The sequence below is a fragment of the Equus przewalskii genome, chromosome 8 (assembly GCF_037783145.1).
Source record: "Equus przewalskii isolate Varuska chromosome 8, EquPr2, whole genome shotgun sequence".
Lineage (NCBI taxonomy): Eukaryota > Metazoa > Chordata > Mammalia > Perissodactyla > Equidae > Equus > Equus przewalskii.
This window is the reverse complement of record NC_091838.1, coordinates 23,771,991-23,916,169: the sequence shown is the minus strand read 5'-3', so window position 1 is coordinate 23,916,169 and position 144,179 is coordinate 23,771,991. Positions and strand designations below refer to the sequence as shown.

The window sequence follows — 144,179 nt, the reverse complement described above, 5'->3', positions numbered from 1 at the left end:
AAAACTTCAACTAATGGGCCCAAGGGCATATCTTGGTGAAGAGAAGCGTACATTTAAGGAGGGGTGGTGACTGCTCCAGTCTCGATTTTCAAGGAGGATAACGCATGATGTTTCACCATCATGTTACACAGTCTCCATGGCTGCTTTGAATGGTACTAAAAGCTTTACCATTTCTATATTTTGTGTTCTCTGCCCATAAAGCCTTTACAGCCTGAGAATCAGAACCAAACACTTGGGCACTTTTTAAGGCTTTTTTCAGCTCATTCTTTAGGTGCTTGACCTCAAACTCGGATGGCCTGGGTTTCAATTCCATCACTACTATCCACTAATCCTGCGACCTTAGGAAAGGTATGTGGTCTCATCACGCTTAAATTTCCTTCTCTGTAAAATGTGGATAATCATGGCACCTGTCTCATAAGACTAAATGAGTTACTCCATCCAAAATGCTAAGAACAGTGCATAGCACACAGAAAGCACACAATAAATGTTAACTTTGAAAAGTATTAGTAAACTCAACTCTGGCTTAAGGAAAACATAGCGGATTTTCACACAATTGAGAAGTCTTTGGCACAGCTGGATTCAGGAGGTGTAATGACATCATCAGGACCCGCTGTCTCCCCACCTCTTGGTTCTACTTTCTTCCATCTTCAGTGTCTGGCAGGCTTTGCTCCAGCCAGCCCCATACAGCTCCAGGCTCACCTCCTACCCGCACAGTGTAAACACACCAGCTGTCTTCCATGCAGCTCAAAAGAAGGGCCCGGAATTGAATCACATTAGGCCACTTTGGGTTACATGCCCATCGCTGTAGCCAGAGAGGATGGATGTGATGCTCTGATTAACCAGCCCTAGGTGATCCCTGAACCTGGGGTGGAATCAACTTACCTGGAACACATGTGCAGGAAGGGCAAGTGGGTGTATCCCCAAAGAATATATGGATTCTGTTACCAGAAGAAGGGAATGGATACTGGGCAGGTACAACTACACATGCCAATTCATCATTCGTGTACATTTTTCTTGATTGATGTCTAATCACTGGAGTGGGAGGCTGCTTGGCTCCAATCAGCAGTGCTACCCTCATGCGTGAGGCAGTGTTTGATACTGGGGCCTGTCGTGGGTTGGGTTACCAGGATGGTGATTAGGGAATGCCTAAGGGATCGACACTGTGGAAGGGAGAAGATGAAAGCAGGTTAGGGCAAAGGGAGACGTCAGGAGTCTGAGTGGCAGCCTGAGCTGACACCCACCACCACAACCACGGGGAGCTCTGGAGCCACGGTGGCCCTTCACAGTAGTCCCAAGTTGGGGCGAGAGAGCCTGCCGTTATATCTGCCATCTATTAGTCACTAGATGCGTACCACACTGGAACGGGGTGAGATCTTGAGCTGAGCTGAGGCAACTCCTAAAGGGGCTGATGCGGAGGGCTGGCTGAAGACAGCACTCCCAGAAGCAGGGGCACAAACCCATTCTTCCTGAACGGGACTGGGGCAGTACATCAGAGACCAACACAGAGACACACAAGCAATGGTGGAGTGACAAAACTTTGTCCAGTTCCCCCAGATGTAGAGGGTACACTACTTTAATAATGACTTTGTAAATGTTATCACCTAACGGTAAGAATGAGCAGTTAAAATTACAAAGTTGACCAGAGGAAAATTTTGTTCTTTTGGCTCCTAGTGCCAAAACTTCTAGCCAGGGCTCTGCTTGGGGGCAATTTTTGTGGTGGGATCCTGTGGAATTCTGAGTCAGTCATAGATGGCAGCTATCTGGAACCTGGCTACCAATTTCAAGGGAATAAAGATGAGCCAAGAGCGTCTGCAACCTGGAGGTATTTGATTCCCAAGGCTGGGGAGTGATGATCGGCCCTCAGGGCTTATGAGTAGAGCCAGCTCTCTGACTGAATTGTCTCTATCTCGACTGACACAGTATTTAGACAGAAAAGAAGCTTAATCTTTCCCTGTAACTCACAGATCTCTTGATTTCAACAGAAAACAATCAGGAACCCTCACAGCACACACACGGGTGTAGAGGGAAGCGATGAGACCTTAAGGCCGCGTTGGAACAACCACACCAAGGTGAAAATGAGACTGTCTTCCTTCAGCGTCCAGGTTTGTCATTACCTATGAATCACAGCAGGTGGCAGTGAAATTAATCACAAGAACAATTTTTTAAAGAAGCGCTTGGTAAGAGACAGGGCTCGGAAGAAATGAACTTGTATGAGTAAGGAATGAACACCATTATCACTGGCAATGTAACACATTTGAAGCAGTGACTGGTCAGAAGGATAAGTGGGAAAAACATTCAGCGGATGAGCAAGTAAGACATAGAGTGACTAATCCTTAAGACTTTCAGGGTTCATGCATCAAGGTCTGTAATACGGCGTTTGGGAATGGACTGCACATTAGAGGTGAAAAATGATTCAACAGATGAGTCACACATCAATGAACCTGTGGCTTTACTAATATTTAGAATGCATTTTTGTTTAGGACAACGTTTCTCACTCAAGAGGTTTGTGTTGGTTGGTGAGTCTTTTTGTAATCAGAACAATTTAAGGACCTATATTTTCAAGTTGTCATAAATGTTCTTATAATTGCACATGACTGTGCACATAACTCTGCTCAATCAATTCAAAGCCTTGAATTTAAGGAATATAAACTCATCAGCACCAGTTTTGAGTGTATGCTGTTGAATCAGGATAGTTCAGGAGACATAGAGAAGACTGTAGTTAAAAGGAATTTGGAGTCAGACAGACTTGGGTTCATTTCTCGGCTCTGCCACTTGCTATCTATGTGGTTTGGGCACATTCCTTAATCTGTCTGAGCTTGTTGACCCATCTGTAAATGGAGATGACAGGAGTACCTATTATACAGATTATCACGTGTATTTAACGAGATAATGTGAGCCAAATGGTAGCACAGAGCCTGGAACATGGTAGCTGTCTGCTAGACAGTAGCTCCTACAACTGACACTGCTGTTTTGCTGTCCTTGTTGTTGTTATGTTGTTGTGTTCTTTAACTTTTAACCTTTCACTTTTCAGGAAAATTGTCCCATCAGGGAAAGGAATTAAAACAAATATCAGTTGTGAATCCTACTTTTTCTCTTTCTTTGCTTTCCCCCAGTGGTTGAGTGAAAGGAAGCTTGAGCACAGGGTCCTTCTCACCCAACAGATCTATCCTAAAGCCTAGGATAGATTCAGGAAACCCAACTGCCACCCAGGGTTTCTGATTAAATACCAGTGATGGGGTAGCCTCATCGTCATGTACCATGTGTGGGAGGCAAAGGGAAGTCCCTTCTCAGTCCTGTACCAGTTGCCAGATTGTGTGGTATAGAGGCTCACGGGCGCTCCACCACCAGCTGGACACCACTCCCTGACCGCTGTTTACCCAGGATTTTCCCTTTCATACACTCCAGATCAGCAGGAAGGAGAGCTGTGTGACTTTTGCAGTGTGAGTTACTCTTCACCTCATTTCTTTTAGGACTCCAAACCTTCTGACATCAGCACAACATGGATTATGGGTACCATAAAACGAGTATTGATAACAAATAAATTTTAGAGTGGCTCATGGCAGTCACAGCATGATCTGCATGCCAATTCTGTCATCATTTACTATTTTCGCTGCTTCCTTTCCAGCAAATCCCAAAGCTACCTGTACTGCACGAGTGCTAAAGACTTGTCCAAGGTAAATTAACAAGTAAGTGGCTGAGCCAGGACTAGGCTCATGTAACTGAACAGCTAAAACAATGTTCATTTTTTTAAATCTAGCTTTATTGAGTTATAATTGACAAATGAAATTGTAAGATAGTTAAATTGATCTGATATACGTATACATTGTGAAAGGATTCCTCCCATCTCATTAATACATCTGTCACCTCACATATTTGTATATATATATTTGCATGTAAGACAAAGAACATTTAAGTTCTACTCTCCTAGCAAATTTCAATTATACAAGACAGTGTTATCAACTGTAGTCACCATGATACTTTAGAGCCTCAGACCTTATATAGAACAATGTTCTTTCCACCATAGTTAGTTCATTTATTTATTTGACAGGCACAAACATACATCTGTACTATAGGTCAGACTCTGTGCTAGGAACTCAGGATATAAAAGTGAAAAATTAGTTCGCAATCTAGTAGGGAATTATTTGCCCTTTGTTTACTGCCACATATGTAAATAAATAAGTGCAATAAAGTATTTCAGATGCTATGATCAGAGTAAGACTGGGAAATTTGATTTTACCTGGAACATCAGAAAAGGCTTGGTAACAGAGGTGATTCTTGAGTCTTGAAGGATGAGTAAATGATCACTGGATGGATATTTTGTGTGAGGATGACAGAGAACACGTTCTAAGCAGACAGATCAGTTTCACAGTATCATGAGTATGCCCCAAACAGCCTTATGTGTCTAAGCAGCTGCAAACAGCTGGGTATAGCTACAGCCTATATGCGAAGGGAGACATTACATCAAAGCAGAGCAGGGCTAGAGATGGAGGACTTTTAGTCATCCTGGGAATTTAGACTTTATCCTGTGGGCAGTCAGAGCAATTAAAGGATTTAAGCATGAGCAGATTTGCATTTTAGAAGATGGATCTGGCAAAGCAGTAGAGATTGGACTGGGAGGGTAGGGGACAAGAGACAGAGGGTGGAGTTAATTACAACTGCCCAGACTCCAAATGGTGGGGTAGTTCAGACCATGGCAATGGCAATGGCAATGTGGTGGAAAGGTAGAGGAGATGCGAAAGATACTAGGAAGTGGAGACGTGGGAGGGAGGGGTTCAGTATGGCTTCCAGCATTCTCCTTCCAGGGAATGGATAGAAGTTGGTATCATTCACTGAAATGCAACTAAAAAAGATGACAGGGGGGAAGATCCAAGATGGCGCCGTGAGTAGTCCTCTTTGTCTCTCGCCCTTCGAGTCTACAATTATTTGGACACTTATCGCTTGACAAAGGATATCCAGACAGCATCTCAGGACGTCTGAGACACCCACACGACTATACATCGGAAGGCGGACGGACTTTCCTCAGGGAGGATGTGGAAATAGGTGAAAACTCTCCGACCCCGACGGGCAGCCTAGTACCCGCAAGCGGCTTTCTTCCAACGGACGCCCCCAGAGGATCCACACACATCTCGGGCAGGAGCGAGAACACAACAGAGGAGCGATGGTGGAAACAGGTGACCAGAACCCTACCTAAACCCCCCGCAATTACTCCTAAACGCAGAGGGAAACTTTGGAGTTGCACACCTGAGCCCGCGGGAAGAGTCTCTCCCTGCCATTGGCGGGGAGACCCAGCCTGGTGCTCGGGGTTCCCAGAGGGTCCCAGAGAGAGTCACGGAGGGTACGGAGGTCTCCCAGCTGCCGTTGCCCGCCCCGTGGGACTAGGGATTGCCAGAGATCTCGGAGAGGACTGGGGCTGGGGGAACTTTCAAAGGCCGGTTCTGCGACCCGGAGGGGAAGCGCCAGAGTTCCGCCAGGCAGCAGACAAAACTCTCTGTCTGCCGTTAGCAGAGGGGCCACGCTGAGCATGCACGGCTCCGGGAGAGGCCCGGAGAGAATCCCGGAGGGCGGGGCGACCCCCAGCTGCCGTTGCCCGCCCCGTGGGGCTAGAGATTGCCAGAGATCTCGGAGAGGACCGGGGTGGGGGGAACTTTCAAAGGCCGGTCCTGCGACCCGGAGGGGAAGCGCCAGAGTTCCGCCAGGCAGCAGACAAAACTCTCTGTCTGCCATTAGCAGAGGGGCCACGCCCAGCATTCAGGGCTCCCGGGAGAGGCCCGGAGAGAAGCCCAGAGGGCGGGGCGACCCCCAGCTGCCGTTGCCCGCCCCGTGAGACTAGGGATTGCCGGAGATCTCGGAGAGGACTGGGGCTGGAGAGAGTTCCAGAGACCCAGCTTAGTAGCCTAGGGGGAAACCCTACAGGCTCACAGCAGCCTTAGGGAAAGCCTCTGCACAGCATCAGTAGAAGGCACCCAGCTGCCAGCCACAAGGCTGGAAGACCCCAGGGCAAAAGCAGCATAGCTAGGTGTACTAACCACAGACTGTAGAAGATGCCAATAGCTCTCCTGCGACCCATAGAGGACAAGTGAGATTTGGTGGGTGCCAACAGCAACGGAGTGACAAATATAAGTGATCCCACCCCTGGCCGCTGGAAAAGCCCATAACATCGTTGCAGACCCCAAGGAGAGAGCACATCTAGGTGGGCTGCAACAGTAGGCACCTGCAGCCTGAAGGCCCCCTGTGACGGCCCCCACGGCAGAGGAGGGAATCCAAAGGGCCACTGTGGCTACGAAGAGGGGCCCAGGCCCAGTTAGCAACTGCGGACAGGGTTCCTGGTTGGTGAAGTATAAACAGCTGCTCCCCCCACCGCAGCAGCTGAAACAAGTGAAAGGAGCAACTAAACTCTATCTCCATGCGGAGGCACAAATCAACAACATCAAGCAATATGAAAAAATACATTAAATCTCCAGAACAGAAAGAAAGTAACAAATACACAGAAAACAATCCCAAAGAAAATGAGATATATAACCTAAATGATGATGACTTCAAAACAGCCATCATTAAGATTCTCAATGAGTTAAAAGAGAATTCTGACCGTCAACTCAACGAGTTCAGGAGCTATGTCACAAAAGAGTTTGATACGATAAAGAAGAACCAAACAGAAATATTGGAAATGAAGAACACAATAGAGGAGATTAAGAAAAATCTAGATGCTCTGAACAGTAGGGCTGATAATATGGAGGAAAGAATTAGCAATTTGGAAGATGGCAATATAGAATTGTTGCAGGCAGAGGAGGAGAGAGAAGCAAGACTTAAAAGAAATGAAGAAACTCTCCGAGAATTATCAGACACAATTAGGAGATGCAACGTAAGGATTATAGGTATACCAGAGGGAGAAGAGAAGGAGAAAGGGGCAGAAAACCTATTCAAAGAAATAATGGCTGAGAACTTCCCAAATCTGGTGAGGGAGATGGATCTTCAGGTGACAGAAGCCAATAGATCTCCAAACTTTATCAATGCAAGAAGACCAACTCCACGGCATATAGTAGTGAAGCTAGCAAAAGTCAACGACAAGGAGAAAATATTAAGGACAGCCAGGCAAAAGAAACTAACCTACAAAGGAACCCCCATCAGGCTATCAGCAGATTTCTCAGCAGAAACTTTACAGGCTAGAAGAGAGTGGAATGATATATTCAAAAATCTGAAGGACAAAAACCTACAGCCGAGAATTCTCTACCCAGCGAAAATATCCTTCAAATACGATGGAGAAATAAAAACTTTCCCAGATAAACAAAAATTAAGGGAGTTCATTGCCACAAAACCTCCTCTTCAGGAAATCCTCAGGAAAACCCTCATTCCTGAAAAATCCAAAAAAGGAAAGGGGCTACAAAACCAAGAGCAGAGGAGATAAGTAGAAGGACAACAACAGAGAGTAGCAGCTCTACATCAGAACAGATTAAACCATGGGACGAGAAACAAAGGAAACTGAAGAAAACCGGAAAACAAGACACAAAATGGTAGTGGTAGGCCCCCACATCTCAATAATCACTCTAAATGTAAATGGATTGAACTCCCCAATCAAAAGACACAGAGTGGCAGGATGGATCAAAGAACAAGATCCAACAATATGCTGCCTCCAGGAAACACACCTCAGCCCCAAAGACAAACACAGACTCAGAGTGAAGGGATGGAGAACAATACTCCAAGCTAATAATGAACAAAAGAAAGCAGGTGTCGCTATACTAATATCAGACAAGGTAGATTTCAAAGCAAAACAGATAAAGAAAGATAAAGAGGGACAGTATATAATGATAAAAGGGACTCTCCACCAAGAAGACATAACACTTATAAATATATACGCACCCAACACAGGAGCACCAAAATTTGTAAAGCAACTCTTAATAGAACTAAAAGAAGACATCAACAACAATACAATAATAGTAGGGGACCTCAACACACCATTAACACCAATGGACAGATCATCCAGACAGAAAATCAACAAGGAAATAATAGAATTAAATGAAAAATTAGACCAGATGGACTTAATAGATATATATAGAACTCTTCATCCAAAAACAGCAGGTTACACATTCTTCTCAAGTGCACATGGAACATTCTCAAGGATTGACCATATTTTGGGAACCAAAGCAAACATCAATAAATACAAGAGAGTTGAAATAATATCAAGCATCTTTTCTGATCATAACGCTATTAAACTAGAAATCAACTACAAGAAAAAAGCAGAGAAAGGTGCAAAAATGTGGAGACTAAACAACACGCTTCTCAACAAACAATGGATCATTGAAGAAATTAAAGAAGAAATCAAATATTATCTGGAGACAAATGAAAATGAGAACACGACATACCAAATCATTTGGGATGCAGCAAAAGCAGTCCTAAGAGGGAAATTCATCGCAATACAGGCTCACCTCACTAAACAAGAAAAAGCTCACGTAAGCAACCTCAAACGACACCTAACAGAACTAGAAAAAGAAGAACAAACAAAGCCCAGAGTCAGTAGAAGGAGGGAAATAATAAAAATAAGAGCAGAAATAAACGATATTGAAACAAAAAAGACAATAGAAAGGATCAATGAAACAAAGAGTTGGTTCTTCGAAAGAATTAACAAAATTGACAAACCCCTAGCCAGACTCACCAAGAAAAGAAGAGAGAAATCGCAAATTAATAAAATCAGGAATGACAGAGGAGAAATCACAACAGATACCAATGAAATACTAGAGATCATAAGAGAATACTATGAAAAACTATATGCCAACAAATTGAACAACCTGGAAGAAATGGACAAATTCCTAGACTCCTACAATCTCCCCAAACTGAATCAGGAAGAAATGGAGAATCTGAATAGACCAATCACAAGTAAGGAAATAGAAACGGTAATCAAAAACCTCCCCAAAAACAAGAGTCCAGGACCAGACGGCTTCTCTGGAGAATTCTACCAAACATTCAAAGAAGACTTAATACCTATTCTCCTCAAACTGTTCCAGAAAATTGAGAAAGATGGAGAACTCCCTAACACATTCTATGAAGCCAACATCACTCTGATCCCCAAACCTGACAAGGACAACACAAAGAAGGAGAACTACAGGCCGATATCACTGATGAACATAGATGCAAAAATCCTCAACAAAATTTTGGCAAACCGATTACAGCAATATATCAAAAAGATTATACACCATGATCAAGTGGGATTTATACCAGGGACACAGGGATGGTTCAACATCCGCAAGTCAATCAACGTGATACACTACATCAACAAAATGAAAAACAAAAACCACATGATCATCTCAATAGATGCAGAGAAAGCATTCGACAAGATCCAACACCCATTTATGATAAAAACCCTCAGTAAAATGGGTATAGAAGGAAAGTACCTCAACATAATAAAGGCCATATATGATAGACCCACAGCCAACATCATACTCAATGGACAAAAGCTGAAAGCCATCCCTCTGAGGACAGGAACAAGACAAGGGTGCCCACTTTCACCACTCCTATTCAACATAGTACTGGAGGTGCTGGCCAGAGCAATTTGGCAGGAAAAAGAAATAAAAGGAATCCAAATAGGTAACGAAGAAGTAAAACTCTCGTTGTTTGCAGACGACATGATCTTATACATAGAAAACCCCAAAGAATCCACAGAAAAACTATTAGAAATAATCAACAACTACAGCAAAGTAGCAGGGTATAAAATTAACGTGCATAAATCAGTAGCATTTCTATACACTAACAATAAACTAACAGAAAAAGAACTCAAGAACTCTATCCCATTCACAATCGCAACGAAAAGAATAAAATACCTTGGGATAAACTTAACCAAGGAAGTGAAGGATCTATACAATGAAAACTACAAGACTTTCTTGAAAGAAATAGGCAATGACATAAAGAGATGGAAAAACATTCCTTGCACATGGATTGGAAGAATAAACATAGTTAAAATGTCCATACTACCTAAAGCAATATACAGATTCAATGCTATCCCAATCAGAATCCCAAGAATATTCTTCACAGAAATTGAACAAACAATCCTAAAATTCATATGGGGGAACAAAAGACCACAAATTGCTAAAGCAATCCTGAACAAGAAAAACAAAGCCGGCGGAATCACAATCCCCGATTTCAAAACATACTACAAAGCTACAGTGATCAAAACAGCATGGTACTGGTACAAAAACAGGTCCACAGATCAATGGAACAGAATTGAAAGCCCAGAGATAAAACCACACATCTATGGACAGCTAATCTTCGACAAAGGAGCAGAGGGCCTACAATGGAGAAAAGAAAGTCTCTTCAACAAATGGTGCTGGGAAAACTGGACAGCCACATGCAAAAGATTGAAAATTGACCATTCTTTTTCACCACACACCAAAATAAACTCAAAATGGATCAAAGACCTAAAGATTAGGTCTGAGACAATAAGTCTTTTGGAAGAGAATATAGGCAGTACACTCTTTGACATCAGTTTCAAAAGAATCTTTTCGGACACTGTAACTCCTCAGTTGAGGGAAACAATAGTAAGAATAAACAAATGGGACTTCATCAGACTAAAGAGCTTCTTCAAGGCAAGGGAAAACAGGATTGAAACAAAAAAACAGCTCACTAATTGGGAAAAAATATTTACAAGCCACTTATCCGACAAAGGGTTAATCTCCATAATATACAAAGAACTCACACTGCTTAACAACAAAAAAACAAACAACCCGATCAAAAAATGGGCAGAGGACATGAACAGACATTTCTCAAAAGAAGATATGAATATGGCCAATAGACACATGAAAAGATGTTCATCATCGCTAATCATCAGGGAAATGCAAATCAAAACTACACTAAGATATCACCTTACCCCCGTTAGATTGGCAAAAACATCCAAAACCAAAAACGACAAATGTTGGAGAGGTTGTGGAGAAAGAGGAACCCTCATACACTGTTGGTGGGAATGCAAACTGGTACAGCCACTATGGAAAACAGTATGGAGACTTCTCAAAAAGTTAAAAATAGAAATACCCTATGACCCAGCCATCCCATTACTGGGTATCTATCCTAAGAACCTGATATCAGATATCTCAAGAGTTCGTTGCACCCCTATGTTCATCGCAGCATTATTTACAATAGCCAAGACGTGGAACCAGCCTACATGCCCAGAAACTGATGATTGGATAAAGAAGATGTGGTATATATACACAATGGAATACTACTCAGCCATAAAAAAAGACGAAATTGGCCCATTCACAACAACGTGGATGGACCTCGAGGGCATTATGTTAAGCGAAATAAGTCAGTCAGAGAAAGACGAACTCTATATGACTCCACTCATAGGTGGAATTTAGTATATTGAGAAGGAGATCTGATCGGTGGTTACCAGGGAAAAGGGGGGGTGGGGGGAGGGTACGGAGGGGGAAGTGGTGTACCCACAACATGACTAAGAAAAATGTACAACTGAAATCTCACAAGGTTGTAATCTATCATAACATTAATAAAAAAAAAAAAAAAAAGATGACAGGGGAAATAATGAGATCAATTGCTTAAGGAATAAGTCAATGTTTAGCAGATAGTTATAAGGATCTGGAACTCAGGGGAGTTCTAGCCTGGAGCTACAGAATTGGGAATAATCATCTTGTAGATAATAGTTAGAGACAGGAGAATTGATGAGATCATCCAGAAAGGGCCTGCAGACCAATGTTTCTCAAAGCGTGATTCTCTTACCACATGCACGAGAATCATCTGAGGAGCCTGTGGAAATGAATTCCCAAGTTCAGTTCCAGACTCACTGAAGTCAAATTGTGAGGAAGAGACTCACTTGGTCTTCTGCATTATGAAAAAAACGCCTCCAGAGATTCTAATGCATCTGGAGCTTACAGTTAAACACTGACATACAATGGTGTATTAATTAGTCAAAGTTGTCCAGAGAAAATGGAACCAGTGGGATATGTGTGCGTGTGTGTACACACATACAGACAGATAGATAGACAGGTTACCTATCTATCTATAGAGATAGAGATAGAGATAGTAATATATAGATAGAGAGAGATGTATTTTAAGGAATTGGCATACGTGATAGTGAAGGCTGGCAAGTCCAAAATCTGCAGGCTAGGCTGGTAGGCTAGAGATCCAGGGAAGAATTGGTGATGCAGCTTGAGTTCAAAGGCATTCTGCTGGCATAATTCTCTCTTCCTTGGGTAAGATCGATCTTTTTCTATTATGGCCTTCAACTGATTGGATAAGGCCCACCTACATTATGAAGGTAATCAATCTGCTTTAGTCAAAGTCTACTGATTTAAAAGTCAATCTCATCTAAAAAAAATACCTCCACAGAAACATCTAGAATTACATTTGACCAAATCTCTGGGTACTGTGGCCTAGTTAAATTGACACATGAAATTAACCATAGCAGGTGAGAAGGGAAAGAAGGGAAAAGGAAGAGAGTCAAAGAAAGAATGCTAATGGGCAACAACACTGAAGGCCAAGCAAAGCAAGAGAGAGCCAAGGCAGAGAAGGGCAAGGAGAGTGACCACAGAGATGCCAGGAGAACTAAAGAAACGGTGCTGCCAAAGCCACACACACACACAGACTAAGAGGTTAAACTGGCCAACAACGTTAAATGACTCAGAAAAATCAAGAAGATGAAAAGTGAAAAAACTCACTGGATTTGGGAAACAGGCATTTGGTGACGTGCCAAGCAATTTCAGTGACGCAGTGAAGGTAAAAATTTGACTAAAGTTAAATGAAGAAGAAATCATTAAAAAGCAAACGCAAAGGTTACAACCAGAACTGGTGAGTGGAGAGGATTCTCATCGACTATTAGAAGAAGTATAAACAGCGTGAAATTTTACATCAAAAGTTTTTAATATGATCATACCATTTGACAGACCCATTGTACTTCTAGAAAATTATCCCAAGGAATTTTTTTTTTTTTTGAGGAAGATTAGCCCTGAGCTAACTATTGCTAATCCTCCTCTTTTTGCTGGGGAAGACTGGCCCTGAGCTAACATCCGTGCCCATCTTCCCCTACTTTATATGTGGGACACCTACCACAGCATGGCGTGCCAAGCGGTTCCATGTCCACACCCAGGATCCGAACCGGTGAACCCTGGGCTGCCGAAGCAGAACGTATGCACTTAACCACTGTGCCACCCAGCCGGCCCCTCAAGGAATTTTTTTAAAGTGGATTTTTGTTGATGGTGGTGGAGTTGAGGGGTTCTTTTTTCTTTTTTCATATTATTTATTTACTTATTTATTCATTATTTATTTTGAGGAAGATTAGTCCTGAGTTAACATCTGCTGCCAATTCTCCTCTCTTTTGCTGAGGAAGACTGGCCCTGAGCTAACAACCGTGCCCATATTCCTCTACTTATATGTGGGATGCCTGCCACAGCATGGCTTGACAAGCAGTGTGTAGGTCTGCACCCGGGATCTGAACTGGAAAAGAGTAACATGCGAACTTAACCACTGTGCCCCAGGCTGGCCCCAAGTTGAGGGTTTTTAAGAATGTATCAGAAGTAGGGCATCCAGACACAGAGATTGTGTTCTGGCAGGCTTGGCTGTTTAGGGAGAAAGTTATTAGAAAGCGACTCAGTTCAAGGACAGGGTTTTTTGTTTTGTTTGCTTTGCTTTTTATTTTAAAATGAGTCTTTCTGTCTGAGAAGAGTGAAAACAAGACGCCCATGTAATCAAGCACTGACATGATACTCCCTGAGAGACACCGTCAGGGAGCAGTGCGGGGAGCAAGTCCCAATTATGCTCAAAAGCCTTGATGACTCACCTCTCTCTGAATGACGCTTTCCATGATGCCACCCCAATCTTTTGTTCAGTCGTTTTCCTTGGTACCCACCCACACATGCTCTGTGCTCTAGACAACAGTTACTCATCATTCCCAACCGCAGCCTGAACTCCTGCGCCACGCCTCTGCTCTGTTCCTTCCCTCTGGAACGCTTTCCCCATCCGGCTCTCTCCTCAAGTGAGAAGCATCGGTTAATCCCCTGCACTTTACAACAAGCCTGCACCTCTGTGACACTGTCACTAGCTATACTGCCTTACAGTTGTCTCTGACTCCTCTCTCTCTCATTAATCTTGACTTCTTAGGCTCTTTATAGCCTCATAGCATGGAGCACAGTGCCTTACACATGTTTGTTGAATTTCACGGAAGATTGCATTGGATTGAGGGTGCCAAATTGTGGTACATGCATACGCTGGAATACGTGTACAGTGCACTGATTACTAAGATCATCTCTGTGGCCAAGTCTTTTCTGATGTTCCCAGATAAAGTCAAATTTTCCCAGTCTTACTCTGATCATAGCATCTGAAATACTTTATTGCACTTATTTATTTACATGTGTGGCAGTAAACAAACAGCAAATAATTCCCTACTAGATTGGGAACTAATTTTTCACTTTTATATCCTGAGTTCCTAGCACAGGGTCTGACATATAGTACAGATGTATGTTTGTGCCTGTTGAATAAACAAATGGATTAATTATGGTGGAAAGAACATTGTTCTATATAAGGTCTGAGGATCTAAAGTATAACATGGTGACTCTAGTTAATAACACTGTCTCATATAATTGAAATTTGCTAGGAGAGTCTAACTTAAATGTTCTCTCTCTCACACACAAATATATATATACATATGTGAAGTGATGGATGTGTTAGTTAACTAGATCAAAGGAATCCTTTCACAACATATACATATATCAAATCATCACAATGTACACTTCAAATATCTTACAATTTTATTTGTCAGTTATATCTCAATAAAGCTAGAGAAAAAAAAGAAAATTGTTCTAGGAATTGTTACATTAGTCTACATAATGGAAAAGCACAGAGACACAGCAAAAAATTGCCAAGAGAGTTGAATAATATTTACGTTTTATCTTGAACAATCAGCAGGACTTCATCGGGTGGAGAAGTCAGGGAAGCATAATGCCAACCATCTAGGAAGTGCGAAAACACTGAGTAAGTAAAGAAGATGGAATATTCTGGGACTAGTGAAAAGTTGGGTATTGCTGAAGCATTATCCAGAAGGCAGGGGGTCAGCGATGGGAGGCTGAGAATGAGGGAGGACTGATTAGCAGCAGAAACTTGTAAATACAGTTTAAGATCTGATCCTGATAGGTTTCATGGACCATGATAAGAAATTTAGACTTATAGCTAATGTGTAGCAATCACAGATTTTTTTATTGTGATAAAAGACATGTCACATAAAATTTACTATTTTAACTAGCAGTCAGATTTTAAATATAGGAGTCACACGGTCAAATCTGATAAGCTACTAAAAGAATCTCAAGATAATATTATTAAAATATGAATTATAATATAGCATAATTTCTAAGTCAAAAAATAAAAATATCAAAAGTAAAATGAATAGCTCAGAGGTGTACCAGAAATGGGGGCGTGCTGCCAAGAGCCCTTCAAGGAAGGATGCACTGCCCAGCTGTGGGGTGCGCAGTCAGCAGACAGCCCACAGCTGTCAGCCACTTTGGAGTTGGCCTCAGCTACAGAGAGCCAACCTGCCTGAGGACATGCACTTCCCGGGTATGTTAGCTAGAGTTAGTCATATATATATATATATCATATATGTATATGATATATGATATATAGAGACAGAGAGAGAGATTTATTATGAGGAATTGGCTCACATGATTATTGAGGCTGAGAAGTCCCATGATATGCCATCTGCAAGCTGGAGGCCCAGGAAAACCAGTGGTGTAAATTCCAGTCCAAATCAGAAGTCCTGAGAACCAGAGAAGCTGATAACATAAGTCCCAGTCCAAGTGCAAAAGACCAACGTCTGGGGCTGGCCTGGTGGTGCAGCAGTTAAGTTCGCACATTCCACTTCAGTGGCCCAGGGTTCGCCGGTTCGGATCTCGGGTGCAGACATGGCACCGCTTGTCAAGCCATGCTGTGGTAGGCGTCCCACATAGAAAGTAGAGGAAGATGGGCACGGATGTTAGCTCAGGGCCAGTCTTCCTCAGCAAAAAGAGGAGGATTGGCAGCAGATGTTAGCTCAAGGCTGATCTTCCTCAAAAAAAAAGACCAATGCCCCAACTCATCCAATCAGGCAAAAAGAGCGAATTCTCCCTTCCTCCAAATTTTTGTTCTGTTCAGGCTCTCAACCGATGGGGTGATGCCCACCCGCATTGGGGAGGGTCATCTGCTTCACTCACTCCACCAATTCAAATGCTAATCTCATTCAGAAACACCCCCACAGACACACTAGAAATAATGTTTAGCCAAATATCTGGGCACCCCATGTCCCAGTCAAGTTGGTATAAAAAATTAACCATCACACTGGGGCAATGTCTCAGTCACTGGGGCTTCTTCAAAATCTTTAAATTGCATTTAAGATTCTGTTCCATAATGATTAGCAACAAACAAAAAGTCCTTGCTTTCATGAATCTTAGAGTCTATTGAGACAGAGAAAATAACACATACAAATATATAATTGCAAACAATGATGAGTACTGTGAAGGGACAGCTCACTGGACGTGGTAGACTTTGGTGGCCCCAATGAACCACACCTCCTTGTATTTTGCCCTTGTGTAATCCCCTTCCACGTTGACACTGATTTGGCCATATGATTAATTTTGGCTATTGGGACATCACATACATGGTGCAAGCAGAGGTTTGATGAGTTCTTACTCAGTGGGACTAGACCTTTTGGAATGTACTTTCTTAGAATCCACTTGCCATTCTGTGAAGAAGCTCGTCAACCACATGGTCCACGTGGAGGATAACCAAGGGCCCCAGCCAACCACCCCAGCTGAGCTCCCAGTAGGTAGCCAGTATGACAAACCAGCCTTGTGACTTTCCAGCTATCCCAGCACCTCAGTCAAGACCACATGAAGCAGGAGAACTACCAGATCAACCGAAAGAATCATGGGACATAATGCCCTGTTAGTGTTTAAACCACCAAATATTGGAGTGGTTTCTAACACAGCAATAGATAACAAAAACGCAAGGCTATGAGAACAAAAATGGAAGGTCTTTTCCAGTCTGGAAAATCAGTAGGCCTTTCCAGAGGAATTGATGATTTACATGGACTCTGAAAGAAAAGTAAGAGTTATCTTCCAGACAGAGAGAGCAGTATGCAAAAAGGCCTGGAAGAAGATACATTCAAAACCAGAATGAAGGTCATTTTCTTACACATCTTCACCTCATTATGGAACATATAGAAAAGCAAACATATGTGTACACACATATTCTATTTATTTTATACAGCAATAGTACATTTAAGGAGATGAAAACCCAAAACTAAAACTGATATGTCTATTCTTATTACTACAGCCTTGCTATTATGAGCCATCTGTGACATGGACACATGGTGCTGGGACCATCTGTAATGTTCCTAATCTAATGGTTTAGACGATGACTCACACTCTCATTAGGAGATATTAACACCTCAAAAAACATTTGTTGGAAATAGCAAAGTACTGATCCCTTCAGATACTATCAAGTGGCTATACTTTACGGCACATAAGAATAGGAAGAAAGGAAGCTAACACTCATTGAGTCTGTTCTATGGACCAGGACATTTATACATTCTTTGGATACATTCTCTCATTAATCATCTCAGTAATCTCATGAGGTAGGTATTATTCCATTTTACTTATTAAAGAAAACATGGCTTTTAAAGTTTCATTAACTTACTCAAGATCACACAGCTCCAAAGCAGCAGAGCCAGCATTTAACCCCAGGCTCTGTTTCTAACCTCTATGATACCTACAGTAGCTGTTGTTGGTTGCCTCCCCTGCACCTACTTTCCCCTTCCTTCCAGATTTTTGTTCAGACGTCCATATCCTCCTGGCGTGTTTCCCCACACTGCCAAGCAATTTTCCAGTGCTCAGTGGACATTAACTGAGACACCTGGAGATAGCATCAGATCCCACGGGTTAAGGACTCAGTCCCACCAGACTGCCCCCACTTCAGATGCCAATCACAAGTTCCAGGGGCCACCTGTACTGCTGACTGACATGCCATAAATTGAAGTTCCCAGGACCCTCTTCTTGGATCTGATAATTTGCTAGAAGGGCTCACAAAGCTCAGGGAAACACTTAGAATTACCCTTTTATTTTAAAAGGATACTGCTCAAGAACAGCCAAAGGGAACAGATGCACCCTCGGGGTGCATCACCTTCCCAGCACCTCCATGTGTTCACCAACCCAGAAGCTCATCAAATCTGTCGTTGTTGAGGGTAAAACTGATACATCTATTCTTGTAACAGAGCTTAATCTGCAGCACCTCCTCCCATTCCTAGAGGCTGGTGGCTGGGCCTGAAGTTCCAACTTTTTAAGCAATAGACTTTCTGGTGACCAGCCCCATTCTGAGGCTATGTATGGCCTCCACCTTAGGTCTCCTCATTAGCATAAACTACAATGTGGTCAAAAAGAGGCTCCTTATAAATAACAAAAGACACTCCTATCACTCAGGAAATTCCCAGCGTTTTTGGAGTTCTGTGCCAGGAACAGGGACAAAGACCAAATGTGTTTCTTATTGTACCACACCTCCTCATGAAGCCAGTGAGATTCAAGGGCGGGCCTCTTTGTCTACAGCAGTATTTCTTAGCGGGAGGAGTAACTGCCGATTGGGGCTGGCCAGTTCTTTGCTCGGCAGGACTGTCCCATGCATCTTAGGATGTTTCGCATCCCTGATTTCTTCTGCAATCATTCTAAGAACCCAAAATGCGCAGCACGCACCTGCATGCCAACGCTCTGCTTAAGAATGACTGGTCCTTAGGAAGTGAAGTGCCTCCTGCCAGTGACGGGTCGGGAACTTACCCAGTAGTTAGTGAGCCAACCATTGATGGAATTTCTCTGCCATACGGAACAGTCCAGGAATGGGAATGCAGCTTGGGTCAATGAGATGAAAGGGGAAGTGTGCTAGGCAGTTCTCTGAAGCGAGTATACCTGGAAGAAACAGCTTGTTTGCCCTGGAACTTTTCTTGTATACTAGTGAGAACTGTCACTGCCAGCCTGAAGATAAAGCCCAACCCTGGAGCTAGGCAGAGCTGAAAAGCTCTTAGAAAGGCAGCTATGAACAACTGATCGCTCACTCATCTCTAGTTTTTCAGTTGAATAAGCCAATAAATCACCTTTATTCCTTAAGTCAATGAAGTTAAATAGTAAATCCCAAATGTTGGGCTTTCTGTTGTTTACTGAGACAAATATCCTATCCGATGATGCGGGGTCGGTGAGCTGAGGAGTCAAAAGAAAGATTTCTTGGACCCTCAAGCTCTGGCAGTAGTGCTCTTTTACTTAGACCATAGTGTGGAATAGCATGGGGACAGGACCCATGGGCAGTAAAGAGCTGCTGCCGCTGCTGCCATGAGGACAGGACCCATGGGCAGGAGAAGCTGCTGCTGCTGCAAACATGGGTGGAGAGTAAGGCTAAATTTAAGGCATAGGTATGTGAGTTATCTCTATACAAGACAAAGGAAAGAATATGTAAAAAGAGTTGGTAAAATGGTATCAGTGCCGGTAAGATCTGGTTATTGGGTGGTCCTATAACTTTTAGCTAAGAATCAAACCGGATTAAGTAAATGGCAGAAGCCACTTCTTAAATATTATCTTCAGCTAAGGACAAGGGAGAATCTTGGGGGAGGGGGTCAGTTACATGAGGTTGCCAGACAGTAAACAACTTAAGTCCTTGCCTTCCCCGTTAAGAGTTTCCAGAGATAAGGCCATCCCCCTTCCTCCTGGTGCAGAGAGGGAGACACCCCCAACAGATGGAGACTTCCTTCACAAATGCAAATGTCTCTCATCAAAGGGCAAGCAAATTCCACTCCTCTGAGCCTCCTTCTCATCTGCAGTTTTCAAAAGTAACCAGCCCAAAATAATCCTCATCATCCGATATGGTATCTATTTTTAGGCTTTTACGTCCTACTATCTCTACTTAGAGTAAAGAACATGCCCATTTGGCTAGTGGCAGCAAAGGGCAGCACAAAGGCACAGATTTCAATTTCAAAACTTTCCCAATTTTTTGTTCTCTACTTCAGCTTTTTTTCTGCATCTGCCTTCCTGTTCCTCCCTCTTTTCAATAGAAGAGACATTCGTTTTTCAGTCCAGGGTGAATTCTGTCACTTGCTCTCTTGGTACCTCCTCAGAGGTCTCTCTCCATCGTGCATCCTCCCTCTGTCTTGACTCTCCAGCCTCTCTCTGTCTACAGCTCTACACCCAAAGCACATACTATGCCCAGACCTCTTCCCTCAGTAACTCAGCCCTCACCTAGACGAACACACTTCTTTTCTTAATTAATTTTTATTCTTTTTAGTTGAAGTATAAGTAACTTACAATATCCTATTAGTTTCAGGTGTATATCATGGCAATTCAGTATTTATATACATCACAAAATGCTCACCATGATAAGTCTAGTTACCATCTGTCACCATACAAAGTTATTACAATATTATTAACTATATTCCCTTTGCTGTGCATTACGTCCCCGTGACTTATTTATTTTATAAATGAAAGTTTGCATCTTTTAATCTCCTTCACCAGTTTCACCCACCCCTCCCAAACCCTCCCCACTCTGGTAACCACCAGTTTGTTTCCTGTATGTATGAGTCCATTTCTGTTTTGTTTTTTAGATTCCACGTATACGTGAAATCATACAGTATTTTTCTTTCTCTGTCTGACTTATCTCACTTATCATAATACCCTCTAGGTCCATCCATGTTGTCGCGACCTAGGCAGTCAGCTCTTTGACATCAGTCCCAGGAATATTTTTTTGGCCCAATCTCCTCAGGCAAAGGTAATAAAAGCAAAAACAAATAAATGGGATTATAGCAAACTAAAAAGCTTTTGTAGGAAACCATCAAGAAAACAAAAAAGTAATCTATTGAATAGGAGAAGATATTTGCAAATTATACATCCTGTAAGAGGTTAATATCCAAAATATATAAAGAACTTACACAACTTAATATCGAAAAAACAAACAACCCAATTAGAAAATGGGCAGAGGACTTGAATAGACAATTTTTCAAAGAAGACATACAGATGGCCAACAGGAACATGAAAAATGCTCAGCATCACTAATGCGCTTCCTATCGTCTGTGGCACTTCCTTCACAGCGCTTCACTCCTTAAAAGTGCTGTCTTCCTCTCCTCCTCCACTTCCTCATGTTTGCACTTCCCTCCACCAATTAATCCTTAAATGATTAATATCTGATTTGTGCCCCCAAATTCTCTAAAGAAACTGCACTGGTCATGTTCACTGATTAACTCCTAAATGATAAACCCAATAAGCATTTTCATCTTTCTGGTTTCTAACATTTCTCCTAAATAGATTAATTAATTCCTCCTTCAAATATTGCCCCTTCTTTGTGTCTGTTCTAGCACCCTCTGACACATAGGTTCTCAATCTGGGGTCCATGGATCACACAGATATGGATGGGGGGAACAATTGCATCTTTATTTTCATTAACTCTAACTGAAATTTAACATTTTCCTCAGTTATGATTGTTATCAACAAACCACAGTGGTATGAGCAGTGCTTATGGCTTTGTCACTAATAGAAATACGGATGCTTTCATCATACATACAATTGGTACAAATATCTTGTCATATCATTGATACTCATCCCAACTGCTAACTTATGGTCATTAGTAGACCTCTTGTTAGATCCTGATATTTAATGTGTTAATAAAGGAGCACATACATTACTGTAACACAAATTTATTTTTGGAATATTTTAACAACAATTCTAATATAATTTAATTTTTCTGAAATCCCCTGTATTTCATTTTGTACTTTAAAATCATTATTCTGAGAAGGCATCATGAGGTTTACCAGACTGCTAAAGGGGTCTATTGCTAAAAGAAAACACCACTTAATATTTCCTGCCTAATTTTTTTTTAATCTCTCTGATTACTTCTTCTCAGTTCAATTTTGAAGCTCGTGTTACAGGACCCATGGTCTCATTTTTTTGGTAGCCTCAAAGCCACATGTGACTGACATTGTAGTCATGGGTTTTCCAGCAAGGGTTCACGTAACAACTTGGGCATGAGTTTGTACCCTAAGAGGTAATGCTGAAATTCAGCATATAATGATGACAGGCATGTGGTGACAATAGATGACATATGAGAGATTTGCATATCCTAGGCACTGCACCATAGCCCTATGACTTTGATATTATTTTCCCTATTTTACAGACTAAGAAACTGAAGTGCAGATGGAATCAATGGCTTGGCTAGGTCATATGGTCAGTAATTAATGAGACAGTGGGCTTAATATACTGCAAAATGAAGTTATAGGAGAAACTTAAAGATCCAGATGGGATCTCGGGGCCAGAACTTGATGGTAATTTGATTAAATTTGTTAAGGTATCCGAAGTGACTGTCCATCTGAAGGAGGTTTGGTCAGCCTCAGAGGTTTGAAAAGGAAGATCTCAGAGATAAAATTGGTGTTCTCTGTTGCAGTACTACTCAGGTGAGTTTTTCACTCGTCAAAGTCATCAGTACTTGGTTAAGGCCATTGCCCTCAGAGGCCAAACAGATATGCTATGCAGCTCAAAGTGAGACAAGAGGATGTGGTCAGACTGATGAAATGAGAGAGCAATGGAGCTGACGAAAGGCATTAATTAGGAGTCACAGGTTTTCTTCCCTGGAAAGATGGTCCCGAAAGTGAGATGGATGCCTAGTGTTCTCTTAGCTTAAAGTCATTAAATATTTCCGTACACTTTACTTTTTGTCCAGGATAAGAAAAAGCTAGTTGCATGGACTTTACATATTCCCGTCTCTGGGCCAGTGATTTCTCATTGCAATTAGACATTCTGCTTTTAAAAATCAGACTCATAAACTAGGTTAATGTGAGTCCATTCCTGAAAGATGGATTCACTCTTGCTGTGCAGAGAAACCAGGTTTCTAAGCCTGATTTTCTATATACACCATCCTGTGTGTTCTCTTGGGAGACTCAATATATCCCTTCTTCACAAACATAAAGCGTCCATCACTTCCTTGTGGAGGACAAATACGTTTTTCCTATATATTATATGCTGATGACTCTTAAATTTGTATGTGGAGGTCAGAACTCTCACCAGACCCATATAACCAGCCTCCAGCACTGCCACTTATCTGCTGTCACGACATGAGAAATTATTTAATCTCTTTAAGCCTCAGTCTCTTTCTCTATAAAACAAAGATTTTAAAATTTTTTAAAAAACTATCAGATTTGTTGTGAAGATTAGATGATTTAGGGTGGTTCGTTACACATTTCCAGTTGTATTAAACTTATAGGGAATTTAAACAATAACTGTCAGAGATTCAACAGATAAGCAGGTAGAGGGCATAAATATGTAACCTACAATAGAGGAACCACAAATGACTATCAGACACTTGAAACAGCCTTTGGCCCCAACAACAATACCAGCTATATTGTATTTCCATCTCTAGCTCACATCACCCCCCAAGCTTCAGACTCAAATGTCCAATTGCTCATTTGACGTCTCGACTTGGATGTCTCTGGCATCTCAGTGCAACATGTCCAAAACAGAATCTCTGATTCTCTCCCCTCTTTCCCACACACCTGCTCTTCTCCTACCTCAAGTGCAGTACCTTGTTCTTTAGGCAAAATACCTAGGAATTGTGCTTGATTGTTCTCCTTCCTGTCCTTCCATATACGCTACATCAGTGAGCTGGGCCTGGCTAGACCCTGGGGTCTTGGGTGGTGCCTGAACCCTCCTGGAAGCCAGAAGGGGAGTGACCTGGTGAAGTTCCTCAGGGAGTCAGGGTGGACGCATACTCTCCCTCTTGCCTCACAAAAAAATCCCACCCCTTCTGGCAATTCACCTCTCAAAACTACACCAGCAGAGCAGAAGAGAGAAAAGAAGAAGTGTCTTGGGACCCTGATCTGCCCAGATACCCACCTGGATGATTTGGGGTGTCATTCTCTGGTTTCCACGGGCTGGGTGGCATTTTCCTCCTAACCCCACACACGCTCTTAGGCTCTCAGTCGTCCTCCTCTGGCTTCTGGGCCAGCCCTCCTTACACGCCTCCTCTCATAATTTCTGGTCCTCCACTTGTTACCAAATTTCAGGAGCCTCTCCTACGAGGTCAAAAAAGAAACCTAACCATCTCTGTACTTCAGCATTTGTGATATGCAAAGTGCTTTAAAGCACAGGAATCAGGGCAGGGCTCTCCTCTGAGTCCAAGACAGGCTCTGGGCCTGCTTCCTACTTCTTTTCAAAATGCATTCCTTCCCTGTAAGGAGCAGCTGCTTTTGGTGTGTTCTGTAAAGATTTTTTTACAGTTTAGTCCTCTATGACAGGATAATTTTTATTAATTTTATCAATCATCTTTATTGCTTTTCTTGCATATTCTGCTAATTTTTTATGAACTCTTTTTTTTTTTTTGTCTTTTTGGGTTTGTTTTTTTTTTTTTGAGGAAGATTAGCCCTGAGCTAACTGCTGCCAATTTTCCTCTTTTTTCTGAGGAAGACTGGCCCTGAGCTAACATCCATGCCCATCTTCCTTTACTCTACATGTGGGATGCCTGTCACAGCATGGCATGACAAGCAGTGCTACGTCCGCACCTGGGATCCGAACCGGCGAACCCTGGGCTGCCAAAGCAGAACATACACGCTTAACCGCTGTGCCACCAGGGCAGCCCCAAGCTCTTTGATTTAATAAATAAGAATCTCTAGGTTTTTAATAAATAAATTAGGAGTCTGTAATTTCTTCTTAGCTTTAATTGAAACATGACAGTTAAAATGGTGTATTAGAGCTGTGTCAAGTTTTTGAATAAACTTTCATTTTATTTATGTTTGAATTTTTCTTCCAAATCTTTTAAGATATATATTCTGAGTTGAAAAGCTCTATAGTAGGTACACCTTCCACTAACCTACATCATGTTCAGTGCTATCAGGCAGAAATCTAACGTGGTAGGTGGAAACCTAAAATTGTCCCCAAGATCTCCACTCCCTGGTGCACACACACCTTCTCCTAGTTGTTCATTCAAACACTAACTTAGGTGCTGCTGTGAAGGGATTTTGCAGATGCAGTGAATGTCTCAAATTAACTGACTTCAAGATAGAGATTGTCTTGGGTGGGCCAGACCTAATCAGTTGAGTCTTTAAAAGGGATGGGGCCATTCCTGACAAAGAGATTCAAAGCCCGAGAGATTAAAAATGAAGAGGATTCTCTACTGTTAGCTTTGAACAGGTAGTCAGCCATGTGGCAAAGAATGTAGGCAGCTTCTAGTTGCTGAGAGCATCTCCTGGCTAATAGCCAGCAAGGAAACAGGGACCTCAGTTCTATATCTGCAAGAAACTGAATCCTGCTCCATCATGTGAGCTTGGAACAGGCCCCTAGCTCCAGATGAGAAGGCAGCTAAGCTGACGCCTTGATTTTAGCTGTGTGAGACCCTGAGTAGAGGACTCATACACACCACTCCCAGACTTCTGCCCTGCAGAATTGTAAGATGATAAATGGGCATTTTTTTGGCCACTAAATTTGTGGCATTTTGTTACTTAGCAACAGAAAACTAATCCAGTAGGAAACGCTTATGTTGAGACAGGACCTCTGCGCCACAGGACGTGGTGTAAGTCAGCACAGTAGGAATTGTAGTATTCCTGGAAGCCTTTTCTACACTGGACAACTTGCAATAACTCAGCTACACACACGAATGACTGAATAAATACATCCTGTGAAGCTAAATGTGCCCCCAACTCAACCAAAAAAAAATACCGCAAGGGGAGGTCTGACAGATAGGAGGTCTGAGTAAAGAGAAAAAACAGAATTCACTAATTAAGGTTTAGATATCTTACTTTTGCAAATTTTACCAAAAAAAAAAAAGGAAGTTGACCATGTGAGCACATTTGCCTTGGAAGGGGTTCATGCACATGAGGGACCCTGAGTTTAAGCTTCATTAGCTTCATGGGAAATCTCTTCATATATATATATACATATATATACGTATCCCTAGCACCTGGCCTAGTACCAGGCATAGGAATGGCAGGTCTCAATTCTTTCTTATATGGCTACATTAAATTAATCATTGAACAGTTGTTTACTTCAGTGACTTAGTGACTTCAAAATTTTCTTAAGTTTGGGCCAGCCTGTGGCCGAGTGGTTAAAGTTCCACGCACTCTGCTTTGGCAGCCCAGGACTCGCTGGTTCAGATCCTGGGTGCAGACCTATTCCACTCATCAGCCATGCTGTGCAGGCGTCCCACATACAAAATAGAGGAAGACTGGCACAGATGTTAGCTCAAGGCTAATCTTCTTCAAGCAAAAAGAGGAAGATTGCCAAAGGATGTTAGCTCAGGGCAAATCTTCCTCTCACAAAAAAAAAAAAAATTCTTAAATGAATTAATGTTAAGTGAGGGATGCTGGCACACTGAGTTCACTTTCAATTTCTCATATCCAGGGTCACTTAGAATAAAACATATTATATCGTTACTTCCTCATCTCTGCTTGTTTCCAAGAAAGAAAAGGTAAATAATTCAGCTTTTGTGTTTCAATTAGTAATTCAAGAACCTCAGTCTGTTCTTTTATAAATAAGCCAAATAGCTCATGGCAACGGCTCAGGTGAGTGAGACAAGCTCACATTTGGTGTTTGGATTTAGTGTCTTTTGGGGTAAAGTGAAAGGAGAACCTTCCAGAAATGCATTCAGTCAAGTCAAAGAGAGGAAGCAGGATCTTGTTGAAAGAGGTTTTGTCTATAATTGATTTTTCTAACGGAAAAATTAACAAAAAGTACAGTATATTAATGCTAACTAATCTTCTCTTTCTAACAGATGATTTTGTGTTAGTTTGTATCAAACGCAGTACAAGAAAATTAAAATATCCATTTACTAAGAGTGAAAAATGTCCTCCATTAAGTCTAGTAATGAAAACTTCAAGATAAGATTCCAAAATGACATAAGCCTACAGTTTTTCTAATAAAGACTACTAAATTACAGTACCAGAAAATACTGCTTTGAGGGAATAAGACGATCGGCAAACTTCTCCATGTTTACACCTTAAACTTGCTTAACCAAAAGCAGCGCTCCCCCATCTCTATTTAACATAGATTTTTTTAACCAGAAACTTAAAATGCATAATCAACTGCTATAATATCTGTATATAAGAGTTTTCACAGGAAGGAAAATGTTGAGTTCCCATAAAATTATTCAGTGGAGAAAGCGGAAATAAATTGTCTACTCCATGGAACCAAATGAATCCTTACCGTCTTAGGATGGAAGCAAACAGCAACTCTTTCAAAATGCTTCTGGGAGGTGTGTTGTCATTGTATCCTATCCTCAAAACAATTGCTTTGAAATATATTTTTGAAAACTGAAAAATAGGTTTTCTCTTCCTTTACCAACAGTAAAATAATTATTTTTCAGGTTCTTTATCTGAAAAACTGTTAAAAGTGTATACAACCAAAACCACAATAAACTTCTTTACAGACTAATCTATTTATAGTGAAATTTTCTTATAGATAGTCAGGCTTTATGAACCTGATTTGACCCTAAATACATCTGATTTTAGACAATTATAAGATCCCTATTTTCACTTCTTGATCTCTTCCATTTGTTGTAGCCAGCTTCTAAGACAACTCCCAGACATCCCTCCCTCTTGTATTAATGCCCGTGTGTAGTCCCTTCCTACATTTCATCATAGTGGATACGTGGGACCAGCTGAATACAGCAGAAGTGATGGCAGGTGGCTTCCAAGGCTAGGTCATAAAAGATGGTGAGGTTTTGGCCTGTGCTCTCTCTCTCATATCGCTCACCCTGGGAGAAATCAGCTCCTGTGTCATAAGGATACTCAAGCCGTCCAACGGGAGGTTTGTGTGGTAAAGAACTAAGGCCTCCTGCCAACAGCCATGGGAATGAGCCATCTTGAAAGTAAATCCTCCGGCCCCAGTCACGCCTTCAGATGACAGCAACCCTGGCTGAAGGATTAACTGCAATCCCATGAGACACCTCAAGCCAGAACCACCCAGCTGAGCTGCTCCCAGATTTCTGATGCACAAAAATCATGTGAGAATATTTATTGCTGTTTTAAAGTTGTGCTGTACTTCCTCAGAACCTGTTTATTTGAAGAGCTTCTTGAGAATTGATCCTCAGATTCCTTAAATTGAGAAATTTAAAAGTGCAGTGACAATTCTTGGCACAAATCTAAATTAGACTTGTATATTTTTAAGTGTGAGCCCTTAGATGTAATCTCAATTTTTGAAAAAGATTTAGTCTTTTAATAACAGCTTTTATTTTTTTTATTTATTTTTTTTTTAAAGATTTTATTTTTTCCTTTTTCTCCCCAAAGCCCCCCAGTACATAGTTGTGTATTCTTCGTTGTGGGTTCTTCTAGTTGTGGCATGTGGGACGCTGCCTCAGCGTGGTCTGATGAGCAGTGCCATGTCCGCGCCCAGGATTCGAACTAACGAAACACTGGGCCGCCTGCAGCGGAGCGCGCGAACTTAACCACTCGGCCACAGGGCCAGCCCCTAACAGCTTTTATTTTTGAAAATAAGAAAGTTTGGAAAAATTGACTCCTATTTTCTCCAGATTAGAAGCGAAATGTGATTCTGTGGTGGTAATTTTCCTCTCTCTCACTCCATATGTTGAAAATTCTGATAAGGAGGTTGTTAGAAGCAGAGATAGAGATTATGTGGGAGGGAGGGGAGGCAGAAGAAGTTGAAATGTGATCTCACAATTTGCTGCACCACTTATTTTCTAAGATCCCATCTCACACAAAAGACACCAGTGACAGAAGGTTTTCTCTGTCCATACCTCCCATTGGGACAGAGCTAACTTATCATTTTCTCAAAAACGGAGAGAAAAAAGATTTCTCTTTATCAAAATTTAAAGACCTTTAGGGGTAAAAATTAAAATAAATTGAAGCACTTATGGGAGTAGTAAATGGTTCTGTCTTCAGCTCAATGTGAGGTATACTCCTCATGCATCCCCATTCTCATTCCAATTCCGACTTTCCCAAAACAGGAACACCTACCAATCAACATAAGGTGTAGAATATATTAAAGATAAATGGAGAGCACAGTTTAAAGCAATGGCATAGTCTAGTCTCTGTTGACAGAAAACCAACAATGCAGATAATAAAATATTATTAATATTTTAAACATTACTAGTATTACTAATATTATACGGTTCTGTAGGAGTTAGCCTTTTAATATACTTAGATTCTTTTGCAGAAAATCATTCACCCGCAATTTGGTACATGTGCGCCTTCCTAGTAACAATTTACTTTTCAGAGTGCTCTCACATCCACCTCCCAGCAATTCTATTATGTAAGCAACCAGAATTATTATCTCTATTGAACATATGACAAAAAATTTGAAGAGGACTTTCTCAAGGTCAGCTAGTTAGTGCGAGGGAAGAAACCACAACTCGGGTCTCCTGGAATCCAATAGTGGGCCTCTCTCCAGACCACTTTCTCTGCTGAAAACACTAGGCAAATTTTAAGGACTTAGAAAATTAGTTAATTTAAGAACTCTGTTCTGGCTTTTAACTCACTTTAAGTTTTTTATTAATTATTAATTCAAAACATTTTATGCAGCTATCTTTTTTAATCCACTATTTTATAAAATGAGCTTATTATTATTCCAATATTCACTGTTTCTCTGGTCCCTACACTTATATAGGTCCCTTCTATTACTTATGATCAGTCCATTGGTAAAAAGAATAGCCTCCATATAAGAGAAAGCGTCTTCACCCACCTACGCAGACACCGACTAAGGATGTGAGTGTGTGATCATTTGATTTTCTCTTCAAGTAAGCTTTTGAAAAATGAAGAGAAAGGAGTGGAAGAAAGAAAACAGTCATTCTGCCTTTGACAAATGGTCAGAAATAGGTCATGAGTAGAAAAGTAAAACAGGGAATACTAAGTGCGTTACCCAACTAGAGGATAAACGGCAGATCAGGTGGATAAGGCGAACAAAGTACAATGGAGAGGACTGTTGAAGCATCTGAAATGACTAGGTTAAAGCAACAACTATGAAAGATAAGGCCCTTTAAGGCTCAGCTTAAATGGCTCTCCTTCCGTAAAATCTACCTAAAATCTACAAAATTTTGTCCTCTAAAATAACAGTCCCTCTCCTGTAGCCTTCAGCAGGCCAAAGCTCCTCATGACTTAGCACAAGGAGACTCTAATCTCCTTCAAGGCAGGGTCTTTGTTGGGCTCATTTAACTCCTACAGTTCTTAGTGGCAGGTTTGAGGTGGAGGACAGGGAGAGGACAAAGAGAAGGGGAAAGTGACTTTAATATTTATTTAACGTCCACTGTGAGCTTGACATTGTGCTAGACGCTTATGTCATCTCCTGAGGAAACTACGGCTTAGAGAGTTGAGTAATTTATCCAAGATCACTCAATTCAGGATTTGAACCTAGTTCTTTCTTCCTCCAAAACTAGTCCTGAGCTTATCAGTAGTTGCTGGAAAATTAGTTCTGTCATAGTATTTAGAAATGGCTGAAAGAAGGCATTTCACAGTGGTTCTTAATTATTTGTGGGTCATGGACTCACGCAAGAATGTCTCCTATAAAATTACATATATGCAAATGCGTACAACATTTTGTATACCATTTCTGGAGGAGCACAGCGCCCCCAGAGTGCATTCAAGGAGTGGCTATGGAAACCAAAATAAGGACCTATTTTACAGTATCCCAAGCTTCCCTTCTCCCATCCCATCCCACCCTACCTCTCTTCCCACAGGCTGAGAGCAACCAAAACCAGAGAAAATTTAAACACTTGAAAAGTTTGGTTGGGCGCAGTAAATGCAAATTTCCAACATAATACTGTAGTTAAAAAAATCATGGAGAACTTAAATAAGGAGACTTTGGAGAATGTAGTCTTCCCATCTTTAAATTTCACAGTTATGACCTTCAGACCATATATGATGTAAGACTGAGAGATGAGGTTATTGGAATTCATTCCCAAGGGAGTGAAATAGCTGAAAACCAAACTGAATGGAAAAACCCCAGGATGTATCCTACCACTTAAGGTAAAAGAGGTTTCTTTCTGTCATTTTGTCTGAGGGATTTTTCTTGAAAAATGTTTTTGGATTTTGGGGGCTAAAAAAAATATTTAAAATGAAGTTTGTTTGGTTTTTATTTACACCCTGCATTGTTTCAAAGAGGATTTAAGACAGTATATAGGCTTAGAGAAAATATATCAAAATATTATGAACTACATGTAGAAAAAAATAGGAGTCGGCTCCGGGACCGAGTGGTTAAGTTCCCGCGCTCTGCTTTGGCGGCCCAGGGTTTCACCAGTTTGGATCTTGGGTGTGGACATGGCACCACTCATCAAGCCACGCTGAGGCAGGGTCCCACATGCCACAACTAGAAGGACCCATAACTAAAAATATACAACTATATACTGGGGGGCTTTGGGGAGAAAAAGGAAAAATAAAATCTTTAAAAAAATAAACAATGAAAGTAGAGACACAAAATGGAGACAGGAATGGAGCTGATTTTTTTTTTTTTGTTAAGGATTGGCACCTGGGCTAACAACTGTTGCGAACCTTTGTTTTTTTTTTTCTGCTTTATTTCCCAAACTGTCCCCCGGTACATAGTTGTATATCTTAGTTGCAGGTCCTTCTAGTTGTGGGATGTGGGACGCCACCTCAACGTGGCCTGACAAGCGGTGCCATGTCCGCGCCCAGGATCCAAACCCTGGGCCGCTGCAGTGGAGCGTGCGAACTTAACCACTCGCCGGCCCCCTGGAGCTGATTTTAAAGCATAAATTTACATAATGATTAGGCCTGTACTCCCTCAAGGTAATTTAAACCAAATTATGCAGCACTAAGAGTTTTATATATTAAGCATATATTTTTCATAACTTACAAAATATCTTCACATCCATTGGCTCATTTGATCCTAAACTGACTTTGTGAGTCAGTTATTATCTATATTTTCCAGATAAGGAAACGCAGGCTTGGAGAAGGACTTGAAAGTTGAATGCCTGCTCTTTTCATTAGATTATACTGCTATGCAGCAGCTGATCACTCCAATTCCTCTGCACGAATAAGTAAGACATCTCAGTTCTGTGCAAGGACAAATACATCTGACTCCTGCCATGGGAGAAGGATTAACACCTACATTACAGGTGCCTTTAGATCTGGAGGTTGGATAGACACAAAATCAAAGAACTTCAGACTTGGAACAGCCCCTTTAGGTAACGCTTAGCTCCTTCACTATATAGACGAGCGACCTGAAGCTCTAAGAGGCCAAATGATTTGTCAAAATCATCCAATCAGTTAGAGGTAGGGCCAAGATCCAAAGCCAGGTTCCCTAAGTTCTTTTTTTACACACGTTGCCTCTGTAGCTTTACATCCATTTCTGTGATTTTTCACATACCCAATTCTGACCTTTCTCTTCAGTTTCCCTTGTGTCCACTGGGAAAAGTTCTATATGCATGTTGACATGGCTACAAGACCTTGTATGACCTGGCACCAGCGACTTTTTTCAGCTACTCACATCCTCTAACAGGATGGGGATGCTCCTAACTTGTAAGGACGCTAGGCTTTTGTGTAACATCTTGAAAGAATTGTCTTGTTGAGGCTATGGGTAAAGGCCATACCTCTGAGAGTAGTAAGGAATTGAGTTTTTCCTCGAAGGAAGGGGCATCCTAGACGTCTATCATTAGGAAAGACCTGAGTGAAGGTATTCAGATGGGAGGGACAAAATGGCCTCTAGAACCTGGAGACCTGGAGCAAGGACCTCCCCTCCTCCAAATGCAGAGTGGACCAGAATATGCAATTCCAGGTAAGTTTTCACCTCAAATTCTTGTGTACTATCCCTGAACCTTTAGTAAAATCCCTTCCAAATAGTCCAGAAAGAACCTGTGAATTAACACTTGGCAAGGCCATTCAAACCATGTAGCAACCAACCACAGCCAGCCAGGCATGAGGGTGTCAGCAGAACTACAGGGGAGATTACATGACAGAGAAGATTAGGCAACATGAACCAGGATCAGTAAATCACAGTCACTTTTCCCTTAGCAATGACTCTCCTTCCACTGACTCTCCTTCCACGGCCAAGATTAGAAGATATGAGTTAGTAAATGAGCTTCCTTATGTAACTGTAAATTCCCTGAACAGATCCACGAACTTTGCACATTGTTGCTCGTGCCTAAACTTCAGTTCCCTCCCCCAAACTTTGTCCTTTTGACAAACTCTTACTCATCATTCATATTCCTGGTTCAGATATCATCTTCTCTAGGTCACCCATCCTGACACTTAAACTAGCTCTGTCCTCTATCCCCTCTTCCAAAATCTGTGCTTCTTTACAGGGTTGGCCTTTAGCTGCAATGCCTAGGAACCCAGGAAACAGTACAAACTCAGTAAGCTTAGCTGAATGAACAAAAAAGTTACTTTGTTTTATTCTTTAAATATATTTTTCAATAGGTAATTCATGAACACTGCAAAAAATTTCAAACTGCACACGAAAAATTCGGTGAAAAGTAGGTCTTTCCTCCAACCCCATCCCCCTCCCTTGGTGCCAGTTGTGTCTCCTTTCAGATTGACTATGTACATACAGGTATCTAAGTGTATTCCTGTTGTTTTTATACACAACGGTAAAAAATATATTTTATATTTATATAATAAAATATAATTTATATATGTTATACATTACAGATACATTTCAGATCTTATATATAAAAATGCAAAATATAATAAATATAAACATATTTAAATATAAAAACATAAATGTATATATAAATACATATTTATACACTGAGTCCTGTGCCTTGTTTTCGCTTAACATAAGTCAGGCTTTTCTCTATTTCTAATTAAGAGCCCCGTAGTATTCCACTGTAGGGGGCACACCATGATGTACTTCACATCCCCTGCTTTATGGTTGCGAATTTACTAACAGTTCCACGTTCACTGCCAGGCCCGCGTGCCCAAACATAGAAACACATCGCCCTCCAACCCATCCCGTGTGGCTCCTGCTTTTGCAAACATCTTTCCAGGGGCCCAGGGCCGGGACCTGCGCCGGACGCGACCTCCGCCTTCCCCCTAGGGGCCCGCACCCCCACCGCAGGGCGGGACGATGCGACCCCTCGAGCGTCCCGGCGACGGAAGCGAACCCTCCCGGCCCTCCGCCAGCATCTCGCGGCCGCCGGGGGCGCCCAGTCAAACGCGTCGGAACCACCGGCGCGCGGCCTCCCCAGGATTGGGGCAGACCGGCGGACGGGGCGCGGCCGGCTCGGCGCGGGGCGGGGCTCCGGCCGGCGGGGCTCCGGCCGGCGGGGCGCGGCCGGCGTGCGGGGCCCCTCCCCTTTCCGCCGGCGGTGCCGGCGGCCGCAGCACTTCCGGGTCGGTGCGGAGGCGGGGCGGCGGCGCCGCGGCGGCTGTTATTGTTCGACTGAACTGGGCCGGGCGCTGTCTCCGTCGGCTCTGCTGGTGTCAGTTTGTCCGGCTTCCTCTCTGTCCCTCATTCCCAGCGGCTGACGGCGACGGCGGCGGCGGGCGGGGCCTGGCGTTTCGAGGTCGAGCGGCGCCGGGGTGAGGGGCGCGGAGGAGGAGGAGCAGTAGCAGGAGGAGGAGCCGTGTGCCCTGGCACCGAGCGGCCGCGGCCATGGCGTACGCCTATCTCTTCAAGTACATCATCATCGGCGACACAGGTGAGGGCCCCGCGCGCGGCCCGGCGGCTGTCGGCGGCCTCCGCGCCCGGGCTGAGGGGCAAACGGCGTCCGGCCGCGCCGCGGGCGCCGCCGCAGCCCGGCGCCTCCCTCCCGGCCGCGCCGCTCCATTTCCGCAGTGCTGGAGCTGGTGACGTGGGCACTGCGAGCGGCCGCGGCCTGGCCAGGCCGTCCGCCGCCCCCGCCCGGGCCGGCCCTGCAGCTGGGGGCCGCGCAGCCGTTTGCGACGCCCGATCTGGGACGCGTGTGACCCGAGGGGCGGCCCAGCCCAGGGCCAGCGGGGCTCGACGCAGATGATTGCGCTCCCTCGCCAGGGCCCCTCTCCCCTCTCGGCCGCCCCCGAGAGAGAGAAAAGGAGGCAGAGGAGCGCAGGAGGTTGGGGGGCGGAGGATCCTAGGTGTCCTCAGCAGTCCCACCTTCTCCGATCTGCGCGCATCTGCCAAGGCCTGGGCAAAGCGCTGCCTGGTATGGGACAGCCAGCTCAGAAGGACAGAAGGAAACCTTAAAAAAAAAACTATTATTTTTAACACCCGCGACTGCCAAGTCGGAAGAAGTCACATGCCATTAGTTGACGGCTGGGGAATCCTTTTCGAGGTCATTAAAGCATGAAAGAGTTCTGTCGGCTTTGCCACGTGTAAACTGCGGCTCTTTGATAGTAATGCAAGGCCGTTCAGTGCTCTGGGTGTGTGCTTGCGCGTGTGTTGGGCACACGATGTTTCGATGTGTCAAATCCGGGGTCACAACTGCCCATTTTCAGGTGACCTGATGTTCATTTGAAGTAGAAAGAACTTCGGTTATTCTTATTTAAAATAACACCCGAGTATTTTTCATAGATGAGTAAAACAAACTCATTGTAAAATATTTTTTAATACTTGTGATTTGGGCATGACTTTGAATCTAATAATAAAACTAAGGCTTGTTCAGGTGTTGCAACTATTAATATGCCGGAGTCTGATTTCAGTGAGGGCTCTTACACAACTTCGGACCCTTTGCACAACTTTGGAAATGTAAGCAGCAGCTTGTGGTCGCACTAGTATTGCAGCAGATTCAATAAGTAACATGAGAAGCATGTTGATTGCTGCCTAAAAGAAAAACTTCCTGCTATAAATTCGGTTTTTCAGCAAGGTGTGTTTTTTCGTGTATGTCTAGGTGGAAACTGGATGGTTTTCTATGTAAAATTCTGGGTAAAGCAGTGCTTTGCAAGTGTTCAGTAGCAAATTTATATACTTTTTTAAATGCTGTGGCATATTTTGAAAGAAAGGAAGTAGGGTTCTAAAAGCTACTGGCAAATTTAGTTTTAAGCTGTAAAATCGAGATTGGAAAGGGAATTCACGTTAACTGTAGTATGAATGGGTTTGGGAAGTAGAGAGGAGTGATTATGAGCATTTCGTTGTAGTGAAGATTCAAGTTGTCCTTTGCAGGTTGCCTGCTTTCGGCTTCCTTATTGAGCATCTACTATAGGTAAAGTATTGTGCTGGGAGTGGTGGGTATTAACAAGTTGGTGCTCTGTTCTTTTGGAATTTGGCTCTTCCCGAAACATGGCTGTTAGGACGCTGTTTCTCTGCTCATGGTCTTTAGTTTAACCTTCAAGGAACTCCATTAGTTCAGCCCCTCTTTACTTTTCTAGCCTTCTTTCCCGGTATTAACTGTTCCCTACCTTGCTTCTCCCAGTGAGGCCCAGTGGCTGCTGTCTGTGCTTTTTCCTGGTCCCTGCTGCTCGCTCTGCTTGGAGTGCCTTCTCTGTGGAAATGCTGTCAGTCCTTCGGAGTCTGACCCAGTCGGCGGAAATGCTTTCAGAGTCAGCATACATTAAGCTCTTTTGATGTGTCAGGCTTTTCCTGTTGTCCTGGCTGGAACTGACTCCTCCTCCTCATCTGGATGTGTCTCACTTTGTATCATTCTTCTGGTATTGGTCCCGGCTGTTTTATAGATACTTGTGTAGGCCTCTCTGTCTGATTCTATACGTCTTGAGGGCAGAAAAAGTGTTTTGTATGTCTTTGTATTTTAGGAAGAGTCTAGTAGAAGGTAGGCCCTATACAGTTAATTAAATTAATGAAAGAAAAGCCAAACAGGCCACTATGTTCCTATTAATATACATTAATAACTTGACAGCACGATTTTTTTTTAGCCCAGTTCTGCCACTTGCTTACTGTTGACTTTGGCCAAAATTCTGTACCACGTTTCCTTGATTCAAAGTATACCCCTGCTTGTAAGATACACTTAATGTGGCCCTCCCCACAAAAGATGATATTAAATCATTAATGTATTTTATATTCTGATCTTTGAAAAAGTCCTAGTGTGAAAAATATGCATCTTAGAATGAAGGAAATCACTACTTTTTCTGGTTCTCGCTTTCCCAGCCTATAAAAAAATCATTTGTAGCCTTTCATTTTCTCAGTAGAGAGATATAATGAGGACAAATGTGAAAATATCATGCACATTTTCCTTTTTGGAGTTTCATAGAAGAGATTTTTTAAAACTTTTTACATGATCATGATGATACTATTGAAATATTTATTTTCTTACTGTATGACCAAATACAGTTAAAATATAGCTTTTAAATTTTTCATTGGAGTGTCTTGTTCCTGAAAAATAATTTAGGAAAATGTGTCATTTAAATCTTGATATAAAGTGGAAATTGGTTTTTAGCAAACCTGGCCTAATATCACAAGCAGATAATTATCAAGTGTAGAGGGAGACAAAAAATTGTAATAAACCTATAATTGTTGTTCCTAAAATTCTAGCATCGGCTTACCATTTTAATCTTATCACTGCCCCCGCCCCCGCCCCCCCCCCCCGTCACGCAACTAGGTACATAAAAGCACAAACCCTGTTGTATTCTATCTGAAATGCCCCTTCTTGTCATGCCCCCCACCCCCTCAGAAAAATGAAAAGAAAGATTAGGTCAAAACTTTTTCACCTGACCAACTCTTATCTATCCATTCTTTTAAGATGGTAACAAACACTGCCACTCCTTATTGCGTTATACCCATCCCCTCTTCCTTCATTCTCTGATCCCCCTCTTCTCCCCACTTCCACACACATTTTTTTTTTTGCTTAAAATGTTTTGAGGATAAGCGCTGTGTAAGAAAGTAAACAAGATCACCCTGGTTACGTTAGTTACATACTACTGTATCACCCAAATGTATTTTTTTACATTTTGTGTTTTGTTTTTTACTGAGGAAGATTTGCTCTGAACTAACATCTGTTGCCAATGCTCTGCTTTCTTTTTTGGTTGAGGAAGATTCGCCATGAGCTAACCTGTGCCCATCTTCCTCTGATTTATATGTGGGTTGCTGCCACAGCATGTCTGCCCAGTGATGTTGGTCTGCACCCTGGGATCTGAACTTGCGAACCTGTGCTCCCAAAGAGGAGCACGCTGAACTTAACCGCTCCGCCATGGGGCCAGCCCCTGAATGTATTTTTTTTTATTGAGATATAATTGACATATAACATTGTGTTAGTTTTAGGTGTGCAGTATCAGGGTTTGATATATGTATATACTGTGAAATGATTACCACAATAAGTTTAGTTAACATCCATCACCACAAATAGTTACACATTATTTTTCTTGTGATGAGAACTTTTTAGATTTACTCTCTTAGCAACTGTCAGCTATATAATATGGTATAGTTAACTATACTTGTTGTGCTGTACATTATATCCCCAGGACTTATTTTTCTTGTAACTGGAAGTTTGTACCTTTGACCACCTTCACCACATGCATTTTAAATGATCTTTTTGTTTGTTTATTTGGAAAGCTTTTGACTTTGTCCTAAATATAAAGGTAGGCCACTCAGTGTCAGAAAATTTTTTTTTTTGGTGAGGAAGATTCACTCTGAGTTAATGTGTGTTGCCAGTCTTCCTCATTTTTTTGCTTGAGAAAGATTAGCGCTGAGCTAACATCTTTGTCAGTCTTCCTCTAGTTTGTATGTGGATCACCACCACAGCATGGCTTAAGGAGCAGTGTAGGTCTGCACCCAGGATCTGAACCCGCAACCCCAGGCTGTGGAGTGGAGCATGCCAAATTTAATCACTACACCATGGGGCCAGCCCCCAGGAATTTCTAATGGATGAGTGTGTGGGCCCTTGGGGGAGGTACTGCAAGGCTTTACCTGGAAGGTGATATTTGTTCTGAAATCAGAATGAACAGGAATTTGCCAGGTGGGCAAGGGGGAATGTCTGGTAGGTAGTTGGAAGTACATGTTTGCAACTCAATCCATCAATCTCACATATACTACTAGAGGTTTTAAAAAGAGAGAGAGAGATTGGGAAGTTAAAAATAGAGCCATAGTGTGGGCCATTTTATTGAAGACTTTGAGTGTAAAAGAGGAGGAAAGAGTGAGACCTTTAGAGTTGGTTGCAAGATCGGGTTGGCTGGTGTATGGGTGGGTGTTTATTAAGATGGGGAGACTTGAGGCAGGAAGGTTGAAAATACAAGAGAGAGGGCAGGAGCAGCATCCTAGAAACCTGGGCAAGGAATGGCATTAGATTCTCTAGAGCTTTAGAGCTGTGACAGAAGGAAGACCTCTTCCTGTGGGACTCAAACAAGTTTCTTTAGGTTCTTGTGAATCACTTAGGGTATTTGTTTAAAAAAAAAAATTCCATGGGCCAACCTCCAGATATTTTGATTCACTAGATCTGAGGTGGAGCTCCTTGTTGTAAAACCTGAGGCCAGAAATACTAATCATTTTATTTAATTCTATAAGCAAGGTTGTTAGACTAGCTTCAGAAAACAAACAGTGGGAAAACAAACTGGGAAATTTGGGGGTAGACAAATTCCACTGAAGTTTTTGTATGGTTGGTTTTGGTGAGAAAGAGTGGCCCTGAGCTAACGTCTGTTGCCAATCTTCCTCTTTTTGCTTGAGCAAGATTGTCCCTGAGCTAACACCTGTGCCAATCTTCCTCTGTTTTGTGTGTGGGATGTCACCACAGCATGGCTTTATGAGCGGTGTGTAGGTCCACACCTGGGATCCAAACCTGTGAACCCCAGGCTGCCAAAGCTGAGTGCCTGAACCTAACCACTACGCCACTGGGCCGGCCCCTGAAGTTTTTTAAATTATGAAATATATCGTGCGTATAAAAAACATATATATACAGTTGTGCGCCACGTAACGTTTTCGTTAATGACAGACCATGTGTACGGTGGTGGTCCCATAAGATTAGTACCACATAGGCTAGGTGTTAGTAAGTTTGTGTAAGTACGCTCTGTGATGTTTGCACAACGACAAAATTACCTTACAATGCATTTCCCAGAACCTGTCCCTGTCGTTAAGTGACACATGACTGTATATGATATGTATGCATACGTTAATAGTATTATGGAACAGTAATCAATCAGACACCCTTGCTAAATGAATACAGATCGTCATCACATATGTCTCCCTCTTACCCAGGCTTCCACTAGCCTGAATTCTATATTAATCCTTTCTTTGCTTTTTTTCACAGTTCTGTCACTTATGCATCCCTAAATTGTATTGTTTAGTTTGCCTGTTTTTAGATGTATTTAGTTGTTTTATTAAAAGAGCTAAAAAATGTCTGAAACATACCTTTTAACATCATGTAGAATTTAGACAATATACTTCTGTTACATTTAAATTTTTGCTTTATCATGTTATTTGTAGTCTTTCAACATTTTTGACTAGCCCTTCCTTTTCTCTTTCTCTCGTAACTGGTTTATTTGCTACTTGCTTCCCCTAATATTTCTATTGCCCCTGAGACTTTATGTTGAACCAGAGAGGCCATGGCCCTGTTCTCATTCCTTTTTCCCTTTCTTAATCTCTCCTGGTGAACCTGCCTCCTCCTTGTCTCAAATAATGCCCCTCTCTTCTTTCTTAGTGCTCTTGTCCTTTTGTCCCCACTCCATTCCTGCTCCTGCTCCAACATGAAATTAATTTTCTTCACCTCCCTTACTTCTCCCCTCCCCCATTTTATCTCACTAGCTCTCCTTCTCTTGCAGTAGCCAGTAATTTTGCTGTTTTATTTGAGCAGATCCTAATTTTACCAGCTCGGGTATTTCTCCCTCTCTCTGGCCCAGCTGTGCTTGCTCCATTTTGTTATTCTCTGCTCATCCTCTGTCTGTGAGGCTGTGTCCTTTGCTGCAAATGATGGAGCCACATGCTGACCTCCCTTGTCCCCTTTTCTAACTTTTCGTTTTCTACATGAAACTTTCCCGTTTGATTTCATCAGCCTTGTTTATTTGCAAGTTTTAAAATATTCTGCATTTTGGCTGTTATTCACTTGTAAGTAAAGGATGTGTGGCAAAAAGATGCTAGATTCCCTCTGCTATCCTACTCACATAGTAACATCCTTTTAATTCAACTCAGATGACTTGGGTCTCCTCCTCGGAGATGCTGTCTCAGTAGATCTGCAGTGAGTCCTGGACATCTATATGTTTTAAAAGCATTATTTGTAGTGACAGTACTAATACCAGTAGAGGCATTCCTCTGCTGGTCAGTCATGGGCCTTTTTTGCCTGATTATTTTTCTAAAATTGATTTTTTACTATTATCAGACTTTCTGCTGTCTGGGATTTTATTTAGGTAATCCCTAAGGTATATCCAGGCTGGATTTATATGAATTCTCTATCGCATTAACTTTTGGCACTATGTCTGTGTAGTAGATTCTCATGAAGAATTCTCCATACTTTTTCTAGTTCGCACACAGTATCAAAAGCTTTTTATCTTTTAATCCTTTAACAGATATGTGAGGTTACCATTTTATAAATGAAGAAACTGAGCTGTGTCATTTGGGGCAAATTATTTATTTCTTCCCTCACCCCCACCACTTAATAAATTTTCTTTTTTTGTGTGTGTGCAAGGAGGATTGGCCCTGTACTGACATCTGTTGCCCAGGCCACCGAAGAAGAGTTCACGAACTTAACCACTGTGCTACCAGGCCAGCCCCGATAAGTGGTTTTTAGATGTATTTAGTTGTTTTGTTAAAAGAGCTAAAAAATGTTTTTCATAGCTGTGATGTAGCTCTTTAAGTTTCTCCCAGTTCTCTCTTCAAAATGTTCCCATTTTCAGGTGTAGCTGACAGTTACTGTGTTTCTGGTCAAATCTGAGGGAGAAAGGAAGAAAATAAGTATTGATGGATGTGTGCTGCATTGAAGTTCTTCAAGGCGAGACTGTGCCTGGCACAGTTAGCGCTTCAGAAAATGAAGAATCTGTGCTAAGTAGCCTCTGCTGGGTAGGCTACATGTGTTGGCCAGTTTATTTCTCCTTATTTCAAAAAGGACTTAAGGGCACTTACATTAAATTTTTTATAGTTTTTTAAATGCAAATAAGAGTATATTAATTTTGTATTGCTACCATAATAAACTGCCACACACTCAGCAGCTCAAATAGCACAAATTTATCATCTTATAGCTCTTAAGTTCTATGTAAGTTTCTGTACGTGTCAGAAGTCTGGCATGTGTCTTGCTGGGCTAACATCAAGGTTTTAGCAGGGCTGGGTTCCCTTCTAGAGGATCCTTGCTCTTTCAGGTTGTTCGTAGAATATGGTTCCTTGCAGCTGTAGGGCTGAGATCTCCATTTTCTTGCTGGCTCTCATCTGAGGGCTGTCCCCACCTTCTAGAGTCCACCTGCATACATTCCTTGGCCCATGGCCCCTTTTCTGCATCTTCAAAACCAGCACCCGTGGATCAAGTCCTTCTGGTGTCGCATATTTCTGACTCTACTTGGGTCATCCCTTCTCTCTGCCTGACGCTGGGAAAGGTTTTCTGCTTTTAAGGACTCCTGTGATTAGATTGGGTTTACCTGGATAATCCAGGATAATCTCTTCATCTCTAGGTCTGTAGTTTTAATCACATCTGCAAAGTCCCCTTTGGCACAAAGAGTAACATAGTCACAGGTTGCGGTGATCACGGTCTGTATGTCTTTGTGTGTGGGGAGGGTGTTATTCTGCCTACCATAGAGGGCTAAGGAGAAACAGTAAGATAGAAACAGTGAGTTGAAACAGTGCATTGAAACAGTAAGTTGAAGTCAGAAGCAACATTAATACTCCACCTTGTATACACCTTTTTGAAGTGGGCACTGTATTTAGCACTAAGCAGTGCAAAGAGAAAACCCCGCTCGTTTTCCTTAATTATAGTATCCATTACTTCTTTAAAAAGGGTATGCATACCGTATACTTAATTCTTCCTGATACTGCATCTTGAAAGGCATTTTTCTTCTGATTCTTTTTTAAAAAGAATACAGTGTAATGTAGTGAAGGATGTGAATATACAAGTGGTGTATTTATACATGTAGGCCCTTTTCTAATAGTATATCTCCTTGAATCTGAACAGTAATATCCACGAGGAAGGCTCCATTTTACAGGTGAGGAAAGGGAGACTAATTGTCACATCACACAGCTAGTAACTGACCAAGCTGAAATTTGAACCCAGGTCTTTCTGACTCCAAAGTCCATGCTCTCTCTTCCATATCATACATATTTCTTTCTTTCTTTCTTTCTTTTTTTTTTTGAGGAAGACTGGCCCTGAGCTAACATCCGTGCCTATCTTCCTCTACTTTATATGTGGGACGCTTACCACAGCATGGCTTGACAAGTGGTGCTTAGGTCCGCACCTGGGATCCTAACTGACGAACCCCAGGCTGCTGAAGCAGAATGTGCAAACTTAACCACTGTGCCACCGGGCCAGCCCCTGTATGATACATACTTCTTGATTCCCACAAATTCTATATCAGTCATCTTGTGTTGGCTTACCAACTGCTTGGTCTGTTGAGTTGCTGTGGGAGTACATAGGCTCTCAGTTTCCTTTACTAAACAAATACCACCTCCATTCATGCAAAAGAGGGCAGAACTACCCTATATAAAATAAGAATAAAGTCCTTGCTCTGCTTCTTACCAGCTATGTGACCTTAGGCAACCTCTTTCATCTCCCTGAGTCTCAGTGTCCTCATGTATAAAATGGAATGAATAAATGAGATAATTTGTGTAACGCTGACTTGAATAAGAAATGGTTAATATGTCACTTTTTATCCTACTTTTTGAATGTTTCTGTAATTTCCCTGTATGCACTTGAAAAGCTAACCCAGACTTGATTACTGCTGAAAAGTGTTTGAGTAATGCTGTTCATAGCAAAAGTAATTTCTTTTGTCCTCCTAATATGATTTTTTTTTCCACATCCCTGCTTAGCTTGCTCATTTGTGGCCAGCTGATACTTGGAGGAGTCTGCTATCTTTGGCTTTAATTGTTTCTTTCCTAGCCTTTGTTCATGTTTTCTTGCACTTACCATATTCGTTTGCATCTAGATGTTTTATGAAAAGCTCCTTACTTTATCAGCATTGTTTTAACAAGATTCAAAGTTGTTTATCAAGATTCATTTTATTCCAGGTATCTATATTTTTAGTAACTTTGCTTAGTGTAGTCTAATGACCATCCAAGTCCACTAATGATTTAGAAGGGCTCTAGGATTTTGTTCTATAAAGGACACTTTTGATTACAAGGAACAGAAGTCTACTCCAACTAGCTCCAGGTAAGAGGTTTTGATAAGAATTTAAAGAGTGCTCATAGGAATCCAAGAAAAACTGTAAATAAGTCTTGGGGAACTGGCTACTCTGAAATGTTGGTTTTCCTCCCATGGCTTTTCTCTTTCGACCCTTGAGATAATTAGGAATGTGTGTTTTTGGTTTTAAACATGTGTTGTCTTTTCTTTTTTAACAATCTTTTCATTATTGATTTCTGACGTTATATCACTTAGGTAAGAGAATATAGATTGTGTGTATTGATTCTTCAGTGTTTGAGACTAATTTTGTAACCGAGTACTTGGTCAGTGTTTGTACATGTTCCACGTTTGCTTGAAAAGTGTATTCTGTGTACGTGGTGGGTTCAGGGTTCCACACATGTAGATCAGACTTGCTATTGGTGTGGGTCATGTCTTCTGTATTCTTAATAGTCTTTTGAGTTTTGGGGTGAGATGTTAACACCTCCTATTATGACAATAGATTTTTTTTGTAGTTCTGTCAGATTGATTTTTCCCCCAGTAAATTTGAAGGCTAATTTGTAAGGCATATATGGGCTCAGGTCTTTACATCTTGCTGACGAGTTGATTATTCCTTTGTCATTAAGTTACCTCCACTTTTTACATAGTGTGGATTTGGTAATGTAGTTTTTGGTATTCAAGTGTTTGATATTAATTTTGAATGTTAACTTTTGGTTCATATTTGCCTAGTATGTACTTTTTTCATCCTCTCTCCTTTTTTCTTGGGAATCCGGTTTTTTTGTCTGTGTTATTTAGGAAACAAACATTACAGATACAGTTGAAGCCCCTTGTAAATCTTTCACTTCTCTTCCTCCCTAGAGGTAACCATTCTTGTGAATTTTGTGTTTATTATTCCTGTGAAAGTTTCCTAACAATTACTACATATGTCTGTATGTATTTGCAAACAGTGCACAACGTTTTATGTAATTTTTTCAGTTTCATATTAATGGAATTTAACCGTACTTGCTCGGAAACTTTTTTGTTCAACATTATTTTGAAGAATTTATCTGTATTAATATATTTTGCTCCATTTCATTGATATTAATTGCTCGATTGGTTTAATTTTACTTATATTCTATTGTTTGTACCACAATTTTCCCATTCTTTTTACTTTAGAAAATGTTAGGGTGGGTTGTTTGTTGTGTCGTAGAAGACAGTACTGCGTAGATCATTCTCATGCCTGCCTCCTTGAACACATGTGCTAGAGTTCTGGAGGTACACCTTGAAGTGGAATGGCAGGTGGAAGGTGTACACATCTTCAGCTTTACTAGCTAATCTAAGTCACTCTCCAGAGTAGTTGTCAGTTGACTCTCATTGTTCTTTCAGCCTATTGTGTTACCCTTTTTTTTTTTAAGGCCTGTGTTTTATATTTATATTTTTAAAAAATTCAATCTGAGTGGCTGTCTTTTACCAGGAGAATTTAATCATTGCCAAATTTGAATTTATTTCTACTATCGGGTCCCACCCTGGTTCAGTCACATGGGCAGGGATCAAGGCACAGGTCACAGGCATGTCCATTTGCCATGGGCTTTTGGATGAGGCAGGCACTTGTCCCACACAGGAAGCAGTGTGGTGATCAGATTTCCCAAGCGTGTTAGTGTCACCTGTTCCTTGTCGGACAATGTAGAAAGAGTCTAATGAAAAGAGGATGTCTGGCACTAACTCTTACTTGTGCAAATAATTAAATACCTGAATTTTCTGTTTGTAAAATGTGTGTAGTACCTGCTAGTGCACCCTTTAGGGTTATTCACCAATGCTCTAGGTTTTTATTTTTTTCTCTAACTTTATAGCTGTCTTTGAAATCAAGTGTCAGTAATTTGTTTCCCTTCATTTATTTACAGTTGATGTGTCGGTGTAAGTGGTGTATTCATGCATTGCTCTTCTGCCCCCGGCATTGTTAAAATAGATGGTTGAACTTAAATACTTCTTGAGTATTTGTCCACCTTTGGCAGTAACTGCTATACATCTAGGAGGCAAATAATATATTATTCTAAATTCTCTCTGCTTATTTTAGCTTAGACAGCACTCTTGAAAATTTTCCAAGAGCCTGGACTGTCTTGATTAGTGTGGTGGCTCCTCTGCTTGTTACCTTAGTAAAGTTCAAACCTCTTCAACTTCAGTTTTCTCATCTAGAAAAAGAAAGTAGTAAAGCCTGGCTTATCTACCTCACAGGATGCTTGTGAGTTTGAAGTAAGCAGTGTGTACAGGTGCCTTGTAAGCTGCAAAGTGCTTTAGGAATAGTGATATCTGAGAGAGAATTTTTTTTTCTCTGAGCATCCTAAAATTAAGTTCATGGAGGAGGTCTTGCCTGTAGAAAAGCTATTCACTGTGCTGACTTCAATCTGTAATTACTTGAGTTGAAGGGAATAAGATCATGTGTTCATCTACAAGATGGTGGTTCTTTGATCATGAAATTCTCTCTAGGGTCCATTAAAAAAAAGTCTTTTTCAATCTCAGATATCGTCATGGGCCTTCTGAGGTTGAGAAGAATATCCAGAAGGAGGTGCCCTTAGTCTTCAGGACAGGGGTGGGAAGGCCAGTAGTCGTCTTCTACCTTGATTTCTTCTACACTCACTCGGTACCTTGAGAGGCCTCTGGAATGATTTCTCTCAATTTTGAGCCCCTCTGGTGAGAAGCAGTTTTGTAGATCTACGGAAGTCTCAGTATAAGTGAATCTCTGATCACAGGTTATCCTCTTACCTCTTTGGACACAGTATGGTTATTCAGTTTTAATCATTTCACAGGGCAAAGTAAAACTACATGTGTCCAAAATCACTTATGCTCAAAGCTCTGCTTAACTTGATACAAAAATTAATAAATAGGGAAATGAGTTGTTACAAATTAAAGCAGTAATAATTGTGTGCCTGGTGAATTGATTCACCAGTCCTTTATCTAAAGGTATTCATTACACTGTTTGAGGATAACCTTTGGTGTGAGGTGAAGAAATTCTCCTGGTTACATAGCTTGGTGGATTTTTAACTGGCTGAGTAACTGTATCCATGCAGGGCTGCCCATGTAGGCAAGCTGGAGAGAGTATGCTGCTGCGTTCACTCTCTGGATTTTTTACATTTCACATTGGCAGCAACCTGGATAAAGTCCAATTTGATTGAAAGGGCTAATGTGTGGATTAAACCAGACAGAATCCAAAATGGTCTTGACAGGCAGAATGATTGGCTAAATTAGCAAAATGGAATTTAATAAAAATGGAATTAAAGCCTTATATTTACTTTAAAAACAACCATACAAATACAAGATGGAGGTCAGCTGGTTAAATAGCAGCACATGTCTAAAAACTTAAAGTTTTACCTCACTTGGTTTAGTATGAGTCAGATGAGTAATAAATACAACAAAGGAATAAACGTGATGCTAGATTAGTAAAAGTATAACATACAGACAAGTTCTACTCTGTCAAGACTCAACTGCAATCCAGTTATGGAAACTCTTGTTTCAGAGGGACGTGTCCACATTGGAGTCTCTGCTCAAGAGACTGATCAGAGTGGTAAGAAGGCTCTATCAACTGTGATATTTTAGGAACGGTTGAAGTAGCAAACATTTTAACCTAAGAAAAGAGAAGATTTAAAGGAGAATATAATAATGACTTTCAAATACTTAGGTAACTGTCATATAAAAGAGAGCTTCATATAAAAGAGAGCTTACACTTATCCTTTGTGGCTTGTCACGAGCAAAACCAGGACCATGAGTAGAAGAGAGATTTGGACTCCTTGTGAGATGGAAAGAGCTTGTGAAGTGGTGAGTTGGTTTGTTACTGGAGCTTTTCAGGCAGAGGTTTGGTTGACACATATTAGGGCTTGGAAGATGGAATTTATGCAAAAAGTAGAGAATTAGACTTGAGTTTTTTTTCTTTTTAAAGACATTTCGTATACTATGTGGACAGTCCTTGTGCTGGAGTTAGAAAATTGGGTGCCAGCCCCGTGGCACAGCGGTTAAGTTTGCACATTCCACTTCAGATCCCGGGTGCGGACGTGGCACCGTTTGCCAAGCCATGCTGTGGCAGGCGTCCCACATATAAAGTAGAGGAAGATAGGCGTGGATGTTAGCTCAGGGCCAGTCTTCCTCAGCAAAAGGAGGAGGATTGGCAGCAGATGTTAGCTCAGGGCTAATCTTCCTCAAAAGAAAAAAAAAAGAAAAATGAACAAGACTGTCCCACTCTGAAGAGGAGACCAAATTGCCACAATAATTACAAGATAATATAATAGAGATATATGTACAAAATACTAAAGGAACATGAAGAAGATTCATTCTAAAGAGTGAATGGCTCTTAACAGATTCAGATTTTCAGTAAACATTTATTTAGCACCTACTATATGTTGAGTACTGTGCTGTAGCTTTCATATATGTTCTCACAGTAATCCTAGGTAGCTATTGATCCCATTTTATAAATGATAAATTGTGTGTGACATGATCAGACAGAGTCTCATTTGTTTGAATAATTCTCCCCCTAATAATCCTGTAGAATGAGTTTGTGCTTTTGCCCCTATTTTTATATTTGTTATGTGTGGAGAACGGAGAATTGAGCTGAGCTCCTCATGATCTTTTATTTTGCCAAGAAGGTTGGATGACCTTATCCCAGGCATGTTATACAGTATGGCAGTATAGGATTTTTGTCAGGATTTTGTGGGGGCTTAAGAGTAAAGGAATCTTGGGACCATACTGTGAAGAGCTTTGTGTGGCACAGTTTAAAGAGTTGGTTTTTTATCCTCTGTGTAGCTTCAGAGAAGAAGCCTTATTCTCCATCTCTGAATGGGATAAATTTTTACCCTTAACTCAGATTTCTGACAGTAATTAATGAATCCTTTCTACTGTTAGATCTTTTTTTCCTTCTTGGCCCTTTTCCCCAGTCCTTTCTGGCTTCAAGTTTCCTTTCTTAGAGAATTTCCCTGAAAAATGGAAAAATCATGTTGGATTTGAGTGTATGTGAATTTGCAGCCTTAGTCATGATCATGAGTAAGACTTGTTAAAAAGTACTACTGATTAGTATTCTTTAGTGGCTTTTAGGGGTTAAAAAAGGAAATTGAAATCTTCTATTTCACAATGCATTAGTTTACTTGCAGGCTTCCTTGTAATTTTCCTAGCAGACCAACATTTAACGTAACTATTTTTGGTCACACCAGAACTGTTGCTGCTTACTTAAATGCCGTGTCACTATGGAGGTCATTGGATGAGGCCAGTAAAAGTATTGCTTATATAGTGTTTTGTGGTAAAATAGATCTTCTGAAACACTTTCATCTTTTTTTTCATAATGGCACAAGTGATAAATGCTCGTGGTAAAAAATGAAAATTAAATACTCTATTGCATTACATTAAGTATGGTAAACAATGGCTTGCACGTCCTGCCAGAAATTTTCCATACATCTCTAAGCCTGCACATGTGTGTGTCTGTCCCAGTCCCACCAATAGGATTATCCAATTAGTACTGTTCTACACCTTTATTTTTTTGCTTAAGGCTAAATCTTGGGTGTTTTAACATATCATTACATACAAATCTGTCTCATTCTTTTTAAACACCTGCATAGCTGAACCAGAATTCATTTAATCAGTTCCTGATTCTGTTAGTCCTAGTCTGTGGTAGCAAACAGCAGAAACCTACTATGGTTAACTTAAGCAGAAGAAGATTTTATTGGAAAGATTGGATGTTCCACGGAATTGATGGGAAGGCAGCATAATCAAGCTTGAAAATGGCAGAACCAAGAAAGGCAAGGCACAGCTAAATTCCAGCTGTCAGCCAGATGTGCCAGTGGTCTCTCATCTTCACTGTTGTCACCATGTCTTCTCTCTTGACAGTCCTTAATACTGGAGCATTCCTTCACGGTTCCATATTCTGGACAAGAACATCTCATTGGCTCAGCCTACATCACATGTTTGTGCCCTAGCTGCCAGGGAGCTCAAAGAAGGGTGCTCTGTGCTAGGTTGCCAGAAACAACAAATGTCGTCCTACACCTGTTAATAAATATTGTTATACACAGTGCTGTGGTAAACATTCTTGTGCATTTGTGTAAGAAGTAAAATTTGTGGGTCAACTAAGATTTACATTTTGCCTTTTGATAAGATACTGCCAAACTACCTTACATTAAAAATATGAATTTAGAAAGAATACTTAGAGGCTGGCCTGGTGGCATAGTGGTTAAGTTCATGCGCTCTGCTTTGGCAGCCCGGGGTTCATAGGTTCGGATCCCAGATGCAAACCTGGCACCGCTTGTCAAGCCACACTGTGGCAGCATCCCACATAAAATAGAGGAAGATTGGCACATTGTTAGCTCAGCAACGGTGTTCCTCAAGCAAAAAAAAAAAAAAAGAATAATTTTGAGCGTGGTATATATCTCATGTACTTAAATTCAACAGGCTAATCTCAACATCAGTTGTCTCTGTTGACTGATGCCTAGTCTATGTTTGGAAATTTTGCAGTTTGATTTAGTTACTGTTATCATGTACTTCCTTGGCCTCTTATTAATTTAATCTGGCAGTTGCATGAAATAGTTCTTTTTGCTTACAGCCCTTAACTTTGATACCCATTTATATCATAACCTACTACTTAGGGATCATGTACAATACATTTATTTTATAATAATTATATTGTACATTTACATCCAAACAGCTTCTTCCCTTCCACAGCATCATGAAAAAGTATCTGCTTCAAGTACTTCGTTGAAATGTGTTTCTGAGATGCTGCAGTTTTTATCTGGAATCTTTGCTTATGAAAGGATTAGGAAAATGCTTAAAGTGTGTTAATATATTTGATATATACATATTTTGTGTGTGTTAGGAAGCTTGGCCCTGAGCTAACATCTGTTGCCAATCTTCCTCTCTCTTTTTTCTTTTCTCCTAAAAGCCCCAGTACATAGTTGTGTAATCTAATTGTAGGTCATTCTAGTTCTTCTGTGTGGGATGCCACCACAGCCTGGCCTGATGAACAGTGTGTAGGTCCACGCCCAGGATCTGAACTGGCAAACCCTGGGCCACCAAAGCCCAGTGTGCGAGCTTAACCACTTGGCGAGGGGGCCGGCCCCTATACCTGATGTATTAACTGGAACATTATTGTTTGGGATAAAGTCAGTGTTGAGGAAATAATATTCGTTTTTTAAACCTTCTTCTTTCATTAAATTTCTGCACTGTCAGAGTCATTTAGCTTATAGAATATCCCCTTCTTCCCTGCTGCTGATACCTGGAAAGTGAGATAACGTTCTTTCTAATTAGGAGAGGTTTTGGGTACAAATAGTAATGTGTATCTGAGAAGAACAAAATCGGGAGATTGAGTGGTATAGTGAAAAAAATATGATTTACAATCAAAAACCCAATTTTGAGTTTCAATTCTGCCTCTTACTGTGTTAACTTGAGGCATATCACTTAAGCCTCAATTCGTTCATCTTTAAAATGAAGTTCTCATTCCTGCTTTACTGATCTCACAGGCTTACTGTTATGGTCAAATAAGATTGTGTATGAAGAGGGAGCGTATTTTTACCTTCCAGCTGTCAAAAGCCATGCAGATATTCTAAATGAGACAAGACAATGTTAGCATAACCTTGATTATAGGACTCTACAGCTGCAATGAAAAAGAAATATTTCTCTATATTGAAGTGGTCCTTTGGGTATTTGGCAGGTAGCATGTAGTCTAGCTGTTCTAAGCTGAGTAATTGGAAATATACCAAGTGGAAACAGAATAACCATGTTTTGAACTTAACCTGTACTATGGTGAAATATATCTGCAGTATTTTCAGTTATTTGTCTGTCATACCAAACATGTAGTGGCTTCAGATTAGTTGTAGCTGGAAAACTAAACTGAAGAGGATTGGACACTGAAACCAGCATTCTAGTTGGTTGTATCTAGGGCAGTGGTTCTCAAACTTTAGCACATATCAGAATCATCTGGAAAGCTTGGTAAAACACAGATTGCAGAGCTCCACCCCAAAGTTTCTGATTCATTGAGTCTCAGGTGGGGCTGATAATTTGCATTCTTACAGGTTTCCAGATAATGCTGATGCTGCTGGTCGGGGGACCACACTTTGAGCATCAGTGCTGTAGGAAAACATATAATTTATCATCCAAGCTGATCCATACTTGATCAGAACGACAGGAGTAACTGAGCTTGCCTCTATACAGGGGTCATCCTAATTTTATATAATGGAAAAATCTTTTTACAAAGAGATTTATGTAATAGAATTGTCACCTGGTGGGATGACTCATGGTACCCAAGTTGTGTTTATTTATTTATGTTAAATTGCTAAAGATGATTCAGTCAGATTTTTCCTTTGATTCCTGTCCTTGAAAATGTTAACTAAAAGAGAATAGAAGTATTCTAGATTCTTCAGCTGATTTATTTTCTCACGAATGCTAGCAAAAATATTGTAGATGAGTTCTTTTATTGGATATGCAGTCAGATTAGATACTAGACAGTAATTTCCAAGTTTGTTTTTTTACAAGACACAGCAATAGGTACATATTATGTTGCAAGCCAGGGTTAAGATAGGTGTGTAAGTGCATATGTTTCTCTAAAACACAAGTTTCCAAACAGTACTTATCCTAACTTTGTGTAGTACATATAGTCTAATATTTGCTGTTTTATTCTAGTTCTTCTTCTTCTTCTTCTGCTTCTTTTTTTTTTTTTTTTGGTGAGGAAGATTAGCCATGAGCTAATATCTGTTGCCAGTCTTCTTTATCTTCTTCTTTTTTTTTTTCTTGAGGAAGATTGTCCCTGACTAACATCTGTGCCAGTCTTCCTCTGTTTTATATGTAGGTTGCCACCATAGCATGGCTTGATGAGCAGTGTGTAGGTCACGCCCAGGATCCAAACGCCTAACCCTAGGCCACCAAAGTAGAACGTGCAAACTTAAACACTACACCGTCCTCTAGTTCATTTTTTTTCATGCTAGTCGTGATCCACCAAATCAATTTCATGACCTAACTGGTTACAGCCTACTGTCTAAAAAACACTGCACAGAGGATCTTTATGATTCCAGCAAACTGTGACATTCTAAGATTCTGAGAGCTGGTTAGCCTTCAGTTTTCATCATTCTGATTCTTCTCAAACACTCTAGCTGTTTTCTACCATTAAAACAAACCAGTGGGAGAAAGTCCCAAGAGTTGGGAGGAAGAAAGGAAAGAAATGCTATTTTTACCACATTCTGCTGCCTTACTTGCTATTAGATTTAATAGTCTGTCATTTGTTTCCTATGAAAATTAGCAAATGCTCCATTTTATTTTCTAATTTTAAAAAATTTAAATTGCTCTAACTTTTTATTTGTGAAAATATTGCACTAAAGAAAGACAAACTAGGTCTTTCCTAAGAAAATCTAAACTCAGCTTATATTCGGAAACCCTCAACCTCACCAAATTAAATTTGGTTTATCTTAGTGAAGGATGTCTTAGTCATACTAGTTGTATCAGTCAGAGTCTAACTAGGAGACAGAAACCACAAGGAATTTGAACAGAGAAAGTCTAATGGAAAGAATCATTAACTTCACTATGGGATTAGAGTAAGGGAGAATTAATGCGAAAAGATAAAGAGACTTCTCAAGAATATGGTAACAGCAGATAGAGGGCACGGCCACCACCCCTGAGACTGAGGCAGCGTGTGGCAGGAAGGAACCCATCTGGTATCCAGACCTCTTTGGAGGAACATGGCTAAGGCCCACTGGATGGCCGAGAATGTCACTGAGGGGCCATGAAGGGTTGGAAAGCTAGCTGCCATCTGTGTCCTGTGGGAAGCCTTGCCTGGGGTGGTGCTGTGCCTGGGAACTCCATGAGAAGCATTCTGAAGGAATGCTGAGGGCAGTTGACCACAGAGAGGTGTGAGTGCTGCCGTCTGCTGACAGTTCGTATCATGCCAGCTGGCAAGGGAGAAATATTCTCTCGAGCAGGGCAGTGAAGGTTTGGAGGCACTTGGTTGGGAACTGACACACTAGTGTACTCACTAGAGAGCTGAACTTTTCAAAGGAGAGTGACACTTAATTTAGGGGCACATAATATCAGGGATGCAATTCTACCTTAGCACAGTCCCCTTTTCATTCTCTAGCATCATTTTCCTGTCTAAAAAATCCACTGTTGAATAAAATTTTTTTAAGAAACTGATTTTTTGGTTTTTAGAGATTGGCACCTGAGCTAACATCTGTTGCCAGTCTTATTTTTTTTTCCTTCTTTCTTTCCCTTCTTCTTCTCCCCAAAGCCCCCCAGTACATAGTTGTATATTCTAGTTGTGAGTGCCTCTTGTTGTGCTGTGCGGGACGCCGCCTCAGCATGGTCTGATGAGCGGTACCATGTCCGCACACAGGATCTGAACTGGCGAAACCCTGGGCCGCCGAAGCGGAGCGTGCGAACTTAACCACTCGGTCATGGGACCGGCCCCTGATTTTTTTTTTTAATGTAGACTAGATTTGACATTATGTAGAAAAGACTAATCTGTCACTTTATGATCTTTTCAGTGAGCCTGTGATAACATTAATTCAGCATTCACTGAGCATCTACTTTCTAAGCCAAGCCAAAGTGCAAGGTGGTTTTCGAAATACAAAAAGGTGAATCTTACTTGTAAGGGAGGAAGGTAGATCTTTAAACTGATAATAAAAGTATAATGTTTGATAAGTGCTTAATAAAGTCTGTATAGAGTACTGTGGTCTTAGCGCGGGGTTAAGTGTCAGCCTACCTTTAGGCATGGGGGAAGGAAAAAGCAGCATAGACTTCTCTCTTATTCTCTACATACTATCTCTTTTATTTCTCAAAATAGCCTTATGAATAAGGCAGTTGGTTTGATTGCCATGATATAAATAAGCAAACAAGGTCTAGAGACCTGAAACAACTTTTTCTACTAGTGTCACACACAGGATCCAAATCGAATCCAGTAAGTTTGTTATCTCTTAAATCTGTGGTGTACTTTGAAATGCCAAAGGCTATAATAGTGAAAGTTTACCAAATGTAAAACAAAACACTGGGTACTACTATGAAGGATTTAAAAAGTGAGTTAGATATGTACCTGCCCTTAAGGGCCTTATAGCAGTGCTGGTAGAATGTCATAAGGGCTCTGATTGAGACACTGGCTAAAGCTTGGAATGTCATAGGATCCAGAGTGACTGTCCTCCTTGGAAAACTTAGGGTAAGGTGGCATTTGAGCTGGTTCTTAAAACTGGGTAGGGTTTAAAAAAAAAAATAGAGTAGGGTTTAGACAAGTAGAAATGGTAAATAATCAAAATGTAAAATAGAACAGAAAGGTAGTTGTCATTTGTTGAGCATCTGCTAAGTCCCACACCTTGTACCTTCCTCAGTATACTGTCCAGTTTGGTTGTAGTAAAGACTCTGTGTCAGACAGTTAGTGGAAATAAAGCTAGAAAGAGAAATTCATTAAATGTTGGACCTAGGCAGGTACTAGATTGTGACAGGTTAAAGTAGAGTTTGAACTTTATTCCATAGACTTTAGAAAAGATTGAAATTTCTAAAGGAAAGAGTACAGGACTGGAGTTATGATTAAATTAGAAACTATATGTATACACACACACAGACATATACATGTATGAATACATATTCGTATTACAATACAGTGGCAGAGACATACTAGATGTTAAATGTAATCCTTTCCTTCTATCTTCTTTTCTCATCCATCCCTGGTGCAATCATATGTAGGACAGATTAGAAAGCTGGGATGTAGTTAGATGGTAATTACAGTGGTCCAGGTGGGAGGTAATAAAGGCCTTATCTAAGACAATTGTAGTGAAATGAAGAGGAGGTTACTGGTGAGAGTTGAAATTAACAGGGTTTAGGGAAGGATGTTGTAGGGAGTGAAAAAATTAAAGAAGGAGGTAATTTTCAGGCACTTTTCCATTCCAGAAGAGTACATACTTCAAAAACAGGCTCTTTTTCAGTTATTTTTTAAATATGAAAGTAATGACTACACATGATAAATTTAAAACACTCTAGAAGGGCAGAAGATTGGATACGGGGCAGGGGGTTAAAGATGACATCATGCAAAGAGAAACAGGTGAGGGGAGACACAGAGGTTAAAACTTTGGTAAGGTCCACTCTCCAAAGGAGTGGGCTACTCATAGTGGCTTCCTTCTGAAGAGTATAGTATGGAAAGGGAAGGAAAAAAGAGTTACTTTACGGTGGAGAAACCTTACAAACTACCTCAACCAGGTGATAGTCGAGGTTAACATCAGCAGTAATAACAGTCATGTTGATAATGTGTATACTTGTTACGATGTGATCGATGAAAATCATACTCTATCTCTGGTCTTCCTCCCAGATACCCATAACTCCAGTCAGTCATGGGGGGAAAAATCAGACAAATCCCAATTGAGGGACATTCTGAGATACACCTGACCAGTACTCTTCAAAACTGTCAAGGTCATCAAAAACAAAGTCTGGGAAACGATCCCAGCCAAGGGGAGCCTAAGGAGACGTGACAGCCAAATATAATGAGGTATCCTGGATGGGATCCTGGGACAGAAAAAGACATTAGGTATAAACTAAGGGAAAAAAATAAAAACTTTGGGGGAGGTAAAAACAGAGGTTTCAGAATGAATGCAGGGTAAGCAATAAACTTAAGGCTTCCCTGCTCACCGTTGTGTGTCCGTCATAGGTGGTTAGCAATTAGTGGCTAAATAGTCTGGTTGGAGCTCTTCCTAAGCCTGTTTTTTAAAATGAATTTTACCCTGCAGTGAGGCTTGGCTTCTTCAGATCTGTTGGTCTGAGCTCAGGTCTAGATTTCGTTTCCTGGAGTTTGTGCCACACCCAGGGTGAGGGAGATCATCACAGAAGCCTATCAGTATTCCTATCAGTATTCCTTCCTACTCCAGCATTTACAACAGAGGATGTTGTTGAAACTCAACAATGATATTGATTATTTTATACACACACACAACTGGAAAGGCTCCATATTTAAAAACCAGAAGAATACTTAACTCACTGTGCGAAGGTGGATGAGTATTATGGAAGCTTTCTAGAGGTATGGCAGTTAAGTTTTAAAGGTAAGTAGCTAAGTGGACAAAAAGTCACTGAGTATTGTGCAAAGACCCTATGTGTAAGAAATGCTGGTCTAATGAATCAGAGACTTTTAGCTGAGGTTATCGCTTTACTCATTTTGTGGTTTTGGTTTCATCCTAGAAGTCTTTTAGTACTTGGGGTACTGTCATATTGTAAAACAAAGATACGGAAATAGTATTGGGTGATTTGTATCAGTGGAAGGAGGGCTGGTTCTCCACATCTTCCTGCTTCCTTTTCATTTTATTGATTCTTTAGCACCTCTCTCAGCCTTGTCAGCATACTTGATTCTTCAGCAACTCTTTCAGCCTTCCAGTTTAAGGAAAAAGATGTCTTATGTTCTTAAAGCTACATCTTCTTTGGAACTTTCTTTAATTTCTTTCTTTTTATTACTAAGATCAGTGCCTGGAATATAGTGAACATTCATTCAAATATTTTTTGAGGACCGTCTTTTCCCTTCCCTCCTAGCCTTCACTGACAAATTTCTCAAATAAATGATCTATATTCCCTGTTTCCTTTTCTCTTACCACTCACTCTTAATATTCTGGTGTTTGAGTCACTTTACTGATTACAATAGGAATTATTATAGACAAGTTAACAGGACTAGGAGACTAACAACGTAAAAGTCTAAAGAGAAGGAGGACTGAAAGATGACTCTTGGTAAGTGTGTTGGTTTCCTCGGGCTGCCGTAACAAATTATCACGGACTTGTTTTAGGGCCTAAAACAATAAAAATCTGTTCTCTTACACTTCTGGAGGCCAGAAGTCTGAAATGCAGGTATCGGTAGGGCCGTGCTCCCTCTGAAGGCTCCAGAGATGATCCTTTCTTGCCTCTTCCAGCTTCCAGTGGTTCCAAGAGTTCCTTGGCTTCTGGCAGCATCATTCCAGTCTCTACCTCTGTCTTCACATGGCCGTCTGCCCTCTGTGTATCTGTCCTTGTCTCCCCCTGCCTTTCTCTTTTAAGGACGTTGTCGTTGGATTTAGGCCACAACATAAATCCAGGCTGATCTCATCTTGAAATCCTTAGTTACATCTGCAGAGATCATTTTTCCAAGTAAGGTCACATTCACAGGTTCTAGGGGTTAGGACTTGGACATAGGTCTTTGGGGGCCACTCTTCAGCCTTCTACAGGAAGCCTCCAGATGAGTATCTAATTGAAGTAATTGAGAGGATTGCTATCTTAGATGTGAGGGGGCATTGTGTGGAAAACCAACAGCATAAAAACAAATCTGAAGTCATTTTATTTAAAAAAAATTATAGATTTAAAAGAAAATATAGAAGGTGCATATTTTCTTCAATTAATTTTTAGAAATATGTATTTAAAAATTTGAACTCAAGGTCAGATGGGTCTGGTTGGAGATTTTGCTCCTCAAATATATTCATCTTGAAGAATCCTCAACATTTTTATTAAAATTTTTGAATTTGCAAAATTCAGAATTTTTGCATTTGAGACTTATGATATTCCTTTGAAGTAGGAACACTATATTTTCTTTTTCCCATTTTGCAGATGTGGAAATGGAGCTCGGTTTCTATAACGAATTTGTCTGAGGTCATAGGTTATGAAACAGTACAGATGGATTTGAACACTGCTGTTACAACTGTAAAGCTTGTATTCTTTCTGATATACCATGCTGACTTTATTAATTTTTTATTTAAAAGGAGCAGACTTTATTGTTTTTTCATGTTTTACATGTTTCTGAATTTGGAATGTTAGCACGAAGAGTAAACTTTTCTATGCAAAATAAGCTAATAATATTTAAACCAACTCGCCAAATCTTTATATGATCTGTGTTTGAGATCTGTCAGTTCTTTGGTATGACTTTAAAACATACAATTCTTCAGTGAATTACTTTCAGTCATGAGATAGGTCGTTCATTAATGAAACTTTTGTTACATTTTGTTTTTGAGGACCAAATATAGTAGATGACAGTATGAAGCCATGATTTCAGAATGATAGTTGGACAAGACTTTCCTTCAGGCGTTAGGAATTGGCCCTGGTATTTTTCATACCTCTGCTTTTTCATATATTTTAAATTAAAGCTGTTTGTCTTGCAATTTTAAAAATAGAGCCATCACCATTTTTGTGTGTGTCTGTTTGAGGAAGATTCACCCTGAGCTAACATCTGTGCCAGTCTTCCTCTTCTTTGTATGTGGGACGCCTCCACAGCATGGCTGATGAATGGACTAGGTCTGCACCCGGGATCTGAACCTGCAAACCCCAGGCTGCTGAAGCACAGCACATGGAACTATAACTACTCGGCCACAGGGCTGGCCCCTGTCTCACCAACTTTTTAAAATTATCTTTAACTTGGTGGGAGCCCGTTTAGGACGAGGAAGATAAACTTGAGTAGAACACCTAGTACTTATGCCAGTTTTTCTTGTGGAGAAGGAACATAATCTAAAAATCACTGGGAGGCTTATTAATTAGATTCTTGTGCCCAACCAAAGACTTACTGAATCAAAATCTCTGGGGTGGGGCTTTAGGAATCTGCATTATTAGTGAGTGTTACTTGTAATTGTTTGGCATTGATGTTGTATTTAGATACTCAGTTCTCACCACAACACTGTGTCCAACTGAGGACAGTCAGTGACTTGGACCCTCAATAAAGGAAGAAGGTAAGGTGACTTCATGGTAGAAATGCTGTTAGCAGCATTATTAAGTGTAATTTGTATTAATTAAAGAGTGGTGGAATAGCCAAAGCAATCTTGAGAAAGAAGAACAAAGCTGGAGTCACTACACTCCCCTGATTTTAAACTATACTGCAAAGCTGTGGTAATCAAAATAGTATGGTATTGGCATAAAAACAGACACATAGATCAATGGAACAGAATAGAGAACCCAGAAATAAACCCAGGCATATATGGTCAATTAATTTATGACAAGGGAGCCAAGAATATATAATGGGGAAAGGACAGTCTCTTCACTAAATGGTACTGGGAAAATTGGAAAGCCACATGCAAAAGAATGAAACTGGACCGCTGTCTTACACCATACACAAAAGCCAACTCAGAATGGGTTAAAGACTTCAATGTAAGACCTGAAACCATAAGACTCCTAGAAGTAAATATAGGGAGTAAACTCCTTGACCTTGGTCTTGGAGATGATTTTTTTGGATCTGACTCCAAAAGTAAAGGCAACAAAAGCAAAAATAAGTGGGATTACATCAAAATAAAAAGCTTCTACCCAGCAAAGGAAACACAGAGGTCAGTGGTTTATCCAAGGTTACCCACGTAGTGCTTTTAACCATTACGTGGTGCTGAGAGTTCAGTCAGAGTCTCTGGGAGCGAGACCTGATACAGATTTGGGGACTTTCTTTTTTTCAAAGATCACAAACCTCTAATGGGTAGAAAGTGATTGGGAGTGGGAGCTCCTTCACGCAGGGTGGTCAGGGAAGGTGCCTGTGTGATGAGAAGCCAGCCCATGGGAGTCCGTCTGCATGGAGAGAGGGGAGAGGAGGTGTGAAGGCCTTGCAGCTTCTGGGTAGAGAATGAAAACCAGTGGTAGGAGATGGATTTGGAGAGGTCACTTTTATGTTTGTTGTTTCTGTTTAATTCTACGATTATAGAACAAATATGTGCTTTTATAAAGGAAACATCTTTTTTGCTGGTTCCCCTCTTCATACACCTTTAAATACCATCTTATGCTGACAACTCTTAATTTCTAACTCCAACTTGAATATCCTTTCTGAAGTCTAGACTCATATATCCAATTGCCTACTCAACTTTACCACCTGGATGTCTAATAAACTTCTCAACTCAAAATGACCTAACTGGAACTGATGGTCTTTCCTGCTCTACCTACAATTTTCCCCATCTCATTGATCGTTCCATTTGATCAAGCAGAAATGCTGGAGCAATATTTAACATACTTCTCCTTCTTTCAAAACTCATATCCACACTCTCAACAAATTCTCTTGCCTCTGTTTCAAAATGTATGCAGAATTCAATCACTTGGAACCCCCTCCATAACTACTGCCCTAGTCCAAGACACCATTTCTTGCCTCATGGAGAAAGCCTCCTTAATTGCTTTCTTTGCTTCTGCTCTCATCTGCTTCTACTTCTCATACTGCTTCTACTTGTAGATTGTTCTCACTGTAGCAGCCAGAGTGATTATTTTAGAATTTAAGTCAAATTATATTACTCCTCTGCTCAAGACCCTTCAGTGAATCTCTTATTTAATCAGAAGTAAATTTAAAAAGTCCTGCGAGGTCTGCGTGATTAGGCCCCTGTGATTCCTGTGACCTCAGCGCCTGAGGGCATGACTCTTAAGAATGCCTTCTGAGCCTTAGCCACATTGGCCACATTACAGTTTCTCCAACACGTCCCACCTTACAGTTTTTCCTGTTTCCTCAGCCTAGAGTGTTCTCTCAGCTATCCAGCTGCCTATTTTCTTACCCCCTTCAAGTCTTGACTTAAGTCTCACCTTCTCAGTGAGAGACCACCTCCTTTAAATACCACATCCTTCCCCTTTCCCCCAACATTCCAGGTCACATATCCTTACTCTGCTCTGCTTTTTCTCTGTACTATAGCATTTAACACCCTGAAACTAACAAGCCCTGTGTGTCTCTCTGTTTCTCTCTCTGTATATATGCATACATACAAACATGCACACTCATTTTAAAAAAAGGGCTGTTCTTTGTCTCTTTCTCCTCGCTCCACAAGGGCAGGGACTTTGTTTTTATTCTTAACTAATATATTCCAGTTGCTTAGCCTTAAAACATATTAGATACTTCTAGAAGGATTGAATTTTGGCAAGCATTGGAGGTACATGTGATTACACTGAAAATGAATAAAACAGGGTTCCTATTTTAGGGAGCTTAAAGTGTAAACAGACGTTATTAATAAGTGATAGTAGTATTGAGAGTAGTAACAAACATTTGTTGAATTCTTCATTGAATTTTACCATGTGCCAAAGACTGTCTTACACAATTAATGCATTAACTTATTTAATATTCCTAGTGAATGTATGAAATAGGTATTATTATTATCCTACTTTTTATAGATTAGGAAATTGGGGCACTGAAAGGGTAAGTAATTTGAGGTTCTATTGATGGTGATTGGCAAGACTGGCATTGGAACCCAAGGAGTATGGCTTCAGAGTCAGAAATCTTAACCACTATGCTATAGTGTTCTTAGAATTAAATGAGGTGACTTATATAAATTGCTTAAAACAATGTCTGGCACAAGAGAAACTTATATATATGTTTTATCTGTTCTTGGGAATCATAATTTTTAATATTTCAAAGTTCTTGAGAGTATAGTCATAATGTGAAAATATTCATTGGCCATTTAGAAAACTGTTAAATTATCTTTTCTAAGTTGTCTCCTTCAGGAAAATCAACATATTTGACTGTTGTTCTCTCTGAAAATAAAGGATGATCAGTTGCAAATCCTGTAAAATATGTAGGATTTCATCAAGTATGTGAAAATATTGGAGCACTGCTTCAATTCCATGTAATGCCATTGATGAATGAGGATCTGATATTTAGACTAATAAACAGCAAAAGAAGAGGAAAGATATGGAGGATGCTTTTAAAGAACTATTTGAAAATCAAGGATTAGGAGAGGCTGTTGGGAAAATTGGTGAAAGAAACCTTGGAGATTTTTTCCAATTTTACTTTATACTATAAAAAGAGCAAATATTAAAGGATGTCCTGCCAAGTGTGCATATTGCTAAAAACCCTCTAACTTAGTCAACATTTCTTGTATTCTTTGTTCAAGAGGGTCTATTTGTAATTACAAATTAAGCTTTATTGTGTGTAAAATTTATTTTAATATTATTTAGGTTTTTGTAAGAAGTCCAATGAAAGGTTTTTGATTCCTATTTACAATGAAATTTTGGTCCCCATTTTAATGGTTTCCTTTTAGAGCCTTATTTTTTTCTCCCAGAAGATAAAGGGAAATTATTTAAAGGACCTCAGATTTGGTCAGAAGTTTACTCATTTCTTGTGCTGAAATTACTATTTTGTCTATGCAAGATGTTGCAAATAATCCTATATTCCAAAAATCCATTTAAAAATCTACCCTCAATTTTGAGCATTTTTCAAATTTAGAAAACATGGCATTTTGATTAAAGATCTCCTTTCTTTTTTCTTTTTTTTTTTTAAAGATTGGCACGTGAGCTAACAACTGTTGCCAGTCTTTTTTTTCTTCTTCTTCTCCCCGAAGCCGCCCCCCGCTCCCCCGGGTACATAGTTGTATATTCTAGTTGTGAGTGCCTCTGGTTGTGCTGTGTGGGACGCCACCTCAGCATGGCTTGATGAGCGGTGCCGTGTCTGCAGCCAGGATCCAAACCAGCGAAACCCTGGGCCGCCGAAGCAGAGCGCGAGAACTTAACCACTCGGCCACAGACCCGGCCCCAAAGATCTCCTTTCTGCATGTCTGACCAATGATACAGGTTAGATAGAAGTTCTCAAAAGCCCATGCGTTAGTCTTGTGGAGTTAGCTACTTGATCTGAGCATTGATGTTCCTTGAAGCTGTTGAACTAAGACTTGCGTTTAACTTGAACATAGAGAGAGGTGACTCATTTAATTGTTTTAACTGTGTAGAGGTCGTAATACATATAAAAGAGCACTTAAAAACCAGCCTAATACATAATGGAGTTAAACCACAAGTGCTCATAGATTTTAAAATTCAGTAAAAATTGTCTTCAAGTTTCAAATTAGCATGCTCAATCATAAGATAAGGATTAGCTTTTTTTCTGGAAGTGCAGATCTGTTTGAGATCGAACGTAGCATTTGTTGACATTGTTTTTGCTGTATTCCAACACAAGAATCTGACCTATACTTTGGTAAAATGGAGAGAAAAATCCTCTATGTTGTTTCACATCGTTTTACTGTGCTTTGTGGCCTGATGGAGCCATTGTTTTCTGTTTAGATTTAAACAGACCTTCAACTGTTAACTTTAAATCCACTCAGTAAAAAGAAAACATTGTTAAAATTTTAAAGCTAAGTAATATAGTAAATCGTCAGATCTAAGTAGCAGAGTTAGAAAGGAGCTTAGTGATTATCTGGCTCACTTATCTGTACATAGAGTAAAATTATATCCAAGAAATGAAATGATTTGTACAAAGTCGCCTTGGTTAAATCCCTCCCAGGCAGCCATCTTCCAGAGATAGACATACTGAGAAAAATTCAGAATTAGCTATATGTGCAAATTTTCTCTTCTTTTGAATCAACAACTAGGACTTTTTTTGTAGTAAGATAGGAGGCAGGACAGAAGGAGGTTTTATAACACTTGCTTTCTATCTGTTTTGTGCTGGAGATTTGGTGCTGAACATAATCTCTATCTTAATGGAGCTCATGTTCCATTGAGGGTCACATTGTATTGTGGGAGAGCCTATAAAGCATTATGATACGGTTGATCAGTAAAATTAATAGCTTTTATTTGAGGGTCTTTTCTCTTCTACGTGCTGTACTTTTTGTGTGGTGGTGGTTGTCTGTGTCAGTGTTGAACTAGAGAAGAACAACCAGTAGGGTATATGTGTGTATAGATAAGAGATTGAGTTCAGTTGATTTACTAATGTACATGATTGTGGAGGCTGGATAAGCAAATCTGAAACCCACAGAGCAGGCTGTAACTCTTAGGCCTGGTCAAAGTTGCTGTCCACTGGTGGAATGATTTCTTCTCTGAGAGAAGCCTAGGTCCTGCTTTGAAGGCATTTCAACTAGTTGAATCTGGCTCACCCAAATTATCTAGAAATCTCATTTATTTAAAGTCAACTGATTATGGACTTTAATTATATCTACCACCTGCCTTCACAGAAACACCCAGATTAGTGTTTGATTGAATAACTGGGGACGGGCCAAGGCAAGTTGATGCATCCAAAAAACTGTCATGTTGTTTTCATTTTTTTCTTTATGTATATTATGCCTATAGAAAAAGGCACATTTCCTAAATGCAGCTCAAAGAACTTTTATAAACTGGACACATTTAGGTAACCAGCACTGTACAGGGGCCCTTTTACACTTATTTCGTTTGAGACTTAAAACAATTCATTGAGGTATCTGAGTTTTCCTCATTTTATAGATAGGATTTTGAGGCCCAGAAAGGTCAGATACCTTGCCCCATGACACAGCTAGTAAGTGACAGAGCTGGAATTCTAACCAGGGTTTTGAGGCTTGTGTGGACTATTATGGAAGCCCAAGGTAACATTAATTCTGCATGGGGATTGATAGACTCTTTGGAGCAAGAATGCTTCACTGAAGAGGCCATAGGAATCCCTAAGCTGGATCTTAAAGTATGAGTTTAGGTTTGCCAAGGAGTAAAACATTCCTTGGTAAGAGGTCCCAGGGAAAGAATATGGTGTCATTTCAGAAGACAGGAGATGGTTTGTTATGCTTAACTTTAGGGTCTTTAGGCTGTGGTTGTGTTTATATGATTTATTCAAAGAACCTTGTTTACAATTTTGAGGAGCTTGGATTCTATATTTTAAGCAATATAACATGAGAGTGAGTTACTCATCTGTGTTTTAGCAGAAATTTTCCCAGTGGTTTATAAAATAGATTGGAAAAAGGACGAAGGACGAAGGGAGAAAAATCATGTCTTACTGAGAACCAGAACTAGAACACTAAGGATTAAGAGGAGGGAAGAGCAGGGAATTTAAGAAGACTTTTCTGAGAGAATTGATGAGATTGGTAAACCATTAGATGTAGATGATGAAGAAAGGGAATTAAGGATATTGTGATTTTTCTTGTTGGGGTGATCTGTTGGGAAGCAGTTTCAGAGATAAGGAAATACTGAAGGAGAAGCTGAGTTTGTTCTGAGTTGTTGATTGGGAAGATGGTAGGCAGGAGAATGCAGAAGAATGCATTAGGTTTTGGAAGTTTGAGTTCCGGGCCTGAAGGAATTAAAGTGGACGTATTCAGTAGGCATTTGGAAATAAGGAGAGTGAAGTTAAGATGTGGCTGGAGAGATAGATTTGATACTCATTGGCTGATTTATAGAAGTAGGTGAGGCTGTAGGACTGCATTAGTTCTCTCAGGTGAAAAGAAAAGGTAACCGAAGACGGGATGGCGGGGAAAACCTCCAGTACTTAAGACTTGCGTGGAAGAAGAGGAGCAGTTGTCACAGAATTAAGAAACCAAGGAGGTAGTTATAGTCTCGTAAACCAAAAGAGATCATTTTCAAGGAGGTTGTAGGCAGATGAACTATATAGATATAGTTTATGAGCCCAAATAGATCATATTTCTGGACTAGATGAGATGAGGACTGAGAAAAGGCTAGCTAATTCAAGTTGGCATTTTGGAAAAGCATTGGTGATTGTGAGCCAGACACCCCAAGTGTTTGGAAACAAGTTTATCTAGAATTAAAATAATAGAAATCAACAAATACTGAATAAGATAAACTATCTGTAAATATCACCAACCCTAACAATGGTCAATAGATATGTAATGAAGGAGACTTGCGAAACACCACAGTGGCACTTGAATATTTTCTCCGCCTTTCAAGATACAATTAAGGGCTGGCCCGTGGTCGAGTGGTTAAGTTCTCGTACTCCACTTCAGCGGCCCAGGGTTTCACTGGTTCGGATCCTGGGCGCGGACATGGCACCACTCATCAGACCATGTTGAGGTGGCATCCCACATGCCACAACTAGAAGGACCCACAACTAAAAAAATATACAACTATGTACTGGGGGGATTTGGGGAGAAAAAGCAAAAACTATATATATGTAACAACAACAAAAAGATACATTGATTACCTGAAGAAAAAATATAGAGTTTTGAAAGTGAAGAACCAAAGAGTCAGTAAGCATTTTCTCTATTTAACCAGCATGCGGTCAGAATAAGTGGTATTGATATTACTGGAGCAATGTGTATTCTGTTGTAAGATACGAAAGGGTTTTCACTTAAATGATTATTAGATTGTTAGATGATTCTTCAGGTCCCTCAGTAAAATCTGTGATTTCTAATTATAATTTTTTCTGTGCCGTATGGGAAAATTTTGGACATTGAAAATGGAAATGAAAAGACACAGAGGAATCTTAAATGCACATTACTAAGTGAGAGAGGCCAATCTGAAAGGTTATATATTGTACAATTCCAGCTATATGACATTCTGGAAAAGGCAAAACTGTGGAGACAGTGAAAAGATTAGTGGTTGCAAGGGGTTGGGGTAAGGGAGGGACTGATAGGCAGAGCATAGGGGATTTTTAGGGCAGTGAAACAATTCTGTATGATACTATAATGGTGGATACAGTATACATTTATCAAAACCCATAGAATGTACAGCACCAAGAATGAACCCTAATGTAAACTATGGACTTTGAGTGATGACAATGTGTCAGTGTAAATTCATCGATTGTAACAAGTGTTACAACTGGATGCTGATATTGGAGGAGGCTGTGCTCATGTGGGGTGGGGAGTATATGGGAACTTGCTGTGCTTTCTGCTCACTTTTGTTGTGAACCTAAAACTGCTCTTAAAAATAAAGTATATTTTAAAAAAGAAAGAACTGAAGATTCATATGTCAGTTGTTCACCTATTTTATACTTTCATTCTTTGTTTTTACTTTCACACTTTTTAAAAACTAATTTTCCTTTCTATCCTAGACCTGAAAGACTACTCAAAGGAGTTTAGAAATCTGATAAAATGAGTTTGACTTCGTGCCTTTTGTAGTGTAGAAAGGAATTATGGATAAAAGAAAGAGAAGAAAACTAAGGTCAAATGTTACGAAATTCCAGTTTATTTTCAGTTAACTAGAATCTTAAAACATTCAAAAAACTTTGAACAAATAAAATATTTCCTGAAATATATATATACACACACAGAACATTTCTTTGATTTGTTACTGGGCATTTTGACAATCTTTATAACATTTGTGATGTTTGACAGTAGGGCCAATCATTCAGCAAAGTTGTGAAGTGCCTTATCTCTGCCGTAAAACAGACAGCAAGTCAGAAGATATTCATTGCCCTTCTCTCATTGAGTTTATAATCTAGAAGACATCGAACAGCTTTCAAGCATCACTTCAGAAAGCCCTTCTCCAGCCCTTCTGTCTAAATTAAGTCTCTTTTGTTATGCTTCCTCGTAGCACTTTATTCTCTTCTTTCAAATGGCAGTTATTATAATTACTTCAAATTACAGTTTATGTAGATTTGGGTATTCATTCTGTTTAATTTCTCTACCTGTACTAGATTGTAAGGAAGGAAACAGCTCCATTTTCCACACGATTGTATCTTAGGTCCCTAGTGCAGTGCATAGTTAGCGTTCAGTAAAGACTCGTGGAGTCAATGGGTGAAGGAGTGAATGATGACTGCCTCTAGAGTTCTGTAGAAGTGCAGAATGCTGTCAAGTACGCAGACTTGGTCTAGAGTGAGGATAAGGGCCTGAATGCATAGGAAGGTGGTGTATTCAGTATGCACTTCTCCTCAGAGGGCAAGCAGGGTGAATATAGAACATTTGCCCTTCGTTTAGAAACGTGGAAGCTATTCGTGACCTTAACAACGTGAAATTTGGTGTTATAGTGAAGGAATGCAATTCGTTACAGTTGATCCTGAAATGAATTAGCCAGATGATAGAGCAGCAAGTAGCTTTTCCCAGAAAAGTAGATCCCAAACACTAACTGCTACCTTATTTGTCTGCTTGTTTGTTGTGTGTAGGAGAGTAAGATAAGCTATAAAAAGAGGAAATTACTATGTTTTAAAATTTTCTCACTACTACACAAAACACAAAAGTGCATGAACACTTAACTGCATGAGTACTGTGGTAGAGGCTACTGGGAGGACCTGGTTGGTTGTTTTCTAGGGGTTGCTGCCACTTTTATCTTTCAGATTGAAAAATGTTGAATTAATAAGAAAGGATGGCAAGGGTGTTTTGGATTGGTTGACACCCTTCACTTAAATCATCAGTCCTCTAATTTCCCAGGAAGTTAGAGCACTGAGAAATCATGGGAGATGGTTTACAGAGCACCAGAAACCCTGGCTGCCTCTTGTCCATGTGCTTTTATAAAATGTTTCTTAATCTGTGACTTTTGTCTCTTAATTTTTTTTTTTTTTTTTTACTTTCAGGTGTTGGTAAATCATGCTTATTGCTACAGTTTACAGACAAGAGGTTTCAGCCAGTGCATGACCTAACTATTGGTAAGTTTTATAAAAGAGATGGGAAGCATTTGAAAGTTTTGGGTAGTGGAAATGGAGTGTGCTTGAGGGTCCGTTCTATTAGTGATGAGTCAAAAAATAATGAAACTAGATTTGTTGCTGTGCAGAGTTTAGTCTCCATTGCTTTTTAAAAATATAATTATAGTAAAAATTATGTTACCTGACTGTGTAGAGGTGGTTGGAGCGCAGGAAGACATTAATATTTTGATTGTATTTAATGATGAAACAAATGATTGGGTGACAATGCAGCATATGGGTAAGAAGAGAGACTCTAGACTAGCTTGCCAGAGTTCAAGTCAAGGCTCTGCCACTAACCAGGTGGGCAAGCGACTTGACCACTTAATGCCTTAGTTTCTTTATCTGTGAAATGAGAATAATAGTAGTTCCAATCTCACAGAGTTTGTGAACAACAAATGAGTCGATAAACATGAAGCACTGGAACAATGCCTGGTGACATGGTAAAGGCTTAGGCTTACCTATAATTATTAATTGAGAAAAACTACCATCAGGCATTTTTTAGTTTTCTCAATTGTGAAGAATAAATGAAATAGTTACTAGCAAGGAATAATCAACAAATATTAGCTATTATTATTAGTGATATTACTCATTAATAGCAAAAGTATAAAATTAAAATGAGTGAAAAACTAAAAACTTTTAAGAATATGTTTTGGGGGTCCTTATTTGTTAAACAATTATATTTATATCCTGAAAGCTAAAGAATCTAGCTGAATTACTCTTCCATGGCTGTAGCCCATTAACAACTAGAAACTAGTCAACTGTGAAGAAATAAGGTAATTGGAAATCCAGTTAGACTTTACAACTGATAGCTTGATATGTTTTTTTCAGCCGGTGACCACTTATTTTCCATGAATACTGTTAACTCACTGTGACAAGCAAGTTGATTCTCATGTGCTGTGTAAAATACCAAATCAAAGATAGAGTTTATGAATCAAATTATTAGATCGATTAATAGTTTTCAAGCAAGCCACATGTACTTTGAAGACTCAAGTCTTTCCTTAGTGGCTACTGTCAATAAGAGTATTCAGATTCCATTTTAATTTTGCTAGTTTTAAGTCTACGCAATAATGATGGGTAAAACAGGTACTACTGGTTCATGCTGGTCTTCATGGTATAGTATAACTTTGGTGAGCTCATTTTTGTGTAGGATCTGCTCTTTGCCCAATAGGTCTGAACCTTGATAGCTATCTCTTAGGCATCACTCAGTTCTGAGATAACTAGCCAAACAGTTGTTTTTAGGATAGAGTATAAACAAAAATGTCTCCTTTTTCATTGAAGCTTTCATATAAATTTCTAAGTTGTTACACCACACCTGATGGAGAGGTTGGGCCTGAGCCTGGGATGAGAAACTGACTTAGGCTGTACTTGTGGAGAGAGAGAAAGGAGTAGACCAAAGGGAGTTGTCTGGAAAACTGTAACTCACGCAGCTCTACCACCTGGCTTCACTCTGGATTTGTGGGTTGGAGGCACCATGTCTTCTCTTCTCTCTTGGCCTGGGTTAACTGGTGTCTTCCATGGCTCAAGCCCCAACCCCCGCCTGACGGGCCCACTGCTGGTCTGGCTTCTGAGCTCTGGTAACCCTGGTTTCTCTCTTGGTCCCCCCAGCCTAGGCGTGGTAGCAGCTTCCTGCTGTTACTAATCTCTGAGTTGCTTTACCATCTCTTCTTTGGGCTTCTTAGCTCTTCCTTTACTATAACCAATTCTCTACTTTAAATTCCCTTTGTTTTAAATACTTAAGTATGGTTTTTGTTTCTCTGGTTGGACCCTGACTGCTATACCTTATGACATCCATCACAACAATTTATTTTTCAGACATAAAAACAATTTAGCAGGTCAGTAGCACATATTTTTTAAAGGAACATTGAAGTGTTTGCTAAAATAGGTTTAAGACAGTGTATTGATTCTGCTGCCTACTTGCCTTTGCCTGATGAATAGAAGAAGATAAAAAAGTTAAGGTTGGGTCATGACTGAGAAGTTTTAGTGACAGAGAAGAGTTAATAAAAGACCATAAAAAGTGAGGAAAGACTCTGTGAAATATTCCTTACCCTTTGACTACTATCTCAGTGAGAGTTGTTATGATATGGATCAAAGTAGTAGTTTATAAATAGCTTCCTGGATACAATTACATTGAAGGTGCAGACTAGTCTTGCTACTCAAAGGATGGTTCAAGGGCCATTGCACTGGACTAGCATAAGTATATGTGGGAGCTTGTTTAGGAATCTACTGAATCAGATTCTGCATTTGAACAGGATCTCCAGGTGATTCATATGAACATTAAACTGTGAGAAGCGTTGGAACAGTGGCTTTTAAGTACTGATTACCCAGGTAGAAATATGTTTTATATTGTTGACCTCATGCACACATGTGAGCACACCCACACACACATCCTGGCATCTCACTTCCTTTACTTCACTTCCTCCTATGATCTTGCTTCCACTCTGTCTCAGCTACTCATTCTGATAGTCACACCCAGAATCTTGTCATTGCCAGTATTTGTAACCACTCCAGAATCTCAGTTTCGTGCATCTGGCTGTTTGACTATCCCTCGCATCCTTCTAATGCACACCGTCTAGCTCCTAATGTTAACGATTTATTTACTCCATCAGACATGTAATCCATTGATGTACCATTTTCACTCTCTCCATTTTCACTCTCACCCCTCTCAAGTTCTTACTTCCCTCCTTGTCCATCTTTACTTCTAACTACTATAATGATGTCATTATAATCACTCCTCCATGCACCCTCAACCCTCTTGTCCCCTTTCTTCCTTCATCATACTCTTGTGGCTAACACCTAGGTTAGATTCAACTATATTTACTCCATGCCTGCATGGAGAAAAACACAGAGGCATGCTAGCTGGTCTCATTGTAATTCCTTGGATAGTAACTTCTAACTGCCCAACAATCACACTTTATTTCCAGTCCAGTCACTTTTTCCTGTATAACTATATTATACTTTCTTTCGCTTTAAGCATGCGGCACCTAACTTGTCTTCACTCTTAGATGAAAACCTTGGTTTCTATTTCACTCAGAAAATAGAGGCAAATAGAAGAGCATTTTCACAGGTTTCCACCACCATGTAGACCCACCTACGTGCATTGTGCCCAAAACTCAGCCTTCTCCTTGCTAATCTGGATGAACTCTTAATTTGCAAGGTCTGCTCAAGAACAGTGCTTCAGCAGGTTTTTTTCTTTCAAGTATCAATTTTTTCCCTTTTTGATGGTAATTTTTTATGACTTTATTTTCTTTTCCAGCTTTCAATCCTTTTCTCTCCTTTTAGCAAAAGTCCTCAGAAAGAATTGTCCTTATTTTTTATCTCTCATTGTTCTAAACCTGCTCCACCTAGGGCTTTCTCCTTCAATGTATACATATTCAGCTGCTTACTTAACGTCTCTTCTCTTGTATGTCTAATTGGCATCTCAAACTGAACACATCCCAAATAGCTCCAGATCTTTTTTCCTCCCAGATCCTCACAACTATACATCTACACACACACACAGACACACCCCCATACCCTTCCTCTTGCCTAGATTTATTTTTCTCCTTAACTTTTTATACAAGTAAATATAAATGAACATTGTCTCTCACCCATATAAAGTGAAGTTGTCTCATGACAGCAGAGTTACCTGTTTTGTTCATTGCTGTATCTCCAGCACCTGAAACATACAAGGACTCTATAAATATTGCTGAATTAATATACTGTCTCTCTGGAGGGAAAGCTTTATAAAGCAACATGTAATGTTACAGTGCTTAGTGTATGCATCCTTTTAATGCTGTTCAGTTACGTTGTTTACAAATAATTCTAGTTACAGCCCACTAATTCTCACCACATTTATTTCACTACCTGCTAATGGACACACTGGTCTGGAGGCCAAGCCATTTATATGTTGATTCCACCTTCCTGCCTATTTCCCCCACTTCCTTAACCCAGTCAACATATAAGCAGTGACTACTAGGAGTGAAAGTAGACTTTTGGGAAAAAGGTGGCAGAATTGAAGCATCATTTCTTCTGTTAGGCTCACCACAGGAGATCTGTTAAAAATACACCTATTTGGTGTTCAATTTTCTGATAACTTGAGTTATCTAGAATTACATTGCCAAGAACAGGAAGATAGCTTAAAAGACGTTGTGTGAACATCTAATGTAGATCACACAAAGTCTGTGTACCTGAATCTTAAAATGTAAGTGTATTTTTCTGACAGGGTATGGTCAGTATGAAAACCTTGTAAATATCCAGAGAAAGTTAAACTCCCTGTCTAACTTGCCTTTGGCCCTCCAGTGGCCACTGTGGTGAGTTTGGCCTGTGTATCTCCTTCTAGAGTTTTTAAACATATTCATCAACACACAGCTGTTCTAAATTTGTGCTTCCTCCACCAATGTACTATAGTACCCATTCTCATCACCCTTGCCTCTACTACAGCTTATTAATGTTTTTAATATTTGTGAATTGGAGAGGGGAAAATGGTTATTTTACTTTTTAGTTCCTTAATTTTTGGTGAGGCTGAGCATTTTTTATACGTTTAAGAACCACTTTTGTGTCTTCTAATTACTTGTTTACATTTTTCCCCCTTCTACTACTAGTTTTCTTTGGTCAATCCATTGGCATTTTCCTTTGTCTTTCAAGCCTTACTAAGGAAGGCTCCTCAGTGCACAAATTATGTACATATTCTGTTAAATATTCTTCTAATACTATAAATTTGTACTCTATCTGGTATATGGTCATGTATATGATTTTCTATAATCGCTTTATAGCTTGTGGCCCCACACAAATAAGCCTGTCTTTCTTTTCTATTTGAATTGTCACCTTTGTCATATGCTAAATCTCCTTGTTAGTGAGCATGTTTGGGGACTCTCAGATCTATTCTATTTCTGGGTTGGTTTTTTTTTTTTTTGTATTTCATAAGGTAGTATCGCACTATGGTATTCGTAGTAACTTTGTGGTATACTTAATATATGATTGGCATTTTTCCTTTTCTGAGTTTTCTTGATTATTCTTGTGCATGTTCTGTCGGGTGAACTTTCATCTCAGTTTGCCAAGTTGCAAAATTTTTGGTGAGGCTTTTAAAATTTGGTAAGAATTTTAGTAAGTTTATGAGTTAAAGGGGCATGCCCAGTGGTGCAGCAGTTAAGTTCGCATGTTCCGCTTCGGTGACCCAGGATTCGCCAGTTCTGATCCCTGGTGCAGATCTACACACCACTTGTCAAGCCATGCTCTGGCAGGTGTCCCACATATAAAGTAGAGGAAGATGGGCTTGGATGTTAGCTCAGGGCCAGTCTTCCTCAGCAAAAAGAGGAGGATTGACAGCAGATGTTAGCTCAGAGCTAATCTTCCTCAAAAAAAATAAAAATAATAAAAATAAATTTATGAGTTAATTTAGAGAGTTTATGTTTTTATTATATTGAGATTACCTATTTATATACATAATATGTGTTTTCCTGTATTCCAGCTTTCTAAGTGCTCTTCTGTAAAGTTTTAAAATTTTCTTTATACAGCCTTATGCTTATCTTGTTTGTTTTGGTAGTTTATAGATTTTGTTGCTATTGTGAATTGGGTTTTTTCCACCATTATTGTTGTTAAATTATTTTGCACGTTCTAAGTAGATAGTTTGGTCTTATCTGTAAGTCATAATTTTTTCCTTAGCTAATATTTATACCGTTTAGCTTTGTTCTTGTAATTTATGATCAAAATCTTAAGAACAATTTAAAATTGAGGATGTCTGTTGTAATCTTTTTTTTTTCCAGTGTAATTTGAGTTCCTCTGATGTTTTACCTTTTACTATGGTATTTGCTGTTTATTTTTCATAGAAAATTAAGGAAATTTCTTTTTTATGTGTAGTTTTCCCTTTGATTCTAGAATTAGGAAAATCAAACCTTCTTCCTACAAGTCTCTGTTTTGAACCTCTGCAGTGTCTGGGTTGCAGGAGCAGGTCCGTATGTTCTCATACTGGTCTAAGGAAGGCCCAGCCTGACTCTTGGCTTCATAGCCAGCTATGCTCTCTGCTGTAGCAGCCCCACCTGGGGGAAGGAGCGACATTCTGCTTCTTACTATGCAGGGATGATAATGATTTAGAGACATTTAGAAAATAGGTATTGAGGGCCGGCCCCATGGCGGAGTGGTTAAGTTCGCGTGCTCCGCTTCGGTGGCCCAGGGTTACACCGGTTCGGATCCTGGGCACGGACATGGCACCGTTCATCAGGCCGTGTTGAGGCAGTGTCCCACATGCCACAACTAGAAGGACCTACCACTAGAATATACAACTAGGTACTGGGGGGATTTGGGGAGAAAAAAAGAAAATATGTATTTACATTGAGAGTATTTTGTTCTGGAAGGTTTGAAGTGAATAACGCCTTAAAAAATAAGCGTCACTCCCTGACAATGTTAGGTAAATCAGGCCTTGCCTTTGGCTCCACAGACAATTTGTCTGGCAGCCACATTGTCTCTTAATTGAAAATGTATCTGGGAAGAGAGCCTCAAGGGCATCGGGGATCACGCTTTATCTCATAAAAAAAAGCCTTTCTAAAAGGGATTCTCAAGCGTATATATATATACTTAATGAAAAAGATTTAAAATGTTTAAAAATCTAGAAGAGAATTCAGGTTTGGGAGTTTTTTTTTATGTTTCCAAGCCTTCCAGGACACTAGCTTCAGTATTTTCTTTTGCCACATAGAATACAAAGGTAAAACCTGCGTTGAACCCAGTTATGAGAAGGTAGATGGGAAAGAGTTAGGTTTCTGAAGCTGAAATTGAATTCTGTCTGTTTTTATTTCATTTGATAGGAAAACAGAAATCATAGTTTTTTAGTAATCAGTAGTACTTGTCAATTTTTCCTTTTGACATCTGTATTTTTTTTTCTACTGTTATTCTTTATCTCGTTCCTGATTCTTTATCTTGTTCCTGGATAATGCAGTAGCCTTTTAACTAGTTTCTTTGCCTCTCATTTTTTTATTCTCTGTCCTCATCCTCTTGGTAAGTGAAGTTAAAACATCAATTTTATTATGACGTTTCTCTGCTTTACGTCCTGATTTTCGTATAACATTTCTTTAAAATTGGATAAATTTTTAGAGGCAAAATCTTTGTTTAAAGATGTTAGGCTTTAGCAACCTCTGTCTGCTTCTTGGAATAAAGAGATAAATATATCAAAATCCAGTTATGGCTAAGTTAAATGAAAGTTAATATATTAGAATATCTGCAGTTTCATATAGAACCCACAGGAGGGTGGCCACTTGGACTTGAGAATGGGCAGGAATGGAGCATCTTAGAGGCTAGGAAGCAGGACAGCCCTGCAGCAGAGACGGTCGTAGCCTTTCATCTGCTAGGATGAAATGGTTGCAAATCAATTTTAGCATCTTTATCCCTCTGCTCAGGATGTCACTTCCAGAGAAAGAGCATCTGCTTGCCCTTGTTTGCCTTGCCTGCCTACCCTTGGTTATCAGTCAAGGGTCTGTTTCTAATTTGTAGTTGTTTATTGTCAAATTTGACATTATGCATTGGATTGAAGAAATCTTGAATCCCAGTGAGCAGTGCCGATGCTTTTGGATTGTGGTTAAAAGCCCATCCATGCCAATGGAAGGAAAAATAGGATTTCTCGCTCCAGTTTATGGCTAGAAACAATTCATGAAAAGGCTTCCACTTTGTCAAATATCTTACTGGTATGTAGAATTTTGTAGTTTAGTACATTCCTTTTAAATCCTGGATATTTCAAAGAACATTTGTCCTGTATTCAGCCATTGGTTTCTTTCCTCAACTACTCTCATTTTCATGTCATTGATGGTAATCTGGTGGATGATTGTTTTGTGTGTCTCTCCACCACATGGCGCAGAATATATATGAATATATGTATGTGGACAGGTAGATGTGTAAATGTTGTCATGGTTTTACACTGCATAATTTTATAATTTTGCATTTTTCACTCTAGTACATCATGACTCCTGGATCTTTTCTCTCTAGCTTTCCTGTATTGCTATGTCTGAGAAACATATCATTAATTTCTTGGTATCGCCTATGCCCCTAGGATGGAACAGGTACTAAAATGTAAAGTAAAAACTCCGTCAGGTTACATATCATGGGAAGACAAATTACCTTTCTGTCTCACCCTTCTAATCACAGTTGGGAGAATTATAAGAGATGCTGAAATGTAATTCTGACCCTGGGCGGTTTGCCCTTCCTTGGGCAACTAGAAGCTGTTTTTCTGCCAAGATGATATCTGGTTTCTGGAGACCACGTGTGTCTTCCCTTCACTCTGACTCTGATCTAAATACTGATAGAACACACTTCAAGCCGTAATGATTTGGTACATTATAAGTGATAGACTTCTTTCAGAGTCTTTTTGACAGCTGTTTGCTGTTCTGAAGTTATCCCCTTTTTCTTCTCCTATTTTGATGATTGAATGAGTACTTTCAAAAGAGATGATAAATGCAAAGAAAAAAGCAAAAGTAGTAAACTTAAAAGTGTAAAGTTTGTATTTCCTTTGACCTGCAATCCTGTTTCCTGTAATTTGCCTAAAACCATAAGTTGAAAAATGTATGCAGAAAGTACATTTCAACAACTACTTAGTGAAAATTTGAGAATGATCTAAATTTGTAGCAGCAGAGTACCATTTTAGTAAAGAGTGTGTGTGTGTGTCTATATATACACATAACAAACACACACACACAGGAATATTAGGGGACATCAAAAATAATGATATGGTTTTATATATTTATTGATTTGCAAAGATATTTGTGATTATGGAATAATGTCTGTGACATATTACTGACTGAAAAGCACATTGCAGAACAGCATTTGTATGTTCCCATTTATGTAAAATTGTGTACTTATTTCTCCATGTGTATTTCTTCGTGGAGCAGTGTCTGGAAGTATGTTTAAACAGTGGTTATCTCTAGTGGGCAGAGTTGGAGATTTCTTTCCTACTTGATAACGTATACTGGGAACCAAAACTATGATGTTGAAATTCATCTATTCCTTTTTCTGATTTTTATACCACATTAATAATTTTAAAGAAATTGTAATATTTGTTAATAATTATGGTTCTTGAATCTAATTTCTAGTTGTTTTTATATTACTGAGCCTGCGAAACATGAAGACTGCAGTTGGCTTCCTGACTATACTAGACTTGAATATCTTAGTGTTTTAGTTATATCCTTAACTTAGGTCTTCTTAGCACCTCTGCCTTAGCTTACACATTTTCTAAGGATAGGAGCTGTAATTGTTAAAGTTTGTCTATGTGTCACCTGGCATAGCGTGTCCTGGAAATAAACATCCTTTTTTTAATATTTAAATGTGAAATATTATCCCACTAGTTTGTGTAACAAATCATTTTCTACTCTATTCAGGTGTAGAGTTTGGTGCTCGAATGATAACTATTGATGGAAAACAGATAAAACTTCAGATATGGGATACGGTAAGTATAGCAAAAATGCATTGTATGACCTCAATAAAGTTCTTTTATAAAAGTAAATTGTATGGTTGTTTTGTTTTAATGTTATTTATGCCTGTTACGGTTTATTAGAGACTAATACCCCTGCAGTCATGAGATGAAATGTAAAGGTTAGTTTTTCTTATGCAGTGTTTGGAACAGATACACCCCAGGTATTGGGTATTGGTGAACATTTCTGAGTGAATGCCAGGCTATGTGGTCTAAACAGAAATGCTCAAGAAACTGTTTTTTAAGAAAACAAGTAGCATTTCCTAAAGTACACATAGGAAGTAAAATATGAATGTCAGTACCATAGAGTCACTTGATCTGACAGCTTATTAATTTATTTAAAAAGTTTGAGTTAGTCCTAACCACCTGAAGCCACCTTGCTCCCAATCCTATTTCCATCATTTACATTCATTGAGTGCCTGTTACGTGCCATGCTATGTAAGCTTTAATGGCAGTTTCTCATCTGAACCACAGAACGTGAATTTAAGAGACTATTTTCTCTATTCTCCCATCTTAGTTGCATAAGAAAAGTTACTTTAATATATACAGTGGATGCCTTAAGATAGCAGTTCTCAAACCTTTTTGCTCTCAGAATCTCTTGATACTTTGAAAAATTAGTGAGAACCCCAAAGAGCCTTTGCTTACAGGACTTATAGCTATCAGTATTTACCATATTAGAAATTAAAACTGAGAAACTTATTAGATACTTAGTTATTAATTCATTTGAAAATAACCATAAACTCATTGTATGTTAGGATAAACAATGTGATTTTTATGGAAATTAAATGTAGTTTTCCAAAACAAAAGCCAAAACTATATTTTTGTAGTAAGAGAAATGTCATATTGGTACATTTTGAAAAATCTCTTTACTGTTTCGTTAAGACAGCTGGATTCTCATATCTGCTTCTGCATTGAGTCTTTGTGTTGTTTAGCTGAAATATATGAGGCAAATACAGTCTCACACAAATAGATGGTTGGGAAATAGAGGACCTCATGGACCCTGAAAGAGTCTCAGGAGTTCCCGGGGGTCCTGGGGTCCCCCTTTGAGAACCACTGTCTTGGGGCAATTATGACTTAATTCTTCATGGAACCCCAGTTGAGAAAAAGCAAAAGGTTTCCTTTTATGACAAACAGGATATTCTCTAAACTACTAAATGAAATATAAAACGTGGAATTTTATCATCATATAACCCTGGTCTTTTTTCCTCTACTCACTCAGTCTAAGTTGTTCATCTGTCATGTATAATAGCTATGGAAGGAAAGAACCTTGGAAAATATTTGGTCTCACAAACTGGATTCCCAAGAGGACCAAGCAAGTTGCTGAAGGCTGTGTAGGTTTCCTGCTACTTCCTGCGTGTCACACAGTCAGCCCTGAAATGGAAAACCCTAAATCTCTAGCTTGTTTGCTCTCTCCCAGAGTTATGCCTTGGACTCTAGGTTCTTGTGCTTTCGTGTCTCCTTTTTGTCAGTGAAGATTTGTACTTGTACTGTTTCTTAGGGTTCCCCCCTTGGGCCTGTAGCATCTAATAACTTTTTTGGTTTATATTCTCTCAGGCCACATGATTTCAAAACTGCATGAAAATGAGAAAAATATGCAAAGTCTTTTTTTCCCTAGAGGTTTAAAATTAATGATCTCCAAACCAAAAGGAAGTATTTTCTACTTCTGTATTAAAAGAGTTTCTCTTGCTTTCTTAGCTAATAAACTTGTGCAACACACATCTTTCAGTGCAGTGGGGTGGGAACAAAACTACTTGCTGTTCTTTAATAAACATGTTTTTCATACCTTGTACTTTGCATAAATACTTGCTTTGCTTGAAGTAATTTTTCCCCCTTTTCCATTTAAGACCAGCACAAATGTCAACTCTTGTGGAGCCTCTCTGACCCCCATGGGAAAGCTGATCCTACCCATAATAGTTTTTGCATATTTCTGTTATAGCTCTGATCCCGTTGTTACATGGTTTTTTGTTCACATATCTACCCTCCTTAGAGTAAACATCATAAGGGAAAGGACCATCTATTTCTTATTCAGCTTTGTATCTTGTATTCTTAGTTTACTGACTGATAGACTCTTTGGTAAATTTTCTTGAATGAATGAGTAAAGCATCTCATTCTGTCTAAGTGACTTTAGGATCATTGGATGTGTTCAAGAGACATCATCCCCTAAAGTACATGGTTTCAAAAGGAAAGATTAATACAGTAGTGAAAATTATGTGATTTTTTAAGACACAAACCACCTCAATGTGGTTTATTCTGATTTATTCAATTGTTTTTCTGTCCTTAAGGTGCTCCCTTAAGTAATCCCCCTCCCCCTTTTTGAAACTTGAACAAGTCATGCCTTCCCCAGTTGTTTCCTTTATAGGTTAACTAGTCATGCCTTCTTTTATTAAGAGCCTTTTTTTCCCTTAGCTTATGAGTTGATTGTTTTACACTGCAGTGATCTTTTGAAAGAAATATATAATAATTAGTTATACTGGACAGCATGAAGGGGAAATAGGAAAAAAACTCTTGTTAACACTTCCTCTAGAAGGGCACAGGGATAGTTTTCTTTCCTCTGTATCTAAAAGGGGAGAGACTGTGGAGCCTTTGAAGACATGACCCCCAAAAAAGAATTGCAGAGCTTCCGCATGGAGGATGCTAGGAACCAGTGGTCTGCTCCGGATTTTAAGGAATATTCACAAAAGTCTGTTACTACTTTTGAAAGTTATTTCTTGAGTCTCTCTGCCTTATAGGTTTTCCTATTAATATCATTAGTTTTCTTCTTACCTAACTTCAAAAACTCTTTAGTAGACATTATGTGACATACGTTATGGTTAGTTCCACATTTAGTTTATATCTGAGTGAAACACTGCCCCATATTCTTAACGTTTTGCAGTGTGTCTATACATTTGGATAGCAAGCCACATTTTTAGTAGCAAGGGTCATGGTCTATTCTTGGTTCAGGACATTTATAAAACCATCCTTCAGGGGAAAATTTGCCAAATGTTAAGGTTTGTTTCATCAGCCTTAAAGAAATGACATTTTTTTCCCCAATGACTAAGTCTCAGTATCTTAGGATGTTTGTCATCTGTTGTATACCCATTTCCATTCACACACACACACAAAATAAGTAAAATAAGGTGTTTTACTTGCAAAATTTCCGCATTAACCATCTTTGCTTTCTTTTGAAAATACTAAGTATAGCCAGCCCTGGTGGCGTAGTGGTTAAGATTCACTGCTCTCACTGCAGCAGCCCAGGTTCGTTTCCCAGTCAGGAACCAGACCACCTGTCTGTCAGTTGTCATACTATAGCAGCTGTGTGTTGCTGTGATGCTGAAAGCGGTACCCCGGTATTTCAGATACCACCAGGGTTATCCATGGTAGAGAGGTTTCAGTGGAGTTAGCTTCCAGATTAAGACAGCCTGTGAAGAAGGACCTGGCCATCTACTCCCGAAAAACGTGGCCATGAAAACCCTATGAATAGTGGGGGGAGCATTGTCTGATACAGCACCAGAAGGTGAGAGGAATGGGCAAAAAGACCAGGCAGGGTTCCACTCTCCTGTACAGAGGGTCCTTAAGAGTCGGAATCAACTCCACAGCACTAACGACAAAAGTATATCTGCCAGCAGATGCTCCCTGGAGGCCTTGCTGAAAGCAGTGATAACGGTATATCAGTGCCTCCCTCAAAGCATTTTCCCTTGACTCTGTAACTTTTTTTCCTCTTATCAGAAGTCAAATGTGTGATATTCTTGGTCTCTGTCAGGATAAGTCGAAGAAACGTAAGTTGTACCCAGTTCTTGTTCATTGACTGATGAAAGAAGGGCGGAAGAAGTCCATTCTCACTCTGAGACCCTCATCCAGCCTTTACTCACCCTTTTCTATTCTTACTCATCTTTCACTTTTTGTCACTTTTTCACTTACCTTCCCAGCATATCCAAATAAATTTTATCCTCCACCATGTATCTGCCCAACTTGCTAGAAATATTTTTATTTTAGATTTACAAATGTTTCCCATCAAATAACAGTAAAACTATGTAAAAGAAAATCATGTTAAACTTACGTGCTAAAAGTAGCTTTTCAGCAAATCACAGGCATTTTTTGGTCCTTTGTAAACTTGTGTCAATTTATACCCAACTTTTTACCAAAAAAGAGAAAAGGAATATTTTTATATATCGATGGAGCAGTAAGGATGGATGACCAGAATTCAGCGAGGCTAGGAAAAGGGCCTGGAACCAAACCCTGGGAGACAATCCTGCCTCTGCCACTCTTCTCTGCTCCCATCCCCCCAGTCCCAAGAGTTGAGAGGCTTTTGGAGGTCCAACTGCTTTGCCTCCTTCAGCTGCTGTATGAACCACCTTTTCTTGAACAACCCACTGGGACAGGAAACTGTCTTAGCCATTTCATTCTACTTGATGTTTACCTCCTCCTTGTGGTCTTCAGTTTCTCTTATATGGCAGCATTAAAAGAATGTGAAGTCTGCGATCACATCCCCTTAAGTCTTTTTGGCAAAATAAATATTCTTAAATTCTTTAAAGCTTTCAGCATCTGCTGATGTTTCTGGATGTTTACAAGACTTGTTTCTCTTCTCAGGATCTACGTTAGTTTCTATAGAAGACTCCCTTAAAAGGCCTAGATATTAAATAGCCCAGGTTGACTTTTTCTCCGTCCTTGCTGTGGACACTGAGGTAGCCTAAAAATCACTTTGATTCTTACTAATCTTACTGTCATCCAAAACAGAAGTCTTGTTCACACATGTAGATTTCAAAATCTTTTTCCTCGATGATAGCAGTTCCTTGATCACGGTCTCGATTTTTAAGTTGAATCTGTTTAGTAAAGTACTTGAGATTTCACGCTGGACAAGTTATTTGGCTACTTGGAAATCCTTTTTTTTTCCTGTTAGTTCTTAGCTGAGTTTTATATAGCTAGAGTTAGATAAATGACTAACAATGAAAGTAAGAGGGGTTATGCATTATTGATTCTCACAAATCTTAATTTTCTAACTTTATTGGCTCTTTGGGATCAATCAAGATAACATATTTGAGTGCCTACTATAAATATACTTTAGTATTCTGAGTTAGGCTATCCCACAAGGAGAGCTAAAGAGGAAAAAGATAAGCGTTTGAGCAGTGTGTTCATTTATCTAATCAATAGTATTAGAACCAAATGATCACATGAAAGTGCTTTTGGATCTGTGAGGAAGAAAGGATAAGTAGGGGCTGTGGTAGACAAGCTTCCTTGCTTTGTGAGAGATTTAGGGGGCTTGAACTCGTCCTCAGAGGAAGCAGAAATTGGATTGGTGTAGGGAGGGGGAAATCGTTTCTCAGGCAAAGAGTTAAATGGAGGCACAAAAGCAGGAATATTCAGAATATAGACAGGATATCAGTAGGAAAAACATCTGCTGCATGAACAAGACTTTCATTGAATAAGAAGATAAAATTCTAGAGTAACAAATAGAGGTCAGATTCCCAAGAGCTTAGGATTTAAATTCAGGGTATTTAGAGATTTTTGAGAGTAGCTTAATGAGTGTGAAGTTTTATGGTATCAAGGTAACAGGAGAGGAAGAGGAATTAAGTTGCCAGCCCAGTTAGTACAAAAATTATCAGCAGAAAGACTTGGACACATGGGGAAGCCAGTTTCGGGGAATCTTTATTTATCTGGCAATTGAAAGTAAGTTTTAAAGATGTGGAGCAAAGAATTAAGTTTATGTGATCTAGCGATCTTCACGTGGACAATGAGGGTCTATAAGGCTGCTTTTTTCACAGATGTTCTGTGATTCTGATTTTAATACTAAACATCACTAAAAATGACTATGCTCGTTATCTCTTGAGGCCTGCTTACTCTGTTCTACTTTTTTGCATATCTGGGTATCTTGCTGATCTTTTCGCAGAAATCAGACAGCTATATTGTGAGCAATAAGTTCATAGTCCACTCTAGCCTCCCCTAAACAAGTTTTTCTTGTGCTCCTCACTTAACCAGTCATTCTTGTTTCATTAAATGCATTTTTCTTTATACCATCAGATACTATTATGAGTGCCTTACCACGAAGAATTCTATACCTATTCAGTTTCAAGCTTCTAAAGTCTCTTTAAGCCAGCACCTTATAGTGAAGAGGATCAAAAATAACATCTGTGTTTCCTAAGTTGACATTCTTTTTCATTTAAAACAATATAAGGTGGCCGGCCCTGTGGCCGAGTGGTTAAGTTCACACACACTCCACTTCGGCGGCCCGGGGTTTCGCCAGTTCAAATCCTGGGTGTGGACTTGACACCGCTCGTCAGGCCATGCTGAGGCGGCATCCCACATGTCACAACTAGAAGGACCCAAAACTAAAAATACGTAACTATGTACCGGGGGGCTTTTGCAGAAAAAGGAAAAATAAAATCTTTAAAAAAAAATAAAAATAAAACAATATACGTCAGGCACAGTTTGGACAGGTTTTTATTAAAGTGCTTTTTAAAAACTAGATTACTCTTTGCTTTAGTATGATCAAGATAATTAACCATTGAGCTAGCTTTATGCAGTTAGTTTTTATTTAACTGTTTGTTTATAGTTGGAGAATACATAATAAAACACTTTATTGGGCAGGATTTATTTTAATGCTACCAGTGACATTAACGAAGATACTCAGCCAGAGTGTGGGATATTTTTCCTACAAGTCAAGTCTCAAAAATATGGAAACCATTCTGAATACTGATCTTTGCTTATTATAAAGTAATCATAGATTTTAAGATGTATAGGTACATTCATAGTCCTCACTTAGAATGTGTGGGTTTTTTATTTGCTTGAATTTCTGTTTGATTTTGTGATGATGGGCAAAACCCAGATTCAGTGGATTCAGTATAAAGTGATGAATTATGTATGTTATTTCCATATGACAACGTTTGTTCTTGTAAAACTATTTGGAAGGAATGGGAATGGTGTATAGATGTGTGCTTTTCTCCCTTTTCTAAGTTTATTTTCCCTTTTACTATTTCTTATCTGGGCTGTGAACGCTGAAGTGTCAGATCTTACAGTGGTATTCCTCCAGCAAATGTATTCGTTTTAACTCATCCCACAGGATATCCTGGCATGGTTGTTTTAAAGGACTGTCACCTTTGCTCGATATCTGGGCGTGGGAGATACAAGAGCTCTAAACCTGATTCTTATTTTGAAATATTTATCTTTTTGTATTATTTACCACAGAAGCTTACCTTGGTATATATAATTCAGAATAAATTGAATGTCTTAAAAATGTAGTCTTCAGTTTTCCTTGCTGAGCAATTAAAGAATTCCCATAATGTTTGCATTTTGAACTTGGGTTAGAAAGGACTTTTTTTTGAAAGATGTCTCAATAAATTATATGAAAATAGTTTTAATTGGTTTCATGCTTCCAACTAGTATCATCTAGGTTTTAACCTCAAACCATGTGAAATGAATTGGCTATTTTTATAGCCCTTTTATGTGATGACTTTCTCAGTATCTAATTTAGTGTAAGACATGCTAAGTGCCAGAGTTGCTTGTGAGTTACTGAGTGGGTCTACTCTTTGGTTTCCACATAGGAAAAGTTATTTTTACTGAATCTTCGCATGTTAGGATTTACTGGTGTCCGCTCATTTAGGTGGGATGGGGTAATGACCATTTTGTGCATTTGACTAAGACATTATGATTCATCTTTTCACTCAGCAGGCTTTTTCTGCATGCTTGCTGTGTGCCACACCCAGTGCTAGGCACTGGGGGTGGGGTGCGTAGGAGGGAGGGAGTATAGTGGGGGGACCAATAAGAACAAGGAATTACAGAGTTTTGAGTGTTAGAACAGGGCAGAACCTGAGCTGTCTGTGTGTTCTGGAGGTGGGAAGGGCTTAATATTTACACTGGAAGATTAGAACTTAGAACATACAAATATGAGTATTTTTCAAGAAGTTAATAGATTTTGAATACAAAAATTGTGAAAACTGGCTTTATGTTTACTTAATTTACATGCTTTTTTTCTCGAAGGTAGAAAAGTGATTAAAAATGAAAAAGTATTTTTGATAAGAACTGTCTCAATTTTAAACTCAGGCATATCCCTCACCAACCTTTCTTAAACCAAACATTAATGCCTCCAGTAAAAGAGAGAAATTAACTGATTTTGTATAATCTCTGAATTCTGTTTTCATAAGTGGATATAAAGATGACTTTACATCCTGTTGCCTTTTGACAAGCATTATATATCAAATAGAAAATTGATTAAGTGTGGAGAAAAAATTATATAAATTAAATTCAGAACCGTTTTCTGTTTTTCATAATAAAATGATTGCTCAAAGAATTCCATCTGATGACTGTTGAAAGCTCACTGCAGTTTATGATATAACTGATAAAATCTGCATCCTTGGCCTTCCAACAACCTTTACACCAGCAGATGGTGGGCGTAAAGATGTCATTCATCATTTATTTACAATGGACTTTATTTATTCTAGTGTCAACAGCTGCCCCAGGGAGTGGGTTATTGAATTCAAATGTGAGGCTCTGGGTTATTTGCTTCCTTTCAAATTTGTCTTCAGAGCTTAGTTGCTAGGAGTCCATTCTGGTTTCTAATAATGATTCATGTATTGTGAAGCCATTCAGTAAATTGGGTTGTCAGGGATTGCCAAAAAAGGTTTAGAGGTCTCGTTTGTGGGGGGTGTGGGGGAGGGATCGTATGTGCCTCTGGTTGACTTGAGCAGTAGTGGTATTATGTGACTTTTTCCTAAGGCTGGTGAAGTTAGGCTTACTTCTTTTCCTTTATGTACTCATTCTCTACCTGCCCATTTTCTATGTATGAATAGTGAGAAAATGTAGAGGACAGTTTGTTAAAGGAAATTCTCAACCTTTTCTTTCCTCACAGGCAGGGCAAGAGTCCTTTCGTTCCATCACAAGGTCATATTACAGAGGTGCAGCAGGGGCTTTACTAGTGTATGATATTACAAGGTGAGAACTTGGAAATTTTTCAGTTCAGTGGTCAATGCAGAGAATTTTTCTAAATAAATATGGTTACCAGTAATGAAAGTATAGCTTTGTCTTTATGCCTCTTTGCCTTTAAAACTTGTGTTTTGAATTAAATTTAAATTTACCATAGAAATCTGCAACTAAATTATTTTTTTATATGAATAAGCACCTCTAAGTTGATCGATTTGGTAATATTATTTATACATTGGAATTTTCTAAAATGAGGCAAAGTTTAATTTCGAAACTGAACTGTAATTAGTGAATCCTAAATCTGGATACTGTACTTGAAATCTGTTTCTCATTACGTAAGGGGATACATAAAAATAATCATCTTTAATGGAATATATACTGTTCATTGTACCCTACTAGGGGAAATGCTTTGAAAATAGTAATCAGATTATCGTTTATGTTTAGGAGAGATACATTCAACCACTTGACAACCTGGTTAGAAGATGCCCGCCAGCATTCCAATTCCAACATGGTCATTATGCTTATTGGAAATAAAAGGTAAAAAGACTAATGTAGAGGTTTTTTGCATTGATGAAGACTGGATAGCTATTTATGTGATAACTGTTAAAGTGCTTATCTTGTACATTTGTCCAAATGTAAGTTACTGATTTCTTACATTATAGAATTTTGAAAATCCTAAGATGTTTCTTTTAGTTTTTAAAATATAGATAATCTTTGTTGGAAATTATTATTAGAAATAGTTTTTGTTGGAAGATATACTTTAAAAAATAATCTGAAGATAGGTCATTATTAAATATTATCCAGATTGTTTTAAATACTTGGCAGTAGAAATAAGTATCTATGCAGAACTCAGAAAAGTATTTTTTCTCTTTTTCAAGACATAATGTGCATTACTTAATGTGCATGAGTTAATACAATACCTAGATTTATCAGATGTATTCTACTTAAAGTCCTTAAACACTTTTAATATCGTTTAGTAGATATCACGTTAATACTTTTAAGCTTATCTCTAAGGCTTTATATTAGTGTCATCCTAATGTTGCTTCTTCGATCTTATTTCGCTTTCTATCTTTAGAGAACGTTATCTGCAGTGAATGTTCTTGTGCTCTACGTTTAAAATGATAGTACATGGGAAAACAGTTTCTTGGCCATAGTTTCTATAAACTTTCGAGAATGGGAAAGTTTTCACTAACATTAGTAGAAAATTACAGTGGTAACAAAATTAGTATTTTTAAAATGCTAGACAATTTATTCATTCTTTAAGTTTATAAAATAGTATTAAAAGATAATGTTTTTAGAAAGGTAAAATCATGACTCATGATAGAGAACATGTCAGAGCTTTTATGTATCTCATTAATTGAGGGAACCACTAAAATATCACAGTCAGTTCAAAAGAGAACTCAAAATACCACACGTTTATAATCAAATAAGGAATGCTGAAATAAACTTACGAATGGATGCAAAACCAAACAATGTCCATAGGATGATAATTGTAGTCCACGGGGTATGGTTTACATTTCTGTGACAAGGATTATTTGCAGTATTACCTGTCTGGCACAAGTCAATTTCTGATCTCTACAATCTTTGAAAATTTGTGGGGTGCAGTTAAAGCAGTGCTTAGAAGGAGATTATAACACTCAATACTTGTATTAGGAAAAAGTTTCAAATCATTAATCTAAGCTTTGATTTTAAGATTAAAATTAGAAAGATGAGAGCAAGTTAAACCCAAGGTAAGCAAAAAAGGAGGTAATAAAAAGAAAACCAATGAAACCAAAAGCTAGTTCTTAGAAGATAAGTAAAATAGATACTGATCATGAAAAAAGAAGATACGTGTTACCAACATCAGGAATAAAAGAGCAAGACTACTACAGATCCTTCAGATGTTAAAAGGATAATAAGAGAATACTGTAAACAAAACAAGTAAATGGATTGGGGAGATGATCAAAGGGTACAAACTTGCAGTTAAAAGATTAATAAGTTCTGGAGAACCTTACACACTGTTGTGATTATAGTTAACAATCCTGTATTACATACTTGAAAATTGCTAAGAGACTAGATCTTAAATGTACTCACCACAAAATGAAATGGTACTTATGTGATGCGATGGAGGTGTTAGCTGCACTACGGTCGTAATCGTATTGTTATGTAAATGAATCAAATGAGCACATAGTACTCTTTACTTATGTAGTGTTATAGGTCAGATGTATCTCAGTAAGAAATAAATAATCCCTAAACAATTAAATCCCTAAATTAAATCCCTAAACAATTAAAAAATATGTATATTTTCTTCACAGCTATTTGATTCCCCAACTCTAAGCTGTAGTTACCATGGTCTTCCTAAACTTCCTCTATTAGATGACTGCTTTCTTATCCGTAGAGTCATTAAATCCAAAAAAAAACAACCTAAATAAATGGAGAGATGTACCACGTTCAGGGATCAGAAAACTAACTATTTTTGAGATATCAGTTCTTCCAAAATTGGTCTAAAGATTCATTGTAATCCTAATCAGAATTCTTCAGGCTTTTTTTAGAAGGAAGAAATGACAAGCTGATTTATTGGGTTCACTAATACTCATTTCAAAATTTATTATAAAGCTACTGTAATCAGTTTAGTCAACTGTTAGCATAGATAGACATAGATCAGTGGAACAAAGTGAGAAGTCAAGAAGTAGATCCTACATGTATGGTCAGTTAATTTTTGGGCAAAGGTGCCAAGGCAGTTCAGTGAAGGAAAGGGTAATCTTTTCATGAAATGGTGCTGAAACAATTGAATAGCCATGTGCAGAAAAATGAACGTTGACCCTTACTTCACACCATAAACAAAAATTAACTGGAAGTGGATAATAGACCTATATGTAAGAGCTAAAAGTATTTTAAAAATTCTAGAAGAAAACATAAAATTTTAGTGACTCTCATTTTGTCAGACATTTCTTAAATAGGACAGAAAAAGCATAAAAGGTGAAAAAGTCAATAAATTATACTTCAACAAAATTTAAAACTTTTGCTCTTCAAAGGACAGTTCCAAAAATGAAAAGGCAAGCTACAGACTAGGAGAAAATATTTGCACGACATATGTCCAACAAAAGATTTGTATCTAGAATATATGAAGAATTCCTACAATTCATTGATAAAAAGACAACCCAATTTTTAAAAATGAGCAAAAGATCTGAACCAGCATTTCACTAAATAAGATATGTACATGGCAAGTAAGCACATGAAAAATAACAGCACTAATCACGAGGGAAATGCAGGTTAAAACCTCAGTGATATACTAGGACACACTCACTGAAATGGCTAAAATTAAAAAGATTGGCATACCAAGTGTTGGTGAGGATCTGGAGGAACTGAAACTGTTACACAGCTGGTGGGGATATAAAATGATACAACCACTTTGCAAAACATTTCGGTAGTTTCTTTAGAAAGTAAAAATGAATCTGTGATACCATCAAGCTATTTCATTCCTAGGCATTTACCCAAGAGAAATGTGTTTTCGTATGTCCACACAAAGAATTATACACACATGTTCATAGCAGCTTTATTTGTAATAGTCCAAAAGAGGAAATGACCAAAATTTTAATTAACAAGTGAATGGATAAATTGTGACATAGCCATACAATGGAATACCTCTCTGCAATAAAGAGGAATGAGCTATTGATAAATGCAGCAGAGTGGCTGAATCTCAAAATAATTGTGCTGAGTGAAAAAACCCAGACAAAAAAGAAGGCATACTGTGTGATTCCATCCATTTATATAAAATCATAGAAAGTACAGACTAATCTATAGTGTCAGAAAGCAGATCATTAGTTGCCTAGGGTACAGAGGAGAGGAAAGGATGGGTTACAGTAGGATATGAGACAAGTTTTGGGAGGCTGATGGCTTCACAGGTATTCATATGTCAAACTCATCAAATTTTATATTACATGTGCAGTTCTTTTTATGTCAGTTATACCGCAGTAAAGCTGTAAAAAAAAAGAAACAGTAAGATAGCAAATAACAATGTACTGTATAGATTTGATTTCACAAAGTGTTATTTTAATAGAAATGGACATTTGCTATTAAGAAAAAATACTTATGTGACATTTCCATTGCAAAAGACCTACTATTGATTACTTCTTTGTAACTAGAAGTGTATATTATCTTGCAGTTCACTCAAGGCTTTTCTTGTTTACTCTTTCCTCATTTAAATCATCTCACTAATAATACCTTTTAGGATTAAGGCTATTGGAGTGAAGCTTTCATCTTTGTAATACGGAAGTATTCATACTACCTCTCAATGGTGATGTGTGAAAAAATAACGAGGAGAATATTTTGAGAATAAAGAGAATTTTCTTACTTTTATCTTACCAGTGTTTTCCTTGTGTCTGAAACATGGTGGGTAGCACCTCACTGGTGGCTTAAAATTGCTTGCTGCCCATGAGGAGCTTATAGTTCAAGTGTGAAAAGGAAAAGCAAAGTATGGTATATTCAAGAGGTGTTTCTAATGATTATCGATGGGTGGCCCTTATAGTTAGGAGTATAGTAGTTGTGGAAAGACATTTTAAGGAAGAAAAGAAAAAGGAGAAAAGAATGTATGATATCCAAAGAGCGAATGGAAGCAAACAGAGAGAAATGAGGTGATTGTTATTAGATAAGGTGAATTGGGGTAGACTTGGAAACAGGGAGTAAGCAATTTTGGAATTCGATGCATTAAGCAGTGGGGAGCCAGTGAAAGGATTTGAGAAGGGCAGTGACCTAGTCACAGTGACAGATGTCACAGATTTTTCTTACTATGGCATTTCAAATTGGTTATACAAGAAATAGAAAGCAGAGTCTACAAAGATGAAGGGTTTTTTTTTTCTTTGCTACTTTTTCTCCCCAAATCCCCCCAGTACATAGTTGTGTATTTTAGTTGTGGGTCCTTCTAGTTGTGGCACATGGGATGCCGCCTCAGCATGGCCTGATGAGTGGTGCCATGTCTGCGCCCAGGATCCAAACCAGTGAAACCCTGGGCCGCTGCAGTGGAGTACTTGAACTGAACCACTCAGCCGCAGGGCTGGTCCCAAGATGAAGGTTTTTAATAGTCAAGGATTATGATACAAACCCTAAACAAAAAGGGGGTATAAATTAAGAGAATGGTTTAGGAAAGAAAAGATATTTAAGTTATAAAAGCAACTTAAGTGGGATTAATGGAGGTGAAAAGTCAAAGACAGTAAATAATGATTTTATGCCTGGAAAACTGAGGAAACAAAGTAGAGTGATAAAGCAGAAAGATCATGAATACTAAAGTGCCACTTCCTTTTTTTGAAGTCCCTCAAACATTCTGGTCCATAACCCTCTTTGCTAAGATAACATTTGTAAATGCTAATATAGAGATAATGGTAGTGAAAACTGAGAATAACTTTAAATATCCTAAAATAAGGGATTGTTTAAATAAAATGTGGCATATGCATAAAATGAGATAAAGGGTTGTTAAGGGAAAGTATTTTCTTGAAGATTTTGTGTAATCCAAAGTTAATTTTCCCTTAAGAATGATTGTCAGATAAGGGGGTGTGAATTCCAGGAGCATGCTACCACATGACTGTTGCCAGCACACCCCCCACTCCCCCCCACATGTCTTCACTCCTACTAGAATGTAAGTTCCATGAGGCCAGGGGGGGTTGGATTTTTGTCTGTTTTGTTGAGTGGTCTGTCCCAAGATCCAGGAAAGGGCTTGGCACACAGGAAGCCCTCAGATTATAGGTGGATAAATTATCCTTGCCCAGTTATGCTATAATGTTTGCAAACCGTTTGCATTAACATTTTTGTTTTGTTTTGTTTTATCCCTAATTTGTGTAATTTTGATTTGCATAAAATAGTACCATTCTTTACCATGCACTCAATAACAATAATACCGTAAAAGACTGCAAAATGACATGGGAAAATGATCCACGATATAGTCCGTGAAAAAAGCAAAATACGAGTAGTGTGTATGAGTATATTCTAGTAGGGAGGAAACAGACAATAATAGTGAATGAGTAATATAGAACTATATTCACCAAGATGTTAATTATCTATATAGGAAGTACAATGATGGGTAGTTTTTTTTCTTTGTATTTGACAAGAAGTTCTTCGATACAGTCAATTATTAGACAAGGTAATCACTGAAAAAAACGTTTTAACAGTACAGTATAGCACAGTGGTCTGGATGGAATCACTCTACCAGCACTTCCTAGAGCAGGAGCTTGGATGCTTTACTTAACCTCTTTGTTCCTGAGTTTCATCTGTCAAGTGAACTAAATGAGATAATCCGTGTAAAACACGTCACACAGTACCTGGTTCATACTGTTACTCTTATGATCGAACAGTAAGGAAATGGTTAAGTGAATTGTGATATATCCACTTAATGGGATATTATAATTAGTCACTAAAAATGATATTTCTGGAAAGGATGTAATGACATAGATACTAATATTAAGTGAAGAAAATTAGGACACAAAGTTAAAGATATAGCATGATTATGAATATATGTAAAACAAAGTCACTTTTGGGTAGAAAAATGGGACTAAGAGGAAAGAAATTAAAAGTAAGTCACTTTTAGGTTGACTACCCTACTTAAAAAAGTAACCTTCTTCCTCACTCTAGAGCTCCTGATTCTGCTTACTCTGCTCTTCCACGTACCACTTTCAAACACATTATAGCCTTTACTCATCTAATAATATTGTTTGTCTGTCCCCTACTAGAATATACCCTTTTTTGTCTGGCTTGTTCATTTTTTTTTTTTTTTTTGAGGAAGATTAGCCCTGAGCTAACTACTGCCAATCTTCCTCCTTTTTTTCTTTTTTGCTGAGGAAGACTGGCCCTGAGCTAACATCCTTGCCCATCTTCCTCTGCTTTATATGTGGGATGTCTACCACAGCATGGCTTTTGCCAAGCAGTGCCATCTCTACACCCGGGATCCAAACCGGCAAACCCCGGGCCACCAAGAAGCAGAACATGCACATTTAACCACTGCACCACCGGGCTGGCCCCTGGCTTGTTCATTAAGACTGCCCAAATGCCTACTGAAATTCCTGGCTTATAAAAGGCATTCAGTAAATATTTGTGGAACAAACGAATGACTTCCTTTTCTTGGATTTGTCTGTATTTTGTAATTTAATGAGGATGCTAATAAGCATTTATTAAACTTTCTAATACTCAGCTAAAGGCAGATTAACATAAATGTGTGATAACATTCACATTCATCAGACTGGCAAATATTAACAAGTGTGATCTTACCACATGTTGGTGAAAGTGTGATGCAATGGGAACTTTCAGACATTTCTCGTAAGAGTATCAGTTATACAACTGTTTTGGAAAGCCGTGTTGTACTACGTATGTATTCAAGTTCAGTGGCTTTTTGATTTGACCTAAAATAAACATATTTTACATCATGACCTAGTAAATAAATTATGACATAACAAAAATTCCATGAAACAGTGGGTGATACATTCTGATATTTTCTATTCTATTTCTTTTTTAAAAAAGCCTGATTATGACTTAGTAAAGTGGTTTTACAATTTGCTGAGTCATGGCATAGTTTGAAAAATAATACTTTGGAAAAATTTGGCACATGTACAGAGAAAAATCTATAAAATTATCATTGTAACAATATTTATAATAAAAAATTGTAGATAACTTTATCAAATGAAGAATTTAAGTTTTAAATTAAAAATACAATTTAAAAAATTATGTGGCATTCATTCAACAGGGTATAATACAGTAAAAAAAAATTAAGAAACTAGATATACATATATTGTGTGGATAAAGTTGACCAAAATTAACAGCTTGTAAAATGACAGCTACATCTGAATTTTTTTAAACATCCAAAAACCCCTCTCTATTGTGTGGCTATAAACATGAGTATAAATATGAAAACGTGCATGAGAATGAAAATATCAAATGCAGAGTAGTGGTTCCCTTTGAGGTCAGATGTAAGTTGATGAGATCAGAAACAGACACACACACAGGAGGCACTTCAAGTGGTAGCTATTGATTTTATTTCTCAACAGAAAAGAAATCTGGTAAAAATCTATCAAAGTAATATGCATCGAGGCTAGATGGAACTACATGGGTATTATATTATTCTCCATCCTTTTCTGTGTGCTTGAAATATTTTATAATAAAGTTTTAGAATTTTTACAATAACATACACTTGAAGGAGACTGCTACTTTCCCCCCTACCTTACTAATACAATTCCAATATGATAGAAATGAATACTACACATTCATCCAAAGTTTCCAGCTTAGACTTTTGTTTCTCTCTTTCTTCTTCTATTAACAGTTTTACTGGGACTTGAACCAACAGGGATTAATAATCTAATTAATGTTTCTTTAATAATTTGGATTTTATGAAGCAATTTCCTATAGCTTCTGAGAATTGTATGGCTTATTTTTTTAATCACATTCATAGAAACTCAGTCTAGCTGAAGGATGAGGGAGACTAGTGTAGTTCTGCTCTCTCAAATTATTTTGAATAAAATGGCTCCCTTCTTTGGGAACCCATTATACTCAAAGGCATGGTGTTGGGCTAGATGTTCCATTCAGGTTTCTACTAGTTTTAGCGTTCCAGGACTCTAACTCAGAATCTTTCTTCTGTTGGATTGTTAGCTCTTTGAAACTAAGCAGTGTGCTCTAAACATTTTGATCCTTATAATACCCAGAATAATGTAGTTGATTATTATGTGTTAAAAATTAATTGAAAGAATGCTCCACACAACTTTGAATCTCATGGTACACTTTTCACAGATGCCCCCATTTCTAAGGTGTTGGTTAATAACATGGCCCTTTCTTTCCCACATTTAGTGACTTAGAATCGAGAAGAGAAGTAAAAAAAGAAGAAGGTGAAGCTTTTGCACGAGAACATGGTCTTATCTTTATGGAGACTTCTGCTAAGACTGCTTCCAATGTAGAAGAGGTAAATAAGAGGCATTTTTAAATGTTGATCATCTTTTTACTCAATAGAAATGTTTTATAGATCTTAATATTTATTTCTTGGTATGTCTTCCTTAAGCCTTTTCATCACTGATGGTCTTTGAATATCATAAAGTAGGAAAATTTCTTCCCTGTGAAATGCCTTGTGGCATTCATCTTATATCAGACGCTTAAATTATATTCTGAGCCTTCTCTTTAAGCCAGAATGCTTTAACACATCTTTGTATATATTTTCGCTAAAATCTTTTTTAGTTGCATGAGAGGGGAAAAAAGAACACTAAATTTGGAAGTGTTTCAAGACACTAAACATTTGTAGCTATTTGTGTTTACTTCTGCTTCAATAGGGAAAGTATTATATTACTGCTATGTAACATTATACAAAGCATGGGAATTCTGCCATCTTTAATAGATAAAATTTGTCTTATCTCAGTTATTTCCATTGATCAACCTGACGTGTTGGAATTTCTGAATGCATTGTGTTCTTTTGTGCTTCATGTGTTCGGATATAGTATTCATATACTACACATAGATGAGTAGACAGTTAATCCTCTCTAAGGTAAATGTGTGAGTACACTGTGTTTTATAAAAAGCAGAAATGAGGCTAAGGAAATAGTTTTCCCAGAGTAATGCTGTAGTTCCCACCCTCTGGATAAGAATCTTAAAAACAGCTCCAGAAAAGGATTCTAGAAAACAAATGATTAAAGAATCATATTGTTCTCAGGCCAGCCTGGTGGTGTAGTGGTTAAGTTCACATGCTCCCCTTCAGCAGCCCAAGGTTCACAAGTTTGGATCCTGGGCGCGAACCTACACACCGCTCATCAAGCTATGCTGTGGCGGTGTCCCATTAACAAAGTAGAGGTAGATTGGCACAGATGTTAGCTCAGGGACCATCTTCCTCAAGCAAAAAGAGGAAGATTGGCAACAGATGTTAGCTCAGGGCCAGTCTTCATCACACACGCAAAAAATAATAAGTATCATCATATTTGTTCTAAGGATAGCAGAGGACGAGGTTCTAGGCAGCAGCTAGCACTGTGCCTTTGAAATAGTAAACAGTGAGTAAATATTTATTAAGAATGATAGTTGGAGCTCTTCTAATTAACCCTTAAACCTACAAATTGACTACAGTAATTCAACAGCATTGGTATTTTCACTGAAGAATTCTTTCTTAGGTAAGATATTATATTTATCTCTACTTGATAAGGTGCTCTGGGATTGTCCTTAATGCATTTCCTGCAAGCAACTACCTGTTGTTGCCAATAATTACAACTTGATAACATCTGAGAGTAATGTTTCACTTCATACAGCAATCCCAGAGAGAAATGCATTCTGTCCCGTTTTTCAACTCAATATAGATATATGAAGCTGCTTGTTTCAGGAAAGTACTCTTTTATTAGAGGTGTTGTATTTAAAACCACAGGGACCAACATGTTGTGAGGAATTCAAGACATCTGAAACATATCTTTATTGATTATTGACAATAGTTTTTCTCATTGATTTTGAGAATCATAAAGCCAAATTGTCCATATTTTAATAAAGAACCATACTATGAAGTCAGATGACAAGGCATCAAACTACTGGAAAATAATCCTAGATTTCTAGTTCTGTCTTTAATGCCTTTGTGTTCATTTTTCTTATTCTTAACAAATAACAGTAGGTGTTTATTTGTAAGTAGCAAATTACTGTTGTCTTTTGGCTGAACATTTAAATGAAATATATTCCATTAATGTTTTGGCAGCACTTATTACAAAAATTCTGTATCTGGTTAATAATAAAAATAATTGTTTAAATTTGATCTGGGCAGGAATTTCCCGTACTCATGAGAGAACAGCATTTTACTTAATCATGTAAATTAATTTGCCTCTCAGAAGCCAAGGATATTGAGAATTAATCTTTTTAAAGGATTCATAGACATTACATAATATAATCATTCATGAGATTTTAGCTAAAAGCTAAAAATATTTCATCATAAAGTATTTTAAGAAGGTGGAGGACCATTCTGTGATCCAAAGAGGATGAAATCAAACTTGAACCTCTTTACACAACTCAGGAACTGGTTGAACATGGAAATAATAACCAAAGGACTCCTGCATCTGGGAAGATGGAGTAGGCTTACTTTCACCTATTCCTTCTGGTAAGTACAACTAAAACTATGAACATTACATATAAAACAATTACAAGAGACTCTGAAGGGAAGAGAAGAAGGCCAACCAGCTGGAGACCTTGGGACTCGAGGAATGATGCAGCAGTTATTTTCCTTGGTGTTCTTGTTGCCTCGTATAACTCAGATTGGGTGCTGGAGAAACTGGTAACCTAGAAAGATCAACAAGTGCAAGAAAAACAAAAAAGTCTACACTCTAGCCAAAGGACCAAGAAAGGCACAGCCTAGCAAGACAGAAAGCCTTTAGAAAATAACCATTTTACTATAGCCAAACATCACGGAAACAGTTATGGCAGTGCTTCCACTATGAGCTGGCTCTAATGAGGCTCTCCCGTGCTCATCATTTCCCTCTAAGAGTGGTGCCAGAGCAAGCCAGCTAAAGCTTAGATTTAAATAAGATCCAGAGTCTCATAATACAGTGCCCAAAATGTCCAGGTTCCAGTCACTCTGATTGATCGATTTTGATTCAATCAATCAAAATCACTCTTCATACCTAGTACCAGGAAGATCTTAAACTGAATGGGAAAAAAAAATTCCATAAATGCCAACAGCAAGATTACAGAGATCTTAGAATTATCTGTCAAAGATTTTTTAGCAACCATCTTAAAAATGCCTCAACAATTAGGAGCATGCTTGAAACAAATGAAAATAGTCTCAGCAAAACAAATAGAAGACAAAAAGAAGAACCAGATGGAAACTTTAGAACTGAAAAATACAATAACTCAAATAAAAAACTCAATGGATGGGATCAACAGCAGAATGAAGGGGACAGAGGAAAGAAATAATGAACTGGATTACAGAACAATAGAAACTACTCAGTCTAAACTACAAAGAGAAAATAGACTGAAGAAAGGAACAGTGCCTCGGGTACCTGTGGAACTATAACAAAAGTTCTAATGTGTCTTCAGAGTCTTAGAAGGAAAAAAGAAAGAAGATGGCTCTGAAAAAGTACTCAAAGAAATAATGACTGGAAACTTCCCAAATGTGGCAGAAGATATAAACCTACAGATTGAGGAAACTGAGCCAACTACAAACAGGATAAACCCAAACAAATCCATATGGAGACAAACTTCTGTCAATAGTCAAATCTCTGAAAGCTAAAGACAAAGAAAAAATCTTGAAAGTAGTGAAAAACAACACCTTAACAATTTGAATGACAGCAGATTTCTCCTTAGAATCCATGGAAGCTGGAAGGAAATAACACAACATTTTTCAAGAGCTGAAAGAAAAGACCTTTCAGCCCAAAATGCTAGAACCGACAAAAATATCTTTCAGGAATGAAGGGAAATCAATACATTCTCAGATGAAAGAAAACTAAGAATTTATCAATAGCACATCTACCATATAAAAGAATGGCTAAAGGAAGTTATCTAATAGAAATGAAATGATAAAAAAAGAATCTTGGAAGAAGAAACACTATTCAATAACCAAAAGTATGGATTATTGCAATAGACTTTTTTTCTTAAAACTTTTGAGTCTTGTAAATTATGGCTGACAAGTGAAGCAAAACTGTTGTGTTGTCTGATGTGGTTCTCAGTGTACATACAGGAAATGCCATAAACCATGGTGGAGAAAGGGACATCAGAGGAGGTAGGATTTCTGCATTTCACCTGATAGGTAAAATGACAACACTAGTAGGCTGTGATAAGATAGATGTATATAATGCAATACTTGAAGCAACTACTAAAACATATACAAAGAGATACACTAAAAAACAATAGAGAAATCAATATAGAATCCTAAAAATTGTTCAATTAACTCTCAGAAAGGCAGGAAAAAAAGTAAAATAAAATGGCAGACTAAGGTCCTCACATAGCAATAATTACATGAAATGTAAGTGGTCTAAATACACCAATCAAAACACAGAGTTTGTCAGAGAGGATTAAAAAAAGTGATCCAGCTGTATGATGTCTACAAGAAATTCACTTTAAATATAACAGTACAGGCAGGTTGAAAATAAAATGACAGGAAAAGATATGTCATGCAAACAATCAAAAGAAAGTAGGATTGGCTCTATTAATATCAGATAAAGTAGGCTTAAGAGCAAAGGAAATTGCCAGAGACTGAGTGGGACATGATTTAATAATGAAAGGTCCTCCAGGAAGTGATAGCCATCCTAAATGTGTACACACTAAACAACAGAGCTGTAAGAAACGTGAAGGAAAAACCATATAAAAGAAGCACATGGAACTGGTGGTATCAGCGTCATGGTGGAGTGAGCTTTCCCAGTAATCTCTCCCCTCCACCATAAGATGAAAAAGACATTCATACCCCAACAGAGGACATCCAAGCACAACACAAAAGACATCTGAGAGGGGCCGGCTTCGTGGCCGAGTGGTGGAGTTCGCGTGCTCTGCTGCGGCGGACCAGGGTTCTGATCCTGGGCGCGGACATGACACCACTCATCAGGCCACATTGAGGTGGCATCCCACGTCCCACAGCTGGAAGGACCTGCAACTAAGATGTGCAACTGTGTATGGGGCTGGGGGGAGGGGGCGTTGGGGAGATAAAGCAGAAAAAAAAAATAGACATCTGAGAGACCCACGCAGCCAGACAACGGAGGGCAGAGAGGCCGTAGCCCCCATCTGAGGAGGTGGAATGAGAGAAGAGAAAACTTCACTCTCTCTCTGAAAGACTGGCATCCAGGACCATGGGTAGCTTCCAAAAGGGAAGGAACGTAAGAGGGGACGTTCGTTCTCAAGAACAAAGATCCCCAAGGGCCCTCGCAGCATAGAGGAAAGGCCCTAGCGAGGTGAAAGCTAATGCAAAGGTTACCTTGTCAAGCCAGCACCCCAGGAGAGCAGATAGTGGGCAGAACGAGAAAATCCTAAGAGCACACGAAATAAAGTGCCCCTCCCCCTGACCCGCTCAGTGCTGGCTCTGGTCCCTTGGATCTCTGCAGAATGCAGAGGGCTCAGAATACGTGGCTCTTGACCACCACCCAGTGGCGATAGGTGGTAACTGTGACCAAATAATACCACAAAGCACAAAAAAACAGAGCCACACTCTCTAGCAGTATCAAAAATTATATTAAGTCTCAAGACCAGGGAGAAAATGACAAGTAGCCAGAAATCAGTCCTGAGGACACAGGAATATGTGATCTAAATGGCAAGAGAATTCAAAATAGCTATCATCAAAAAACTCAACGAGTTAAAAGAGAATGTAGAGAAACAATTCAGTGAGTTCAGGAGCTACTTCACAAAAGAAATTGAAACTATAAAGAAGAATGGATCAGAAATAATGGAGATGAAAGACATAACAGAACAGATAAAACAAAATATGAATTCCCTGAACACTCGAGCAGACATCGTAGAGGAGCGAATCAGCATAATCGAGGATAGATATGTTGAAATGCTCCAGATAGAGGAGAGAGAACTAAGACTATGAAGAACTAAGAAATGAAGAAGGTCTCCAAGAAATATCCAACTCGATGAGGAAATGCAACATAAGAATTATAGGTATTCCAGAGGGAGAAGAGAAGGAGAATGGAGCAGAAAGCTTGTTCAAAGAAATAATAGCAGAGAACTTCCCAAACCTAGAGAAGGAGATGGAAATCCATGTGGAAGAGGCTACCAGATCTCCTAAATATGTCCATGTAACAAGACCTACTGCAAGGCATATAGTAATGAAACTGGCAAAAGTGAATGACACAAGAAAAACACTAAGGGCAGCAAGGCTGAAGAAAATAACCTACAAAGGAACTGCTATCAGGCCTTCAGCAGGTTTCTCTGCAGAAATCTTACAGGCCAGGAGAGACTGGAATGACATATTCAGATCTTTGAAGGACAAAAACTTTCAGCCAAGAATACTCTATCCAGCAAAAATATTCTTCAGATATGGAGAAATGAAAACTTTCCCAGATAAACAAGAGCTAAGGGAGTTCGTAGCCATGAGACCCCCCGCTACAAGAAATCCTCAAGAAGGCACTCATACCTGAAAAAAAAAAAATGGATAAAGGGGTTACAAAGCACAGAGTAAAGAGATAAATAGGTAGACAAAATCAGAAACCTATAGCTGTACATCAGAACAGATTAGCAAATACTCAAGTATAGCATTAAAGATAAAGGGAAGGAAAACACCAAAAACAAAGATAATCTTGTCATTTTAATCGTAAATTCACAACACAAGATGGAATAAGATGTGAGAAAAACTCAGGGGAGGGAAGAGGAAAGGGTCTAAATTGGTTTAGTCTAAGGAAATAAGAGGCCATCAGAAAGTGGACTATCTTATCTATGAGATTTTGAATAAAAACCTCATCGTAATCACTAAACATAAAAAGCACAACAGAGACACAAATAATAAATGAGAAAACAAAGAAACACAACGTAAAAATCTACATAACTCAATTGGGAGACTTAAATACACAGGAGAAGAAACAAAGGAAATGCAGGAGAACCAGAAAACAAGTGATAAAATGCCAGCATTGAGCCTTCATATATCGATAATCACCCTAAACATAAATGGATTGAATTCTCCACTTAAAAGACACATAGTGGTGAGATGGGTTAAAGAACAAGACCCAACAATATGCTGCCTCCAGGCAACACATCTCAGATCCGTTGACAAACACAGGCTCAGAGTGAGGGGATGGAAGATGATACTTCAAGATAATGGCAAACAAAAGAAAGCAAGTGTCATGATACTTATATCAGACAAAGTAGACTTCAAAATAGGTAAAGAGGAGCAATATATAATGATTATATCAGACAAAGTAGACTTCAAGATAGGTAAAGAGGGGCAATTTTTATGATTAAAGGGACACTCCATCAAGAAGACATAACATTTATAAATATCTGTGCACCCAACACAGGCACCGAAGTACATAAAGTGCCTATTAACAAATCTAAAAGAAGATGCTAATAATATAATAATAGTAGGGGACCTCAACACTCCACTCACGTCAATCCATAGATCATCCAGACAGAAAATCAAGAAGGAAACAGCAGAATTAAATGAAAAACTAGACCAGTTGGACTTAATAGACATATGTAGAACACTCCATCCAAAAACAGCAGAATACACATTCCTCTCAAATGCACATGGAACATTCTCAAGGATAGACCATATGTTGTGAAACAAGGCAAGCTTCAAAAATTTAAGAAGATTGAAATAATAAGTATCTTTTCCGATCACAACGCTATGAAGCTAGAAATTAATTACAAGAAAAAAAGCTGAGAAAGGGAGAAGAATGTGGAGACTAACCAACATGCTATTGAATAAGCAATGGATCATTGAAGAAATTAAAGGAGAAAGAAAAAAAAAATCTGGAGACAAATGAAACTGAAAACATACCATACCAACTCATACAGGATGCAGCAAAAGGCATATTAAGGGAAATTGATCGCACTACAGGCTCACCTTAACAATGAGAAAAGTCCAATCTAAGCAATCTTAAACTATACCTAACTGAATTAGAAAAAGAACAAACAAAGCCCAAAGTCAGCAGAAGGAGAGAAATAATAAAAATCAGAGCAGAAATAAATGCTATTGAAACAAAAAAGGCAGTAGAAAGGATCAATGAAACAGAGCTGGTTCTCTGAGAAGATAAACAAAATTGACAAAGCCCAGCCAGACGTACAAAGGAAAAAAGAGAGAAAGCTCAGATAAAATTAGAAATGAAAGAGGAGAAATAACGGATACCACAGAAGTATAATGGATTATAACAGTGCTACAAAAAGATATATGCCAACAAAATGGACAATCCAGAGGAAATGGATAAACTCTTAGACTCTTACAACCTCCCAAAGCTGAACCAAGAAGAAATAGATAATCTGAGTAGAGCAATCACAAGTAAAGAGATTGAAGCAGTAATCACAATCATCCCAAAAAATAAAAGCCTAGGACCAGACCACTTCATTGGAGAACTCAACCAAACTTTCAGAGAGGATTTAATATCTGTCCTTCTCAAGCTATTCCCAAACATTAGGGAAGATGGAACACTTCCTAATGCATTCTACAAGGACAACGTCACTCTGATACCAAACCCTGACAAGGACAACACACAAAAGGAAAACTACAGGCCAATATCACTGATGAACATAGATGCAAAAATCCTCAACAAAATATTGGCAACCTGAATACAGCAATACATTAGAAAGATCCTACATTATGATCAAATGGGATTTATACCAGGGACACTGGGATGGTTCAACATCTGCAAATCAATCAGTGTGATACACCACATCAACAAAATGAGAGGTCAAAACCACATGATCATCTCAATAGCTGCAGAGAAAGCATTTGACAAGCTCCAACAGCCATTTATGATAAAAACTCTTAAAATGGGGATAGAAGGAAATTAGCTCAACATAATAAAGGCCATATATGACAAACCCACAGCCAAAATCATACTCAATGGGCAAAAACTGAATGCCATCCCCCTGAGAACAGGAACAAGACAAGGGTGCCCACTCTTACCACTCTTATTCAACATAGTACTGGAGGTTTTGGCCAGAGCAGTTAGGCAAGAGAAAGGAATAAAAGCAATCCAAATAGGGAGTGAAGAAGAGAAACTCTCACTGTTTGCAGACAACATGATCTTATGTATAGAAAACCCTAAAGAATCCATTGGAAAACTGCTAGAAATGATTAACAACAACAATAAAGTGGCAGCGTACAAAATCAACTTAAAAAATTCCATTGCATTTCTGTACTCTAATAATGAACTTAAGAAAGAACTCAAGAATACTATTGCATTTGCAATTGCAACTAAAAGAATAAAGTACCTAGGAATAAATGTAACCAAGGAGGTGAAGGACTTATAAGTTGAAAACTATAAGACATTATTGAAAGAAATAGATGATGACATAAAGAGATGTAAAGAGATTCCATGCACATGGTTTGGAAGAATAAACATAGTTAAAATGTCCATACTACCCAAAGTAATCTACAGATTCAGTACAATCCCAATCAGAATCCCTATTACATTCTTCCTGGAAATAGAACAAGGAATCCTAAAATTCATGTGGGGCAACCAAAGACCCTGAACTGATAAAGCGATCCTGAGAAAAAAGAGCAAAGCTGGAGACATCACAATCCCTGACTTCAAAATGTACTACAAAGCCATAGTGATCAAAACAACATGGTACTGGTACAAAACCAGGCACACAGATCAGTGGAACAGAACTGAAAGTCCAGAAATAAAACCACGTATCTACGGACAGCTGATCTTCAACAGAGGAGCTACGAACATACGATGGAGAAAAGAGAGTCTCTTCAATAAATGGTTTTGGGAAAACTGGACAGCCACATGCAAAAGAATGAAAGTAGACCATTATCTCATGCCATACACAAAAATAAACTCAAAATGAATCAAAGACTTGAAGGTAAGTCCTGAAACCATAAAACTCCTGAAAGATAATACAAGTAGTACACTCTTTGACGTCGGACTTGAAAGGATCTTTTCAAATACCATGTCTTCTCAGACAAGGGAAACAAAAGGAAAAATAAACAAGTGACAGTTCATCAAACTAAAGAGCTTCTGCAAGGCAAAAGAAACTAGGATCAAAACAAAAAGACAACCCACCAATTGGGAGAAAATATTTGCACATCATATATCTGACAAGGGGTTAATCTGCATAATATATAAGGAACTCACACAACTGAACAACGAAAAAACAAACAGCCTGATAAAAAAATGGGCAGAGGATATAAACAGACATTTTTCCAAAGAAGATATACAGATGACCAATAAACTCATGAAAAGATGTTCAACATCACTAATCATCAGGGAAATGCAAATCAAAACTACACTAAGATATCACCTTACACCTGTTAAAGTGGCTGTAATCACTAAGACTGAAAATAACAAAAGGGAACCCACATACACTACTGGTGGGAATGCAAACTGGTGCAGCCACTATGGAAAACAGTATGGAGATTCATCAAAAAACTAAAAATAGAACTACTATATGACCCACCTATCCCACTACTGGGTATCTACCCAAACAACTTGAAATCAAGAATCCAAAGTAACATATGTACCCCTATGCAGCACTGTTCACAACAGCCAAGACACGGAAACAATCCAAGTGCCCATTGACCAATGATTGCATAAAGAAGATGTGGTATATATATACAATGGTATACTACTCAGCATAAAAAAGACAAAATCATCCCATTTGCAACAACATGGATGGACCTGGAGGGAATTATGCTAAGTGAAATAAGCCAGACTGAGAAAGACAAATACCACGTGATTTCACTCATATGTCGAGTATAAACAAACACATGGACGAAGAAAACAGTTCAGTGGTTACCAGGGGAAGGGGGATGGGGAGTGGGCACAGGGGGTGAAGGGGGTAACAGTCAAGAAATAATTTACAACTAAAATTTCACAATGATGTAAACTATTATGAACTCAATTTAAAAAATGCAAAAAACAAACCAAATAGAACCAATGAAATTATTAAACTAGACAGTGGAAGTAAGCTAGAATCAATAACAGTCTCCAGCTATGATTGTGGATTTGTCTACTTTCTTTTTCAGTTCTGTTGGTTCCATTATCAATAACAGATAAGTGGAAAAATCTCCAGAGACCTGAAACTAAACGATACACTTCTGAATAATATGTGTCAAGTGAGAAGTCTCAAAGGAAATTTAAAAATATATTTAACTGAATGGAAATGAAAATACAACATCAGAATTTGTAAGAAACAGGTAATGCAATGCAGAAAGGGAAATTTATAGCATTAAATGTGTACATTAGAAAAGAAGAAAAGTCTCAAATGAGTTCCCACCTGAAGAACCCGAAGCAAAATAAATCCAAAGCAAACTGAAGGAAGGAAATAATAAAGATAAGAGCAGCAATCGGTGAAATTGAAAACAGGAAAAAAACAATAGGGAAAATCAGTGGTGGAAAAAACTGGGTTTTTTTAAAGGTCAATAAAATTGACAAACATCGAGCAAGACTGACAAAAAAGCAAAGAGAGAAGGCAAAAATTACCATTATCAGGAACAAAACAGAAGATACAACTACAGATCCTACAGACATCAAAGGAATAATGCATAAATATGATAAATTAGATGAAGTGGACAAAAAATACAAACCTAAAGAACACAAACTACCATATCACCTAATGTGAAAGAGTATTTGAATAACCTTGACTATTGAGGAAATTTAATTAATAATTTTTAAATTCCCCAAAAATGAAGTCTCTAGGCCCAGATGGTTTCACTGGAGAATTCTACCAGACATTTAAAGAATAAACACCAGTTCTGTACAATCTTTTCCAGAAAATATAAGAGATGGAACATTTCCCTATTTATCTTATGAAGCTGTTATTACCCTGGTACCAAAATGAAAGAAAGTACAAAAAAAGAAAAGTACAATGGGATAGCTCTTTGTTGATAGATAAGCTAAAATTCTCAACAAAATGTCAGCAAATAGAATTTCAGCAATATATGAAATCATATACATGTACATATATGGGATGTATTCCAGGGATACAAGGCTGGTTCAATATTTAGAAACCAAGTACTATAATCTGTCATTTTAATAGGGTAAAGAAGAAAGATCCACATCATAGCAGTGAACACAGAAAAATCATGTGACAAAATTCAATACCCATACATGTTTAAAAACTTTGAAAATAATAGGAATTGTGGAGGACTTTTTTAGCTTGTTAGAGAGCATCTACAAAGGGGCTGGCCTGGTAGCATAGCAGTTAAGTTCACACACCCTGCTTTGGCGGCCCAGGGTTCACCGGTTTGGATCCTGGGCATGGACCTAGGACCACTTATCAAGCCATGCTGTGGCAGGCATCCCACATATAAAATAGAGGAAGATGGGCATGGATCTTAGCTCAGGGCCGATCTTCCTCAGGAGAAAGAGGAGTATTGACAGTGGCTGTTAGCTCAGGGTCAGTCTTCCTCAAAATATAATAATGATAATAAATAAAGAGCATCTACAAGAAAACCTCCAGCTAACATTATACTTAATGGTGAAAGGCTAAATGCGTTCGATCAGGAACGAGGCAAGGATGTTTTCTCTCACCGTTATTCAACGTGTTGGTGGAAGTTCCAGCAATTGCAATAAAGCAAGAAAAGGAAATAATGGCACACAAATCATAAAGGAAGAAATTAAGCTTTTCATTTGTGGATGACGTGATTGTCTCTGTAGGAAATCCCAAGGAATTTATCAAAAAAAAACCCATCTGGATCTAGTAAGTGAGTTTAAGCAAGGTTACAGGATACAAGACAAATATATTAAAATCTTTATATTTCTAGGTACTAGCAATGAACACCAAAACTTGAAATACAGTACCATCTATAATTAACACAAAATAAAATGAAACACCTAGGTATAAATCTAAAAGTACAGGACACGTATGCTGAAAACTACAAAAAGCTGATGAAAGAAGTTAAGGAACATCTAAATAAATGGAGAGACATACTATGTTCATTGTTTGGAATACTCAACCTATTAAAAATGTCACTTCTTCACAAATTGATATACAGGTCTAACTCAATTCCTATCAAAATTCCAGTAAGATTTTTTAGTAGATATCTGGCAATATTGTTATAAAATATATATGGAAAGGCAAAGAAAGTAGAGTAGCTAAAACAACTTTGAAAAAGAATAAAATAGGAGTCATCACTCTGATTTCAAGTCTTATGTAGCTACAAGTCATCAAGACTGTGTGATATTAGTGAAAGGGTAGATACATATATCAGTGGAACAAGAATAGAGAACCTATAAATAGACCCATACAAATATGTCCAGCTGATTTTTAACAAAGGTGCAAAAACAATTCATGCAGGAAGATAGCCATTTCAGTAAATGGTGCTCTATCAGTTGGACATCCATAGGCAAAAAAAAATGAACCTGTCTCACACCTTATACAATAACTAACTCAAACAGATCATGGAGTTAAATGTAAAATGTTAAACTATTTATCTTTTAGGGAAAAAACAGGAGAAAATCTTCAGGATCTGGTACTAAGCATGCTTGTCACTAAAAGTGTGATCTATAAGAGGAAAACTTGATAAATTAGCCTTTAAAATCTTTTGCTCTTTGAATGATCCTGGTAAGAGGATGAAAAGACACCCTACAGACTGGGAGAAAATACTTGGAAAGCAAATATACAGCAAAGGACTAGTATCTAGAATAGAGAATTCTCAGAACTCAATAATAATAAAAACAAACAATCCAATTAGAAAATGGGCAAAAAACATGGGCACACATTTCATCGAAGAGTATGTACAAATGGCAAATAAGCACTTGAAAAGATATTCATTATCACTAGCCATTAGAGAAATGCAAATTAAGACCTCCATGAAATATTTACTGCATGTCTGTCAGAATGGCTAAAATAAAAAATAATGACAACAAATGCTGGCAAGGACGTGGAGAAACTAGATAACTCATACATTGCTAGTGGGAATGTAAAGTGATATAGCCACTTTGCAAAACAGTTTGGCAGTTTCTTTAAAAAACTAGACACGCAGCTACCATATGACCTAGCACTTGCACCCTGGGCATTTATCCCAGAGAAATGAAGACTTATGTTCACACAAAAACCCATACACAGATGTTCACAGCGACTTTATTCATAAATAGCAAAACACCGGGAATAACCCGTATGTCTTTGAACGCATGAATGGTTAGACAAAGAATAGTACATTCACACTGTAGAGTGCTACTCAACAGTAAAACAGGACAGACTATTGATGCAAGCAACAACCTGGGTGAATCTCCAGAAATCTATGCTTAGTGAATAAAATCAATCCCAAAAGGTTGCGTGCTGTGTGATTCTACTTTTATGACTTTCTTGAGATGGCAAAATTAAGAGAAATGCAGAACTGATTGGTCATTGCCAGTGTTAAGGAGGGTTTCAGGGTAAAAGGGGCATGGATGTGGTTTTAAAAAGACAACTTGAGGGATCCTTATGGTAATGGAAATGTTCTGTATCCTCTTTCAGTATTTTGATTGTAACAAGGTACTCTGCATTTCCATGGTATCACTATTGGGGGAAACTAGGTAAATGATGAACAGGATCTCTCTGTATTCTCTTACCTGCATGTGAATCTATAATTATCTCAAAAAGTTTGATCAAAACACAATAATAATAACCACATACAAACAACTTAAACTAATTAAATTTAACCCATTCTTTAAGATTCCAGTGGCAATTAAAAAAAATTAAAATTTAGGGGCTGGCCCTGTGGCCTAGTGGTTAAGTTTGGTGCTCTCCACTTCGGCGGCCCAGGTTCAGTTCCTGGGCAGAGACATACATCTCTCATTGGCAGCCATGCTGTGGCAGCAACCCACATGTAAAAAATAGATGAAGATTGGCACAGATGTTAGCTCGGGGCAGATCTTCTTCAAGCAAGAAGAAGAAGAAGAAGAAGAAGAAGAAGAATGGCAACAGATTAGCCCAAAGCGAATCTTCCTCAGCAAAAACAAATAAATAAAAACACATAAATAAAAATTAAGGATTAAGAAGCTTCACAATTGTGCTATAATAAAATAGTAACATGAGAATATAGAATATAGTTATAAACGCTTATATGGTATTTTTTGAATTCATGAAGAACATGGAATTTCTTTTTCAAATTGTTAAGTAATTTTTTGTTAAGTATGGCTCTTTCATGAGTCTCTGTCACATTTCTGCACAGAGAAAATTTTTATACAACAATCAGGTCCCTCCATGCTAAGTGTTAGGTGTCTAGCATATGCCTAACAAATCACAGAGTTACTGTTGAGAGTTTTATTATGCATAGACTTTCTTAAGATTCTCAGAAGTAGCTGAAGATGAAATCATACTAATATTCAGGAAAAAGACAAGTAGACTAGATGGAATAAGAAAGACTTGGTTGGAAGATAATGATGAGTTTTACATTTAGCTAAGCAACTAAGGGAATAACTCTAAAAATGGGCTAAACATGAGATGTTTTGCACTTTAATGTTTAAACTAGTATTTTTTTAAAAACAAAACAAACTGAGTTCATTCATGACCTCTATTCATGTCAGGCTTTTAAATGCAATTAAGTACATCATTAAGTAAACAGCATTTGTATGACAGTACATGTTTATCCATTAGTTTATTTTTCTACATTACCTGTATTAAAACATTTTAGTAGGCTCACAATAAAATTGATGGAACTGCTATTTTAAATCAATTTAAACAGTGTCACTATTTTAAAAAATAAACCCACAGATGCATCATCTGGCTTTAGAAGTTATCACCATTTTGACATTTTGACAATCTTGTTTTATTATGCCCTGTTTTTTAAGCAAAATTCCAGAAATAGTTTTCCTGTAAATATTTCAATAGCAATAATTTTATAAAATATAACCATGATACTATTATTATACCTAACAAACTAGCAGTAATTCCTTAATATTATCTGATATCAAGTCTGAATAGCATCCTTTTCGTTTCATTCAGCAATTAATGTTGGAAAACAAGTACTTTATTTTTTTCTTTGGGGTCTGGGAAGACTAACAGATGGTGTTCTTTCTACTTTGAGAAGGGGAAAGAAGGAGAACTAAGCCGGTATTTATCCAGGCATCTGCCTCGTGATAAGCACTCAACACCAGTTCCTGTGGCAGAAGAGCCGAGACCTCAATGGGAAACTATACAGCTCATAAAATTACAATGTACTGTCCCCAGGATTTAAGCAAGAGTTAGCCTGCTAGAATTAGGTCTGAGGAGGAATCATGATGAAGTACAAGAGATCAGTATGTTAGTTTTACAGGTTCCATGGATTCTTGATAGTGACATAGACTTGGGGTTGGAGAAAATAGGAATTAATTTCAGAGAAGTTTGCTCTAAGTGCTGAACCTTATGTTTTTGCTTTCTAAGGACGTGGATTTGCTTAATTATGCCATCCTCCATGGGAGAGGCAGTTTAGCACAGTGGTTAGAAATCTGGCTATGGGCCCTGATAGGAGTTTACCCTCAGCTTGCTGCCTGAACTTGGAGGAGCCTCCTTTGGGAGAGCTGATCGATGAGGAGTTAAAAGAGTAAGGTATCGTAATGATGCATCCTGATCGTCTAGTGAGATGCTGGTCGGTGTTTGGGCAGTTCACAGAAGGTCATTGTTCTCTTTTTGTATAATCTGTTGAGAATTTCACAATTCCTAACCAATCCTTGGCTCTTGTGTGTAGAGAAGAAGTTGGAGGACCCCTGTATTAAAAAAAACTCTCTTAAAAGCCATTTTTTAGATATAAGTTGTTTAAGATAATTATGTTAAAAGATAGAATAATTTATATGAATGCCAGTGTCCTGATTATGGACCATCTGACTAAGGGTTCCTTTTAGAGATTTAAAACTGCATGATTTTTCATTAAGGTTAAACCTAACTGGTATGTTGATGATTCTTTTCTGTTTAGAGAATCGTTTCCTTTGGCTCTTGTGCCGTAGTCTGTTTTTATATTTTAACCAAGATCTAGTGACTGTATACAAGTAGAGACCATGAAGTTTAACTGTTGTATTTCCGTGTAAGAGACTGGATAATTTGTAGCATAAGATAACACCATTTTTCTACCATTAGTTGAGTTGTTGCTGGAAATAGGTTTGCTGTTAACCTGTGGATCTACTGATTTACTCAGCTTAATGATTTCATCCATGAAGAAACTATTGAAGGGAAGAAGAGTCCAAGTGATGTTAGAGAAAAATGCACAGGATAACTCCCACAACAAAGAATTACATAGCCTAAAATGTCAGTAGTATCAAGGTTGAGACATACTGAGCTGGGATAATAGGATACAATTAAAATCAACGAAGTGAAGCATCAACAACTTAGCATAATACATGAGTCCTCTTTATTCATTTAGTAGTAGGTGAGATGGTGTATGATTTTGATCTTAAAAACTTATGACTCCACTTCTATTTCATGGGCTGTCTCTGATCTGTGAATTCTACAGTGAATATCCTCACCGGTTTCAGCATCTTCCTGGTGATGATGACACCTGGATCCAAGTTCATTATATTCCTAAACCATACTGACCTCCTTCTCCTTTCCACTGCAGGCACCCACCAACACCCTTCAGCAGTGCTCTACTTATAATGTCCTGAACTTTCTGTTTTTCTTTAACTATAGCCTCTGATGCGCCAACTGTTCTTCTCTCACCTGAATTTATGCTGCTGATCTTTAACTGGCATCATAAGTAAAAAATGGCACCCAAGACTGTACTTTCAAATTCTTGTGGTTTTTTTTCAAATGATTTTCTGAAGAGCATAAAAATAAAATGGTACCCTAGTCCGCCTAAACTAGATATTACTTACAGTGGTAAGAATTTCTCAGATAAAATCTACCATTTAGTAAGATACAGTTTTATATTTATAAAATCATATATAATGTTAATACCACACACACATACACATACATTTATTGTATACACACAAATACAGAAAGCTTTCTCCATATAAACCCTCTCTGTATTAGCGGACTACTATGGTATGCAAGTATTATGTTTTAAGTATATTTGTTTCCAAACTATAAGTTATTGTTTCCAAGTTGCAAGTTATAATAAGGGAATTTACCCTCCTATGAAGTGGATTTTAAGCATTTCATACAACTTGGGATGGCTCCAAACATGCTGTTGTCATTTATCCTTTTTCTTATTCACGGAGGAAGTACACCCATAACTGTGATAGAAGTACACTCCAGAGTTCATCTCCTAAATGTCAATGAAATCAAAAAGCCAGTTTCAACCAAAATATTCTTGTCTCTGTGCTATCTCCATAGTAATAGGAGACCAGAACTCATTCTTTACATTTTCAATTCCCATTACTGATTTTTTAAATGTAATATTTGGATGCTAAACACATATTTGAGAGCATAGCATATAGGGGGAAAAAACCCATCTATTTAGTTGCCTGTCATTTATTCAAGTAATATTTATGCTGAACGTGCAGAGCATTTGTAGTGTCATCACATTTTATATTAGGAAAAGGAAGTTTGGTCTGTTTTACCTCTGGTTGACAAAAAAGAAAACAATTATTTTGACCTCCATTTTACTAAAGATTCTGCTGATGAGGAAATAAGAATTGACTATGTGACCTGCAATAAATATTTTTGAATATTAGTTTTGACTTCCATTTTCAACTGAGACTTGAAGGTCACTGAAGACCCCAAGATATCATGTCTGTGTGGTTAACTATCCTGGCTCTCCATCGGATACACGCCTCCTCAGCTGCCACCCTCTGGCAGTTTATTCCAGAACCACAACTTTGTTTAGTGTCCTACTCAGCAGGGTTCCAGGAAGATCTGTCCTCTGTGGTCTGTCCTGTGACAGACTGAGGACTTGGTATGAAGATTAAGAGGCGCTCACTCTCCTCTCACTGAAATTGGTGATCTCAGTTGCTCACATGTGGTATCAGCATTTAGAAGAGTGTCTCGTAAGTGGAAAATTTCTTTCAGAAGTATTTTCGAACATGTCAAGTACCTGAAATAATAATGCTGTCGTATATTCGTATGGGACTTTGTCAGAGTTCTTTTACATAGATTATCCCCATTTTCCAGATGTTTCAGTTTTCCATCCGTTTCCCTTTGTATTGTGCACACAGTAGAGAATAGCAGTACTGAAGATTATTCTGTCCTTTGAGAAGCATTAATTAAAATGATCACTTCTGCATAGGGTTCTGTGGTCAAATAAGTTTAGGAGGAGCTGGAGTATATCCTGCTTTTAGAAAAACAGAATTCACAATAGTATATTAGTTTCTCAGAACCCACTGTTAAGAAACTTGTCGACTTTTATTTAGGCCGAGAGGTTTCCAAGTATGATTGAGTCATTTCCCCAAAAAATGCAATTCAGGGTGGGGTGTATGTAACATCTGAAGGATTGATGTCTCTCTTACTTTGCTTTTTCTCTTACTTCATGGTAACATATAGGTTGCAGTGGGGAGTGTGGAGACTACTTGCTTCTTAAGCTTAGGATATCTCCTAAAAATTTTTTTTCTTTCCAGATCGATTGTATTTAGAACAGTGCTTCTCAAATATTAATGTGCACTCACGTCTCCTAGGAATCCTGTTAAAATGCAGATTCTTCTTTGGCAGGTCTGAGATGTGGCCTGAAAGTCTGCATCTGAAACCAGCTCTTAAGTGATGTCGGTGCTGCTGATCCTGGGCTCACTCTGAGGAGTATAAAGGCTGTGAAGGCCGGTCAGCTCTGTCACCCAACAGAAGAATCTGGCAGAACGCTGTCCTTTCCCGTCTCCTCAGAGACAGTATTCCTTTAAACCTTCTCATCATCTTTGTTTTCTCCTCTACTGATTCTTGACTCTCAGCCTGTAATAATCAAGTTTCAACCATCTTGAAAATAAAAATCTGTCATTCCCAGTTCTCCTGGATATGTTCTCTTCTAGCTTCTAGTAATATCTAGCTCCATTTCCTTTTCACACCTCAGCTCATAGTCCAATTCTCCCACATGGCCAGGGTCATCCTGGACCCCCCTAATTGCCTCATCTAACTAATGCTTTTCTGTTCTTCCCTTCAGCCCTCCCTTCGGGTTGTTTGATACTTGGGACTACTCTTCTATAAACTTTGTTTTTCCTTAACTCCATGATACCATTTTTTCCTCTTTCTTTGTGTCTCTCTACTCTTCCCAGACTTCTTTACCAGCTCTTTTTTCCAGGTTGAAATGTCGCCTAAACCCGTGACTTCAGAGACCCTTCTTAGGCTGCGTGTTCAGCCGCACTTTGAGCTCTGCTGCCTGGACAGCTCTGCGTGCGTGGTCCTCCAGCCCTCCCGGTTAACATATCCGGACTGAACTGATAGCACTTTTCCGCTCTAGTCTGTAAATCTTCAATGTCCTGTATCCTCGAGCCTTGCCATTCCCCTGCCCCTTACAGCCATTTGTGCAGTTAGCATGTATCACTTTCCACTTGTCTGGTCATTTCTACCTGTTAAATCTTTCTCCAAGTTCTCTTCCATAATTGTCCCCTGATTGGATTCCCTGTCTTCATTTTTCAGTCCTCTCCACTGTTGCCTGTGAGATCTTTGTAAAAATGAAAATTGAATGTCCCTCTCCAGTTTTATTAAAACCATGTAGTGGTTCCGCACAGCTTCCAAATCAAACTCCTTAGTTTGGAAGACGAATCCCTTTATTTGCCAACCCCCCCACCGCCCCCCCCCCACACACACACACACACAGTGTGCTCTCCATCTTAACCTAAGAGCTCGTCAGCTGGGTAGTGCTCTTTACCCCCATCCACAGCAAGTGTTCTCTGCACTTGAAATGCCCTTTGTTCCTACCTGATCCTTCAAGGATGTAGTCAAGTCTAATACTTCCTCTTGGAATGCTATGACACATGACACACCCTCGTTGCCCCCCTTCACCACCAACCACCACAGATGTGCACACTGTCAGAATGTATATGCTCTCTTCTCTGTATTCATTCCTGTGTCATCCTGGGCATGAATTTATCTTAGTGCGCTCTCCTTACACTTGTTTTTCATGTCGGCTCCCCATAGGGTAGAACTCCTTGAAAACACAGACTGTTTTTTCCATCTCTGCACCCCCAACATGTAGCACAGTTTCTCCCCCACACAGTAGATAACAAATTTTTGAATGATTATATATAAACGAATGGTTACTTCAGCCTTGCTCCTCTTCCTTCAATGTTTAATCAGGTTATGCTTTGGTCCCACTTTTTAACATGTAGATGAGATTCCGTCCTAAACCTTCTTTGCCCTAAGCACTCTAAGACCTGTGAGATTTGTGAAAACCCAGATGAACAGATTGTCTCCTGCTTTGATCAGGAGCTTCCTCCAGTAGATGCCTGGGGTCCATGTGGTTTGAAAAGGTTTTTTTAGACCCAGGAATAACTGTGGCAAAAATTATGGCAGGCCAGGTAGGGGAAGTGCTCCTTCCCAAAAGCCTCATGCCAATTTGTTGAAGATTTCAAGAAGTGATGTATTTCTGTAATTCCTTCCCAATTTTCCTCTCTGTATTTTCCTTCTAAATTCAAATTGATTTTCTTAGAGTTGGACACTGCCAAAATTTATAGTTTTGTATTCCAAGACCTAAAGATGGTTGTGTTGTGAATAATGGTTAAACTTGCCATTTGCCCAAACAGTCGTCACTTTGTCATATATTCTTCTCCATCTCTTAGCCATGTGATGGCTTATTTTTCCCTATATATATCAATTTTACTTAAAATTAGGACTGGAAATTTATGTGAAACCAGAAAAATATATAAACATCAAAAACTTTTGAGGCTTAAGTCTAGTAATTAAAAAATATCTTAAACTCTTGAGAAATCTTAGCTGGAAATTCCTGGCTTAGCTGCTAAAGTACTAAAGATAGAGCCAACATATAGCTGAAAATACAGCCAGCCAACCCCAGAACAAAGTGCAGTGACCTGCCAAGCCCTCTAAACCAACAGGTTTAGTGGGTTTCTGTGTCTGGGGGAAAACATGACTCGATAGGACTTTAGTGACTAAGAAGGCCACCAGTTTCAACGCCCCTTGCTAATATTTGTGTCCTCTCTCAGTACTTGAAAATCTACAGTCTTAATTTGCATAGAGAGGACATCTTACTTGCCTTGGGCTGTGTTTTAAGTGGTGGAACCAGGTGTTTTTATAAAGCTGGAATGTGGCTGTAAACTGAAGGCTTAAATCTGATCTGACCTTATCAGGCTTCCAGGTCCCTTGAGGAGAGCTTAGTTTAATGTATTGCTCTCTTCCACAGATGGGAAGATTTTGCTGACTAGCATTAGTTTCTCCACCCCTTATTTGGCCATCACCCTAGGGAACATCAAGGATGATTCAAACCAAAGTAACTTTGAAAGTTGCCTCCATTTTCTCTACTTCAGGGTAGCTAAACATCACAAAAGAAGATCATGCTGATATATGCATATCACTCACTCAACACACTTGCACATTTGTCTATAGTGTATATCCACATATAGGTGCACAATTATATAGATCACCAACTACCAAGATGCATGTGACTTAAGCATTAGAATTCCATGTGTCTAAAATAAACTCTTCATTCCCTCCTTGAAACCTGATTTTCCTTTTTTATTTATCTCAATTCACAGCATACTTCAGTCACCTAAGCCAAAAGTAGAGTCATCCTTAAACTTACCATTCTCACCCTATTATTTACCAAGCCCTGTTAATTTCTCCAAAGCAGATATTAAGTTTGATCTTTGTTTTCCATTCTTATTGCCGCTGTTTTAATTTGTCAGGCCTTCATTTCTTTTTTTTTTTTCTTTTTTTTTTCTTTTTTTGGTGAGGGACGTTGGCTCTGAGCTAACGTCTGTGCCGGTCTTCCTCTATTTTGCATGTGGGATGCCTGCACAGCATGGCTTGGTGAGCAGTGTGTGGGTCCACACCAGGGATGCAAACCTGTGAACCTCGGGCTTCTGAAACGGAGCACACAAATTTAACCACTACACCGCCAGGCTGTTCCAGGCCTTCATGTCTTACCTGGATTATTGCTGTAGACTCCTTACTGGCCTCCCTCTTGCCAGCCTTGCCTCCTTATAATTCATCCTCTAAACTCTCCTGTGATTTTGTTCCCCACCTGCTTCCCACCTTTTCAGGGGTCTTTGATGTCTCTTGGGCCGCCTTTCTAACCTCACCTCACATGCCTGCCTGTCCCCAGCTTCCAGTGTAACTGAGCTTAAAATCTGTCCCTCTGTCCACAATGCTCTTTCCTCCCCTTAATTTTCCTAATAAATGAGTAGGCGCTTGCTTATGCTTCAGGCCCGCACTCACAGGGCCTTCTCTCTTGACAGTTTTTTATCGGCAGACGTGCTCATGCCACATTATTCCTCTCAACAACTTTGTGGAAGTTTTCATGCTACCACATCCTTGAGTTAAAGACATTCATATTTACCTGAGTATGCTCAGTGCCTGGTACAAATCAAGTACTCAGTACATGATTGTTGAATGGAAGAACTAAATTACTAAGGAATTAGACATATCTGTGTGTTACCTCTGACAGAAAGTAGGAACAGGGAATTCTTAAATACTGTGTAATCCCCAAACCTTTCTCATCTAAAGTTCTGGTTTCTTCCTCGTTTAATTTCCCTGGTAAAATTGATCACCGTTTGTTTAGGCCACCTCCTTTCCTTCTTAATAAGCATTCAGGTGATGTTAACTTTTGTAAAGGGAAGGAAGGACACAAAGGATGTAAATAATCACAAATATTATGTACTTCCAAAAATAATCCTAGAAATCAAAAATAATTTCTAGCTGGAAGCTTTTTGAAGGATGTAAGAAGTGTGTGCTTTTTATGTTCAATTTTAACTGCAACATGAACAAAATAAATGAAAATTCCTTTGAGTTGTGTTAAAGATAAGTGATCCTAATAAAAGGAAGATGAATGTGGTGGGTAGAATGTTAATCCTGCCGCTCCTGCTTCTGCTACAGTTGTGCATGGTTTTGGACAGGTCATTTCTCCTTTTGCAGCTCGGTCCTGTCTATGAAATCATAGATGGCTAGATTTCAGAGGCCCTCCTTCTTCTAATGAAACATAGGAAACTCTGTATGAAGGAAAGAAAAGCAGAACGGCTCTACTTTGGAATTGGGGGGTACCGTGCAAAATGAAGGGGAGAGAGGAGGAAATGGTTCTCCCTCCGCCGGGCTCTCCCTGTTTCCTACCTCGTCCCCCAGAGGTGGTCCTGCAGGATTTCCATGAAGTACAATTTGAAAGACACTGTATTGGATCGTGTGTGTATGAGTACTCTTATACTGAAGCTAAATCAGATGGAATCAGACATTTTAAAGTCACAGAATTTCAAGGAGTTTTGTATTTAAACTGCTTAATCTGGAATTCTAGTCTAATGTTCTTTTCGTGAGACTTTCCTGTCTTTTATTTTTTCATTCTCCCCAAACCCCCCAGCACATAGTTGTATGTTTTAGTTGTGGATCCTTCTGGTTGTGGCATGTGGGACGCCGCCTCAACGTGGCCTGACGAGCGGTACCATGTCTGCGCCCAGGATCCGAACCAGCAAAATCCTGGGCTGCCGAAGCGGAGCCTGCGAACTTAACCACTGGGCCATGGGGCTGGCCCCAAGACTTTCCTATCTTTGCATAATATTTAAGTCTCAATATATTTTATTCTTTAGGGTTTTCTGTACACATTATGTGTTGCTAATTTACTTTTTTACGGTTTAGTTTTATTTATTAAGATATTTTAATTCACCAAAGAGCATCAGTCACTGTTCCTCTCCTTTAGTCTGCACATTTCAGGGCACGTTCACAGTTAGCACCTGCACCTTGTTCTGTTGCTCACCACATGTCGCTGCGTGCGTACACTCATGACCATGAAAGCTAACTTGCACTGAGGACTTGTACGTGCCGAGCAGTGTTCTCAGTGCTTTACTTTCATGCACCCCACAATTCCGTGAAGTAGGCACCATTAGTACCCTCATTTCACAGAGAGGTTAAGCAGCTGGTCCAGAGCAACACGTCTAATAAGAGGTGGCACTGGGGTTTGAGCCTGGACAGTCTGATTCTAGAGCCCCACCCTTAGCCATTCTGCTAATCTTATAGGTATAACTGCATCCCACAAACATAAATTTTCTTGAAAGCAAATGAAAGAAAGATTAAAATTAATTTTCTTATTTTTATACATATTTTGAATTTCTTTTCAGAAATAATGAAAACCTATGTAAATCACTTAGCATTGTTGACTGGCCCATAGTAAGTACTTAGTAAATACTGGTTATTAGTAGCCTCAGCAATTGGGCACCTGTAATGACCATGGCATCGATTAGCAATTGAGAAGAAAAGTAAACAGCATTCCAGTTACTGGTGTTTCCCAGCTCTAAGGGAAAACTAGTGCCACTTATTTTACAGCGCGCTTTGCTCTCTAGCATCTGAGCAAGGTGTCCAAATGAAACTAAGATACTTTGTCATTTTCAATTCTTACCTAACAAATGCTGTCATTTTTATCTTGCCACCAGGTGGCAGCATATTACATAAGGAAATAATGTAAACGTTGTAGGCAGAGAATTTCAGTATTTTGCCTTAAAAACTGTTAAGCCATAATAAGAATAAAATATTACTGCCTGTTTCGCTTTGCCTCTGTCCACTCTCATCAGCTGTGAAGGCCCTCTTCGCATGTTGTTTCCGGCCTGCAGCCAGACCTGCCTCAGTCCTGCCCTGCACACCGTCTCCCTCTGTCAGTCAGTGCACCGAGTTTATTTTTCCTGCATCTTACGGAGATTTAAGCCTTTGTGCTTAGATTCCTCCAACCAAATTGTGTTAGTTCAGCAACAGAAAGAACTATACCCTCCTGTTCCTGTATCTTACTTAGTACTTAGAGGAAATCTAAGTACCAAATCTGTGGTAGCGATTTAATAGGTGCCCTTGGGTAAACGAGACATGATAGGTAGGATACACCGGCGTGTGTGTTTGCTGAACGTTTATTTGAATTACAATGCATTTATAGTTCTTCGTGGTTATGTTTATTTTAATTTGTGCTATAGAAGTCCCTGAAGATTCACTTAAGTTTAGGTATTATCAGGACCATTCAGATAACTACTGCCAAGAGTTGAAAGATGAGTGTCTGAGGTGGAAGGCAATTAATGGCTAATGAAGGTAAAGGACTGAACATGGCAATTAATCAAAGTAGGGCAGAGTGGAGCGGGGAGCTAATGGTAAAATGAGGGAGTCAGGCTGCTGACACTGGAGTGGAGCGCTGCGTGGGAAAGCAAGAGGCTCACCAAGTTAGGTTGGCTGCTGGGAAATCTGTTTATACATCGTAATCGTGCACCTGCCTAGACGGTGTTTGTTTCACAGCGCTAATAATGAAATCCTTTGACATCAGTTCTCAGCAAATTTTTTTCCTATTCTATAACCTGTTATTAATATTCAGATTTGACTATATTTGAAATGTAGAGATGAATATAATGTTCCTCCTTGTAGTTCTAACTTATGTGCCACAAAATCTGCAATGATCTTTAGGATGGCATGTTTTAAAAAATATTGTGTTTAAAAAAAAATATATATATATATATATATAGTATTAGGGCCAGCCTGGTGGCGCAGTGGTTAAGTTCGCACGTTCTGCTTTGGCAGCCCAGGGCTCGCCGATTTGGATCCTGGTGCGGACCTATGCACCCTTGTCAAGCCCTGCTATGGCAGGCGTCCCACATATAAAGTAGAGGAAGATGGGCATGGATGTTAGCTCAGGGCCAGTCTTCCTCAGCCAAAAGAAGAGGATTGGTGGTGGATGTTAGCTCAGGGCTAACGTTCCTCAAAAATAAAATAAAATAAAATAAAAATTAAGCTTAAAATATATACATATATATTGTATTAACTAATGCTAAAAATTTTCTGTAAGTATACCATCGGCTTGATTCATTTTTCTGATGTTAAGGAAATAACTATTCCAAATAATTTCCGAGGTTACAAAATCTTACCCTGGTAAACATCAAAACTTGTAAGAATGATGATGAAAGCATTTCCGAAGTGTATTTCAGATTATGTTAAACAGCAGATACTGAGCCCCTCTCTCCTTGATGAGTTGGACCATCGTCATTAACACTTGCACTCTGCCATCAGGAGCTGTGAGATGTCTGCACAAGTCTGCTGCTCCCACAGCTGCTGCCCCCATTGCCTCTTGCGCACTGCACATGCCCACCCATCCCACTTATCGCTCACACGGACGCACCCCTCACACATGCGCTCTCCTTCCTCCTCCTCATGATTCACTTCTATAGCCTAGAAAACAGAAAAAGTAAAACTCGTTAAAATTATGTCTGAAATTGGAAGGAATTTCGAGTTGAAACTGTCCTATTAAAGCATAAGCTTTAGTGTAAAAGCCTTGTAGTATCTATGTAGTTAACTTGTTGCTGATTTCCTCATTTTTTTCTGTGTTCTAGAGGTATTTCAGATTGTTGCCTCTCTACCTTGAAAAATATATATGGGGATTGATTTTTAGAGACTAGAGTGAAATGAGCGATTAAAGAAAATTCTAGCCAAATATTTTAACAGATACGTCTTTCAAAGTTCTTGAAATGCTTTGCGGCTTTAGTGGGCAGGTGTCATCTGTGACACCCAAGGCTCTTATCTTAGACGTTTCATTTGATCCCTAATAAGCCTTTTAACATTATTTGGCTAATGTTTCATTATATTTGAGTACTCAGCAATTTCAGTCCATAGCTACACGTTTTTAAAGCAGGTGTACTAATGTCTACATTTGTCACATTAGGTTTTAAACTGAGGGTTTCTTAAAATTGATTATTAATTACTTAATATACATTAAATATTAATTTTTTGCTATGGTGTAGATAAAACAATCATTTATATAGTATCCTCTCTATAATATGCTAAGAGGAGTGGAAAATATTTTATTTCATTGTCTTTAATATGTAATCAGAAAGTTGGATGACAACTAAGTGTAGCATTGTCTGAAGACTATATCGTTGAGATGATAGGAATTATAAGAGAAAATGTAACCATTTGTTATATTTCAATTGTAATGAAATTAATTGCATGTCTTTACAATATAAAATACCTCTTAAGTCCATTGGGTACAACTGTTCTTAAAGGTGCTTAATAAAATATTAAGTACTATTTAAGTAATAAAATTAATAGTGACTTGGACAATTTTATATAACATAACTTTCTTACGCCAATTTTTAAAGTGATTCATCAACAAATTAGCAAAAAGTCGATTTATTACATAAATTGGTATATTTAATAATGACATATAATATAAATGCTTATTTATATAAAGTTGTAACTCACTTATGGGAGTAGTTCTGTCTAACGTTCTCGTGAAATGTACCCATGTGGGTGCCCCTGTAAGGAATTCAAGCCCCTTAAGTTTATGAATTTGTTGACTTCAATATTTAGTTAGCCTGGTTTCTAAGTCCATCATCATAATTGACATGTTGTTGGAAATAAAGTTGTTTTTTCTTGTTTATAAGGATAACTTCAATTTTGAGGAATATGAATCAATTCAGAGTTGGCTGAAAGCCAATTTCTCTTTCACTTTAACTCCAGCACACACACATGAAAAGCACACTTGCTTCCTAAGTGCCTTGCGAATCTGCAGTGATTAATTCTTCTCATTATTTTGCTGCAAATTCTCATGACCCTCTCTGATGATTTGATCAGCCACTTAGAGTTTATGCATATTCATATCTCTGTGCTCCTGCTGCACCGTTCACGTCTCCTTCCCTGACTGGTGTGTTCTTGGTGCAGTAATTGAGCTGCAGTAGATTGATTACTTTGGGGAGCTGTAAGGCCTTTAAAGGTGAAAACATATCAGTCCTGTTAATTAGGAAACAAAAGCTCTGGTGGCAAGTTCAGCAGTCAAATGTTTCCAGTGTAGAAAAGACAAAAGGTATGATTTGTTCCTCTCCATAAACCCTGTTTACTTTACAAATGTTGAATTGTCTGTATCAGTGGTAGATAGCTTTCTTTTATGAATTTTCATAGAATGCTAATTGAAGAGGACCTGACTTATAATATTAATGCTTTTATCTGTGATCTCTCAAATCTGATGGTCTAGCACCTGAGTTTATATACACCTTTTGTAGCATTGGCAATATTTGTATAAAATATCTTAATTTACATAAATATCAAATGCCTGTGTATTAATTTTGGTATTCAGGGACTTCATTTGGTCACAGTGTTCTAACATTAATTTTTTGTCAGTGCTGTATGGGAAAAGGGTGAGACTTTATTCAACATGGCATAGAAGTTGAGCTGCCTTTTATCTCTTTATCATAAGCATCCTTTGGTTCTTTCTCTCTTAAACTGTGTATTAAATAATACATTGTCCTAGCTAAAAGGATCCTGTGTGGCACAGTGGCCTCCAAAAGTAAGCCACTTTCAATATGGAAGTTTATGCCGTTTATCTAGTTGACAAGGTTTTCTAATGCGTGTTCTCACGTTATGTTACCTCCCACCCATCATGAATTTTTCTTTTGAGATATAATTCACATACCATAAAATTTGCCCTTTTAAAGGCTGCAGTTCACTGGGTTTTAGTATAGTCACAAAGTTCTGCCACCATCACCGTTATCTGATTCCAGAACATTTTCATCACCCCAAAGAGAAACTCCAGACTCATACGCTGCCATTCCCCCCTTCCCCTAGCCCCTGGCAACCAGTAATCTACTATTTCTCTCTATGGATTGACCTCTTCAGGACACTTCCTATACAGTCATGCATTGCTTAACCAGGGGGATTCGTTCTGAGAAATGTGTCGTTAGGTGATTTCATCATTGTGCAAACATCATAGAGTGTATCTACACAAACCTGCATGGTATAGCCTACAACACACCTAGGCTGTTTGGTACTGATCTCGTGGGACCAGCGTCATATATGCAGTTTGTCATTGACTGAAACATCGTTATGGGGCACGTGACTATAAATGGAATTGTACTATATGTGGTCTTCTATGTCTGACTTTTACCTACCATAATGTTTTCATGGTTCATCCACACTGTAGCATGAATTGGTACTTCATTTTTTTTATGGCTGAATAATATTCCATTATATGGTTGTGCCATGTTTTGGTTTTCATTCACTTGATGAACATTTGTGTTGTTTCCACTTTTTGGCTATTGGCGCTAATAATGCTAATAAGCATTCACATAAATCTTTCCCTTGGTCTTGATCTTAGGGGGAAAGTTTTCAGTCTTCACCACTGGGTATGATGTTAGCTGTGGTTTTTTCTTGGATGCTGTTTATCAGGTTGAGGAAGTTGCCTTCTAGTCCTACTTTATTGAGTATTTTTGTGGTGAAATGTTGGATTTTGTCAAATGCTTTTTCTGCATCTGTTGAAATGATTGTGTGGTTTTTATCCTTTATTAATATGGTGTATCACATTGGTTGATTTTCTTATGTTGAACATTATGATATTCTATAGAGCTTTTGTACAATGTTCTTGCATCGTTTTGGTTTTAAAATAATTTGAACCAATTTCTCTGCCTTGTATTTCAGGCATTTATTAATACAGCAAAAGAGATTTATGAAAAAATCCAAGAAGGAGTCTTTGACATTAATAATGAGGTTAGTACATATTAATATTATTGGCTAATATTAATTTAGAATTGAATTTTAATTACTAATTGCAGTCATGATTTTGTATTTTTTTAATTCCTAAAATGGATCTATGATGGCAGTTACCACATTAGTTTATAACCGTCCAACTGAAAATTTTTTATATGTTGTATAATAGTTAAATGTTTATGTTTTAGTAGAGCATCACTTTATCTGTGAAAACAGATTAAAGTGACCCTATCCATTTATTGCCAGCAATGCAAAATAATATAAATCCTCCAAAGAAAGAACAACCTCCACTTTCATCCACACATCCATATGGTGTCATCTGCTTTGGGGAATGATTTCTAGTGTGTAAATGCATGTACTGTGTTACTAATGCAAGATGTTCTCTCTCTTGTCTGGTATGAAAGAGGGAAATACCCAATTTGGAAATTACTCCCAGTATAGCATAGCATGTTTTCAGGAGACTAAATTAATACATGTAATTGGTAATTGGCACTGGTGGGGGTTTTTTTGTTTTTTTGGGTTTTTTTGTAAAACTATTTTGAGCCAGTTTTGATCAACATGATTAGGATAAAATGTAAAGCTTTGAAGCATGTAATTCAGAGTATTTATCGGAAGTCATCATTTTGACCTAAATCCTCACTATGCATTTATCCTTATTTGTTTCAGAACATTTATGTGAGTAAAACATATTATTTACTTCTATGTAAATATTTTGCCATTTTCTATTAAGACTTTTTGCTTCCAAGAGAAAAACCCTCATTCCTCCCCAGTTACCGTTAAGAAAGCATTGGGTTGGGAGGCCATTGCACGTGTTTCTCTTGGCCTGCACATGAACAGGGCTCTTTATTATTTGCCTCAATATTCTTTGCTAAAACAGACAACATTTTGCCTGATGTTTCCAAAAAGTACTTGATTTTCTGATTTCTTTGAATTTGGAGTAATATCATTTCTAAATCCTATCTTCAGGGCTTATGTGGCAGTAGATCTCGAGTTAATTTAAAGGCGACACCATTCAGACTAATGCCATATAAATTGAACAGTAATTGGGCCTCTCTTTCAAAGGGCACGTTCATTGTTTCTGTCTGGTTTCATATAGTAGCTGACTGCTTTACTGTGCCTGGTGCGGCTGTGATTGTAATGTGCTGTCAGGAGCCAACAGGCCGTGCAATTTATTTGGCCTAATGCCAAGCCTGACTCCTTGATTCCTCAAGAAGTTGCTACCAGCCCAGAGGGGGCAAAACCAATGAGCCATAGGGCATGCTTTTTATTAAAGAGGAGTCAAAAGAGCGAAAAGAAACCACATCAGCTGCTGTCAATACTGAGCTAGTGCCAGAAACCCCAAGGCTACTACTGTTGCAGAACGACTGCCAAGCGCTATAAATCTGAGATTTACTGTGACGTAAAGTTTCCTTAAGAGCTTAATTTCTGAAGCTACTGTATTACTTTTCTCAAAGTGTTGTATTTTTAGGTAAAATCCACTTGAGGGAGTGAGGGTTAAGACATAAGTGTGAGTTTGATGAATGAAAGAACTACTCTGTGTGTGGGTTCTTGGCAAGCTGCCCTGTCTTTGGGGATCATAGAAATTATTGATGACACAGAACACTCATGTGCCCTTAGCCTGTACAGCTGATTCAACATGGAACAGAAATGCTGCCGAGAGAGAAGATTTTACGTCGCATTAAAGCAGCATAGCCTTTGCCTATTTTGATACTTTAAAGATTACTTGCAACAATTGTTTTAAACAGTTTCTCCTTTGTGAGAATTCCCTGAAAAGCAGCGCTATCCAGTTTCTGTTTACCCAGTGCCTGGTATGATAAAGAATTATTTTCAGAAGTACTTCCACAGTATTGTTTTTAAAAGGAAGGAACATCCCCTACGAGATACTGTTTTAATCGTTGGAAAAATCTGTCTAATACATATTTTTCTGAGTTGTTTGGTAAAATCGTGTCGTTAAAATTAAACGGGGGGCCGGCCCAGTGGCATAGTGGTTAAGTTTGCACGCACACTCCACTTTGGCGGCCCAGGGTTCACGGGTTGCCATCCCAGGTGCAGATCAAGGCACTGCTTGTCAAGGCATGTGGCGGCAGCGTCCCACAGATAAAATAGAGGAGGATGAGCACACTGTTAGTGCAGGGCCAGCCTTCTGCACCAAAAAAAAAGGGGGGGGGGGGGGGAATCAATATAGTTCGTTAAAAAAAAAGAAATGCGTTTTTAAAATTTAGTTAAACTATGCTATCTGATTGGATCCAGTTACGTATTTTTTTTCTCTTTCATTTCAGGCAAATGGCATTAAAATTGGCCCTCAGCATGCTGCTACTAATGCCACACACGCAGGCAATCAGGGAGGACAGCAGGCCGGGGGAGGCTGCTGTTGAATCCGTTTTTACTGTCTCGCTGCCCACATGGGGCTACTCACTTACTCGTTCACCCTCTCCTCCTGCTCAGCTGAGACATGAAACTATTCGAAATGGCTTTATGTCACAGAAGACTTTAATCCTTCGAATTCTTGTATAACTTTGAATAAATGGTTAATGTTCACTTAAAAAGACAGATTTTGGAGATTGTATTCATATCTATTTGCATTTGATTTCTAGGTCAATTGATGTGATTATTTTTGTTAAATGTTGTCTTGTGCCCTTCCCTACGAACTGAATTGTATTAAACACTACAAAGTCATCTTGAGTATTTTAAATTGGTTTGTGTAGTTAGGTTTCCCAACACCTGTGGTTACCTAATGTTTAATATTATAGAACTGTCCTCAGAAAGTTTGTCAATTTTCAAGGCTATAAGGAAAAACAGAAGGACTCTTTTAATTCTATATTTATCATTACTTTCTGTATATATAGTTTAATAACCTGCTTGGGTGTAATTTGCCAAGCTTGAATTCTTTAATGCATTTGCATAAATTCTATACCATTTAGAGCTTAAAGCTACAGAAGCATTGTTAGGAATTGCTTGGACACTGAATTTTAAACTTTTTGACATTGTTAACGAGCATGTTCATCTTTTCTTGTCACTAGTTCAAGAAAAATATGCTTAATGTACATTACTAAAGACTATGTATGTGTTAACCTGTTTTACTGCCAAAAGTTTGCTATTTGTCCACAATTTCTTTAAGACCTGTTCAGAAAAGGATTTGTTTGCCTTAACAAATACTGTTGGGTAAAAACACAGTATAATGAGTGAAATGGTTGCACGCAGGAACAGCCTACACCTGAGTGACTCCAAGAAGAAGGGATGTCCACGCTACGCGTAGATGGCACGTTATGAGGACTTTAATCTTTCCTTAAACACAATAATGTTTTCTTTTTCTTTTATCCACATGATTTCTAAGTATATTTTTCATGCAGGACAGTTTTTCAACCTTGATGTACAGTGACTGTGTAAAATTTTTCTTTCAGTGGCAACCTATAATCTTTAAAATATGGTAAGCATCTTGTCTGTTTTGAAAGGGATATGACAATAAACCTACCAGATGGAAAATCCTGTTAAAAAGTAGACAAGCTTTAGTAATTTACTCAGTGTGGTGGTTTTATCCTTTTTTTTCTTTCTTTCCCTTGGTCTATAATGAAATTGTTATAGCAGTGCAAAAATAAAGTCCTATGTATAAAAGTGTCCTTTTTTTATTATGACCACATCACTTTTTAAAGATGTGTTTTTTTGGTCCATCCACAGCTCTTACACGTATTTAAGCATATTTTTTTAAAGGGTCAGAATGTTCAACACTTGCCCTTTTTAAAAATTTTGCGAAAATATGAGACAACTCTTCACAATACCAAAATTCTTTCTGTTACTGATGATGTGAGTATTTTCCACTCCTCAGCCAGCACAAAAGCACATTTTAACCATGAGAAAGCTTTATAATAAGTTCTCAGTATGAAACTAACCACTTTCACTTCACTCGCTGACTTCAACTCTCTTCAGTCTTCCCGGAAGATTCAGCAATGCTGTGTCAAAGCCTGGACACGACTTGTGGGAAATCACCTAGTGCATCTTAATTTGGCTTTGACTAGCTCCTGGAGGGCAGAGGGAAGGGTGAGAGGGAATCGAGTTTCTTGAATATTTTTATTATACACTTTTTCTTCCTTAAAGCGGTCATATCAAATTCACTGATCTTACTCCTCGCTCTCTTCAGTGACGTAGGAAAAGTTAAGACAACTAGGACTTGGTCTGCGCTATACCGAGAAGAGGATGACTCTTTGCAAATGGTTGTTTTTAAACTGCTGTTAACTTTTCCAGACGGTTAATGTTTATTTTCCATGCTGTCTCCCTTAATTCTTTTATAAATCAAGTATAAGAAGAGAAACTAATGGTACAGCAAACCAGCACATGTATTTTAATGCCCTAAGAAAAGATGGAGCTCTCAAATTACAGCTCCTACCGCAGCATCCGTCATCTGCTTGGTCTCGGGCAGCAGGGCCGAGTAGTGGACGTCTCTGTAGTTGTCACCACTCTCTCTACAAGTCTCATCTCCCGTGAAAGAATATACGGGATTTACGTCAGCTGACAAGGCAGTGTTACCGTCTGGTTTCTACGCTGTGCTCGTTTTATTATCCCTATCACAAATAATGTACCATTGGCACCTGTAATTGAATCTTTAATATTGTGTCTGAGTCTAATTGATCTTTGATCAATTTTTGTAGCAGCTGTAGACATGTTTTAAGAGCTAGAAAATCAGTCACTAAAAAAATAAATACAACTTTTAATGTCTCAAGATGTAACATTCCGAAGTTGTAATCTTCAAAAAGTCAATGTTACTGTTTGTCTTCTGAATTTAAGACAATTGAGGAAATTTTTGAAAGAGTAGCATATAATTAGACACACAATTCAAACAATATGTGGGAGCTAAACTGGATCTTCATACACAGTTTGTTTTTAATTTTAAAATAGCCTGTTAGCAGGAAAATAGTCCCTGTTGAATCTTCTAATAGTCAAGAGGATAGGAATGTAAATGATACTGAAATGTGTCTAATCACTCAAAAAGTGATCTATATCTGGCTTTGGGACATATTAAATATTCTCTCATATGTAGTAAAGCCCCATCTAAGCTCAGTACTGAGGTTGGCAGCATAGGGTTTGACTGAACTAAAAATTAATACAAAAAGATAACCCTGTTTCATAATAAACAAGATTGACTATACATAGACAAACCAACGTACTTGTGTTTCTTAGAAGAAAGGGTTTACATGTGCTTTGGTGTTCAAATGAAAATAGATCCTAAGCCCGTAGGAAGCTTCTCCTTGCATTGATGTATACTAGATATTGGCACTTGGTTCAAGTCATGATGGGAAACGTTCAAGTGCCAGTGTGTATATTTAGTATTCATTAGCTTTACAAAACCATGAAGCCAACTCTCGAAAATTGAAGAACATGAGACCAAAATCCTGATAGAAAATGGAAGAAGACAAGTCAATGAAAAGAAGATATAGAAATGTCTCTCAAATATATTTTAGAAATTCAAGCATAGAGAAATGCAAATTAAAACTGATAAACCATTTCTCACCTGTGAGGGTAGAAGAAAGTTAAAAGTTTGTCAACATTCCATTGGTGAAACACTCTCCTGTTGCTGGTGGAAGTGCAGACTGGTGCTGCCTTTCTGGAGAGGAACGTGGCAATACCTAATAAAACCAAATAGACTCACTCGTTGACCCAGCAGTCTCACTTTTAGGAAAATGCCCTGATCATCCCTCCAACAATGCAAAAGCACGTGTGCACAAGGTTGCTCGCTGCAGCATTGCTTGTAAATGCAAAATAATGGGACGTAATCTAAAATCTATACATAAGAGAGTTCAGTAGACTATGGTACACGGTGGAGTCCTACACAGGGGTGAAAAGTATGAGGAAAAGCTCTGTGAGCTCATGCCATGATTTCCAGGATATATTGTTAAGTGAGAAAAGCAAAGTGCAAGAGTGCCTACGGTTTAACTTCCTTCATGTAATAAATATCTGCCCATCTGTGCAAAAGAAACACAGGAAGAATAAACTAGAAATTAATGAGACTGGTTACCTACAGAGGGTAAGTCCAGAGTGCAAAGTAAGGAGGATTGGGAATGGGGTATTTGGGCTAAGTGACACCTCGCTCAGATACATTTTTATTTAACTCGTCTCGGAATTCTAGTAATGTTCCACATACTCCAAAAAAGAAGAAATTAAAATCAACCATGGTGTGCAGGGAACTCAAAACGAAATAGAAACTGAGCAAACCTACCTAAATTACAAATGAGTGACATTACCACACTGAAGGGGTCAAAAAAAACCAGGGCTGGCCCGGTGATGCAGCAGTTAAGTGCACACGTTCCACTTCGTCGGCCCAGGGTTCACCAGTTCAGATCCTGGGTGCAGACATGGCACTGCTTGGCAAGCCATACTGTGGCAGGCGTCCCACATATAAAGTAGAGGAAAATGGTCAGAGATGTTAGCTCAGGGCCAGTCTTCCTCAACAAAAAGAGGAGGGTTGGCAGCAGTTAGCTCAGGGCTAATCTTCCTCAACAAAAAAGAAAAAAAAGCAACTTTGGAAAAGGGGATTTTTGACTGTATAATGTAAAGCTAAAGATGAACTGTACACAAATATACTCCGGCTAGTAAAGAGATGTGGCTTAGCAATTCTAAAAATGCCTTTTGCATGTTAAGCAAATAAATATATAGTGGACAATGAAAGATCCATAATGAAAGCAAAGCTTCTCATTATTGAGAAAGTAGTTACAAATAAAAGTTGGGAAAGTCTAGAATGAACCCTGTGGTGTTGGATTGGAATTGGAAGTGTTAGAACTCATGGCTTTTCTGTGTACAGATGGATGAGAAATACAGAAAGCAGAATGTATGAGTATACATACATGCTTTGTCTACTGAGAGGGGCTAAAAGCAAAAACACCGTGGGACCGGTGAGCACAGCTAGTGCTCAGTTATTGGTTTCTAAATACCATTCTCATAAAGGGAACTAGCGCTCCTTGGAGAAATGATTGATTTCAGGGCTGGGGCAGGAAAATCAGAAAACGAGCCTGGAACACCTTGTGATGCCAAAAAGGGAAGTGTCCGTAAAATGATGGGGCCGGGGGAGCATAACAAAGGACACAGGAGGAGCCAACTTGTTGCTTTTGATGGCCAACTCTGGGACGATTTGAAAAAATAACTAATGCTATCAATGGATTGTAAACCATGAAATAAAATATCCATGATGTAAATAAATGATTGAATAAATAAATGGGGCAAGGGAGCACATTTCCTCACAGGAGAATACCAGTTACTAGAGGTAGAAGGCATGATGTCATCAGGAAATCATTCAACACCACAGTAATTATTAACGATGGGAATCATTAGTGAGAGCTAAATGCAGTGGGCAAAAGCGTGACAAGAAAAAAGACGTGTGCATTGTCTCAGTGTATCCCCACAAGGCACTATCACAGAAGGAAAAATACCGACTTGGTTAACTTGACATCACCTTCCTCAGGTGACCAGCAAGACATGAGGCCATCATGTGCCAACTAATGGGATGCACTGAGAAGGGCGCAGTTCTGTGGGATTCTTGCCAAAAATGGAAGCTAATCATTAGGAAACCTCAGAGAAACCCAAATTGAGGACCATCCTACAACGTAAGTGTCCAGTAGTCTTCAAAAATGGAGAGTCATTTGACAAAAAGATAAAGAATAAGGAACTGTCACAAACTGGAGGAGACAAGGAGATGGGACAACTAAATGCAGTGTGAAATGCTGGAGGAGCGTTTCGCTGAAGGAGGGGCACCGGGGGCTTCTCTGGTACGAGCAAAATTCTGTTTCTTGACCTGAGTGGGAGTTACGTGGATATTGCTTTCTAATTCTTTAAACTATACCTATGCATTTTGTGCACTTTCTTGTAAATAAGATTGTCTTCATTAAACAAAGAAACATGCTGCCTTATGAGTTGCCCTCAAAACTTAAATGTGTCAAGTTTACCTTATCCCTTGTTTTGGGTTGAATTGTGTCCCTCTCAAAAAATATATGCTGAACTCCTAACCCCCAGTACCTCAGAATTCGTCTGTTTTGGAAATAGGATCATTGCAGATGTAATTAGTTGGGATGCAGTCATACTGGAGTAGGGCGAGCCCCTACTCAGTATGGCTGGTGTCCTTGTAAGTAGACAGCCGTGTGAAGACACAGAGGCACACGGGGAGAAGGCCAGTGACCACGAGGCCCGAGACTGAAGTCATGCAGCCTCCAACGAAGGAAGGCCAAAGATGGCCAGCAAACTGGCAGCAGCTCGGAGGGAGCGAGGAAGGCTTCCCCTCCGGGTTGCGGAGGGAGCACAGCCCTGCTGACATCGGGACTTCGGGCTTCTAACCTCCAGAACTGTGAAAGAATAAGTTTCTGTTGTTTTAAGCCACGCAGTTTGTGGCACTTTGTTATGGCCACCCTAGGAAATTAATACATCCCTTATACCCTATGAATGAAGACACTTTTGAATAGGTTGTCTGTGTACCTTCAGTGAAATGCGGTGTTGAAGTGGGCGAATGGGAAGGTGGCAGCGGCTTCACTGCTCACACACGTCGAGCTCATCCTCAGAGCAAAGTTAATCTCTAGGAGTATTCTTTTTGCATCCTCCTGCCTCAGAATAATTTAGTTTACTCATCAAGTTACTATTCAGAATATGAAATATTGGTCCATAGAGGTTTTATGAGAAATCATAGATACAACACACATAGGACTTTCTTGATACAACACTAAAGATAGAATTTTTAATGTCACTGATGCCCTGACGTCAGTTTAAAACTGAAGCAGGTGTCAAATGTATACAAGTGTGATCTTATGACAATTACGATGATGACAATGAAAGTGGAGATATAACATAAATTCTAGAAATATCCTTCCTGTTGTGGGAATAAGCCAGTAAGAACAAATCAAAACGTGGGTGCAAGCTGACTAAGAGGGGTTGTGTTTTGGGTTTGAGATACTGAAATCATTCACGGTAATTTGAATATTGCTAACAAAGTACAGAGCGTCGAGGACAAGAGTTAGGGCGACTAGCCTGAAGCTGAGAGACTCACTAGGGAGAAGATTCCAGTCTTCTTATGTTTGACAATTAATTTTGCATTAAAATAGCCACATACCAGGTGCCAGGAACCGCTGCTGCAGAGAATTCACATTCACAAGAACTGAGTAAACGGCTAGAGTCTTTCACATGCGCCAAGGTGCGCATTGCGAGCTGCCCAGGTCCAAGTTATGTGCACCTTGTTCTATGCCTTTCCCTGAAGCAGGTGGAGATTTATGTCAAAGCACTGATACTCAGCATCCTCTGCAATCAGTATCATAAAAGCGTTTACTAAGGACTGTGATCGTAGATGGTTCTTCCGGGGCTGTGGCCACAAAGTTATTTATTCTTGGGACTTGTCCTGTGGAAACTTACCATCTAAAAAGAGCATGAGTTTATTTCATGTGACCAGCCACTATACGATGGGTGAGGTATTTATGAAGGTGATGTGCATTTCGAGGGTGAAAACGAGGATTATTATACAATGTTGTATTAGTTTGCTAGGACTGCCGTAACAAAGTATTGTAAACTGAGTGGCTTAAACAACAGAAACTTATTGTCTCACAGTTCTGGCGGACAGAAGTCCGAAATCAAGGTGTCGGCAGGGTGGGTCCCATCTGAGGGCTGTGAGGGAGGGATCTTTTCCAGGCGTCTCCTTGGCTTGTAGACGGCCATCTCATCCGTGTGTCTTTTCCCATCGTCTTCCCTTTCTGTGTGTCTTCATATCAAATTTTTGGCTTTTTATAAGGACGCCAGTCCGTACTGGATGATGGCCCCCCAATGACCTCATTTTAACTAGATTGTCTCTGTAAAGATTCTATCTCCAAATAACATCACATTCTGCAGTGCTGGGGTTTAGGATTTCAACATGAATTTGGGAGAGAGGACAAAATTCAGCCTGTAACAAATATGGTCATGGAATATGGATTTTAGAGGGTAAGAAAGGAAAGCACTTGGCGCTTTAATCAGCCCAGTGTGTGTTTGTGATGAAGCTGGCATTTGGGGAACACCACATATGATATGAACAAGCTAGATGTCAAGAGATTTTAAAGGACGCTTTCTGAATGTTCCTTGTTTTCGTCTGTATCTACTAAATCTAGGGAAAATCTCGGCACCTGCAATACTCCCCTTCCTGATTTTGAATGTCTCACTACTTAAGACCCATTGGAACCCTGCCCTTTGCCGCTTGAGGCTCCACCACTTTGTGGGGCTGCCACACATGTCTCCATGGTGTCACCTGGTCTGAGGACCCTGTGTCATCCTATCAGGCAGCATCGCCCGTCTGCGTAATAAAATTCCTGAAAACATAATACATGCAGTGGTACTGAGCATCCTAATTCTTCTTGCCTTCCTTCTCCACTCCTTTCTCAACCTGCATACTTTTTTCTTTCTTCCTTTTTTTCAAACTGAGGTGAAGTTCACATAACATAAAATTAACCGTCCTTAAAGTGAAAAATTCAGTAGCATTTAGTACATTCCCAATCTGTGCCACCACCCGCTCTGTCTAGTTTCAAAACATTTTCATCACCACAAAGGAAACCCTATACCTATCAGCACTTACTTCTCATGACCCCCTCCACCCAGCCCCTGGCGACCACTAATGAGTGACCTACCTATTCTAGATGTTTCATATAAAAGGAATCATACAACATGTGGCCTTCTGCCTCTGGCTGTTTTCATTTAGCATAATGTTGTCAAGGTTCATGCACGTAGGGTGTATCAGTCTTCGTTCCTTTTACGGCTGAATAATATTCCGTTGCGTGTATAGACCACAATTTGCTTATCCATTCAATCACTGGTGGGCATTTGTTCTCTTTCCACCCTTTGGCTATTGTGACTACTGCAGCTGTGAACAAGTGTGTACGTGTATCTATCTGGCTATCTAATACTACTTGTCACCAACCTAGTTCTGGTTTTTCTACATTTAAACAACCAAAACATTTCTCCAATGTTTTATTAAAAATTCAGTAAAATTACGTATGCACACAGTTCTTAAAAAGTTGGATCGTATTAGAAGGCTTACATAAGAACTGCCAGCCCTTGTCGAGTCCATTCGCATCTCACAGTCTCCTCCCAGAGTTCTCAGCCCTGCTCCTCACCCGCTCCTTGGTGCCTGGCATCCCGGCTCAACCTCCAGCTCCCACGCAAGGAAGCACGGAGGTCGGACCCTGGCTATGTGGTGCTGAGAGGTCATGTGGCCAGCCCCTCCCTCCAGCTCACCTTCCCTGGTGACTGGCTTCCTGTTCACAGATAGTCCACTCTGCTAAGTCCATATATCGTTAGCCTTTCTTGGACACTATCATCTCCTTCCCTACTCTCTTTGCCCTTGTGTATTTGTACACTTTATTCCTTTGATGGCATTTGTTGAGGTATCCGGAAGGAGACAAATGCATGTGTTCAATCCACCTAGTTTAACTAGAAGTCTAGTAAATACCTTTTAAAAAAAAACACCTTGTCTTTCTTTATAACTTGTCAGAATGCAGTATATTTGCTACAGAAAACATAAAGACAATGTAAATGAAAGGAGAAAAATTTAAAATGCTCCACATTTGGACTCCCCACAAAGCCAACTCTGAGACAAGGTTTCAGTGCAACTAATTTTGGGGGGAGTGACCCCAGGGGCACCATGAGGGCGTGCGGAAATGAGATAGGGCGAGGAGAAGAAAAAGCTAATGAAGGTGCGTTATCAGACACGTTACCGCTGTAAGTACCCCTGGGCTTGTTCCCACTGGGGACCCTCTGAGAAACTGAGAAGGACACACCCGGAAAAGGCTACCCTCTGTCATTGGTGGGCTCCTGGGACCTCAATTCCCTGGCACTCTGGCCTGCCCTGTACACCGCCAGACACACTCTTAGGCAGAGAGACTAGGAAACTCTTGGCCTGTAATAAAGGACTCAAGGTGGTGACTTGAGGGTGGTGACCAGGGTACCAATAGCATCTGCTCAAATCACCTAGAATCTCAGCATCCAGAAAAAACGATTTAACATCTTGCTGTATTTCCTGGTTTTTTCTATGGTTATGTATACATGTATTCTTTCTTGAAAATGGGATCACACAGTGGATACTGCTTTTTTTCACGCATTCTATTTTATAAATCTGCCAATGTTGTTACATACTCTCCTTAGTTGTAATCATTAGGAATGGGAGCTCAGGAGCCCCACGATCTGGTTGAAATACTGGCTTTCCCACTTACTAGCGAGGGATTGAACCACCTCATCTATAATATAGAAGTATAATCGCCCTGTCTCATACAGTGGCGGGAAACACTATCACATGTAAAGTTCTTAGAAATTTGGGGGCCGGCTCCGCGGCCGAGTGGTTAAGTTCGCGCACTCCGCTGCGGCAGCCCAGGGTTTGGATCCTGGGCGCGGACATGGCACAGCTGGTCAGGCCACGTTGAGGCAGCGTCCCACATCCCACAACTAGAAGGACATGTAACTAAGATATACAACTGTGTACGGGGGGGGGGGGGTTGGGGAGATAAAGCAGAAAAAAAAAGTTCTTAGAAATTTGCTTGGCACATAGTAAGGACTCAATAAATCTTACCTCATTGTTTCTCTACATAATTTTGATGGCTGTGTACTATTTCCCCGTGTGGATGTGATATAATTTATCTCATCATCCCCTTCTGTTGAAGGTTTGTAAATAATTTAGACACAATAATCAACACTCAGTTATCCTTATAGCTAAATCGTTGGGCACATCAACAATTATTTCTTCAGAATACGTTCTTAGAAATGGAATTACAGGTTCATAAAGTACAGACATTGTTTTAAAGATTTTTTATGTGTAATTTCCCTCCAGAAAGGAACCGATTTATATTCCAACTAGAATTTGAGAGTGTTCTGTTTCCTGTACTCTATTACCAACAATAGGAATTTTTATTTAAAGAATATTTTTGACAACTTGATGGGCCCCCAAAATCTTTTGCTTCGGTGTCATTTATTACGCAGTTCCTCTTTTCTGCATTACTTTTAATTATTTGATTTCAGACACAATTTTTATATGCATGTTTGTACTTGTTTCTGACATTTTTATTGCCTCACAGATTTCTACATTTCTTTGTTAGCACCACCTCTCAAAACCTCCAAAGTTCTATTGGGATTTTTAAAAATTGTGCTAAATATTTAGTTTAATTTGGGGAAAAATTGATACTGTTATCATCCGAAAACAAGATATGTCCGTCTGTGCCAAAAAGACTTTAAGATAATGACATTCATTCCAGAAACAGAGTTTTGAGGAGCTCAGTTTGTTTGCAAAATCTAAAATTAGTCTTACTTCTGCATTTTCGAATTCAGAGCATTTTAGGGAGGAAATTTCTGCCCATTTTGCTTTTCGTTTGACCAAATCTAAAGCATTTTACAATTTCTACTAATTATTATCATTTCTTACCTATTTTTGTTTTTCAACTGCTTGTTTTCTCTTCTATACATCACTTAGTTTGTTATCCTAAAAAATAGCCTTTCTGTTCTTTTAGCTATAAAATGTAGTCCAAAAATAAACAGGAAATATCCACTCAGTACACATTTGATTCAATCCAACATGAATGAACATTCAGCAAACACTGAGTATTTGCCAAGTAAATATAGTAAATCACATTAATGTGCTACTCGAAAATATAATGTGATATTCTTTCATATTTAGCATCCAGATCATTGAAAAGTAATGACTATCTGAGTCCTTGCTCGTGGCTTCATAATCAAGTTTTCCACATGGTATCCTGCCCAGCGGGCTGGCTCTTCTCGACTTCTCTTAACCTTGTCCTCAAGACAAATTGCATTTGAGTGGCTCCACGGTGTGTTCCTTCCACCTAAGAGAGGCTGTGAGGGTGCGTTCTTTCTGTAGACGGCCTACATCCCACCCTAGTGCCCTCAGCCCTTCTTTCTCTGGCTGTTTTGGTACTTCCTGCGGACGTCCTCATCCCTCTGAACCTCAGTTCCTGCCCTTCTCTCCTTCGGGCTTCTTGCCGTGTCCCTGGGATGTTTATTACAGCACTATGTGAAACAGCAAAACATTGAAAACAGCTTAAACCTATCGATAAGAGAGTTTTAAAATAGCATTTTAATCTATTTTGCAACTGACTAGCAGTGTGATCTTGAGTAAGTTAATTAACCTTTTTCTACCTCAGTTTCCTTTGTAACATGGGGATACCCCTAATACTTCTTCCATGGGGTTGCAATAATGATGAAATGGGCTAGTATTTGTGAAGCACTGGAAGGGTTCCTTGTGCACAGTAAGCAATGTATACGTGTTGATTTAGTAGAAAGAGAAAAAAAGAAAAAAACTTCATGGACTACTGAACAACGGTAAAAAAAAAAATTCAGGGTTCTGTATATATTATTAAGTAAAACCGTATATACAATATATAAATCTCTATATAAAAAACATACTGTTAAGTAAAAAGTGTGATGCAGAATAATCCATATAGTATGATCACATATAAGCATCTGTACATATATATGTGTATTATATATGTACATATCACACACACAGAGAAAATTAGGCAGAGGAATACTTCCCAAACTTTTGACAATGATAACTAATTTCTGGATGGCGAATGTTTACTTTTAATTCTATACACTTCTATACTGTTTGCAATTTTTTTTTTTAAGATTTGATATTTTTCCTTTTTCTCCCCAAAGTCCCCTGGTACACAGCTGTATATTCTTCTTTATGGGTCCTTCTAGTTGTGGCATCCACCTCAGCGTGGTCTGATGAGCAGTACCATGTCCACGTCCAGGATTCGAACCAACAAAACACTGGGCCGCCTGCTGCGGAGCGCGCAAACTTAACCTCTCGGCCACGGGGCCAGCCCCCTGTTTGCAATTTTTAATGATGATATTACATTAATATATTACTTGTATAAGTGAAAAAATATTTTAAAAGAAAAAATAGGCAAAGGGGATGAACAGACAATTTACAAAAGTAGAAATACAGCTGTCTCCAAAGCTTATGAAAAGATGTTCAAGATCAGTAAAATATAAGTTGAAACAAAGAGATGCCAATTTTTTTTTTTAAAGATTTTATTATTTCCTTTTTCTCCCCAAAGCCCCCCGGTACATAGTTGTATATTCTTCGTTGTGGGTTCTTCTAGTTGTGGCATGTGGGACGCTGCCTCAGCATGGTCTGATGAGCAGTGCCATGTCCGCGCCCAGGATTCGAACCAACGAAACACTGGGCCGCCTGCAGTGGAGCGCGCGAACTTAACCACTCGGCCACGGGGCCAGCCCCAAGAGATGCCAATTTTTGCCTATCAAATAGGCAAAAAATAAAAATGCTTCAGAAGATCCAGGCTTAAGGACTTACTTGTTCATAAAATGTTGATGGAATTTAAAGGGGAAATTTTATATATGAGTGTGTGTGTGTGCTGGCACATGTGTATAAAGTGACCCAATGTTTGTAATTCTATATTTCTGACTATCCTACAGAAATTTTAGCACACATGCATATAAACAAATGTGTAGAATGTGTACTTAAACAAGATTTGTAATAACAAAATCACTTAAATTTCCATGCTAGGAGAATGTATACATTATGGAATACTATACAGCCTTTTAAAAGAATACATTTTTTATGCACTAAGCTGAAAAGCCCATAATATATATATTTTTAATTATGCAGCAGGGGCCCTCCAGGTGGCACAGAAGTTAAATTCGCACGTTCCACTTCTGCTGCCCATGGTTTGCGGGTTCGGATCCCGGGTGTGGACCTGTGCACCGCTTGGCAAGCCATGCTGTGGCAGGCATCCCACATATAAAGTAGAGGAAGATGGGCATGGATGTTAGCTCAGGGCCAGTCTTCCTCAGCGAAAAAGAGGAGGATTGGTGGCAGATATTGGCTCAGGGCTAATCTTCCTCAAAAAAAAAATTATGCTGCAGAACAATATTTATGGTAGGATCCCACGTTTGTAAAAATAATAACAAAAAATGAAAAACCTGCTTCAGCATAAATATGCTTTCAAACCCTAGAAAAAGGATGTCCACCAGTTTGCAGATGAACTGAGTGGTGACCAGGGTCAGGATGGGAGGCAGGGAAAATGATAATATTTATGCTACACAGGTCTGCATTGCTTGTTCTTGTTTCTGTGCACTTCCATTACTTTTGAATTTTAAAGTTGTGGGTTTTTTTAAAAAAAGAATCAACATTTAAATTAACAAATCTATGTGTAACTGTATTTTCATAAATGACAGCATTGAAAAACAGACATGGGGGTAGGGAGCATATGGGAACCTCAATTTTGCTTTGAACCTAAAAATGCTCTAAAAGATAAAATGTTTTTTTAAAAGCCAAATGCCAAAAAAAAGTTATGCAGGACATTAAAATTTTTAACTGTGTATTGTACTGTCAAATACAAATTCCTAAACTGATAAACTCCTATCAAAAAAGAAATTGCAGGGGCCAACCCCATGGCCGAGTGGTTAAGTTCGAGTGCTCCGCTTCAGCGGCCCAGGGTTTTGCTGGTTCGACTCCTGGGTGTGGACATGGCACCGCTCATCAGGCCATGCTGAGGCGGCGTCCCACATGCCACAACTAGAAGGACCCACAACTGAAAATACACAACTATGTTCCCAGGGGGCTTTGGGAGAAAAAGGAAAAACAAAAAAATCAAAAAAAAGAAATTGCACACAATATTTTAAGATAAAATGTCATGCTGCATTTTATTTTTCTGCATTTTAAATTTTACATAAAGGGAAGAGTTTCTTGAAGGAAAAATGTAAAAGTTAAAGTACTCTTCTCATATGATCCTGCAGTAAATCCCCTTAGTTTTTACCCACGTAAGCTGAAAACTTATGTGCACGCAAAAACTTGCACACGAATGTTTATAGCAGCTTCATTCATAGTCGCCAAAACTTAGAAGCAACCAAGATGTCCTCTAATAGATGGAAACACAAACTGCGGTCCGTCCACAGAACGGGATAGCATTCTGTGCTAAAAAGAAACGAGCCATTCCCAGACACGGAGGCAATCCAAGTGGCCGTGGATGGATGAATGGATAAAGAAGATGTGGTACACACACACACACACACACACACACACACACACACACACAAGGGAATACTACGCAGCCATAAAAAAAACAAAACCATGCCATTTGTGACAACATGCATGGACCTTGAGGGTATTATGCTAAGCAAAATGTCAGACAGAGAAAGACAAATACTATATGATTTCATTCATATGTGAAAAATAAACAAACAAACACATAGATGAGGAGAACAGATTGGTGGTTACCAGAGGGGAAGGGGGTTGGGGGAGGGCGAAAGAGGTAAAGGGGCACATAGGTATGGTGATGTATAAAAACCCGACTATTGGTGGTGAACACAATGCGGTCCATACAGAAATGGAAATATAATAACGCACACCTGAAATTTACACAACGTTATAAGCCAATATCACCTCAATAAAATAATTTAAAAAAAAAAGAAATGAGCTACTAAGCACGAAAAGACATGGAGGAACCTTAAATGCATATTGTTAAGTGAAAGAAGACAACCTGAAAAGGTACATACCAGATGGTTCCAATTATATGACATTCTGGAAAAAGAGAAAACTATGGAGACAGTGAAAAGACCATTGGTGGCCAGGGGTTTGTGGGGAGGGAGGGGTGAATAAGCAGAGCACAGGGGACTTTTAGGGCAGTGAAATTATTCAGTATGACACCACCATGGTGGATACAT

The 144,179-nt window shown here is 39.0% G+C and overlaps 1 protein-coding gene across 2 annotated transcripts; it reads left to right on the top strand.

The window, feature by feature from the left end:
* The first annotated feature begins 34,115 nt into the window (after window positions 1-34,115).
* On the top strand, window positions 34,116-130,112 carry RAB2A (RAB2A, member RAS oncogene family). Of its 2 annotated transcripts, none has more exons than XR_011543029.1 (8): window positions 34,116-34,563; window positions 69,056-69,127; window positions 78,496-78,563; window positions 87,406-87,488; window positions 87,921-88,013; window positions 96,276-96,387; window positions 126,432-126,722; window positions 128,751-130,112. XR_011543029.1 is itself a non-coding variant. In XM_070630539.1 (8 exons), exons 1-8 carry the CDS (start codon window positions 34,518-34,520, stop codon window positions 128,873-128,875), a joined length of 639 nt encoding a protein of 212 aa, XP_070486640.1. In that variant the 5' UTR covers window positions 34,116-34,517; the 3' UTR covers window positions 128,876-130,112. The 2 variants fall into 2 exon arrangements, 1 of the variants encoding a protein (XP_070486640.1); XM_070630539.1 differs by having other exon boundaries at window positions 126,432-126,500; window positions 128,780-130,112.
* The last annotated feature ends 14,067 nt before the right edge of the window (window positions 130,113-144,179 follow it).

What these genes read in the sequence shown, in the direction of transcription:
- RAB2A (XM_070630539.1), top strand. Translation starts at nt 34,518, where the DNA reads ATGGCGTACGCCTATCTCTTCAAGTACATCATCATCGGCGACACAG. An exon ending in AACTTCAGATATGGGATACG is followed by an intron (nt 78,564 to 87,405) that starts GTAAGTATAGCA and finishes CTTTCCTCACAG; the next exon opens with GCAGGGCAAGAGTCCTTTCG. An exon ending in ATGCTTATTGGAAATAAAAG is followed by an intron (nt 88,014 to 96,275) that starts GTAAAAAGACTA and finishes TCCCACATTTAG; the next exon opens with TGACTTAGAATCGAGAAGAG.